The 126805-nt window shown below is 39.6% G+C and overlaps 1 protein-coding gene across 3 annotated transcripts; it reads right to left on the bottom strand.

The window, feature by feature from the left end:
* Positions 1-11996: 11996 nt before the first annotated feature.
* On the bottom strand, positions 11997-122529 carry ADCYAP1R1 (ADCYAP receptor type I; the record flags this gene model as incomplete). Of its 3 annotated transcripts, XM_081996295.1 has the most annotated exons (16): positions 11997-12460; positions 18542-18583; positions 18800-18929; positions 23991-24074; positions 38113-38204; positions 40209-40278; positions 44485-44545; positions 48208-48361; positions 50530-50662; positions 51095-51192; positions 51748-51851; positions 53645-53686; positions 54336-54371; positions 67536-67643; positions 96837-96942; positions 122479-122529. In XM_081996295.1, the coding sequence occupies 16 exons, from the start codon at positions 122527-122529 to the stop codon at positions 12272-12274; spliced, it is 1500 nt and encodes a 499-aa protein (XP_081852421.1). In that variant the 3' UTR covers positions 11997-12271. The 3 variants fall into 3 exon arrangements, with proteins under 3 accessions (XP_081852421.1, XP_081852422.1, XP_081852423.1); XM_081996296.1 differs by lacking the exon at positions 23991-24074 and having other exon boundaries at positions 11997-12473; XM_081996297.1 differs by lacking the exon at positions 23991-24074.
* Positions 122530-126805: the final 4276 nt, after the last annotated feature.

The raw sequence follows: 126805 nt of genomic DNA, 5'->3' as shown, positions 1-126805 counted from the left end.
ATCTAATTCCTACTCTTGGTGTTTATTATCTGTAATGAAAGCTTGGACACATAGTTTGTGTGTACATGCCTTCCTAAGTCCCTTAGTCCTGCTCCATGAGATAAAGTCCACCCTAGAGCTAAAGCATTTTAAAGGAGGCTTATAGCTTGATTTCTTTTTATTAGGGTTACCTGTGTGGTTGCATTACAAGCACATTGTCATCTACTAAACTGCCATGCAAAAATGACTCCTCTCCAGCAAACTCAATCTCAAGACAAGTTGTGTTGAGTGGGCAAAGTTGGTTGAATCCACATCGAAGATTAAAAACAGACTTTAGAGGAGCGTAGCCTGGATGAGTGACTAAATCGTGAAATGCAGAAATGGGTCCAACTTTTTTTGAAATCCAGTGGATACTGATTGCTCAACTACTGGAACAGGCTACAGAAACTGCCAGAAACAGTTTGATGGCTGTGTCCCACTAGATAGAAGTTACCAGGAATAGTTCTTTGGCAAAGTCAGAGACCTAGCCTGTAAGTCTTGATGATGTAGGGTTAAAAAGTGATTAAAAATAAATTTGAACTGGAATTAGAGAGAAATAAAGAAAAAATTAGAGAATATTTTCTGTATCTGAGTCAGAATTTTTCAACTTCAGAAAATACAGTTGGTTTCGAGGCAATACTCTCCATGGTGTGTTGATAGACCTAGTAAATGAGGTTTTCCTGCTGTCTGGTTCTTTGAGCAAATGTGTTATAGTATTTCTTTAAAATTGTGGATACTTACCGTAGGACCTTTTCTTTCTCTGCCTTTTAACTATAAAAAGAGCCTAAAAAAATCACTTTGGACGTAACCTTTAGAAATAAGATCATTTCCAGATTCCCTGTTTGACATTTGCTAATCTTCCTGTTTAGTAAGATAGTGAGTGATGCAACCCTTCGGCAAATGGTGTAAAGGGGAGAAACATGCTGTGCCGCATCATCCCGCACTCAAAGAAGGGGCTAAGGTTGCCTCAGATCACCTAGTAACTCCATTTAAATGGATTATCACAGGGTAATTACAATTATTGGAAATATAGCAACAGTGAAAATACATATATCTGCCCTGTCCCCCTGAAATCCCAACATGCCCATGGGCCCAAGACCCCTTTTCATCCCCGGCCCTGCCTCAGCAATGCTATAGGATGCTGATCTCCAACTTTGCAACAGCCCTGTCCCACCAAGGGTTCCACTGATCTAGGATGGATCCATAGGCTTACGTCCTGGCCAGATCTTGGACTTGTCTTAGACCTGCCTTGCCACCATGAACTTGCCTGATGATCTGGACTCTTGGCTGAACCTGGCCTCTGTCTCCAGGCCTTCCTTGCTTCCTCACTGGGGCTATGACCGGCCCTACTGCCCATGCAATGCCCCTTGTCTCCTAGCCCCCATCCCTGAGGATCAGCTGGCCCTGGCTGCTCCCTGACACATCTCTAACCTCAGTTTCAATAGATATATGTACACTTCCCTATTAAAGGATGAGATCCCAAATATCTGACTTTGGCTAAACAAGGATGGAGAGCAGCAATTGAAAGATGTAGCCCTTGCGGATGATTCATAGATCCATGAGGGACAGATACAAAGTTACAGTATCTGAAGCTGAGGAAAAAGATGGTAGAAAACTACAAAATAGTCATCTACTGTGGTGTCCTTTGTTTCAGTAGGGTGAATGTCCCTAATCTTTTAAAAATTAACCTAAAAACAATTGAGGTTGGCTTTGACTGGAAAAAGAAATTAATCACAGAATCATGAAGGTTGGAAAAGACCTTTAAGATCATCAGGTCCAACCATCAACCCAACACCACCATGCCCACTAAACCACGTCCTGAAGTGCCACATCCACACGTTTTTTGAACACTTCCGGTGATGGTGACTCCACCACCTCCCTGGGCAGCCTGTTCCAATGTTTGACAACCCTCTCAGTAAGGAAATTTTTCCTAATATCTAGTCTAAACCTCCCCTGGTGCAACTTGAGGCCATTTCCTCTCATTCTATTGCTAGTTACTTGGGAGAAGAGACCAACACCCATCTCGCCACAACCCCCTTTCAGGTACTTGTAGAAAGTGAAGCCCCAAATCATATCAGATGTGATATGAGAGAGAGACCAATGGTTTTCTACCTTTGTCAACTGCCAGTACCTTTGTTTGAGGACAACAGACTTTCTTTTCCTGGTTAGACTCCTTAGAAATAGTAAGGAGGTCCCAAAGAACCTGTGGATCAAACTTCAGAGCCACAGGGTCTATTAGTTACAATGGAGAGTGTGTTGCATTTGTTTTGGCAGTATGAGACCATAGTTATGCTCCATAAGTGCTGGGTCTTGAACTTGGGTAAACACAACCCCATGCAATGCTACAGGCTTGGGGAGGAGTGGCTGGAGACCTGCCCAGCAGAAAAGGACCTGGGGGTGCTGGTTGACAGCCGGCTGAACATGAGCCAGCAGTGTGTCACAAGAAGGCCAATAGCATCTTGGTTTCTATCAGCAATAGTGTGGCCAGCAGGAGTAGGGAAGTGAATGTCCCCCTGCACTGGTGAGGCCGCACCTCGAACTCAGTTTTGGGCCCCTCACTACAAGTTATTGAGTTGCTGGAGTGTGTCCAGAGAAGGGCAACAGAGCTGGTGAGGGGTCTGGTGAACAAGTCTGATGAGGAGCAACTGAGGGAACTGGGGGTGTTCAGTCTGGAGAAGAGGAGGCTGAGGGGAGACCTTATCACTCTCTACAACTACCTGAAAGGGGGTTGTGGCGGGGTGGGTGTTGGTCTCTTCTCCCAAGTACAAGTAATAGAACAAGAAGAATGGTCTCAAGTTGCATCAGAGGAGGATTAGATTGGATATCAAGAAATATGCCTTCACTGAAAATGTTGTTAAGCATTGGAACAGGCTGCCCAGGGCAGTGGTTGAGTCACCGTCCCTAGAGGTATTTAAAAGAGATGTAGACGTGGCCCTTAGGGACATGGTTTAGTGGTGGACTTGGCAGTGCTAGGTTTACAGTTGAACTTGATGACCTTATAGGTCTTTTCCAACGTAATGATTCTATGGTTCTATGATCCTATGATTCTGATGTGGTGTGCTAAACACGTTCCTCACATAACTCCACTGACTGGTGATGAAGGAAGAATGTGCATGGCCCAGTAAAGGCAAAGACTTCATGCCTGTTTGGTCCAGGAGTGACTTTACCCAGCAGAATCCAGGGTCTCCTTCCCATGAGGATGTAACCCTTTCAGCCCAAAAAGGTCCATCCTGCTTCTTCAGGAAGAAATACACTACCCTGTAACTTCACAGACAAAAAATTCTCTTTGGTGCAATTTTATATCAGAACAGACTTATACAAAATGATAATACATTTATTCTGTCATCTACAGCAGTATACATGTTAAAAACAATTTCTCAAAACACAAAAAATGTTAGAAAGCAGCAATTGATATTTGTGTCTCCACCTCGTAACAAAGCTGAATAACCCCAGATCCCGTTACCAATTAAACCAATTTTGACCAAAAAAGGTCAGTATTAGACCAAACAGGCCGGTAAGTTTGTACCTTGACACAGTCAAAAGCCAAAATACATCCTTCCATCCAACAACTTGGTACTTCTCAGAGCTATAGCATGTTGCATTGCCACTAAATTGATATGAAGAAGGGAAAAAGAATGAACACATCAAATGCTTGTTGTTACAGATTATACCAGCACACAAAGGCCTCTTGAGGCTTCTCTGCAAGCACAAAGTCCATTGGAAAAGGCATATCCAGAAGCCTAACTCATTTCAGACACTGAAGAGTGTCATATCACACAGTGTCATGTCACACAGTAATACTTTACATGGATGAATTCCCCAAAAGAAAGTTAATGGGAAATTGCAATTTTAATCAGAAGAAATTGAAAGACCGTGAGGTTCAAAACACTGTTCAAGCTCTGCTGGTGTGCTTTCATACACAAAGTACAATGTGTATTTAGCTGAACTTAACTCATTAGTACAGATATACAAGGAACTTAACATCAGAGCATCATTAACTACTACTGCATACTCCATATCTTCCTAATGTTACTCTTAAATGCAATTCTGAACTGGTTGCATGTGCCTGACTGCTAAAAGCAGAGGATAAAATCCTAACTTTTTTTCACTGCATGTGCACTATATATCATGGTTTGTTTCTGGCCACAGAAACACTGGACATATAGACACAGTCTGACAGAGAAAACAAGACTTCCTGAAAACCACTCTCAGTGAGAGCTACTAAACCTTTATCAGGCATGCACCTCCCCCATATCTGGTTGGTAATACCCAACAGAAGCCACCCCCAAGCTTTTCAAGACCATTGTTTCTCAGCATGCGTGGAACAGAACAATAGTGACTGGGCAAAGTTGCCAGTGGTAAAGTCATCTATGTGTAGACTTCCAGTGTCAACATGTCTCTGATCTGGTCAGCTAGACTGCCTGGTGGAAAGAAATAGATACTTGCAAAGTATGAATCATCTTACCCTTGAGTAGACATCAAAAATGTGTTTGACGCTTGTACTCTAAAATTGCTCATTTCTCTCTTGTGGCTGACTACAAAGACAAAGTGGAGAAACTAGATCAAAGGAAGACATCTTGACTATTGATGTCTAAAGTTAAGTGATGTGGATATCTCCTTAGCTGCCTGCTTAGTGACACAGGATCTTTCCCATGACTTTGGCTATGAGCCAGAATACCTAATTCTGAAAGTGCTGGATGTTGAAAGGGACATCTATTTAATATAGCCCTTGATAATTAACTGTCTAAGAAAGAAAATCAGGTAAAACCTGATATTTGGTTGTATCTTTGCATTATGTACATTTCTACGGTTGTAGACTCAGGAGTCCAACAGACACTTGCCTTCACACAGATATCATGTCATAGATAATCTATCTATCTGAGTTTGGAGCTGAATCCCATCCAGCGAGTTTATCTCAGTTTCCTAGATATCCACACAGATCTCATAGATATGACATAGGAACTGTAGGAGACACTAATCTTGCCTGGCAGCTGGAGGCCAAGGATGATCCCATGTGGTGTCCCACATACCCTGCTCTATCTGTTCTTACTACCTTGTTTTGTGTCACTTTAGACCTTCTGTGCTATAATAGCTCTTCTGAGGTCATATTTATTGCTCTGCAGTGTCATGCAGCAGATGATTTTAAGCATCCTACATTTCTCTGGAAGCCTTACCCACATGAGAAAATTTAGGAATGAAAAAGAAAGTCTTACTATCATGAAATCATGTAATCAAATCAAGGAGGAAAAGCTTAATTTGTTGAACTTTCTAGGTACATCCACTGAATGTGGAAACTATGAGGATTACCTCTGGCGTTTGGATCCTGTGCTTTGTCGTGTAAGAAGGCTTCACAGGACTTCACAGCAGCTATGAAATCACAGCTTGCATGTTTCCGTAGATGTTGAGGACACAGAGGGATAAGTACAGTAGCTTCATTCAGGGTGCAGCATCTGTTCTACCTGTATCTTCTCAAGCCAATCATTCACTGTGAAAAGGCTACAGAGAGACCTGATCACACTGCTCTTTCATCCTGGCTCTTCTGTAATATTGGGATATAGATACTCCTTGTGATTTTAACTGGCTAACAGTGGTCATGCTTTCCTCACCATCTCCCTCTCTCCATCATTATTCATCAAAGTGGATGTTGGATGCTAGGCATTGGGTGGTTCGTCAAAGACTGGATGATGCTATGTACAGAAAGCTGAAAAACCAGTCACTTAGATTGTCCTGGGAAAATAGCTTGTAGTAACTCATCCTCAGCTGTTTGCAGCTGTACATTTCAACCTTTTTTGTTCTGTGAGAGCCTTCACATAATTACAGATAAGACAAAAGCCCTTAAGGAGCCTTACAAACATATATTGCTATATACAAAAAATGAACTTATTTTCCTTAATCATCTTCCATGGACACTTCAGAAATAGTCTGTGGGCTCTGAAGTCTCCACAGACCATGGACAGAAAACCTCTGTCATAAGCAGTTGTTTCTGAAACATTATTGAAAAACGATTTCAAATAACAAGGCAAATAAAGTCCATTAGATGATTGGTTTTTGCATTTGTTTTATTGCCACTATTTACTAAAGTCACTCTGGGTGTATTTGTTTTGCTATACCCTCTAAAATTTTTATATCTAATTTCTGGCAGGGCTGGGCTGGAAAGATAATGTAAAGTCAGGTATGTGCATGGTTACAGGCCAGATTTAGTAGGGATTTAGTAGCAGTGTCAGACAGATGAGCACTGAGACTGCACGAGCTGACACAATAAGTATATTTTTACCCATTTGAATGTTAATTTCCTGTAGTATATTGACTGAATAAGTGTCCTATCCCTTTGACTGGAAACAGCAGTAATACAGCTTTTCTTGCAAGATTATAACGGAAACCAGAAAAGGAGAAGATTGGGATCATTTCTGCCTTTCGATCTGACTGAATGAAAGCTGTTCAAAATCTAAATCTCATTTATCCACTTTCAAGAACTGGAAATCTTTCTCTTAGTTTTTATTGTTACTTTTTTTTCAGGGTGCTTGGAATGCTGCTTCCAGTTAATTTTCCTGCTGTTCTCAATGGATTTGCCTATGTCTCTATTTGCTTCTTTGCATTGTTTTTGCTGCCCAAATTGAGATTAGAGCTGAAACAAATGCAGCTTAATAGCATGATTATTTTTAGTCTTATCTTTCAACCGCATGATCAAGATAACTGTAGACTTTATCTGAAATAAAGCTGTTCATATTACAGGAAGGGAGAAAGGAACTGAAGGTAATAGTAATATGACAAGAAGCATAAGCGAGCCAGGAGTTATTTTAATTTGGAATTCAGAAAAAGGTTTCTAACTGCCAGAAAAGAGAAGTTTTACAATAACTTTCCAGTGGGAAGAGAAACTGAGAAAAAGAAATCCTGACTGAATTTTAAAAAGGGAGTTATCAGTTTAGGAGTGGGATTAATATGCTGTGAAAAAAATGGCAATTACAGAGTTTCCTTAACAGATTAATTGCCCTTATGACACTGTGCTGCCCTGGAACATGTTTTGTTATTGATCATTTTGACTTTGCGTATTTTTTGTTACTGTTTTATTTTGTCAACGGGATTTATGGAAAAGATCTGAATCTTTGATCTAACCAGTGGTCCTCCACAGGTCTTCATATGCAAGCACAGAAACTATCATGCCATACAGAAGCAGGATTTCATCCATCATTGATAGGCCAAATTATGAAAAGCCATAATTTTACAAAATCACACGGACAAGGCAAATTATGGTAACTAATCTTTTCATCACTGCTGAAGAGGATTAGATTGTCCCAAGTCAGGTTTTGAGCTGGAGTCTAACAAACACTATAGTGTGTCCAATTCTGGTCCCCACAATTCAAGAAAGATGTGGCCAGACTGGAGAGTGTCAAAAGGAAGGCCATGAAGACGACCAAAGAGATGGACAACATGCTTGAGGAGGAAAGACTGAAGGAGTTAGATCTTTCCTCCCTGGAGAAGAGAAGGCTCAGAGGGGACCTCATCACAGTATTCCAGTCCTAAAAGAGTGGCTACAAAGAAAATGGAAGCTGTCTCTTCACAAGGACCCACAAGGAGACGACAAGGGGAACAAGTACAAGTTGCACCAGGATATAAGAAAGAAATTTTTTACAGTGAGAACAATCATTCACTGGAACAACCTCCCCAGGGACACAGTAGAGTCCCCATCATTGGAGGTTTTCAAGATGCAGTTGGGCAGGGCGTTATATAATCTCATCTAGGTTCCCTTTCTCATGAAAGGTTGGACAAGATGATCGTTTTAGGTCCCTTCTAACCTGGGCTATTGGTTCTACAATGCTGTGAACTGCTCTGCATTCCCTTCTGGAAAGTATCTCACACTTGTGATTGATGATGGAGAGAGTCTAGGGAGAGTCATCTTTGCAAATGTAATCTCAAATTATTGGTACAGTCAGTTCCTGACCACTTCTGGTTGTTATTTAGCCTTGTAGTTGCAAGACACAGTTCTTTAGTTGCAATGATGGACAGCTGCTGAAAAGGAGGAACTAGATGCCAAATACAGTATCTGTATTTAACTTCCAAACTGCACCTTTTTTGCGTTTCACTCTGGACTCACTTGTCTTCATCTCTCTTCCTTCTCCCACCACCCCATTTTAACACCTGGTTTTCAAATTCAAATACTTAAATGAGGCAGAAGAACTTGGGTATTTTTCCTCTATGAAATACAAACTCCTACAACTAAGCATTTAAGTTTATTACCTGGGATGAGAGTTCCAGATATACTAAATATAGGTGAAGGTAAAAGAAGGTGAGGTCACTATGCAGCAATGAAACAAGCCTTGTCCTTTGAAATATAGGTTGTAGTTTTCATTTTGGGATGTTAATTGTCCTGTAGTATCAGCACTCCATATCAAAAAGGCAATAATCAAACAATGGTTAGACAGAGTATATAGTCACAAAAGCTGCAAGCACAAAAAACTTTTTGTACATTTACAAGAGCAAAATAAGAAAATTAGACAAGAAATACATTATGGACATGACGGAAAAAATGGCTCAAGGAGCACTGCACACTTGTTTTGCTTTTAATTATGTATTGTTTTTAATAACATAACCTTTCTAGCTCCAAAATATATTTCACAGTGAAAAATCAAACAAAGCACTGTTACACTTAACTGGTATTTACACACACTTAGAAGAAAACCACCTGGTTGGTTTCTTCCATCCTGAAACAAGTAGAAATGACAGCCACTGTGAGTGGTGGCCATGCACGTCCAGCATCTTCAGCTTACATTCAACATAAAGATTTCTTGAGAGTTAATTTGTGCGATGGTGTCAGAGTCTGGTTGAGATAACTATATACACCTGAAGTATGATCTTTCCAGTAACACTGAGAAAGATTGAGTGACTAAGGAAAGCCACATTTGCAAGTGCATCAACACCGCCGATAAAAAAATCATAATAGAAGGGGTTGCTTGTATAATATATTGTATATTAAATATGGGGAGAGATACCGTTTCTTCTAGTAAATTCAGTGCTGGTGAAAGGTACCGAGGACTTCAATTTGTCCACCGAATAAGAAACACAGGGACTGCAATAGCAGAAATTTCCCCTCCACTGCCTTCCAACTTGTCTTGCTTCTGAACATTTGCTCTAGGAATTTAAGGGGCAAGTCCAAGTTTTCATGACTATTCAGTCCTTGACCTCTCTTGCTGAGACCAACAATAATAGTAATAATATTACCAATTACCTAAAAATTACCAATAATAATAATAATGTGCTGAGGCCAAATCCCAAGCCAAAGTGAATTCGCTTTGTTCTAACAATAACAGCAGTTTTCTGTACTGATTTTAATTTAACTGAAGACCTGGTCTCCAGTATGTGTGATTGGAGGGTGGTTTTGTTGATGTGGACACTTGCCCACGAGGCACTGGACTGAGATCCACCAACTCAAGTTGCAAAGCACTGTAGGACAGCCAGGAAAACAACAGAATCCAAAAGTAAGCTCAGAAAAAACTTCAACAACAACAACAACAATAAAAATAAAAAAGAAAGAAAAAAGGATCCAACATCTTCCTGCTCTGGACTGAAACATGGCAAAAAGTCTCCAACTGGAAGAAGTTATTCAACATCTTTTTCTCAAAAGTTCTAGTTTATTAGTGCTTGAAAATTGGGTACTAGCCATTCATGCAAAATATACTTTCTGATTTTTTTTAAATAAGACATGTACAGTATTGTCAATATACTACCTTGGGATGCCCATACTACAGAAAATACAAAACTAAATGTTATTTGTTCATCTAATATTAGATAGTCGCATTTTAAAAATGTCTAAGTATGAATTTACCTGATAGATCTGACTTTCCCCATCTCCCATGTCTTTCTGGTCTGCAAAGCGTATGGTTCCTTGGGAAACTTTCTACAATAGCTTTTAGCAGCATCTAATGGGAGAGGAAGTTCCAATCTATCAAGCTAAAAATACTTCAGTGACTTTTGCAGGGAACCTGGAAGAGGGGGACAAATTTGGCTCTCAGAGCAGCAAACCAGTGCCGAAGACTTGAAAAACGTGGTGTCCGGATCATACAACTCCCACTTAAGATACTGGAGTATAATGGAAGTGATTTAAACTTTTGCTGGTCCTCTGTGCAAGGGTAGATTTCACCTGACAGGGGTGTAAGCATCTAGTATGAGCATGATCCTGTACCAATATGACATTGGTCTCCACATTTATGTCTGTCTCATATTATTTTTACATTCATTTACACTGCTACAACTGAGAGCAGATTATGTCCCATAAAGTACTGTATGTGTGTTAAGTATTATAATTAATATTTCTTTCACAACTTTCTAAGACCTTTTTTTCTCCTCTTAAAATAAGGAAGCTAGCATTATTTTTAAAAACCTATGCTTAAAATGACATTAAAACTTTGTTTTACCTAAACTAACAAAAACCAGTGAAATTAAAAGCTCACACTCAGCTGACACTAAAATTCTGAGTCTTTCACATTTTTTTAGTTCATGATCATGTCAACTAACACCAAAAAACAAGCCTGAATTTTGAATTTCCTGGTTACTATTAGTTTCAGTTCAAAACTTCACATTTAGAATGTCATTTTCACTTCTGTTTTTTTAATATATGCATACACATACACTCACATATATATATAATTTTTTATATATATATATATATCAGTTCATAAATCCAAAATGAAGTGAGTGTCTGGACAGTCCTCAAAGTCTTTATGCACTGTATAAAGACTTTTAAGAATTGACATCATCAACATTTGATTGAAGTAGATGTGTACCAGTCATGGCTTTAACTACAAGGCAAAGGCTGAAAAAACATTTTAGTTCCTCTCAAAGAAAAGTGGTAAGACCAATGGTGTTTAAAAAAACAGAAAATCCAAAGAGGGAGAAAACTGTCAGGTGAGGGAAATAATCCAAAGTCTTTATCTTTTGTTTCCATACCATCTTATTGTTCAGTTTAGTTGCTCATCAAATGCAGATGACTTTTACCTTCCGAGATGATCATGCCAGATCCCTCTTGTGCCTCTTGCTCTAGCAGGGAACAGTCAACACACAGGAGTCAACACACAGAAGTCAACCAGGTTGCAAAGACACCACACTCTGTGTGGCAGTGCTACCCAAAAACCATGCCATGTTTGGACATGGATGCAGAGGGTTCAAGTTTATCTGGAAGGAAAGGCTATCCTGGAATTTACTTTTGCTCTTAAGGTAGGAGGGAAGGGACAGGTATTTTTATTATTCAAAGAATCCAATCAATGAATCTATCAATCAATCAGTCAATGCCAAAAATATAGCTATATCGCAACTGCATGGCCCTTTTAGAAAATTCACAGCTTAGCTAGAACATAAAGCATCCCCAGTAGTGTCCCTGGTTGTGGAAAAAGACTGCTGATCCCATCTCTCTTGCCTGGACCCCCCCCCGGGTTGATGGTAGCTATACAGCTTCACATTGGCACATTCCTTTAAGTCCACTGGGTACATCTGACTAAATCCAGCCACAAAGTTAAATTTCTGGAGTTCTTCCTGAATCGGCTGGTTTGATTAATCCAAGCATATTAGCTCCATCCTAAGAGTCAAAAGAGAAATGCTGCAGAAACTCACATGCCGAAAGACAGGGACAGGCTAAGGTATGTTTGACTAGGAAAAAAAAAGGTAAATCCAAACGAAAATGGAAACCAATTTGAAAAATGACAATGATCATGTCCATTCACAGATTAGTATCAGTTTGGCAACTGAGGATCACAACTGCACAGCAATCACTTATTACTTTTGACTGACAATGGATCACTTGCAGATGCTCTGAAATGTAAATCACTGAGTGGTTGGGCTTGGCCTGTTGTTTATCTTTTAAACATTTTTCCATTAATGGCCTTGAGTACAGTTGGGTATTTACAGTGATTGTTAAAAAGATATATATACACATTTCCTTTGTTTTTTCACCTCTGCAAACATCAAAGGAGAGGAGAGGGGAAGGGAGGGGAGGGGAGGGGAGGGGAGGGAAGGGAAGGGAAGGGAAGGGAAGGGAAGGGAAGGGAAGGGAAGGGAAGGGAAGGGAAGGGAAGGGAAGGGAAGGGAAGGGAAGGGAAGGGAAGGGAAGGGAAGGGAAGGGAAGGGAAGGGAAGGGAAGGGAAGGGAAGGGAAGGGAAGGGAAGGGAAGGGAAAGGTCTACACCACCACAAAAATGATGTGGTTTTTTTTTTCTTTTTAAAGGGATGGTTTTTGGTTTGCTTGTTGATTTGTTTTCCTTAGCTGCTCATGTCGCTAGGTTCTCTGCATTTATGCTGGACATCCGAATCTGAGAGCTGCTCTTGCTCAGAATGGAGAGTTGTGTCCCCCCGTTCACTCCGCTGCTCGCTAGAGAAGGATGACGATGTTTGAAATCCACAGCAAAATACCGGTTGACTTTCCAGCTCCTCCATTTTCTCTTTATTTCTGATTGCACCTTTAGGGAGAAACTTCAAAAGGTCATTTTTTATGTACTTAGCCGCTCGAGGACATGCTGACAAATTATCAATTTTAGAAAAAAACCCACAATTTGACAGAACAATTTCAAAGATGGTTTATTAAACTCCTCACTTCAGCAAAAACTGAAGTGACTTCTCCATGTCTGAAAGACGTCCAGGCATGCAGTGGAAACAACAGCCTGGGTTCTTTGTCTCTGACTTCAGATAATCTAAGATCAGCCCAGGGGTGCATAGAAGACTTGTTCAACAATAACTCTGACATGGTTCTTGAGCTAAGTTCTTGGAAAAAAAATCCTGTTTTCATCAGTGGCCAGTACCAAATACATCACAAGAAGCCAAAGAATCCAGCAGCCAAAAGGTACTAGACAGTAATGAAATAACCTGTCCACAAAGGCAGCTTGTGTCTCACCTGCTACGATGGATGCATGTCTACTGAAAACTTTGCCTCCTGCTTTCAGATCACCTCTAAGCAGATGACAGCTCTTGGATTCATATACAACTATGACACCCTCCTTTTCCCTGAGCTTTTTTCGTGCGTACCCACAGTAAATCACCAACAGTAAAACAATCCATGGTCTGTAGTCCAATTAGACAATAAGAAAATGATTCTATAGCTTCTCTCCTTTTCATTCAGTCAACATAAATGGTTTTCTGGCAATCTTGCTAGGTGTATGCACATGTGTGTACATATATACATAAGACAGTAAGGATTTAATACATGAAAGATCATACTGGGTCAGACCAACATTTGCTTGGCCTATTACTCATTCCTGACAGTAGCTTGTAGAATATTTCTGAATGAAATAGCATAAGAACAAGGAAATATGTAAAGATATTTTCCCAATATACTTTTCCAGTCTCCAATGAGCTGCTGTGTCAAAGATGTTCTTCTTGTCTTTAACAGTCATTGCTAGATTTTCCTAGACTAATAAAATTGTCAAAAGAGATCAGCATATGACAAAATGCTAAACAAGTACTTCAACTGTATGGAAACTAACTACAGGGAGGAAAAATCCAAATGGAAAACTCACAGGCTCCTTCTAGTACCGTTGTATTTCTGTTTTGGTTAAAGTATAGATAGGTATAGATTAAATAGAGTATGAGGGTATACTACCTCTGTAAAAAGACAATAGTGTTTGCATCTGTAACTGTGACATACCAAAGGTGAACCCTCTGCAATTTGTACAGGAACAGAAGGGGAGCAACAAGGATATGCCAGAGGCTAACTGAACGAGTGTAGGCACAAGTCATTCTCTAATGTCTTGAGACATGAAATGGTTTTAATTTATCTGGTTTCCTAGTTTGGCTAAGACACCCCCTCAAAAACAAACAAACAAAAAGGTTACAGGAACTCTGACATACCATGCAGGTTACCTTGGAAGGTGCTTATCTCCAGACTAGTTTTAGACTAAGATCTTCTGACTATTCTTTTAACACTTGTAGAAGATAATAGATGAAATAACAGTTGTAGGTGGGAGAGGTGGATATCCGGTAATGTCACCTGGTGAATTATGAATGCAGCCACTAATTCCAGCAAAGCATGATCCAGAACTCACCTTCTAAGTTACTTGGGACTGAGATATGAATAATGCTTTAACAGTTACTTGTGAGTCCTTTAACAGTCACTTTGACTAAGCCCATAAGCAAAGATGACCTATACATTTTTTTAATTAATTTGAGGAGATTGTTACAGTTGTCTGAGAAGAAATCACTTGGATCGAGGAGTTCGAGGCCTTTTGTACTAGAAACCACATATTGCATGTTGCGTGTGAACAAGCACAGCAAAGTACTGCACTAAAACTTGTAGAAATAAATGGTCTCAGCCTCCCTGAAAAGAATAAAAAGGTGATTTTAGGAGAAGGCTTCTCCTGTTGGACTACTCAGCAGGTATGAGTCAGGAGAGGAGAGAATGGATGAACTGTATATATTCCTCTTAAGGAAGCCTTAAGGAGTGTGAGGCTTGCAAGGTACTTGAGGGGGTGCCTGAAGGGGTTTCTGGACCCCTGACACCCTTGGGCTCTGTGTGTGGAGGGACTGAGTGGCAGGAATCAGGTCTCACGAGTGGAGTGGGCAACAGTTGGATGGTGTCGGCTGTCTCCATGACCACCCAACCAGGAGTGCAAACAGGGCGCAGCACCTGTTGGGAGCAGCACCAGCAACAGGACGTGGCATCTGTTGGGTGCAGCATCAGCACCGGGGCACAGCAGCATCTTCTGGGAGCAGCGTCAGCAGTTCGTGTGGCAGCTGACGCGGGAAGGGCTGCGCACTCTGCCAGTTGTTGGGCTGCTGCCTGCTCTGCTCACCTGCAGGCTTAGGCTGCAGGTCGGGTGGTCACCCAAGCTATCTGGTCACTAACACATTACCAAACAGCTTGAGGTCTCCAGGGAAATGGAAGGGCTTATTAGGCAGTGTTTTGGGGTTTTTGGAAGCATGGTGGTAGAGACAAGGGCTGCGCTCTGCAGCAGGCAGGGATCACCTACCTTGCCAGGCTAGCCTGGGAAGAGTAGAGGCAGCCACCCAGACAGAGCTTCCTATCAGGGAAGACACTGTCCAGGTGGAAGAATGCAGAGTCTGCAACCTCACCTCCCATGTGGAGGATGGTGGAAGCTCCACCTGCTCAAGGTGGGCTCTGGTGGAGTCATTCAGGCAGCAGGTGGAGGAGCCACAGGAGGAAGGTAACAGGCTATGCTGCATTAGGGAGGGTCAACAAGAAATAGAGCATTGTTTGAGACTTTGTTAGAAGAAATATTAGGGCCCTGTGGCACTGACCTCCAAGGACTACCAGACAAAGAGCTTCAACAGAGAACGGACAGACCTTGGAGAAGGAGGCACTGTGGTCTCTGGTGACCCTGTGGGAACAGGTTATCACTTCCCTTTTTCTTATGTACCGCCCAGGAACAGATATTAAACCTTCTCAGTGGACAAAACCAATGAGCAATATTCACAGGGAGAAACCGTACCAGCAGCACGTATTAAAAGCTGCAAAAGGAAGCAGCGAGTGCTAGTAGTGGGTTACTCTCTGCTGAGAGGCGCTGAGGCACCCATCTGTTGGCCTGATATACAGTCAAGTGAAGTTTGCTGCTTGAGAGGAGCCGAGATCCAGGATGTTGCATAGAGATTGCCACAACTAATTAAAAGTACAGACTACTATCCCTTACTTCTTTTCCAATGACACGGTAAAGCAAATCCTGGGGAAGATCAAGAAGGACTTCAGACCCCTGGAGGCACAAGTGAAAGGGACAAATACCCAAGAGATTTTCTCCTCTGTCTTGCCAGTCAGAGATAGGGGTGCAGGCAGAAATCAATGCATGATGCAGCTCTATACCTGGCTTCGTGGCTCACGTCATTGCCAGGGTTTTGTCTTCTACAATCATAGGATATTCTTCAATAAATGCAGCCTGCTGGGGAGACATGGGGTACACCTACCTAGAAGAGGCAGGAGGATCTTCACTAGCAGATTGGCTGCCTTAGTGAATTGCGTTTTAAACTAATGAACATGGTGGGGGTAGTGTCCAAAGCTGTGACATCTGCATATTAAGCAGCAGGTTGGATGAGTTCACCTATCAGAGTAGTGAGGAATGTTCCCCCAACCCTCTCCAGAGGAAAGAACCTTAAGTCCAGCCACCTGAAGTTTGTGTATACCAATGCATGTAGTCTGGGCAGGAAACAGGAGAAACTGGGGCTCTGTGCCCAGACAGTTATGGTATTATAGAAAACACATGAACTTGTGGGAAATCTCACATGACTAGAAGACCCCAATGGATGGCTACAAACTCTTTTGGGAAGATAGGAATGGAAGAAGAGGAAATGGAGTTATATTTTATGTAAAACAGAAATTTGAGTGTATGGATGTGAGTTATGGAGACCACATAAGTTCTATCAAATGCCTTTGGGTCAAAATTAGAGGAATTGTCACCAAGGGGGATCTTTAGTTAAGTATCTGTTACCAACTTTCCAATCAGGATGACGAGGCTGAAGAAACCTTACTTCAGGTGCTTAAGGAAGTCTCAGGCCAATAGAACCTGATTCTCATGGGTGACTTAAATTGCCCAGATATTTGCTGGGATAACTACACAGTGGTAAACAAGTCCTCTGTCAGGTTCCTGGAGTGTATTGAGGATTGCTTCCTGCTACGGATGCTGGATGTGCCAACTAGGAACAGCACATTGCTAGGTTTACTGCTCACAAACCAAGAAGACTTGACAACATAAGTAACTACCAATGATAGACTTGGATACAGCGATCATAACATTGTGCAGTTTAAGGTACTTCTGAGCACACTGAAGACCAGTAGTAGGACAAAGACCCTGGAATTTATAAGAGCCAATTTCAATAGCTCAGAGCCCAATTGTGAGGGATTCCATGGGGAGTGTCCATGGAGGGCAAAGCAGCTTGTGAGAAGCACAAGAACAGTCCATCCCCTGCAAAGAGAAAGTACAAAGGCAGAACAAGAAACCAGCTGTCTTAACAATGAATTTTGTTTAAAAGAAAAAAAAGCAGCATAAAAGCTATAGAAAGACAGCCACAAATACCCATCAAGGACTACAAGAACCTTGCTAGGGCATGCAGAGATGGCTGCCTAGCCTCGGGAAGGCTAAGGCTCAGCTAGAATTGAAAATGGCCAAAAAACTCAAGAATAACAAGAAAGGGTTCTTCAGATATGTGAGCAGTAAGCAGAAGCACAGGGAAGATATAGGCTAATTGCTAAACAGCACAGGGAAATTAGTCACTAATAATGCTGACAAAGCAGAGGTTCTCAATACCTTCTTTGCCTCTGCCTTTACTGGTGCAGCTGGACCCCAGGTCAAAGGATCAAATAGCTATGACAACACATGTGCCAACTTACTAGTAATGGAGGAAGGTCTGGTCTATGGCACCTTGCAGGGGCTCAGTGCACATAACTCCATGGGACCAGATTGAATCCAGCCCGAGGGAAGCAACATTGTTTCCAGGCCACTGTCTATAATATTTGAAAAGTCATGGATATCAGAGGATATCCCTGATGACTGGAATAGGGCAAATGTCATACTCATCTACAAGAAGGCCCCAGAGGAGGCTCTATATTCTATCCCACCCTATCCTATCCTATCCTGTCCTGTCCTGTCTTGTCCTGTCCTGTCCCGTTCTACCCTGTCCTATCCTGTCCTGTCCTATTCTATTCTAAAGAGGACCCAGGAAACTACAGGCCCATTAGTCTTACTTCAGACTTCAGTCCTTGGGAAAATAATGGAAAAAGACCTAGAAACTATCACAAACCAAGTGAAGCAGGTGATTGGGAAAAGCCAGCAAGGATTTACTGAAGGCAAATCATGCCAGACTAACCTGATCATTTTCTACAACAAAATAATGTTTTCCGTTGCCATGAGGAGAGCAGTAGGTGGTGTTTACCTGGACTTCAGCAAAGTGTTTGACACTTTCCCACAGCCTTTTCCTAGGCAAACTGGCAAGATATGTATTGGGTGGGTCATCTGCAAGATGCATAGGAAATTGGCTAACAGGCCATGCTCAGAGGGTGATGAACAATGTTTTTTACTCAGGCTGGCAGTCTGTCACTAGTGGGGTCCTCCAGTGATTGATACTGGACTCTACACTGTTCAACAACTTCATAAATTATCTGGATGATGGGTTTGAAAGCACCCTCACCAAGTTGACTGATGACATTAACCTGGGTGGTGAGGTGGACACTTCAGAAGGGACACTCATCTTACAGAGATATCTGAACAGGCTGGAAGAGTGGGCTAGCAAGAACTGTATGAAGTTTAACAAAGAGAAATGGAAAGTTCTGCACCTAGGATGACATAATCAAAGAGCCCAGTACAGTCCCTACCTCTGTTAGGGAGCATTAATCTGAGCCATCATCCCTGGCAAGCCCAGTGCTTTGGTTTAGCAAAGACATTGCACATCCTCTTTCTTTTGTTGAGACAATGTGAGATTTAGCCTAAGGTATTAGAGAATATGGTAGATGGTAAGTTACAATGAAGGATTAGAATAGCAGTTACTCCCACAAGGAAATGGGATGGGGATGGTGGGTGGGGGAGGTTAAATATTAAAAGTCTTACCTCCCCATTCAAGAAACAATAGAGAACAGCAACAACAAAACCCTAGGTAAATGGGAGAGAAAAAAATAATGTAATTCAAATCCTTCAGTAAATGCTAGAAAATAGATGGAGTTAAAACAAACAAAAAAACCCAAAGCAAAATCCTAGTATACAAAACATACACATAAATAAACACACAGTCTGAGAACTGTGCATGCAAAGTAGTTATAATGAATAGAGATTTCTTTTTAACAAAAGCAGAATTCACTGTATAATCACCTGGAAAGATCCCAGTCCCAATTCAAACACTAGTCTCTCCCGCTTACTGACATTTTCAGGAGAAAAAGCAAACACCGTGTAGTGAATTCCAAACAAGGGGATAAGCAGTAGTGTAGAGCGAGCCAGTCTCCTGTTATAACAGAGTGAAAGAACTTTAATGCAGCTTTGTAATAAACAACTTGTGCTTTAATTAAAGAAGCAAACACAGAAATTATTTTATTGCCTTCCTTTTGGGAAATACATACACTGTATAATTACACAAACAAATATACAACATTCCCATTTGTTCCCAGTGATTTCACACACACTGTAGTTCGCTCCCACTTCTTCACACTGCTACAATAATACCACATTAGCAATGCTTAATACTCTGTACTCTTATTTTAATTTACATTATTATAAGCAGGGATTATTTCTATCGTGCCAAACATGAGGAGGGTAATCTTGCTAAGGGATTCAGACTGCTACCATAAAACGATAATAAACCTCTCATCCAACTGCTTAATCCCAGCGGAGGCTCTGAAATCACTTGTGTGTGTGTGGATTTATTTCTGCAAAGCAAAAAATTCCAAAACAGCAATACAAACAAAGCTAAAACCCCCCTGAATGTTCTTATACTCATGACTATTCCTCAACGTCTTGATTTTGATCTCATTTATACTGTTGGAAACCTAAGTGTAATTCCATGGTGTAATTAATTTCCATTGCATCAGTATAAAGAGGTTTTAGAGAGAAATCAAACTGAATAGTTTGGTATGTAAACAAACTATAAACAAAAGGGCTGGAAATGAATGTGTACCTGTAAGCACTCAACTGAGCATGGATGAAATTCCCCAAAAGCTGGGGTACAGCCAAGACTCATGCATCAGTTTCGGTTATTGTTATTTGCTGACTGAGCAGCAAAAAAGACCCAAGAGGAAGCAAATGTTGATCTGAAAATACGGCAAGTGCTTTATTATAAACAAAGTGGCCTAAAATAACCTCCAGGACATTTACAAAGGGGAAAAAATATGATCGATTTCCTTCAAGTAAGTTAAGGAGGTAGATGGAGGACAGAAGAACCTAAAAAGTCATAAAGATTTTTGGAAGAGCTGTGTACTTTTTCAAACTCAAATGTTCGTTCTGCTTTTATCTATATGGCACATTGCAGACACGTTTGAATTTGCTAATACATGCTCAACAATATCCCCAAAATGATGTTTGTGTTATTGAAAGTGATGACTGACTGAATTAATACATCTCCAAGAACTCTGTTAACATATGCTAGTATATCCAATACTAAACTGGGAATAGGACATCAGTTCACTGCTGGTGTCCCTCAGTCATACTTTGTGCACTAACGGTGATAAACACATCACAACCCTTGCCTTGAGATTGTACTAAACACACATGGTTCATTAGTCTGATGCACACCAAATCTCAAGACTTGGTGAAAGACCCCACAAACCAGAGGACACAGTTCTTGTGAATTATCAAATTAGATATTGACCAAAGTTTTTTAACAGGAGAGGAACAAGCTTGGAACAGGTTGATGAAGAACATAGAGAGTTTTCAACTTTGGTGATCTCTAGAAAAAGTAAGTGAGTGACCCAGTGTAACAGACTAAAAGACCTTTCAAGGTCCCTTCTAGCCCTTTTTCTCTATGGACATGTAATCAGATTAATTGAAAGGAACGGAAACGTCATGGAAAAGATTGTAGAATAATACTATCTCCATAAACAAAAAAGAATGTGAAGAACGTAAGTGTCTTGAACTAGACATGGAAGAAAAAAAAATCAAATTAAAATAGTAAACTGGACAAAAAAGTATCATCTCTCAAAACATGTTACGCTTTATATTCAGAATTAATGACAACAACAAAAAAAAGGTAAATGTTATTTTGATTTACAAGTCAGGCTAGAATCATCTGTTAGTATGTTATAATTCACTGCAGTCATAGGAGATTAGTTTTGGGAAAGATATGGAGGAAAACTTATTCTACTGTCAGTTTTCTGGCATTAATTATATCTGATTAATCATACAATTAGTTTGTAGGATCTTGAAATATAATGTCATCAACTTATTTGAGATACTGTCTTCAATATTGTCATAAAAATCAGGAAAATACATGAAATGTAAGAAGTAACACATTCTGAAGTTTATCGGTGATTAAGATCTATAAAAAGGGAAAGAGGATTTTAATTATAAGAAAAACTTGAAAGATTACTAATGACTGTGTGAATGATGATGAATTGTGTTTTTTGCAAGAGCATTAGGAAGAAAGAAGACTTAAAGCAGCACCTGTGAGATATGTAAGTTTATTTGTAGTGGTGAAATGAAGATGTTAAAGATTACAGCAAATTTCTCAGGAAGGTAACAGTTAAAGATATTCATCCTCTTTTCTTCCCACACTCTTTCAGACAATCAAGAAACTTAGGGGACAGATCCCAAAGTTCTGAGGGCAATAATCACTCAGCTGGGCTTAAACTGGCTGTTTAGAAGAGATATGTTCTCCAAAAGGTCTAGCAAAAACCTTGTTTGCATTCCATCAGGTAAAGGACTGTTTCAGAGTTACTTTATAAAAAAACAAGTTGCATTTCAATTCTTTTTTGAGGCAGACATTCTATTTTTCAGCTGTTATTTTCCTTAAAAACAATTTAAACATAAGATTTTCTCCAACAGCATGGCTATGAATGTGGCCTTTCCATGAAGTGTTAGTACAGAAAGACACAGGTAATGGTGTTCTCTGTTTTTCCTCACTCTATTGAATTATAGAAAGACATCTGTATAGTAAAAGGAATAGAAAGTAGAAAGTTGCCTAACTTTGACCAGTATCTGAAGAAACCTTGTCTTTATTTTTCCATTGCACATCCACACTTATTAAGGAGACTGCTGAAGTGTCTATAGGACATAACTGGGCATGATTTGGAAATGAAAATACACATCATATTGCATTGCTGAGTAGAATTTCCAGTGATTTCTACTGAATGTTCCAGTGTCTTCCTATTCCACATTTTTAAACAGGTTTCTAGAAGAGAAATTAATGCTGTGATCTAAACAAACACAATAACTGTATATCAGTTGAAAAAAAAATATTTTTAGCAACTGCGCAATAAAGAACAAGGACCGATGGGTTCTAAATGGCCTAAATAGGTTCTACCAGCTTCCGTGAATGGAATGTAACAAAGATATACCTCCAGATTCAGAACCTGCAGATATGACTGTAAAAACTGCTGAGCTGGGTACGTGATGATGCCATTTGGAATGAATGGAGGAGGCCATCAGAAAATATGGGTCCTCTACGTCAGGGGACCTGAAGCTCCAGAAGCAATTGTGTAAGAAAATTTGTGGTTGTCATTCTTTTTTTTGCCTCTGAGAGGTGAAAACCGTAGCTTAGCGCTTACTCTCCCATCAGTTCCAAGTATCTCCACTGCACTGAAGATGTGTCTTGTGCCTTTTCTGCTGGAACTGTAGCTGCTTCTGTTGGACTGATTGCAAAGTTGTGTAGCTCAAAAAAGCTGTTGTAACTTACATAAGATTTGACAGATGACACTGTGTGCTATTAAGGTAAGGATAAAATACAGAATAACTTTTGCTCTGGCAAAGAGTTTGTTGCCTTGGTCTTGGACCTGAGGTAACACCTAAACACAGTAATTGATTACAGCTTTTTAATTTTCCCATGCATAAATCATAAGTTCAAACTAAGGACTTGGAAAGCAGTGGAAGCTTACTGAGACATTCGTATTTTAACACAAAAAAATAAGGTCTAATTATGTTTATTGGAAGTGTACAGAGTTTTTTCCAGCCTCTTGTTTAGACTGAACTCTTCTTGCATTGACTAGGTAGAGGATTTCACCTTAGAGAGTTGTCAGTCTGCCATCTTTCTGAAACACTGCACACATTTAATGTGAAATCTGTTTCTCTGCAAAGGTCCAACATGGCATCTATGCTGCATGAGGTTGTGGACTAAGTAGTTAACTTCATATTTCAAACTATCTCCTCTTAAATGTAAGTCCTAGTTTTACCTAATGTTCCTAGACTTCAAAATTCTCTCAATGTAGAACATGGATCTGCTGACTATTCTTCTATCTCTGCTTCTTCTGTCTGCTTTTGCACAATGTCAGTCTGTTGCCTGAATCTTTTGAGCATCTTCATTGGTCTATTTCTTAAATACCTTGAGGAGATGTAAAATTACAGAGAAAATTTATTTTCATGTTTTAATTTTTTTTTCCTAGCTAACAAATATAACAAAATATGCAGCTATAAGTTACAAAACAACCTTTTTTCCTTAATGGTGTCAGAGACAGCTACTAAGTATTCTTGGGCAAAATGCTAGACTCTTGGATCTGTGTGGCAGGACATCTCTGAGAGTGCTGATTTTCACTCATAAGACTGCTGTGAAATTTAGGGGGAAGTTTGTTGGGAAACATATTGTATAAGAGAACTCTGAAAGGTACACCTCATCTAAACAAATCCTGTGGGCTTCTTGTACAAGTAACAGAGAGTGAGGTGCTTAATTCACGTGTCTCTAGACTAAATGGCACTTAATCACTTTTCTAGATGCCTCATTCTCCGTAAGCAAATCTGTGACAATGACTTCTCACTAGACACATAATATTTTGATATTAGGTTAATCTTAGCCTTTCCTCGCCCCTGGGTGTATACTAACACAACCTCACTCAGTTCAGTAGACATAAGTTGTTTTACACCAGGTGAGAGTCTGATTCTCTCAATCCTGCCCTGCCCCTGTTGTTCTAACAAACTTTCAGGTGAAACATGTACTCTCAGTATGATCAGCGCTCACCTCTTTGCTGTGTAATAGAGTTACTATAAATACTTTCTATGCAGACCCTACCCAAGAGCATAAATAGGAACAGTGATAATTACAATTTTTTTTAAAAAATAACCTTAAAATCCTTGATCATGGTGCATCAGCAAAAGCACAGAACAACAACAAAAAATTCTACATGCAACAAGAACTAAATCATAGAATCATAGAATCATAAAATCATAGAATACTTTGGGTTGGAAGGGACCTTTAAAGGTCATCTAGTCCAACCCCCCTGAAATGAACAGGGACATCTTAACTTTAACAGATTAGGTTAAAAATGAATGCTTGCTCTCTGGTACTACCCCTCTGCTAATACCCATTCATTTATTTGCAACATGCGTCATACAAACACAGTAATGTCACAGGATTGCATACACTTACAGGGTAATGGTTGATAGTTCTGACATCTTGCAAGAGTGCTGGTTAGCCCTCTTAGGCTTACAGTAGCATTTCTGAACGCAGCTGCTAAATATGACAAGATTAGCATTTTTTTCAGCATATTGTGAACAGGCCAAGGTAGGTCACTTACAACACATTTCATGAGACACGTCACAGAGATGGAAAGCGGACATGACAGAATGAAATTACAGCACCAACGAGCTGCTTGACTGAAGCAAAAATAAACAAAAAAATTAAAATGCACTGGCTGTCGCTGGCAATTGTGATATGTTGATTCACAGACAAACCAAAGATTGAACAACCTGGAGGCAGGCAGGCAGCGTTACGCATCCAAAATACACGTGACCTTTCCAGTCTGGTATTGTACAGAGGATAACAGAACGATATATTAAATGAAAGTTGACTGCACACTTGTGGAGAACAATTAAATAGTAACATAAACTTGTAGGATGGAGATTAACCTAAGATGAAGTTGGATCAAATGTTCCTCATTTTCATGTGTAAGTACCCACGGTAACGTGGATCCCTTCTTTTTAGTGAAGAGCACTAGTAAGGACACCAAAGCACTTTTTTGCCCAGATTTCTTGATGCATGGGGAGGGGAGTTCAGTATGGAACCTGCATGTCTCACTGGTAATTCAGAGGTAGGGCTCATTTTTTGTCACACACACTAGACGGGTGTGGTCATAAAAGCAGCAGGCACATATACTATGGACCAGGACCATGATCTCTACGTGGCGTATTCTAAAAAGAGCTGCTATGGAGGATGGGATGTTTACATTTACAATTAGCTAGAGAGAGGCTAAGTCAAACCAGCTGTCAGGAAGGGTAATCTGAAACAACATGGGAAGGCATTTTGAGGGATCTTTGGGATAGGGATTTTGTATCTCTTGCGGTGGGCTGAAAAACAAGAGAACTGAAAATAGTAATTTCTTGTCGATTTTCAAGGGGACTTGTTTTGTTTTGTTTTCAACACATGGTTGTTTTAGTGGGATTCACCTCAGGGAAGGTTGGATGTTTGCAGGATAGAATTCTAAGTAAACTGGACATCCCTGGTGCCTTGAGAATCAACAGAGAGAGAGAGTAGCCAAGAGAGAAATACACGCTTACTGCTCAGGGTATATCTGACCTATTTTAGACGTCCAATTTAGGATGGGATGAACAGCACACCGAACACCACTGACTACTTTGACTAAACATCCATTGACTGTAAAGGATAATATGATGATTTTTTAATTGACTACAATGCAAACATCTAACTTTATTCAAACAAATCCAACTGATTCTGTTGCTCTGCTAATATGCACAGTCTATGATTTGTGTTCACCTAGTCATAGGTGGAAGGTACAGTTTATAAGCTGAACAATAAAATAGAATAAACTGAAAACGTGTTAAATTTCTCCCTACTGTTAATTCCTTTAAGCCGATCCCAATTACTAGAGTTTTGTTTTGGTTTGTTTCCTTTTCAATAATCAAAACCTGACAGCTGCATTGCCATTAAAGATTATAGCTTAACAGCTGGAACGAATAAGGTATTGTGGCATGCACACATCCAGGAGATAGAAACGGTGATCATGTTTCAAGTTGCAAAATTAATCTCATTTCTTGGATGATGCTAAGGAAGTAAATATGAAAACGACTGTTCCTTTTACACCATCACTTTTGTGATAAAAATTTGCACTGCCTCTGCTCTTCACAGGGCTGAGTTGTGCATTAACTGTCAGCTAAAACTGATCAAAAACAAGAAGGGAAGTTTCAGAGATAGTTCCTTTTTACTATGGCTGAGGCTTTTGGAAGTGACTATGGATTTTGAGTGTCTCACTCATTTTTTGATGACCTGATCTGAAACACATTTTATGATTTTATCAGACCAATTTTTATCTCAAGAGGGCTGTTCAGCATGTCTTGAAAAGCAGTGCTTATGAAAGGCATTTTAAGGTACATAAACTGAAAATGAAACATCTAAAAATCAAAAATCACCTTGAAAACTCTTAGTCATGGGGTGTTTTAAGTGGTTGTGTTCTTCAATGACGTGCTTAATATTGCCATGATAATGTGGAAAAAAAAATCCCTACTCAAGCTTCCTTTACTGTTTATGCCCTGTTTTACTTGGCAGGGATTGATTTTCATTATGTTTTTTTCTAGTGAGTAGAACTAGAATGACAGCATTTGATATTTGCTAGAATTATCAAAAAGGACAGGCTTGATTTTGAAAATAGTACCTAAGAATTAACTGTTGCTCTCCATCCAATGAGGGGACATTGTAAATACACATGGGCTTCTGATGGAAAACTTTGTTAACACTTCTTAGGAAAACATTAATATTCTAGTGTTAGCATTTTTTCTTCCACCCGATCTAATTTAGGTTGAATCATCTCTCTGATGTTAGATGATGTAAAGTGACCCAAAATCTTTAGAGTACAGAATTGATAAGAGGGTTTTTTCCTTCCCAGCTCCCCACTTTTTAAATAAAAAGTTATTAATTAATTTATTTATTTGATATCAAAGTAAAAACATTGGTAGAAGGAACGGGAGAAAGAGAGAAGAGACAGAGGAGGGAGAAACCAGAAAGAAATGGAAAGGAGGAAAAAAATAGCCAAATAAGAGAAAATTAATATGAATGAGATGGTGGATATCAAAGCACTACATAAATTGGGGCAGGATCCTCAGATCTCTGTAGGCACACACGGAATGGAATTGGCCACATCTAACTCTATGTATCTAAGATGAATTTAAACTGAACTATCACCTTTAACTCACTCAATCATGGAAAGAAACAGGCACTTCCAGAGTCTGAGCTGACCCGTGTAACAGAGGCGTCTAAGACATACGGGATGCATTGTCCTACGGAGGTGGCCTGGTCTCTCAGTTTGACCATAGACAACAACTAGACTGCTTAGATTAAATACGAGACTTTAGACAGCTAAAGGCAAACAAGCTGAGTCTCACCGCAATTGTCCTGTGCATGGACTGCAGCTGCATCTGAGAGGAAGAGGGAGGGTGCTAGGGTGGAAGGGGAAAGAAAAAGTTAAACATTCCCATTAAATGAATGATGTATGATGTGGCTGAAGACCATCTTGTCAGACTGAACACCTTGACGTCTGGCAAGTTAATGCAAATGAGAGAGTACACAAATTTGAGGCAAAAGTAGTTGCAATTTAATTCTAAAGACTTTGTAGGTTTCTCAGAGGTACTTAAGAGGAGTAAAATGAGCATGCTGATTCAGTGGAATGAAGTTATGCTCTATTACCAAGGCTATGTATATCCATTATGAAAAAAATCAGGGTTCTGGGTTTAGGTCACTAATAGCACACAGGGAATGACCGAGTTTGTGGGTTGTCTTTGAATGTGCTGAAGGGGAATCCTTTGTGAAACACAATAAAGATAGAATTTAATTCATGCAAATTAAAACTGTGCCTCATTAAGAGCCTTTGTGCACCCTGCTCAAGTAATTCTATGTAACTTCACTACAAATAGGATTGGCAACCATGTAGTACTAGAAGGAATGTAGAAACAAATCAATGAAATCAAGTACCAAAAATACAGTAAAAAGTTAACCAAAGTGAAAGTAGAAAGATTGTATGGGAGAGAGAGAGAAAAATCTCAAAATGGAACCTTACCATCTATTCTTTATGCTATGTGCCTACTTGCCTACGGCTGATATTGCTATAGGTTGGGTAACTCAATAGCTAAGGATTTCCTGAAGCTAGACTTGTTTCCTGGAAAAAACACCAACTACGTTTACAAAAACCCTGGACTTACAGATCAGATGTAAACAATTTGGAAAACTGAACTCTATCTGTGAGCAGAAAACACACTATAAAATTCCACCCCGCCACAGCGACTGCAGGCCCTGATCCACTGTGGGGAAGTAGTCTCATTCACCCTCTCACCCAGACACAGAATAAGCATGGGCACTTCTCAGCAAAGTTATTATTCAGTTCCATCTCATCTAATTTTCAAATTAACAGTGTAGGTGTATGCCTTTTACATTGTTGCCCCATGCTAGCTTTGCATGTCAGTGGTGGTAAGTAGACCATAAAGTGAGATTTATCTGATCTACTTTAAACATCTTGTTTAGAATGAAATAATTTGTACCTAGGATTTTATTCCCTCGATTGGGTAGACTTCTACTGACTGTGGAAGGATTCCAGCATGATTATCTTATTAAATCAGGTAGATCCCATGCTGTCTTGCTAAAAGTACAACCATTGCTGTGCTCTTCACAAAAACAGTTAACTCTGTTTCTCTACTCTTCAATTGAAATCAAGTCCAAAAGTTTTAGTCTAGTCATCTTTTGTCAAAGTCTTAGTCCTGTTACCTATAGCTCCACTTTTTACTGCTAACACCACCAAACCAAAAAAACTTTCCCCTGACATCTCTAAGGGGTCTGAGATATTCCAAGATCATCTTATGACACATGGGAATAATCTGGAAAAGAGTCAAAAAAAAAAAAGAGAAAGTGTGAGGTCTCCTTTACAGTCCTTGTCCAAAACACATTAAAATCAGTTGACTCTAATGGGTAGTGGTAGTAGTTTTCTTTCATCTGACTTTTTGGTCTATCTTTTAGGGCTCTTGCATTGGTTTAACATGTGAGAGTTCAACTTTCTCTTCACTGTTTTGAGTAGATGTGTCTTACACAGCTCAGTAGATTGATTTTTTTTCCCAGTGATTTGGAGGAACATAAAGATGATTTGCATTTTTGTGTCTATGTACTTGAAAAGTCAATGAACTTCAAGTTAAAAACTAGGACATATGTAGGAAACCTCATGAGGGTCTTCTATGGATTTCAGAGCTCCCACATTATAGAGAGCATTCAATGTCCTCTATACACTTTATGTGAGTGTACTTTTAATTCCACCAAGGTCAGATTTAATCTATTGTAACTGAAAGCTAGCATGGTAATCACAACAACAATTTGACACAGAAACAATATGGCTGTGAGAAAACCACTATCACCTCTCCAGAGGCTGAAGCCAGATTACCTCTTGCAGACTGTAGCTGTGGCTGAAAATGAATGTTTAACAAATATAAATTTGAACTTGAGCTTTTTGTCCAATAATTCTGACCTTTGCACAGAACTGAGGCTTGAAGAGGAAACAGAACTGTGAAAGAGAGACGAAAATCATCTCTACACTGTTCATTCTTGGCTTTGCTAACTTCTATAGGGTGGACATACAAGGATGGAGAAAGATGTTGTTATACTCAGAGATCATATAATGACGAGACAAAGCTTAATATTTAGTTGTGCTCTAGAGAAGAAAGTTGGCAGCAGAAAGCAGAATACTTGCATCAAAACCAGTTTTTTAAATTAACTGTAGCTTCAAGGTTACATGTCCTTATCCTTACTCCGTATAAACTCTGGACATTCTATTGTAACATGCTAGATTATTCTCGCTGACTCCAGAACATAGACTAATGTCATGCATTATGGAATAATTCTGATGGAGGTGCAGTAACATAACTGTAGTGTACAAGACAATAGCATGTTTAGTGAGAAAAATGTACCACACCAAATGAGATTCTTAAATGGTTTTGCATATAGTTTCACTTTTAGAAATGAAGAATATGTATGTCCAAATCCAGACATAAAATATCCAAGAATGTAATTAGCATATCGTCCTTAAAACAAACAAATGAACAAAGCCCACAGAGTATTTATTGTCACAGCCTGGCACAAGAAGTGGATGTTCAAGCATTGTAGACAGGTCTTAGTCCTGTCAGCTGGCAGAGCTCGGCATTGGTATAGCTACACTAAGTTTATATCATTTGCAGCTCTGAAGTTTGAATTACATTGTTTTGCCTCACCTGCCTTACGTGTTATACAATATCCCTGCACGCAACCATCCGAGTTTCAACCCATCTCTATAACCCTCCTTAATGGAAAAAGAGAATGCTGCCTTTGTTGAAAAGGTCTGGGCTTGCAGACATTTAATCAGTTGAACAACCCAATTTCATTAGAAATATATAAAAGGAAATACAGTTTGGAAATCTCCTCATAATGATACCGGTGCACAGCAAATGAGGTACTGAGACTATGATGTGAACTGTATGCACAGTATGCACAACTTTGGATTGGTCCAGTCTTGAGGTAGTATACATTTGTTTAAACCACCTTCATTGAAACTTAATTCAATATTAAGCCAGTGTAAACTGGTAGCCTTTGAGCGTGTATTTGTACTCTCCAAGGCAGGAGGAATTTGTTCCTGGGCAGTTAACCAATTACCCAGTTTGCACCACAGTTCCTTGCACAGCGTTAGTTACAAAAGCCTCATGAGAATTTCACCCTTCCAGATCAAAAAAACCTTCTACGCTGTGACAGCACTATCTTTCTTGCCCCTTCCATACCTTAGGCTCTAAGGACTTTGTACTTGCTTGGAGTACATCCTAATAATTCTTCAGATGGAAAACTAAAACCACTGGATGTGAAGCATGTTATTTGCTGAAGTGAGACACAAGAAATCAATGGCAGGGAGAAGCAGAGACGCTGAGGGGGAATTAAACTTTTGTTCTCATATGGTAGAGGCAAAAATGTGAATGGTAGCAAAAAGTAAATGGAAGACCATGGATGCTGGTGTGCATCAAGCTTTGACATAAGCTGAAAGCACGTTCAAGATCAGAGATGTCAGAATTATTCTCCATTGTCTGCAGTCTCGCAACAACTGCTGCATGACCAGTTGCTTCACCTCCATGTTTCTCTTTACACTAAGTAACCGATTCAAATAAAAAAAGCTGCAAACTGATTTGTGAACAAATAAAATTCCAGATCTACCTCTTTCAGCCTAACAATGCATTCAAAACAACAAACTTAGCTATGAGCAGTGTGGGAAAGGGACAACAGGCAGAATGGTCTATTTGAATGCTCCCAAGTTAGCTCTCGGTTTGAGGTTTCTGACAAATGATTTGCATCTCCAAAATCATTGTTTCCCAGTAAGTAAGCTACCCTGATATAGGATACAACACTGCACCCAAATCCATAGGTAATGGGTAAAGACATATGGCCTTAGGCACTGGACCTTCTCTCTATCCTGCTGATCTCCATGACAACTGAAGTTTATCAATACAGATCAAAATTACGTTATTCACTTTGATGAAGTGTGGTGATTTTAGAAACACACTTGAGGTCTGTACCCCATTTTCTTTAGGAAGGCTACCTCATTTTTGCTCATCAGTAAACTTGAATGTGTGGCAAAGATTATATTACAGAGGATTTAGTTAGGCATAGTAAGTTCCACATTAAAGTAAGAAGCTTTATATTGTGCACATTGCTAAAGTATTTGTGGTCTTTCAAAAAGCAATGCTGGAACAATTTTAGATACATATAGCATTTCAGATAGTACATGTGTAGGCAAAGACCTATATTTACACAGGTACAAGAGCAGAGACAGAAACATTTTTATATAAATCACACTGGCTTGAGTCCTGATCTCTTATGAGTGCTGTTCCATACCAGCTCTGGCAATCAAGCCACGATATTTTAGGTACTGGCTTTGAAAGGCACTTAGGTCTGAAATATCCAGACATATATCTGAAATATATGCTATTAACATTTCAATAGGAATTCATAAGACACTATTTAGCCTTTTCTTGTGCCTAAACCTCCTCTGAAACAGGGCTGTTGGGATTAATCCAACCCTTGATCAAACTGTTAGGAGTGCATCAAGCTTTGCATTACTGTTTCTTCTGAAAAAGATGGAAGGAACATTTCTATAAAGAGAACCACACTGTTGAATATAACATGGCATTGTTGTCTCCCTCACTAACCTGCACATCTCCTTGATCTTTCTAGAGGAGGACTATTTATTAGTAGCTTCTCTTTAAATGCAAACACACTTTCTTCCAGTTTGTGGCTTGCTCTTGTAACAGATGGGTAAAAAATTCTGTGCTTTGCTCACTTAGGACACAGTCTTGTTCTCTAAGGCAGCCACAGAGCATGGGGTCCAGAGGAAATTTTAATTCACTATTAGAGAATTGTTAAGCATGAAAATTAGGCAGATTTCAAAAAAGTCAGCTAGTTCATCAACCACATAAATCAATGTTGTATAATTTCCTCCGTCCATATATCCATTGAAATCATAAAATTGCCAATAAAAATACCTTACAACAATGTGCACAAATAGGGTTTAAAGACAGAGTCATCTCATTTTTCATTACTACTTCAAAATAGAAAATAACAGGAGTCAGCCGCCATCATACAGACATCACCTGTGCAGGCCAAGGCACAATGGACTTGCACTCTAACCAGCTTCTAAGTATTTCACAATAATAGAAGCAGAGCACATTTTGATATTGCATTCATCACAGAAGATCTTGTAACCACAAGAAACAAGTTTTGTGCTCAATTATTTCACAGTCAGAGCCTGTCAAAGCTCCAGTAAAGCACTTGGATATCATTGGAAATCGATGGAATTTCCTTTAAAAATATTGATTTGCTCTTCTGGAATATCCCTCTGGCAAGTGGCCCACGAAACCACAAAACCACTTTCAAGGTGGACATAGTTTTAGGTCTGATCCCATCATCACTGTAAGAATGTAAAAGATGCATACTGGACGAAAGGACACGTTTAGGTTAGGAAGCTAGATTGGACAACCAAAGATGTATGTTCGTGTTCGTTTGCCTGCCACAGGCACCGGGGGGAATTTTGAGTAGCCCCTTTCGTGCATCATACCCTCAGCTGTTCAACAGGAATAACAGCTCCCAGGAACATTATGAACACACTAAACATTGCGTGCTGTTTGATTTTTACAGTAGTTGAGACCACAGCCAATCTATAGATAGACAATCCAAGCAGAATAGGCTTTTCAATTACTTTATCTGAAAATAAATATATTCCTGTGTAATTATATTCTTGCTAATTATGGTACATAGCCTACATGAACTTACATTCCTAATGAGTACACTCAATTTTTTTCCAAACCCTACCTGAAAATATTTGGCACAAATTAACACACCCCCCTGAAAAAAACAAAACCCAAACCAAAACAGAAACCAAAAAACCCTCAGACCAACACCCAAAATAATAATTTGTCTTGGGAAATGTAAGTGAAAAGTATAGTAGTTGTGAATAAGAACATTTTCTCTAGAGCATTAAATAAATCCATCAAGAATTAGTGCCAAAGTAGCAAACATCTACTCTCCTAGCATTTCTTAGAAATGAGAACTAGGTCCTTGCTGATCACGCACTGAGACCAAGTGATCATCGTCTATGTTTTCCGTTGTATTTTCTCGTGGTAGAAAAGGATTAGCCCAGGGACATGAGTTCCTTTCATTGCTGGGTTAGTGGGCATTCCAGCACCCAACTGAGAGTACTGAGAGTACCTGGGGTTAAGAAATTAAAGTGCCGTACTAAAGAATATACTGTTATAAAACATCTGCCATTTTCCTGTCAAAAATTAGACTTTTGGCATGAAGACCCTGTCAATTATTATTAATGCTGGCAGTCTGAGCACTTGCAGCAAGACAAAGCGGTAGCAGAATGAATCAGTAAGTGTCCAGTGACTTTGTAGGTGAACTGTAGAGGAGTGTTGTTTACCAAAACATTTGTGTTACGACATTGCTTCTCCTGCCCTAACCCTCTAGGTTGCACCATATGTAAAATCATACCTACCTATGATATATGCCATGTTTCTCCTTTCTTTCCAGCAAGATGCTGATTGGAGGAATGACGTAGACCTGAATTAGCTAGATATATGTTGGGTTTATTTTCTTTTCATTGAGTTTTCAACATGTGATACAAAATTTGTGAAGAATCTGTTAAAGCAAAAGCAGAAACAAGCTTCCCCCTCCCAAATTATACTATTCATGATAAACTGGAAATAAAAAAAAATAAAGCAGAAACTTTTTCAGTCGAATGTGTGTGATCCTTGAAAATGAATGAACAAGCAAAGACTTGATGGAAATGTGTGGGCCTTTTTAAACTTAGGGGTTATTCCAGCATGCATCTACATCATGCATACCGACTTAATTACTGTAGTGGTTTATGATAGTGGCACTGTTAGATGATCTTCTGTCTATAATGACTCTTTCGGCAATGCAATAATGCTCATGAAAATAATAGCGTGGATTTAAGCTTCATGTAGACATTTCTAAAGGAATATGGCTTTTTGCGGGGTTGTGAACGTACTCTGTCTACAACAACTTGACCAAAACCAGGATGCCTCAAAGCAGATGCTGACAGACCATGTTACACACTATTGGCTGGTGTTCTCATGGGAAAAGCAATGAAGCCTTGCCATATCGATTTATTATCCATTTCCTAAAATTCCAAACAAGGGACTGATGTATGAAAATCCATGCAAATAATGTGGGCCTGATGTGATGTACTGTGTGCTGAGCCAGCCATAGTAGGGCCGTGAATATGCGTTTCCAGTCTGCAGAACTGCGAGTGCGCGTTGGATTCATGGACTTCTGATGCGATTCTACTTGGCTTTCAGCATATGGTGTAACAGTGTCCCTAAATAATCTACTGCTTCTTTAAAATGTTTACAAACTGTGCAACTGGAGATTGCTAAAAATCAGGCAGTGCTTTCTTGTTTATAAGCACGTTAAGTAAAACCTAACTGGATGGAATATACAGGTACAAATACAAGACATTGTCATTTGTACTATAGGATTAAGTATGTCATGTCCATGACCATGGCGCATTACAATTGCTTATGCAATTCCTTCACGAGATGGGGCAAGAAACCTGTCTGAACTACGCAGATAGTTGTCTTAATTACACTAGGAATACAATCGATATTATTTTATGCTCCCCCAACACCAGAGGATCTCAGAACTTCTCACTCAGATAAAAATTTATTGTATTTGTACTACCGGACTTCCTTTGGTTTGGTGCTTAATTTGGTGGAATTATTCAGGACTGACACAAGATTAACTGAAACCGGAACATGATTCAAGAAACAAAGTTATGTCTTTTTTATGCCTTTGGCAGTTCACTCCTAACACTAAATAGTAAATAATGATTACGATGACTACTGGGAGGAAGTATGAAAGCTGCTCAAGGTTCTCAGAAAAAAACACCCAAAAAATCATAAAATTAAAATGAACATTAAAAAAGGTGGCTTTTATTTCCTTTTAATTCCTACCTCAGCTGCTGGGATATCTTTGGTGAATCTAGCCCCCAATTATTTGAGCCATAAGGAGGAGTTTCTATGTAAAACATCAGTAAAAGAAGGATGGAGTTATTGTTCTCCCAGAATCTGACGTGTTTTGAGCTGTTCAGTCTGAAATGGGATCAGCAGCATGCAGGCAGCTTTGAGGGGGAACCAAATGTGTGAAGAAAGGTTGATTAGGCATGAGGCTGGTAATGAATGACTGAGCATACAAGTTGATAAAAAGGAAGTTTACAATCATTAAAGCATATGACTGCTGCAGAAAATTGTTAGGAATTAGCTACATGTTTCCAAGTTTTTGTCAGACTAAAGGCAAAGGCTATTGCATATAATGGTCATGAGGTTATTTAGAGACAAAGTCTGATTTTTTATGGTTGAAAAGCACTCGTTATTGTGCTGCAAATTATACAAATTATTGTTTGATTTTTTTTTAAAGCAAGTCTTACATTCTCTGGTGGCTACGCTATATTAATTAAGCATTAGTTCCCCAGTAGTCCACTGTTCTGTTGTGTTCCTGTCATAGCTCGCATCTAACTTCAGTAGTGGGAATTTTTAATGATTAATGCACAGTGGTAACAATATATAATTAATCTTTGAGTTTAGACACATCCTTAAGGCTTTTGAAGTCAGATACAGGCTTAAGTGATTTGCAGAACCATGACCATAGTGTCTATGAAATAGAACTGGAGGTAAATTTTCCTTCCAAAAATAATCATTAAAAGGGCCTGAACATAAACATGTACCATACATATAAGAAGAAAGTAAATCCTACACAACATCAATAACCAAGTTTTTGTGGGGTCTTTTGTTTTCCTTTTTGATGATGGAAGTCCTGGCTAAAGAAATATTCCAAAGAGTGGAAGACATTTATCAGAATAAATCTCAGTCATTGTTGCAGATAGATACCATGTGATAAGACCTTCAGAAAAAAGCTGAACATCCTTCCTCTACCGCAACTGATCCGTCTCTTACTAAAGACAAAGTACTTAAATATGTTGTGGACTAAAGATCTGGATGGACCGTTTGATCTAATGGGATGATGTTTAACAGTTGGAAACAGCAAACCAGGACATGGAAAATGCTTAATATGGACCACAGTCTAAATGTCACAGTGATTTCAATATGGTGACATAACCACACTATGATCTATCTTTTTCCTTCATCATAACAGCTCTCTTTTTACAGGATGTGTGCAAAAATATTGAGTATGTCTGGTGTATATCTGCATAGACTTATTAATTTCTTTTTTTTAATAATTTCTGGTGACTTCTGTTGTTGAATCTGTTTGGATAAACAACACTCCACTTCATAACATATACATAAATGCAAGATCAGTTTATATACACCCATTTATAAAGTCGCAAAAAAATATGAAAAATAATGGCAGCGAATGAAACAGAAAATATGATGTTTTCTCTTGGTTTTGGTGGCTAACTATACACATAGGAAAAATATCAATAAAACGCAGTCACCATATTGATCAAAAATGACAACAATGTTTTATAGTCTAGTTAAATCACTGGAGTCTATGGCATGCTTTGCTTCATATGTGAGAGATGTGCAGCAGACACCAAACATGCACTTAGCAGGTCGTAATCGGAACGGGCTCTGCACATCTTGGGTGCTAATTACAATCTAAGATTCAGTGGACGACTTCCCAGAAGCACATACATGGGAAGTCTTCATGCAAGCCCTAGGCAAACCATGCATACAATTAACCTCTCCACTACACTTGCTCTTGAGTTTTAATTCTGAGAAATATCCATCTGCAGAATGAATTTAAAGCATTATTTTTATAGCAAACTTCAAGGGCAGCACTTTCAGTAAGTGAATGTCTGTCTACAGAGATGAAAAAATGAGGCATAAAATATTACTACTTCTTGTAAATGTAAACAAGACAATAGGAAAGGGAAGAAAAATAAGCAGCAGGAGGACATATTTTTCCCTGAAAATTGTCATTTAGGTATGACATCGTTGTGCTATGAGTGTGGCTATTTAGGATGAAACTGATCACTAGATCGTTTTTAAAAAAAGTACTACATAGTAAGGATCTCCTACTTTACCCTGACACCTTTTATTTTTATTTGTTTGCATGACTTGCCTTTTTTTCACCAGGAATCCAGTGTTAAATCAAATAGTCTTACTTATGTTTATGAGTGCTAGAAATCACGAGAGCCCACAAAAAATTGCAAAGCAAACGGTGCATGTTTTTAGGCTGAAAAGCCAAAAAAGTACCAAATGTGTTGCCGCTCATCTTAGCTATTCAAAATTATTACATAATTTTTATATGGAGAATGACTGAATGCACTCAAAATGGGAATGATGACCATCTCAAATGGTCAACCTCTGTTCTCCAGCGAGTGGAAACTAACAAAAAGGATGTGAGTTTTGAAAAAATGTAAACCGAAAAAAAAGTTTTAAAACTTCTAATGGAAAAATTTAGAATTTGTTGCACATTTTTAAGCAATTGTATCTGCATGGGGAAATTGTTTGGCTTAAGATGAATGCATTCAAGGTTACCAGAAACATGAAAATAACCACCTCTAGGAGCAATTCTTAAGTTAGAATTCAGTCTCAAGTTAATGAAATCTTTTTGCCAAATCTCATTGTTTTCAATGAACTTTGGACCATGTCCCTGGAACGTATGAAGCACAGCAGACTGTCCCACGAGTATAATAATACTTATGCCGGTCAGTATGTTAATTTCCAGATAATTGACCTGTAAATAGGTTTGGGTTTGGTTTTTTTGTAAACTTGTATCTATGCTTTTTTTTTCTAGTTTTTTTAAAGAAGGGTGAAAACTGGCATTAGAATGCACTTTAGTGGCTTTTGGATTGAAACAAAAGTCGAAATAAACCAAATAAATTTAATAGATCCTGTGACTCTTTTTGAAAATCAAATCGCTTCAGCTCAGGTGTCTTTTTGAGTTTTTCTTTTTTCCTATGTGTATATTAAAAATCTAAACTGATTACTGCTTTATTTGTACTTACAAATAAATGCTGGATTCATTGCCCCCGATATCAGGTGACTGGAGTTTCTGCACAAGTATTACAATTATGCCAATAAAAAGCACGAAGTTTATCTAGGGGAAAAAAAAAAAGGAAAAAAATTATGACAATAATATGTTTTTTCAAGTGTGAGAATGAGACATTCCCGGTGACTTGCTGGCTCCATTGCTTTATTCTTCTCCAAACTACAGTCTGTTTTACAGGGTCAAGAGTAACGAGATAAGTTTACAAGGGTCTTATTGCCCCTTTTCCAGTCAAAAATATCCCCCTTGAAGCTGCTAAAGTAAGGCAGAATTTCTTCATTCTCAAGCACCGGATAAGACAGACATAAGCCAAAAGGTTTCAACATTTTTCATTATCAAGCAGTGCAAAGAATAAAAAGAAAGATCCTGGCACATCAAAACCATATAGCAAAGATGTCAACAGTAAAAGCATCTTTTTCTCCTGTTCTCTGAACTAAGGCATTTTTCTAAGTTTAGCAGCATCCATCAGTCACAAGTTAGTGTCTCCCCTTCCCTGGAAATCCCAAGTTGTCTCATTTTCCCACAGCTTGGCTGAATCCGTCCCAAGATGAGATGACCTCTAAGATTTTGGGGAGGGGAGGAGTCCTTGTGTGTGTGTGGGGCGGTGTTTAATGTTCTTGTTCATGTCTTTTAGTTTCATGTCATCCTGAGAATCTTCTCTTTTGTAGAAACATGTCATTACTCTTTTTTTTTTTTAATTTGGAGATTAATAAAATCAGTTTATTTTGCTGCTTTGGTTTCAGATCAATGCTGGAAGAAACCAGGGGGAAATTTAAGTTTCTTGCAACCTTTTACTTCTGTAAGGAGACCAAGAACTTAAACTAGATCTGAGCATCCCTTTCAGAAGAATTTTCTATCTGATCTGAGGACTACAAATGAATGGAGAAGCCCAGTCATCCCTTGCTAGTTGCTTGAATCTTTAATGCCTTCAATAGAAGCCAGGTATAACTGATTCTCGAAGGCCAGAATGTGAGTCTTCATAGAATATGTCTGTAAAGCATGGACATTCACATACATCAATACCACAAAAACCCCAGACCATTGGACCTTCTCGATCTCAATACCCTTCAGTGTGATTAGATGAATTACTTTTAATGGGTCTGAAGGTTACTGGACTTTAGAGAGCTCTCCAAATACTTAAGAGGAGAAGCACCAAACCTGACGAAAACACCTACATGTAGATAGCTACCTGTGGGCTGGATATCTAAATGCCCACAACAGCCAATGAAGACCTGGCCAATGCTGTCACTGGAGTACGGAAAGTGACTTAGAATGCCCAGAATTAGGCATCTACATGTGGTAAGCCAAACAGCTTTTCAGGTGCCACTAACCATATTGTCTAGGGGTCAATTTCATTTTCTAACTGGAGGAGCCCAACACCATTTTAAAATTCCCATATTCTTTTGGGGCAGCAGCTGGAACACAGACAGAGTACTTTAGAACCTCTCAGTCATCCATACACAGCTATCTAGTGTCATTTGAGTCGAATCCAAGACCTCCATCAACTAAAGAGAACTTAGATACCTTCTCGACAATTGAACATCTTGCACTATGTCAACACCACTATTGTAAAACTAATATTAGATAAATAAATGTAGCTGTGAAATGAATTTTGTTCAACAGACACAGTCCAGTTTCCTACTCACTGGCATCTAGTACGGTTTTAGATGCCCTGCGTTGTTCCACTTGGCCTTCAGCTGCCATCCTAAATAACACAGGATTCCCATACATCCTGTGTCCTATCTTCCAGGCCCAGGCAAATGCTTCATATGCTCTAGGGTCTTACGGTGTTTGGTAGCTCTGTTTCAGCAACTGAATAACTCCTTGTCTACGTAGTCTTTGGTTGCAAGCAGTGTACCATCATTTAACTTGTACTAAACCTTTTTTATAACAATAGAATTACTTAACATTGTGGGTGGCAAATGACAGACATGCAGACAAGTTGTCCAGCAGCGCAGTAGTTGCAACATCGTTTGTAAAGCCATTTGAAGCTATTTGCATCAGTTATTGGCCCTCAGAAGTGTTGAGGAAATGCCTCCTCCAAGTGCTGCTTACCATGATTGATCCAACCACAGGACCCTTGATGACCCACCACAAGGCAGTGTTGTCATTCATATCCCAGCAGCTGCAGTCATTAATGAAAGAATGGGGTGGGGAAATACAAGGAAAGAGAAAGATATAACAAGGAAGTTAATAAACTTAGAATTTTTAAGAGGGTGGAGAGTGGGAGATTGGTCTTGTAGCTAAATTATTTCATTTGTGTTCAAAGATACTAGTTCTTTAGTCTGTCCCTGTTATAGCTTTCTGTTACAAAACTTACCTTTACCCAACTTATCTGAAAGTAAAATAAGTATTTTTGTGGCAATTTCAACAGTACTTCTTACTAAACAGTTTAGCCATTTTGGAAAATGCCTCTGTGTGTGTTTCTGTGTCTACTGACAGTACAACTGTAAAATCATCCCTTTAATCTAACACCTCAGTAGAAGGAAAAAAAAAGTCAGGGATACCTTGAAGGGTAAGAGATGGTTATTCCAAAGTTTGATGTCTCAGTTAGTTTTCCAGGGTAAACAGATATGGATGTTGGTTCCTGACCCTGATGTGTGGATTCTCATGCGTATCTAGTACGTGAAGATGTACTGGAGACTGGCTATATTCACATATAGGAATGATTTTCTAGTCATTGGGTTGCAAGTCCTACCAAGGAGCAAGGATTCGTCTAAGAAGGTTCAGGTACTGGACAACAGTTGAGGTCAGCTCCTTTTTTAAGCTGTTGGAAGTGATCATAACCAAAATGGCATTTCCACCTCGGCATTTAAAATCTTCCTCTAGATTCAGCAAAGGATTCTGCTGAAGTTTATTCCATCTAGATGCATTCAGACATTCATTTGTAGAGAAAGGTAATTACAGGACCCATCTATATGTTTTTTTAACTTTAACATATATTTTTAAAGCTAGAAAAACAATAACAATGAAAAAAACCCTTATTTCCCCTGCCACACCACCCCTGCTACACTATTTTAACTTATTAAGAATTTGATTGTCAGTTAAAAAATGTCTTTTATTTGTCTCTACTTTATTCCCCTCATGATTCCCTCTAGAAAACTTAAAATCACAGAAAAATATCTGCTTTGTACCTGCAGTTCTGAGAAGGAGGGTTTCCCTCCCACTGGGACAACAGACGAAAGTCCCAGCAGTGGTTGTCATGGTGCATTTGTCAGATGCCAAGAAACAATTTGAAAGAGCATACAGGAATGAACCACTGCTGATCTTATGAGAGCTTAATGCAGCTTCTGTGCCATTTAAATAGCATTCTGGTAACATCTGGGGGAAAAGTGAAAATCTTTACTTTAAACAAAACTATATACATGTGTGAGTGTGAGGAGTCAGAGCTAAAATTCCATCATCAAAGTGCATGAGAGAAATCCCAAGCAGCTGAGTGAAGTCTGGTTTAGAAATCTCAGCTGGAGAGAAAATTTAGGGCTGGGGTGTCAAATTTGCACAAAATTACATATTTTTGCTTCTGTCTACAAGGCCTAGAAACTTAAAATCCCCCCCCCCCCCCAACTATGGGACAAATGGCTGAGATTTTCAAATGCAAAGTAACATTTCTGAGCTACCTCACTTTGGATACCCAACTTTAAATACGTGAAAGGGGACAACGGTTCAGAGGGAACACCTCACCCACAGCCTGGAAACCAGCCTCTTTTCAGTTACCAACACCTGAATGCCACAAAAGTACCTAAAATCACCAATTGTCTTTTAAATTCTTTGTATGCATTTGTAAATTAGAGTGCTGCCTTATGAAAATTACCCGCTATTTGCAGAGCTCAACCTCGCTAAGATGCACATTAAATCTACCCTGAAATTCTTTAGTGAATTGACCAATGTTGGAAGAATGTGGGCAAATTCTAATGCTAATCGAGCTATACAAACAGGCATTGATGTATGGCAATTTGTCTATGTAGAAATGAGAAATTACAGGGGATGGAATCTATCTGCTCTAGTTCCAGTCATGTATACTGATGACATCTACAGCCCATCTAGTAATCCTGGAATCTGGTTGGGACATAGAGACACTTGGAGGTTGTTTTCTTTTTTTTTCTCCACAATGATGTATTTTAAATGTGTACTCTGGGGCAATAGGTCATGTCCTACAAATGCTTATTCTTTTTAGACCTATTCCTCTCCTTATGTCCCCCCAGCGAGCTGAGTTTCCAATGTCTACCTCATAGATGTCAACAATGAATCAGACCAAGCTCACACAAAAGTTTTTTCAAGGACTTTTTTGGTCCAGTCCCCGTGACATCTATAGGATGGATGTGGTGGAAGAAACACCATCTTCTCCTTAGATGAACATGGCCAGAAGGAAAAAAAAGCAATGCACAACAGAAAAGTCTGTAGCATCAGCCAACAAGCTGTCCTACGTACACAGGCTCCCTAACTTCTTTCAAATGCGTTGCTAAAGTGGAGGTCAGACACACAGGACTCTTTTTTAGGAGGGATGAAGGGAAGAGAGCCAGTGGGCTGGGGGAGGGATGTGATTTCCATTTGAAAAGGCCAGAGTCTGATCTCTGTTACATCCCTGGTGTACATCTGGAATAACTCCATTTAATTCAGTAGCACAGCTCTGGATAAGTTGCATTTATCTTCAGACAGTTGCATTTATCTTCACAAACCTGTCACTTACGGTGATATGAATCAGGAGCTGAAGTCAAGGGAGCTCTGCCAGCGCTATAAGGAGCAAGCAGGAGGAGACTCGGACTCAGTCTGTATTTTAGTCCATGCCTTTGCGACTAAAGTTTCCCAGTTCAGTAATTTCTGCAATGTTTTCAGGCTCATGCTGGCTTCTCCCCCACCCCCAGAACAATGCTCACTGATTTTTAAAAGGTAACCACTGAGACGCTCAGCTAGAATCTCTCTAAACGTGTTGCATGCTAAATAGCTTCTCTAACTAAAAGAAAGGAAAGGGGGTTTTTTGGTTTTTTTTCTTCTGTGAGACGTTCCCCCTACCAGCAAAATGCAAGGACTGTTGTGACTCCTAAGAGAAATTAATGCATTTAGGACCAGTGTTGTAACCATAATAATGACACAACAGGGGTTTCTGGCTTGTTTTGCATGGAAATAAATGATTTCATTTGTCTTAATGTCAAAATAGAACATTGGGTCCAAAGCACTGGCATCCCCATTGGAGGAAGGGCTTTATGCACTTTCCAAAAAGAGCATGAAGGAAAAAGGACGAAGAGAACCTGACAGAGCACTGAGCCTTGTGCAAGTTTTGGATCCAGGTATCTCGAGTATAAGGCAAAATTAAAACATAAGCCTAAATCTCTTGGAAATGGGACTTAATGACGCCTTTCACTCAGGTCAAGGTTTTCAAAGAACCACTGCTGTATTTTCCAAATTTTTTTCAGTCTCCCTCATTCCCAGCATTTTTCTAACATTCCACCAACTTCAAACATAGTTGTCATGAAAAAACATTGCTAAGTTTGTGTTTTCAAGGTGTACGTACATCTCCGTTCCTACCAGCTACGTGTGCTGGTCTATCAGACCAGTCAATCTACTGACTACTGAGTTGTGCAGGACCATCTCTGGGAGCAGCCTTTCTTTCTGGTCCTTTGGAGAAGGATACAGGATATTTGCAGGATTTTTCCTTACTGAAAGAGACCATTTGGGTGGAATCTACCCTCTTGAATTTTTACTGAAATTATTCAGTTTCCTCTTTTTTTTTCACACAGAAGACAGGATGCAGATTTCTGTCTCACCTGTACTCATCTCTCTGACTAGATTCGTCGAAAAAACTCTCCAAGGGGAAGCTAAATTCCTAATTGCCTTTGTAAACCAAAGCTCAGCAATGCCTTGTGCAGATTTCACTCATCGCATCAGAGGTATCTGCAACAATCTCTACAGCTGAGCTCACCACCTTTGTCTTCCTTCATATTCGGTTGGAGAGAAGACAATCACAGGTGTGATTCACCTCACATCTCTTTTAAGCTGAGATAGACCATATTCTGGACTCCACTCATTAAACTGAGCCGGGAAGGGAGGGCCACTGGCCCCACTGTGTGTTTACAGGGTAGATGCCTACCTGTATTCTTTTATGAATTTACCAGCGCAACGGGGACATAAACATCGAGCTATGGCTACTTATGCAGTTGAACACGAAAACACTCTAGGTTGACCACTGGATGGTCAACTAAACTACTTGCATACACTAATCAATGTCAGAAATGGAAGGAGAAATTAGTCACGTCCTCTGATTGTTGTATTTCTGTCTCATCCTTGCAGTCGTGCTAAATGCACTTCAAATGATTTCCCACGCGGCAATACCTACCCGGTATCATCAAAGTGAAGCCTCAGCACTGCCCAGACAGTGACACAAATTGTTGGGGTACCTGCAGAAGATAAGATGGTGATATCATTTAGTACTCAGCAACGAGTACTTCCTGCAACCTCTCCGCTGAGGTTTTACTTCCTAATAGCACTCATGCACGAAACAATGCAATACATTACATTAATTCAGAGCTCTAGAAACATCTATCTCAGTCAGAAGATGGGTTAGTCTTGGTGGGATTGCAGAAGCAAAGCTGATAACAGGAAAGAATGATGCTGTTTCAGGTCATTATTGCTCAAAGTTATTGTACTGCATCTTCTTGCATTAACAGTAAAACACAGTCTGTACAAAATAAAAGCAGTGACATCAGCTTCCGTGTCTAGAGCTACTGTAATTATGCAATAATTGCGGAGTGGCAGATGTTGAGCTGCAATGGCATTATTGTATTCTATGTATGCTAATGTGGGTTTGTTGTAAACGATTTGCATGTATTACATTTTCTCTGTTATTCTGTAAACAAGTGATTTTGTTTCACTTATTCAACCAAAATAAATCGGTAGAGGATAGTTTTCCTTTCCTCACAGGAATGTTTCATTTTTTTCCATGAAAAAAACCCAGCAACCAACCCCCAAAAGAATATTGGGAACAAGAATTTAATCTCTCAGACATTTCTTTACTCTTTATAAAATGCATGTAAAACACAAATTAAATCAGAACAGGAAGAATCCACTGAGAAAACTGGATTTATTTTCCTTTCTGAAAACACTGAAGTGTGGTTTTTCAGTGAAAATATTTTTATAAAATGACACAGTTTTGCAAGAAAGCTCTGGGTAAGTTGGATCTCCATTTTATGGCAAATAAAATGTTTGACTAGGAAACAGCCTACATCTATTCAGACACCACTGGAAAGTTAAAGTGCTAAAAAGCAAACAAAACAAGGACCTTCATAACCCCAGCTTGCAGTGGTGAACGAGACTGCCAGAAGTTGACAGGAACAATTATGTTTCATATATTTTGCAAGGCTGTGTTGCTGTCACATTAATTAGTCATTTGACTGAATCCACTTAAGTGGGTCTCTGTCAAATCTCATATTCCTGCTATCAGAAATAAAAATACCCCTGTTAGACCTAGATGACTGATGAAGCCCTCCTCCTTTAAAAAAACACACAGAGAAATTTGTGAAAGGTAAATGATAAAAAGAAATAAAGTGACAGGCTTTTGGGGGGAAGAAATCATGTGTATTTAATTTAAATTGAGGTCTGCTTTTCTCACCTGAGAATACTTAGAAAACATTGAGAGCTTTGTGCACTTAACAGATGCACAATAATAAAAATAATCTCTAAATATCAGTCATGGGTCTAATGTGCTATCTAGTTTGCACCGATGTGCACTATATAAGTTTTGATGAAATGAATAGTGTTCCAAGTCTGAAACACGGGCAGGAAGGCAGAATTAGACTAAATGTGCCATAAAAATATCATTCAAAAGGCACGTTTCAGATCATCTTGGAGTTTTTAACCTTCTGCTGTATGAATATACATATACTGACTTTTCTTTGCATCAAAAGTTATATATATCTTCATCACTTTCTTTTCAGCTTCTGAGTAACGTTAGAAAACGTTATGAAACGTTAGAAACGTCATGGCCTCAAGTTGCGCCAGGGGAGGTTCAGATTGGATATTAGGAAAAATTTCTTCACTGAGAGGGTGGTCAGGCATTGGAACAGGCTGCCCAGGGAGGTGGTGGAGTCGCCATCCCTGGAAGTGTTCAAAAAACGTGTGGATGTGGCGCTTCAGGACATGGTTTAGGGGACATGGTGGTTCTGGATTAATGGTTGGACTTGATGATCTTAAAGGTCCTTTCCAACCTAGTGATTCTGTGATTCTGTGATTCTGTGAAAACAGACGAGCCCCAAAGGCTGCGAAGAGAGCTATTCTTCTGACTGTGTTTCTGCCCTGAGTAAGGAGCAGGCATTAGGAGAGATCTCAGGAAGACAGCAGTCTATCCAGGGGAGTTACCAGCATATTGCATATTTAAGAGGAAAAAATTGTCTGGATCGACACAGCCATATGTAGTTCTCGTTAATCAAATGAGGACGCTGGTGTGCTCAGCACATTTTAAGAAACAAACAGCCAGATGCTGCAAAATGCTGAGCTCTTGCTTATTGCTGCTTCAATGCAACTCCCTGCCCATCAGCTCTGAGCTGAGGGGCTGCTTTAGCCCTCGATGACTTGCACCCAGACTCTGGAAGTGCTTCTATTCTTGCAAATGCCAATTGCTCCTACCAGGTCAGGGGAGCTGCTATTCAAGTTGAAATACACAGGAGCTGAGAAAATATTGTATTTTAAAAAATAAAACAAAACCAAAGCCATGGAGATTTTCCTAGTGTTATTAATGGATATTATTGATACTGAACATCTAGATCTTATTTATGGTATTCAACTCAAGACCAAATATTCTGAGGTTTCATTATAGAATCAATCCATCTGGGTAGCTCTTTCACCACAGAAACCGGTTCTTTTTTAAAAAAATGTTCAGTTAATACACTGTATTGCAATTTTCTCACATTCAGACAAACCTACAGATATGAAATTTGTGCAAACGTAATTAAAGGAACCCAACTTCTGATTTATGTTCAGATTGTGGAGATTTACACATTGTTTTCTTTTATAATTGACACATTTTCAGGTACATAACCCCCAAGTTGTCTTCGAAAACAGTCTTATATCTCAGTTATAATGTGACTATATACATATGTGGATAGCACAAGGGGAACAACATCCTTTGAACATCCTTTTCCAACAGCCAGCCTTTTCTAATAGTCTTTATATGCCATGGGTTATTTCTGGTTTCTTGTTCTTTCTTCACTGTACCTTTTCTCCTACTGTGGGGAGTCTTTGCCAGAAAATATGAATTTGTGTATATACAGCTGCCTCAGGAGGGAAAAAACAAACCTAGCTGTGGATTTCTCGAAGGTTTGGGTTACATGAGGATGTTTTTTTCAAAGGATAATAGTTTAAGCCATATGGTTTATATGTAGACTTTACAAATAAATATACAGGATTATTTCCAGATTATTTCAGATGTATGTTTGTTTAAATACAAAAATTGAGCTTAGCCTTCTTAGAATATATTTAATATTAATGTACTCTTCTGCATTCACCATCTGACTTCTGCACAAAAACGTCAACAAAGAACTGCTTGAATTAACATGTTACAGGAATCAATTTATCTCCAGAAAGCTAGCATGAAAAATGATTACACTGGTTATCATCATACAACTGGTCTTTCTGAAACAAATCTTGATTCTTCTTATTACAACTTTCCATTTTTCACCCAGGTATGATGAGCATATGTGGATACCCTTTAGATATGTTTTCAATTTAGCTATTATCTGGAAGAAAGGCATAAATAAAGTCTTAGAAAATGGACTAGACTTAGCATTGCAGATTTGATTAAGCTGAAGAACTTGGCATTAAGATCATATCTTGTATGATATGATTCTCAATTCTCAGTTGTGGACTACATCTCTGCAAGAGATGTGGTGTCCTCCATATTTCAGTTCCAGTCTATCCAGGCAAAAATCTCAATACAGTTCGGTCTGCAGTGGTACTTCTACACAAAGACTAAAACTATACTTTGAAACCCTTTGCGGAAATATTAGATGGTTTGTGGAGTCGTCTTGCACACTGAGACACAATCTAGACAAGAAATGCCACGTACCCCAGCCAATAATAGTGTACCAGTAGAAATATCTCCTCTCTGGGAAAAAGGTTTCTACCAATAAAGTGAAAAGGTACAGTCCCTCAATGAAAAGCCAGAAGTAGTTGGACATGACACAGTAGTGAAAAAACACCATCACTGCTTTGCATTCCACCTGCAGAGAAGCAAGAAAAACAAAGTTATTTTCATGTTGTTTCTGCCTAAGAGATAAAGAAAATTCTTTCAACCTCTCTAAATCTCTTAGAGGAAAGGAACACAGCTGGGTCTGATATTAGACACTTCTAACAGTAAAGTTTTAAAAATATCAGAAGAATGTGAGGTGCCACTTAGAGAGTGAAGCTTGAAAGTACAGGTAACCAATTTTACCAGTGGGAGGTGGTCGACAAGTGTCTGCGGACAGCTTAAGAACGTCTTGCGTTAGTGGGAGTTCACATCACCAATGGATGCTAATTGCTAGATTGAAGCCCCCTTCCAAGAATTAAGTGCAGAGAAGAAAAGAATCCAGTTGCGTATTGAGAAACCTAAAGAAGGATGTAAAATGGCAGGATGATTGTGGAAAACCCTGAGAGTGGGATCAGAAAGGATGCACCCTCCTGTGTGCAGCTGGGAATTGTACTTCCTTGCCATTTGCAGGTGGTGTCAGTCAGGGACAGAAAATGGAAGTAGGTGTAAGTGTAAAGAAAGCAGAGTGATTTACTGTAAAAAATGGTAGAAGCTTTCATTCATTTACTGGGGTGAAAAGCAGTGGACAAAAGAAAAAGGAAAAAAAGAAGGAACTGGTGTTGTTTAGCCTGGAGAAAAGGAGGCTGAGAGGAGACTTTATTGCTCTCTACAACTACCTGAAAGGAGGTTGTAGCGAGGTGGGTGTCGGTCTCTTCTCCAAGTAACAAGTGATAAGACCAGGGGAAATGACCTCAAGTTGCCCCAGGGGAGGTTTAGGCTGGATATGAAGAAAAATGTCTTCACTGAAAGGGTTGTCAAGCATTGGAACAGGCTGCCCAGGGAAGTGGTGGAGTCACCATCCCTGGGGATATTTAAAAGACGCGTAGAGGTGGTACTTAGGGACATGGTTTAGTGGTGGGCTTGGCAGTGTTAAGTTTACAGTTGGACTCGATGAACTTAAAAGTCTTTTCCAACCTCCATGATTCTATGGTTCTGTGTTTCTATGATAAAAGCCTCAGGTGGAAACCGAGCTCTACTCAGACTCTGTGAGAGAAGGACACACTCCTCTTTCCAGTGTTGCATCCCAGTGAGACATCTTAGTCCTACACAAGTAGGACTTTTCAACAAATCAGAGCAGAATCTGTGTAAAAACTGGAAGATCCTGACTGGGGCAGTTGGAGGCTAACAATTTTAACTGGCTCCCACTTGCACTCCACTCTCTGGGACAAGTCTACAACCAATATGTTTAAATCACCAGATCTTGAGTTTCTTCATGGAAGCTCTACCAGGGCTGAAGATTTGGTCTTTAGATGGCTGATTATAACATGTTTTACACTTCAAGTATTTCAAAACAAAGAGGCAGATGCCACTATTAAAAGAGTGGTGTGAAAAAACTACTGATCTAGCATGACTTCAGCTTTACCATGGAGAAGAATTAAAAGGAAATCCATTTTCAGTGACAAAGAAAAGGCTGACTAAGAAACTACACAGCTGCACTTCATAGCGAATTTAGCTCATAACTGAATGGATAAAGGAGATCTCAGTTTGGGAACTCACTGTAATTCTATCATAATTACACCCAGTGAGCTGATTTATTAAATCAAATACTAGCCTTAAATGTGAAAGGAATTGTGATTTACATGCAATATATAGCTAAGTGTATCTGTGAAATGGACTGCTTTCCATGAAACCACACACTTCAGAGACAAACATGTAGCTAATACTAATGATTTTTTGAGACTGTGAGATACTTTCTATGTCTGAACGGTCACCCTCTCTACACATGACTCTCTTGACATCCAGAAAAGGTAAGGCTCTGGAGAAAACACAGACCTTTAGATGAAAGAAGCTGATGTGTCTGCTCTCATCCCACCTATCACTATGCAGATCTGTGAAAGGGAGAAACAACCTGAGTAGGGTCAGAAACTGAAACTTGTAGGTTTGTCTTAAAGGACAGACTGCTGGACACTGATGGCATCTTGAGACCATACCATCCACAGTTTTGCTGTGAACCTGGAGGGAAGTTTACCACCAATTACTCGCTCCCCCAATAGCTTCTCAGCCTATGATACCCAACAGACTGCTGCCTGCCTCACTGTTTTTTGTTGTCTCACGCTGAAACAAAATAAAGGAAAAGATTTTGGTTTTGGTTCTACTTACCGTTGAGATAAAACAGTGGTTGCCATCCTGTTCAGCATAAAGAACCCCATCTTTAATGAATACAGATATTGCACGTAGGATGAAAGAAACAAAGAGGTTCATGTGGATAAAATTTCGAGTGCAGTGAAGCTTCCTAGAGAGGAAAGAGCAAGGGAGAGGAAAAGAAGAAAAAGAAAAAAAAGACTTTTCTTTTGTGGAAACAGCACACATGGCCAAGAGCTCTTAGCGCCTTGGTGATAAGAATAGCAACATCTGAAAGTCAAGAGTATGAATAATACTGACCCTAAATCTGACCAAGAGGAGGATTTGGGGATTTTCCTGTAAAAGCATGCAGGGTAGCATAAAATAGAGGTGGCCTAACGCAGCTACTGCAGTCTGCAGTCTACAATCTACTGAAATGTGACTACTGGAGTGTATCCAAGCTGGGGCAACAATTCTGTTAAAGGGTTCTCTCCCTCTTACTCTACATCTAGTGAGATAAAAGCTTAAACATTGTTTTGGGCCAATGAGCTCCAGCCTCTTTCCTCCAGTGACTGAGCAGCTCACTGCTCATGTCCTGACTCACCTGAAACGACACAGGATAACCATGGCGGTGGTGAGGGAAACAAGAGAAGTACTGTAGCCCACTGTGTACAGAGCCTTCACAGATAGATAGTAGTAATCCTTGGGAAGCAAACAACACACGTTAAATGGTTCATCTACGGTCACATCTTCCTCACCCTGTAAACGTGCAGGGGCAACAATAGGCAGGATTTGTTTCTTGAACAGCCTGGTTGTTTTCTGCTCTTGGTTCCCCTGAGATCTCACTCTATATTAGAGCATCGCTCTATGTCTGGTGTACTCTTGGGTCTGCACACTGCGAATCTTATTTGTCAGTGGGCTAGCAAAGGCTGTCTAGATTTCTTTGACCATTGTGCATGTATCTGTGGAAAAAAACAGCAGCTGGCTAAGGGATTCTTTAGTCAACAGGGGAAGAACTGGGGGGTTAACACGTGCTTCTACAAGTTACAAGCTGTATCAACAGTAAACACTCATATTCTGGAAATACTCAGTACAGGGCTAGGAAGAATTTAAATCTTGCTTTTCACATTTTTATGCCCATAAATATCTGATTGTTTCATTCTAAACACCATCAAATCAGAACATGACCAGAGGCTGGACAAAAAGCAGCCTGCTGTTCCTACCTTAATTTTTTTTAATTATAAGATTAATTCCCACCTGGTTATCGGACTCTGTTTCATTTTCATCAAAGCCGCAGGCATCATAATAATGAGGAAAAGGTTCAGACCAGCCATCTTCAGTGCAATTTCTACTGATGTCCCCTATGTCAAGTACAGTTAGGAATGTGACAATGCTGAAGCAAACCCCAGGGGATACCCTCCCTCCCCTTGGTACCTGACCAAAGAAAACCTCACAGTACCGCTGGGGTTACCATTTATCTGTCCATCCATAGAAGACTTTAATGGCATCTTGAAAGTTTAATTACATCTTTAATGAGCCAGTTCTACAATAGGCACCTATGGATGTCTACTACTACAACTGGTCACCGGACAGCAAAAAAGATTTAACTAACATAGTCAGTGCCTCCAGGCCACCAAAGATCTCATTCTTAAGTGGGTACCAAAACCAGGGGTCAGCTAAGTGTCCATTTCTCTCCATTAACTCTGAAAACCATCTAGGGAATACAGCTTCAACGTAGACAACTATACTTCGGATGGCTAAAGGTTAAGTCCAGGGCTTAAATAGAGGTAGGCACTTTGTGTTATTTAAGATGATCTATACCTGAGGCATCTGCATGGTACTGGCAAGAAAACACAAGGCTAACATAAGTTTTTTGAGCAGCTGCTGGAAGCCAAGCAGGATACTGTAGGAAATGTAAAATTATTATTTTATTAATACTGTAGGATATTATATGTCTATGGTGAAGCAGCTGGATTGTTCTCCTACAGTCAGATAACATGTATCCCACTCACTTATCTTCAAGCCTAAACTCTGATGTCAGAGTGACTTTCTGAGAAGGGTCTGTAGGAAAACAAAGGAAAGAGAGAGTGGGAATCTCTTCCCCGTCTCTGTCTTCACAGCAAAAAGTTCATTTACATCTCCAGATTCCCAGTGTGGCTTCAGTGGAAAACTTCAAACCTTTTTCAGAGCTTCTTACATACCTCTGCCTACTATTTGTTCCAGTCCCAGTTTAAAACCTTGCTCTAAAGCAAGTGTTTGCAAGGAGGCTCAAAACTGGCTCAGAGAAAACCTCGTTCTCTTTTCCTCTTTTTTTACCCTAATTGTGTGGCGAATCTCATATAATGACCAGCTCCTAAATGGCTTTCGCTGACAGTCAAAAGCCTTAAAACCGTATTGGGGAACAAGAGCTGGGAGTGGGAGAGGAAAGAGCCTCTTGACACTCACTTTGTTACTGAGGCTGCCTAAGGTGGGATGACCCCTGGGGTGCTCTTTTTAAGCACCGTTACTCTTGCCAGAGCTCAGTGACCTGGATGAAAAATTAGAGCTGAGCTGCTGGCTGCACTTATTCCTCTTCAGCACAATAGAACTGTTTCCATTTATCGAACCATTACAGTTTTGGGAGTTTGAGCTGTACCTTGACCAAAACTGATGGAAATTTCCAAGATGGTTTTTTTTTAATTAAGGTTGTGCTTCTTCACTTTCTTGGAGCAGTTTAGTCAAGTGGCTCATAACACTAGCAGTGACCTTATTTTTATGCCATCCATGCAGCAGAATATATGTATTTAATCACAGCATTCATTTCAGAACATTGCATTGCTTGGCAAATTTTGGTAAATTACTTTTGCACATTCATCCCTAGTTTTCTATGGAAAACAACCACTGAATCACGGTGTTGACTTTCCTTAACACCATTTAGTAATTACTGTTAAGCAGATAGATATAATTTATAATAACATACTTGCTAGATTGCAAGGCTCAATAGCGGAGGAATACATTTTCATAATAATGTTAAATATAACACACCAGAAAATGTGTCATTTTTAATTAGAACTGATTAAAAAATAATACCTAAATGGCAGGAGAAAAATCTTAAAGCTTCCTTTTTAACAGGGTTAAAATTAGAAGAGAAACATTCCATGATTTTGTTTCTTACCTAGGGGAGACTGGGCTGTGCTTTCCAGCAGGTCATAATCACCTATAAAAGTGGAAATTTGGTATGAAATTGTTTTGATTGTGTTTTCTATTAGGACCCAAACTGGTCTCTGTGGAAATCAGTGAATAGAATCCAATTGATTTTTATTTGTTTGGATCAGGCCCAAGGGCAACACATACTTGAGTCTGTCTTTTCAGGAAGTAAACACAGTTTTACTTGTGAGTTTAAATCAAAGCTGAACCTATAAAATTAAAAAATTGCTACTGCAAGCAGCGAGAACATAACTAAAACCGCATACACTCAAACTAGGACCAATTTTATTATAAAATATAAAAGTCAGATATTATATAATTAGAAATTTATATTTATAATGCATAGCTATTTAAGTATGTTCAGTTTTTACAGAATTCAGGAAAAATTATCTCCATCCATCAATGACAAAAAGCAAAAATAAATTGGTTTTAAGTAGGACACTTTAATTTTGTGGTTTTAGGTTAGATCACATTGATTTTTAGAAACTTACCAGATTTTTACTTTCACATTTTATCAGTGTTACAATGAACTACATGTATTCATTATCATGATGGTTGATACCAAATAATTTTAAAATAATCAGATATTATCATGTGCTCTACATACAGTTTTTGATAACAGAAGTACATAGGAGGTAGTCAGGACAACTGGTTCTTACCTGCATGGGTTTGCCCCAAGTTATCTACTTCCCAACCTGAAATTAGAAGAATAAAAATAATTAATTTGATCTTGATAAGAGTTTGCTTCCCGTAAGAGGAGTGGATGTAGCAGTGCCCACAGAAGAACTGCAAGAAAATTTCCTTTTTTCATAATCAGTACTGTGTCATTATGGCTGGAAAGTGGTTTTCAGAAGATGGTCGATTGCATTGTATTGTTAAATCTCTGGTTATTGTGGAGTTTCATCAAACTCTAGAGAGGACATGAAAGAGAGATTAGAGAGCTTTTTTGTTGGTTTTTTTTTCCTTTTTTTCCTTTTTTTTTTTTAGGGGGAGAGGGTTCTGAAAGAAGACAGACCCACACATTTCCCAAAATATTGTGCGAAAATCCACGCTGATTTGTATACCAAAAATACAAATGTTACAATGGAAAATCATAAAAGTTGGCGTTTGCATTAAGAATTTGGTTTTTTCCTTTCTTTTGTCCTTCAAAAATATAACGTTGGGATTATCTCAAACCAACCTCCCACCCGCCCTGTTAAGTACTTCGCCCGAATTGCACTGAAGTCAGACTTTCCGGAATCCTCGGTGGACTTTGCCTCCAACTCGGTGTTGGGGGATGCACAGAGAGGAGCGGCCTTAAGCCACCGAGTGGTGCTGCTGCGTCATGCACAGGGACACCGAGGCTCCGACGAGGCTGCCTGCAAGCAGCTCTGCCGGTGGCCCACCGGCCAGTGAAAAAAGTTTCCAACGTTTCGTTGACCACCACGGCAGGTTAAATATTTAGATTAGCTTAGTTCTGTGTCCCCTGGAGTAACCACAGGGCTTCGGGTTGTTCTTCTTTAGCTCTGAACATATGGTCAAATCTTAACGAGGGATTGGAAAAGCCATTCACCAATCTGTATGAGAGGGTTTTTATTAAAAGTGAAATCCAAACAAAGATTCATTTTGATCCTATGGGAAAGGAAAAAGACAGCATCTAAGAAAACAAAATAGTAAAAAAAGTCTTTTCAACGCAGCATAAAATGCAGTTTATATTTTATACTTTTTCAAATCGCTTATCATATAATAATTTTAAATTCATTGATTCGTCTCTCCTAAAATAAATCAGATGTGCTTTTTGATTGTTTAAGATAGAAACCAGAGGATTTAGTGTGAAAGTGATGGTGGCAGTCTATAAAACTAAGCTGAAGCATCAGGTAGGCTGTACTGTGTCTTTCAATGGATGTATTCAACATCAGACCTACACATTCAACCCACCAGTTACTCTGGAGGGTTAATCCTAAAAGCCATGATGAGCACACCCTTGGTCTCCTGGCTTCTCTGCCCAACTCCAGCTGCCTTCAAGATTTCGCATATGAGAATTGTTGGATAGTTGCAAATATTGGGTAGGTGTACTAACTCTGAAGAGACATCACCAATGCTCCCAGCAAACATTTTCCAGCAAAGATCATCCAACCTGCTGCATCAGACGAAATTACCAAATGCTGCAGAAGGGCTATGGCTGTCCTCCAGATGCTTGGCAGATTAACAGGGATGCCTCCACAAAGTATTTTGGACAGACCTGTTTCCCTCCTGAGCTTACCAAAAGCCAGGTTTATTATCAGTGATACAGCTCAGATATAGATGCAAAAGTTGCTAAAACCTGAATACCAACTGCAGGATAACCTGTGGGAACTTTTACCTGTGGTTTTATTAGACAGAGGAACAAAGAGCAAGGCACTGTTCCTTGATCAGTGTCTTTCATAGCCTGCTGCCACTCAAATCAGTAGCTCATAATGGAACTGGTTCCTTACATGAGGTCACCTCACTCAACAGCCTGACCCACAGAATAAGAAGCTGTAAAAAAAATCAAAAAAACTTTTTGACTCGTTAAAATCCAGTTTTAGTTTATCAGTTGTACAGTGTGGATTAAATCCTCAAATGTGATATTATAAGCTTTCTAGAATTGTTGTTGGAGGTAGACCAGGGCGGTGGTAAGTAGACTGAAGCCTGATGCTCCTGGCATCCTGGTATATAACACTGATCAGAAAAATATCTGGTTTTTAAATATAAATGTTTTAAATTTCACTATTTTATTCCAATAATCTAAAAAAAGAAGAAATAAAAATAACCATTATTTCACTTTAAATATAGGTAATAGTTGGTCACAACAATAATGAAATATTAAATTTTAGTTCATTTTGAATTTCATGACATCAATAATAACAGTTAAAACATTATATTAATGTAGGTTTGCAAAATGAAAAGGCTTTTTATATTAATATTTTTAATACACCTGAATCACAACTGCATTTTAACTGCTTTCGGACATTATGAAGGGATTAACATTTTTGACAATGTTAATTTTCTGATTGCTGTAGGAGCAAACCTGCCTTTTATTAACATATTTTTCTACATTTGAGTCCTTTCTAGTGTACTGAAGAAAGTTCCAGTACAACCTTTTACTCTACAGGCTTTTAGGCTTGATCCATCGACCTAATTTTCATTAATAAGTTAAGCTACTGGAAAGTCAATTAGCTATACACTGAACATGATGCCCTGAATTACAACGAAAAGTTGAAATTCATCTAATAAGTGTTTGGATAATATACATACCTACACAATTATATTTCTGTGTGTATGCATATATAGATATAAGCACTCAATGACGGAACATACAGCCACCGTCTGGCTTTAAATTCCTACGTTCTGTTCCTGCCCTTCTCTCTGACACCATATTTTTATGTACTCTGCAGCAGAATATGGATGTTTACGTGACAGATAGCTGTGCCAATGGCTATGTTTGCTCTCGTGTATGAGAGTGCGATGGAGTTCATGTGGATTATTTCTGTGCTTGACATTTAACATGTCTACACATACAGGGAGCTTGCACTTGAGCTGGAGTTGGAGGAAGTCCAGACATAGGGCAGTCCCTCTCGTTTTTCAACCTATTACCCTGAAACTATTTTTGTGTGTGGTTGTTTTGGGTTTTTTTCACCCGAGTGCCTTTTTGACTCTAGAGAGACCTCATCAAATTTGAGTCACCATCTCTGGAAGTATTCAAAAAACGTGTGGATGTGGCACTTCAGGACACGGTTTAGGGGACATAGTGGTGCTGGATTAATGGTTGGACTTGATGATCTTGAAGGTCCTTTCCAACCTTAGTGATTCTGTGATTCTGTGAAATTTACTCTGGTGTCAGTGATGTAATGGGAAAAGTTGTAGGGCACCTTGTTGCCTGGACTTTCACATGAGTCCTCTCATTGCCTTACTCTTAGGACATAAACAATGAGACATTGGTGCTTCAGACTTCACCTATGAAGCAGAGAAAGCCCTGAAACTGGCAAGATGCAACAGACTAGATGAAATACATTAGTCTCCCAGGAATGAAGAATAAATAAAATACGCTTTTCATCTGCATTTTGACTGGAAACCTGTTTTTCAGGATTTTAATTGAAGGATTACAGTCATGACTTACATTGTCACCTGTACTCCTCACATCTAGTTAAATAATAGCACAGCCTAAACTGCAGAAAGAGGGACCCAACAACAGCTATTAAACAGTGCCTTAGAACACCATTTTTAAAATCAATAATTGCTCACATTAGTCAATGAACTCCTCAGAAAGCTAAAGTTATCCTTGACAAAGGATGGTTTATCCAGTATATTGAGAGATAGCGTTACTCGCTATTTGACCAGACTGAACAGGTAGTTGTCACCCTTTGGGAAGCAAATCTTCCATTGGTGCTTTAACTGTCATTATTAATTAGAGATTATTTGCAATACTACTTAGAAAACCTAGAGAAGATCCATCAGAACACTGAATTATCAGTTCCAAAGACTAAACAGAGAAACTAAACACATAAAATATTGCTTATTTCGATTTTCTACATAGACAAGGGGGAAAAAAAAAATCAAAGGACTTGCCAAAGGCTACCCATAGAGTTAGTGGCAGAGACTCAGATCTTTCATGCCCTTTTCCTGCACATTTGTCAGACTTTTATCCTTGGTTTTCATTTGCTGAGCCCCAGAAAACATACCTACCTCCTCACTATCCTCCAACAGATGAGAAATTTGATGCAAGCAATTGTTGCTTCTGATTTAAAGTCCACAGGACTGGCAAAGCTAAAGCCAAGAATCAGCCTGCGTACGATGAGCCTGAGCTCAGTGCAGCCTTTTAGATCATCTCCTCGGTGCCAAATTTGTGCTGGCTGCTTTCGGTGTCAGCTGGCATGGCAACTGCTTTATCTCCCATAGATTTGTTTATCTGAGCACAACTTGCATTTAACCCTTTTCTTCCAGCATTTGTCTCTTCTTAGTGGCAGGAGGAGGAATGAAAGGCTTCCAAAACTATTCTGTCTTGAAACGGCTTGCCCACACTTTTCCCTTATTACTGTTGTTCCCATCTCGGTATCATGGGATGGAGGACTGGTCCACATAAGTAATCCAAAAGGTTGGCTTTTGACAGCATTGAGATCAATGTGCAAAGCTCGCATAAAAACTCGCACTGTTTTTACTGCATATTAATTCTGTCCCTTCAGAAAGCGCCAAAACGGGGGCAGAGAGAGGTTATGGAAAACATTTCCTACATCATATTTCCTACAATCACTTGTTATCATGCTCTCCAGCTACGTGGATAATGAGCTGGTTAGGCAGGAATTAGTTTTTTTCATGTTTTATATAGCACTGACTGGAAGTTTAACATTTAATTTAAAAATAAGAAATAAATCAGCGAGCTCTCACGCCCAACCCACAGCATCCACCACACTGTGCCTTTTCCCTCCCTTCCCTATTGCTACACGCTGCTCTTATGCACCAGCAATCTGTTCAGCCGGCTGGCAAAGCCGCAGCCGGGAGCAGCAGCCTACTTAGCAGCTTTTCTGGGGCTTTCTGAGCACAGCTACCACTCGCATACTCTGCCTGCTGCTTCTAATGCCCTCTGCCCCGTCCTGTGCCCGGGCACACACGATCCCACATGCACACTACCTAACCATCCCTGTTCCGTCATTGTGGCTCTTTTTTCTGGGGGGAAAGTGATCCCGAATCAGATGGTAGGTCTTCACAACCTCATTAACAGGGTCTGTAGAAAGTGGCAGCCAGGCAAGGTCACGGCTTTACAGGTTCCTACACCTTTCCCTAAGCTAAGTGCTTCCCTCCACGCTTTCCAGGGTTTTTTGTCTCTCCAGCTTCATGTCCTGTAGACAATACTTCAAACTACGGATTGAAAGTCACTGGTAACTCGGCGTTTACTGTATATTGCTGTTTGCCTGGTGACAGGGTTTTGTGAGCATAGTCCTCATGCAGAGACAGAACGAAACTAAGAGGAATTGATCACTGCATTTAGAAAACAGAAAAACTGAGGCAGAGGAAAATTAAGGCTAAGATTAGGAAGCCTGGTTCATGTTTGGTTGTTTGAAAAAGAACAGGTGCTTAAGATGATCCTGTGGGGCAAATTCATTCCATCCAATTCACCCACCTGAAGATAAGTTCATCTTGTCTTTAAGTCTCCTCCCATAAAGGGCAAAGGGACTGGCACTTCCAGATGTTAGACATCTACCATGATGAGAAGAACTAGCTTCTGCAAATTCTTTGTTACCCAGTGGTTTGTGCCAAACATTGCAGTAAAGGCAGTGATGGAAGTTAGGTACGAGTCCTTTCTTCTTATATCCCATACTAATTTCAGGGTGCGTGGTTTCATGACATAGAGACAAGAAGACCCAGTGAATCATGGCTGGACATCACGGGAGAATAACAATGAGATCCATATGGAGAACACAAAGACCATAGTATATAGGGCTGTCTGAGGCAGGACTGATCTACAGATATGATCACTAACATGTAAGGGAGATTATGACTTTCTTCTTTTCTTTCTCTTTCTTATCAAAGGCTATGAAACGAGCAGTGGACTGAGGTCACCATAGCAACTGCTAGGCATCATCAAAACAGTATGTGTATCCTTGCTATGAGGCTGGCTGTCACCGGAGCATCCATCAGAGTGCAAGATCAATGCAAATACTATTGAAGGGTCTCCCAGCTCCAAAGAGGGCAAGGATCATATTTCAGAGAAAAAAACTGAATAATTGAAATAACACAGAAGAAAGCATATTGAGTCACTTGCTTAAAGGCAAGACTGAATCTGTGCCCATCACACCTAAAATCTTGCAATCAGATGGAACTCCTTTCTCAGCTGAGTCAAGAGGAGAAACAAGAATAGAGCAAAGACTGCTAGTAAAGGTTGCAACATCTGCCCAAGTTGCACCCACAGTGATACTTCAATGTATTACCTTTTGCTGTCCAGGTGTTCTCCAAACCACTCAGCAGCTCTCAGCACGTTCCAGCCTTGCATGCTTCCCAGAGGAGCATGACTTTTTTTATTTTCCAAGGCCAAATCAGCTTTCAGATCATATTGACAATGGTCTTGAACCGCATTACAGCTTTCCCCTGGCCACTGCAGGATGTCATCTTGCAAAGGACCAAGGACTTGATCTTTAGCTGAAATGTTCCTGGTCATGTTTTATGTTTGAGTATCAGAGGCACAGAGTCTTATGTCCCCATAATTTGGTGGGAAAGGCCATAAAATGTCCTCTTCCTGTAAAAAGCATCTATGAGGCCATAACTACCTGACTGAAAATGTAGATACAGTTACTATTTGTTGATGGCGATGTTTTCCTCCCATTTCCCTCTCCATTGCAGATAGACTTTGTGATGCTGAGACCGAGGAGGCATGCTTAATTACAACTTGTCCTCCTCGCTTTGGAAAAGCTGAAGTAATCCCATGTCTTTACTGCCTGTGGAAAGCCTAGGAACGAAAACCATCAGGAAAGGACTTGTTATCTAGTAAGCACTATTATCTTGGTTATTGGCAAGAATTATTATTTGTACCATCGACACTTGATAGGTCTCTTGTACCCCTTCTTCATGGCACTTTTCTTTCTGGGACTTGCTGAACGCTAAGCAACAATAACACATACGCAATCTGCAGACAACTTTGAAAGCTGTCCACAACTTTTAGCTGGTATAGATATGCTCGCATTGAACTTGCTTCTGAATGCTACGTAGGATCTTATATAAAGTCAAGGATGAAACTAAGGTATGCACAGAGGTGTGGTTGTTTCAAAGACTAATTAAGCTCTGATGGCTCATTACTATTCCCATGATGGAAATGCTATGGGATGGATCATGTCTGTTTTTCAGAGACTACTCCTTGGTTCCAATGTTTTTCTTCCCTCAGTTTTCATGCAGGATGTTGAAATGCCCACCAGGGGTGAGATATACTTGAAGAGAAATCTAGACTTCTGCATTGATCTTTTGCCTTGCCTGTTTGACAGGCAAATGCAGTTTCCAGTTGCAGTCTGCTGCAACAGTGACTTTAATTTCAGCTAGCAGCAAAGAAATCCTGTATTTTCTACTGCAGTAGAAATAAGTGTACAATCTTCCAGATGCATTTTGTTGTTTAGAAGGCTCCTGATCTTTAACAGTCACTTTTCCTTTTGTCTGTATAAAAAATGTCAATACATAACCCAGACTAATAGAAACTGTAACTTGCAAATATTCTCAACAGCTTTCACCTTGGGAAGACAATGATGTTTACTGGTTTTTCACCCGGTTTTGGGTTATGTACCATTTTCACAGTGGTACACAGTCAGCACTTAAAGACTTAACCAAGACTGTTTCCCCAGAAATGACACAGGAGGGCTTTCCACTTATGAACGTGTAGTATCGTTTCCCCCTCATTAACTCTTCTCTTGTCATCTTACTCTATTTGACTAGGGATAACATCCAAACTCAGACTGAAGAAAAAAGCCACAGATGGCTTCCAAAATCCAATTAACCCTGCATTCATAAATCCCATTGTCCACCCATGATATCTCTAGTGTAGACTATATGAGGCTTGCTGCTCTTAGGACAAAATATTTGAGCTCTCCCAGTGTTTTTAAGGGGTCATTAATACACTATTTTCAATTTCTTGTTCTCAGGGACAATAAAGCTTGCTGGCTGAGCACAGAAGTCATATAACTTCCAGAGTAGCAGCAAACCAAACGTTTTGGTTCAAACACGTAAACACACGATATAAATCCCTCTTAAACTCTGTAATACCTGGATACATTCTTTATTCCACTTTTTTTTTAATTAGGACCCCTTGATTCTGGTATCAACAATAGGGTACATTCTATGTCTTCGGTAAAAATTATGTATATTTTCTTTGTCTCACATAGTAAAACATGCTTTGTAATAATGCTCTTTTGGGTGTAGCAGCTAATGTCCTAGACTGAGCACTAGATAAACATTTTGAATTGCTGGAAGATTCAGTAAGAGCTAATCATATTTATTATTTTGATTTGTGAATGAAAGCATTTTCTCAATGTGGAGCATATGGCAACGCTCAGAAATTGCCTATTGTCATTTGTATTAGTTTTTACTGCAAACCAAAGATCTAAAAATATGCTCATTTCTGATCTGACTGTTGGGTTTCTTTCAACAGTCCATTTGAGTAATGTGGCTTTATAGGTTCCAGAATATCTCAGCTGTGCAGGGCAAAGAAAGAAAAGCACAGCTTCTGTAGTTTCACTGCCAAACTGTATCACCTCTGTCTGGGAAAAAAAGGGAGAAATAATAAAAAAGAGAAGATTTTCCAGCTGGGAGTGCAGATCACTGTGCTGGGGTCATCTCTAGTTCTTGCTATGTCATACTGAAATGCAACATCACAGCTTGACTTGCCTTTTTTTTTTTTTTTTCTCCTTTGCAAAGATATCTTAGAATGTTTTAAATATTCTGCATTCTAGAGTGGTTGTCTCTGGAATTGGTACTGGGGAGGCACTGGAGAAAGCATAATAAGCAACAGCGACAGCATGGAAGTCATAGTTCTCGGTGCAAATAAAATTGTGAACTGATGGATATCAATCAAAGAAATGAATGATATAGAGGAAAATAAATTAATAATTAGGAACTCTCCAGAAGGAGAGCTACTGTAATTCCTTAACCTACTAGATTTGAAAAGACTCAGGATCTAAAGTATTTTTTTCATGTGGAGAGATTTTGAGAATGATCTTTTTGTTCACAGTCTGCGTCTGAAAGGAAATGAAAAATTCTGGTGATTTTGGGGGAGCAGAGGTGAAATGAAATTTTACAAGGAAGGGTCACCAACCACGCAGCATGGGATTTAACATTAGGCTTTCTGTATGACGTTGACAGCAGTTCAAATGTTACTCTTCAGTTCAATTCAGTGAAGGTTAGAGCAGAGTATATTTTCAAATTAAAACCAGAAACAGCTGGTATTTTTAGCTAAATCCATAGATAATTTTTCAACAAAGCATCTCTCCAGATGACAGTTTCATTGGTTAATTTTTATTTTGCAATGTCTCTTTTTTTAAATTTTATTTTACTGCATATGGAAATCAGACATCCAAGTCAAGGCAGCCAAATTCCTTTCTGAAATTCATAAAACAAACAGCCCCCTCGAGTGTTTCATTCACCTCAAGACAAGCATTTGAGAGAGGTCAGAGGAAAATCTTCTACAAGTACCCATTGTTTCCCATTTACAGAACCAGAAATCCATGTGAACAGTTCAGACTTACACTGAACTGTTATATAACTTTTAGATATCCAAAACCAAGTGGCATAACTCCTACCCCCTCTTTAAAACATCATATGGTTTGCCTGTTCTTATACAAGCAGCTGCAGCTACAAGTGCTTCAGCATTTCATAGGGCAAAATTTTTAAAAGTATAATTTAAAGTTATTGTTACTGTTTGTAAAAATTATTTATGGTCATATAAAAATTTTTCTGTATTAAGAATGAATATGTTATTAATAAATATTAGTGATAATGCCTAGCCTAGTTACATGCTCTAGAAACATAGCAGCAGCCAGAGGATACTATAAATACTATACAATCTATAAAATGTGATTATCCATGTCTTATAAATATTTTAGTTATCTAGTAACCCTTTATTTAGGAAACCGTCATAAAATGTGACTTTTTTCATTAAGCCCTCATTGAAACAGATATACTCAGCTAATTAAAATTTGCAGCAACGATAGTGAAAACTCATGCTGATTCACCCAGGAGAGTGATTGTGGATGTAGATATTTCCACCTTGGGGTCACAAGTGCAAATCCAGCTGGATCTGTAGAGATTTCAAACTACTACAGATTAAATGTTTATTTGTTTATCTAATGAATTATGAATCTTGGTTTTGCTCCTACTGAACAGATGTCCAGAAACCCCTCGAATCCTGCACTACAAGAGGTAACAGCTGTCACTTTTGTTAGGGATCTTGTAAAGAGATAAAGCAAGCAGGACATATGTTTACACTAGGTCATACTATCACCCTGCTACAGGTCAAACGTGAAGTACAGTAGGCGAACAGGTCTGGAAATCCTTGGCAAGTAATTTAAAAATATTATTTCAGGCCTTTATTTTATATATCTCTAGTTATAGTAGAGCATTTTATATAAATATTTTTCTTATTTTTCTAAAACCTATATTACTTTGTATTTAAAAAAATAAAATAGTCTTTCCCATTAACAGGTAACAGGTTGGTTAAGTGCTGGAATAGATTGTATCAAGCTAACCTTGTCTTTGAGGTGGGATATGGGTTAGATGATTTCTCAAGAGCCCTCGTAGCTTTAATTACTTCAGAAATGATAGCACCGTGGAAAAGAAATTTCATCAGTAAAAGTGAAAAGGCACCATATTTGCGTGGGATATAAATAGAAGCATCAGAGACAGCTCTTGAAATGAAGAATGGTTGAAAGGTCCAGGGCAGAGGTGTGTGGACAGGTTGGCGGTGGGGGAGGTTTCCTCCACTGGAGGTGTGCCTGGCACCACTCTCCGTAGTACCAAACTAGCAATACCTCTGAGCATCGCGTCCAAACCAGGCAGGGAGGGAGGGAAACGGGTCGTGTTATGTTATGTCACCATGTGTTAACGCACTGTAGCTTAAGGGCATGTAAGGGATGTAGGTTACAAGCCACCAAAAAGGATGGGTCCTAACGGAAATTCGGACAAGTGCTGTAGGAGGAGCAGGGCTTCCTGCAGTTATATCAGAAGATGACATTATATCAGCCATCTGCTGATGTGCGATAAATAACATAAAAGTATTTTGCCTGCAGGCTGCAAACATCACTGATAACTAGAGAGCAAAAACTTTTGGTTGAGTGTATATTCTGCCCAAATTATGACCGGAATTGGTTTGACAATCAGGCTGAATGAGAAGTAGTCGACAAAAATTGATTACAAGGCCATGGAGAATTAAAAAAAAAAAAAAAATCCAACTCTGAGATAGGGAAGAATATTTCCTTACGCTTGCTGGATACAAACTCTACTGGATGCTGATGTGTTGTTTTTTTCTATTGTCGCTAAACGTGGATGGCTCAGTAAGTGCCATTGTACCCACTGAGGCAATACTGAACCATTACAGCAGTAAAGATTATGTTTAATTATACTGGCTATAATTAAAGCACATAGAATTACAGTAGTAATTATATTTTCATACCTGATAATTTAAAGAGGGACTTGTCTTTCCCCGTTCAAAAATTAGGTGCCTAGTTTAAGTGAATTGCCCTCCGTACTTGCTGGATAAAGAGAGGTGTCTCCAAGGTACGATTCACCTCATGTCTCTTGCAATAACATAAATTGCCTTCTGTGGGTCTCTTTCCACCGACTACAGATGGAGTCTAGAGGACTTATATAGAGAAAACATTTGAGTTTCATATGGGGAAATTTAGATGAGGTAATGATCATCTTTAAATTCTTCTCCATTTCACAAGAGCATTGGCACTTGCTTCAATGTCTGGATGAGTTCAGATGGATGTGTTTAAAGGTGAGGATTTCAGCATTCCTGGAGCTGTGTGTGGAAAACGTACTGTCTCCCACAAATTGTGCTCTCCGTGTGGCAATGCAGAGAAGGTGGATTTTGCACTCAAGACTGTAAATGAATAATTCATTGGGAAAATAATCTTTGGGAAAAGGATCCCGGGGGAAAATGATGAACTTCTTACTCAATGGACAGTGCTAATTAAGTGATCTACAGTAGCCTAGATGGGTGCTGGGAGGAGATGGACAAACCGTGTTAATTATCAGCAAAGGCCTGTTGTTAATACTGATGGGCTGACTTAGACTCCCAGTCATTCACCTGGGAATATCATTTAATGGAATCATGAAAAAAAAAAAAAGGAAAAAAAAGAGAATGTCAAGAGAAGATCTAATCAAACTATTTATCTGCTGTGAACAACTTAATAGTTATTTCCTCCTATCCACACACTCTCATTTTTACCTGGCAAATTTTCATGCATTTCAAAGGTTAAAAAAATCAAGAAAGGACAGGAGGATTTTGGTATCATGTAAATAGTAGCTTGCACAGAGACTTCCCATTAAAATGCACTAAGTGTTATTAATAACTATGTCAAATACCTAGAGTTACCACTACTAAGGCAGGTTGTCCTGGGATCTGATAGGGTTTGGTTACCAAGCATGGTGAGCACATGGGACTCCTAGTGCAAGCTTAAAGTGGTAGCAAAAAGAGAGAAAAGAGAAAATGCATGAGCCTAGCTGACCATCTGCAGTATTTTTTGCAAGACAAGGGACAATTCTGTTAGGCAGCAATGCATGCTGGAAACAAAACCGAATTTTTGATCTTTCATTTGCTTGCTTGGTTGCTGGTGCCAGCTACAAGGGGCAGAAGGATGGTGATGTCTCATTTCTACAGACCACAGAAAAGCATGATGGAGCTTCTGCATCTCTCCAGGAATCTTTAATTCCCGCTGTCTCTTCCCTAGGTTCTTCACATTGTTCATCTCATGCCTACGTTCTCCTTAGACATGAGCAGAACCCAGGTGTGAGTTTTAGTTATTTTCTAAAATAGGTTTGAATTGTGATGATTAGTTATCCAAGACCCAAACACATTTTCATGTCTCATTGATTTCAGTGGAGAACCAAGGACAGAACATCCCCTTTAACAATAGAACTGGTGATATTTTCATGCTGTATAGTCTGTGAAGGCTTTTTTCACATATTCCCTCCCACCCCTGCACACACACACATATCTACACACAAACATACTGGTTTTCTAGAGTGTTTTTTTAAACTGAAGCCCAACTCCAGGCCTCTGTAGAGTTTTTGATTTCCCTTTATATTGAGTATCTAAGTGAGGTTTTACACTCCTGCTGGCCATGCAGCTTTACCAGACAGAGGCAAAGAACAAAGACAAAATACGTTACCGTCTTCAGAGATGATAAATCTGAACAGTGCAGGACACTTGACAAAGACAATTTCACCCACACTTGCAGGTTTCCAGCATGTAATATTGTCCCACATTCCTGGGCAACCTATAGAAGAGAAGGAGGGATAAAATATATTAGTGGTAGAAATCCATTCCTTTCATCACATGTTATTGTGCTTTATAGAGGGGTATTTCTTCTATCCATAAAAATACACTTGTTTAAAATAATAAACAGTATCGTTTTCTAATAAGCTTTCCCTGGAATAAAATAATTTTCATTCATAAGAATAGCATAACATACATTGCATTGCACAGTAATGACCAGACTCTACCCTAGCAGAAAATGACATTTCTTAGTCCCAGTTAAATCGCTCCAACATACACCAGAAACTAATCTACCACCACGTAGCTCTCGTTCAGTATCATTTAGCTATCTTTCCGTATTGCCAAGTTAAATCTTTAATCATCTTTGATTTAAATTCTCTAAACTTCTGTTGGCTCTAATCCTTGTCAAGGTTGGGTACTGGCACATTTTGGAATCTCATCCAGGGAGATTACTGGAAACTGAAAAAGGGATTCTGCTTCATCCTACATCCCATCACACACCCCACTGGATATGTGAGGGAAGCGCACCTCTTTCATTTTGTCCATTTTCTTAAAAAAATATTGGAAGTAGTAATGTCCTCTTTTAGTAAAGAACCATTGTAGTATCATTCACTACCTTTACTGCAGTTTTTGCTTTGCAGAATATAAACTCACAATGTCAAAAGGATGATTTTGATCTCTAATGATTTCTTGCATAAGCTAAAGACAGAACTTTAGCCTTTAACAGCTGTTCAGAGATCAGGCTTCAGGTTACAAGCTTTGAACTAAAGACCTGAGTGATAAAGAACTAACCTTCTGTTACATGCATGGAGAAAGAGGAGGTGATGGGATTGTGGAAGGGAGCTGTGTTCTCTTAGGATAAAAAATTCATGTCCCGTGTGTTATTGTAAATACAACAAAGGTGACCAGCTCCTGCTTCGTTCTGGTCACTGTCTCAGAGACATGACAAGCTACGACTGCCTTTCAAGAGGCATAAGCCCTCCTGTAATTCTGTAAACCATCATCTTACAAGCTCGTAAACGTAAAAGACTTAGGCAGTGTACAGAAGTACTCAGAACAATCTCTCAAATTTCTGAGTAATGTTTAAAAAAAACACTTAATGAAGGAATCTCAAATAGGAATCATCTTCTACCTCAACAGGAAAAGAAAGAAAAATCTAAACATCTCCACTACTTATTTGCATTTGATGTTGAGGTCGAGCACATAATCTTACCAACTGTTAAAAGCCGCAAGCTCCATGGTTTTCTCAGTGGTTTTCTGTTGATATAGTCTCTCTTTGACTATGTGCCAGGAAAAATAAGATCTTCAGTAAAAGCAGATAATACTTCAAAGTGTCATAGTTTCAGCCTGGCACACAAGTACAATATAATGAGGTTTGGGTGATCAACTTGTAAAAACAGTGTGGGTTTTATCAAGCTTTGGTGATAGTAGCAGGTTTCCATCAGTGAAGAATGCATGCTCACAGGGAATGAACTTGGTGTATCTTTTCCATCAGCTTCAGTGACAGGGAATCAAGCCCCATGTTTTCTCACAAGCCAGATGCTACTATGTGTGGTGGATAGGACAGTTCTGAGCAATATAACGTTTGAAGAATTAGGTCAGTCTCAAACAACACTGTTATGATGTTATAAGGATGCCATATGACAAGGAGTTCATAATCATTCTTTCAAATTAAAGGATGGAGCATCAGATCACATAATGTCAATTAATAACCATATAAAATCCTGATCCTATTAGCTAAAAAACTCCCAGCTTGGGCAGATCCACTAGAATAAAATATTGCTGCAAAAAATGCTTGTTAATTAATAGTGGGAGCTGGAAAAAAGGAATCCTTTCCATTTCCCTCTCTCTTTCTTCCACTCTAACCCCAGATTTTTTCCTTTGCCAGATGGGGATCTCATTGTATGAATACTGTGATTCACTAGAACAGCTCCATAAGGCTCAAAAACTGGGGTTTGAAAAGTTTAGTGATACAATCAGAATACTAAAGATGGAAATCAAGATCACATTGAGTGCTATTAGATTTTATTGTCTTTGATAGCTAGTGTCTGTCCACGCAGTAGGAACTGTATTTACCATGTAAATCTGAAGACATGTAGTAATAGGTTTATAGTCCACTGTTGTACGGCACTCTGTACAAAAGTAAAGGATATGTAAATATTCATGGTAATGAGACATTTGCTTACAAGAGGTGTTAGAGACAATCAAAGTGGCTAATGAGATCTTCTGAGAACCACCTGCTAGCCTTGCTCGCTTAAATTAAATGAGTTTGATAAGAATAGGGAAAGCTTTCTTATTTCTTATTATTTCTTCAACATCAGTTGTCTTCCAAACCCTGGGATGGCAATAGATACTGAAAACCAACCTAGAGAAATGCAATAAATTCCTTATACTGCAGAAAAGAAAGTATAGACATGGAATAAATATTTCATAGCACTGTGTTTCAAATTCGTTTATACCAGGTGGCTGTTTTTGTGGTAATATCAGGCAGAGCTAAAAAACAACCCCATTTAAAAAGGCATTATAAATTTGTTGTGCTAGAAGCACTGATGTGTTGACATAGAAAAGAAGAGAGTCAAATAATTTGCCTGAGTTATTAAAATAAGTGAGTGATGGAGATTGGAAAGAATTCATTATCAATGAGAATGTTGCCTGATCCTGCCTGGAAAAACATATTTGAAACAAACAATTTATAAGAGAAGAAAAAAAAAAAAGACCAAAAAAATTAAATGTAATGAAGGCCCACGTGCACAATCCCCTTACATTTGTAAACCATGGAACAGCCAGCAACTCCTGCTGGGTGAAATCTGCCCACAGAAGTCAATGTGACTTGAGTGTGAAACTGCACAGCAGGAGTCTCCTCCAGCACTGACGGTACGTCTCCGTTGCCCTGTGTCGTAGGGATGCCCAAGCTAGATTTGAAAGAGGTGGCTCAGACACTGCAAGTAACGAACTTCTAGTGGGCAAATTTTCCTGGTTTGTAGTATGTCAGAAATCAGTAATACCAACAGATAGTTTTAAAGAGTAAGATTTCACGTGGGCCAGACTGAAAAGTGATTGTCTTGCTAATGGGTGGTATTGAAAATAGGGTACCTTGCGGAAAGCACAAACTGCCTTCCCTTCCCACACCTGCACTTAAATTCAACCTGCAGACTTGAATTCAGGTTTGGTAAATTCTATGGGATTCATCTCAGTTAACATTAAGTGGTGTAAAGCTTGGTATCTGATCTTGGGTAACTACTTATGCCCTGTTCATAGCATGGGCAGAAGAGTACTTCATCTTATTCAGCTAGTCACCTCCCCTCCGATGGGCTGGATGATGCTGATGATCCTTGGAAACCCCCATCCCTTGTCACTGCCTTTTGAGCAAACACAAAGTACAGTCATTCATCTACTGGATGATGATGATGATGATGATGATGATGATGATGATGATGATTTCAGGATTGGTTTACCTTTAGATGGCTAAGACCTACCCTTTCACCCTATTCAGCTAAGCAAAGCTTCCTCTGTAGTTCATGAAGAGACTTTCCAGGGACGGGATAATTCCATTTTGGGGGGGGGGGGGTGGTGAATCACACTAAGTGTACTGCTACCTCTCCACTGAGTACACTCAGTAGAACTCCGAACTAAGAACTAGCTTAGCCTCGACAGCTGCCTGTTCAACGGCTGAAGCTTGTATTCCCATAGGGTGTAGGTGGTCTTTCGGAGCAGACGTGAACAAACTCTGCCCTCTGGGCAGAGGGCTGACCAGTGGCTATGCAGCCTTCTTTACCCACTTTCTGATCCTCAGCGACTGAGTCCAGCTGAGGGCTGGGACATGTTACCGCGGGCTATGAATGGTGCCGGTCTAGCTGTGCAGCTCCTCAGCAAGTCAAACCACAGGCAAACCACAGTGACTGCTTATGAAAAGCCACACGATCGATCCCTACATCTCTGTCTCAAACTTCTTCTTGTAACAGTGAAAAAAACCTGCAAGCTCCCTGTGGAAGGATCCGCCTTGTACATCTTGTGAAATGTACTTCAGAAAACAGAGTCCCGATTTCAGCCGAATCCACAATATGGATTATAGACGAATTTCATATGAAGCCCATGATACACACGTTTAAATTCAATATTCTGGAAGCTGAGGGGGGTGCCTCATGTACCTAAGGATGGATCTGACTTGGCAGCACTGCAAAAGAACTGCTCTTCCAGAGAAAAGACAAATTTCCTAACAAGGAAGAAAGTATGTATATTAATCATTGCAGAATCTTCTGATGCAATTTTAAAATTACACCTAGGACTAAAACCATTCTAATCATCCTCCCTCCATGGAGGTTCACGCAAACCTTGTTCCTGTCCTTCACTTCAAATTAAGTGTCCAGGAGCAAAACACTTTCTCTCTAACCTGCCACTTCTGGCAGCTGAAAGGCTCCCTTCATACCCAAAATGTCTGGACAAGCACCAAGAGAAAAAACAAAACAAAACAAAACAAAAAAAAACCCAAAACCAAACAAAGCAAGCAACACTGGCAGAATAACAGTGACAAAGAGCTTATTCTGAAATTGCTTACGGTCCCTTATCCTCTTTTTTCCACTGCCTAGGGCTGTCTTGAGAGTCCCAGATAGTGGCTAGATATAAAACCAGATTTTAGGCAGCCACGTAGCTGAAGTTCACTGAGTTCAAGGAATGGACCTCATTTTAAATCCACTGAGAACAGAGCCTGTTTTATTCTACCAACATGGAGTCACTATGTCACCAGGACTATAGAAAAAAACAATTTGTACATAGATTTGTGTCCTATTTTCTCATGGTGCCTTTACTGCAATACCCTCATTTACGCTCTCTGTATTTAAATCCTCTTAACAGTACTCACAACATCCTCCCATGTCCTTATCCTGTCCCTAGCGCATCATGCCTCCTTCTCATTTCTGCCAAATTTTTGGCAAGAGAAGGTACAAAAGCAGAGACGTGGTTTTTTGGATGGCAAGACCCTGTGTACTAATTCACTGCTCATTCGTTCACTCCATTTAATAAAGTGGGTAAGTCCTACCTGTCCCCCTCTCCATGAAAATAATTATTTTGACATCTTTCTTGTACTCGGCACACCATTTTCACAAAACATATAGGACTTTGCAGCTTTGAGACTAGAGCACCTCTGTCAAATGTTGCTGACTCAAGATTATCGGGTGAAGGAGAGGGAGTGAAAAAAGAAATGAAAAAATGGATTTATGCACCCATACACAGACAAGAGGGAATAGACAAGAATTTGCACAAAATTTGTTTCCTTGGGAAATCAAGAAAACATGAAAATACATGAATGTTATACTTCTGTATTTTTCATGTATGAAAATAAAGGTTTGAGCTTAAAATCCATCCTGTTGGCTTACAGAATTCAGTTTGATTTTCAGTTCCTCTCCTCATTTATTAGTTCAAAATACCACCTTCAAGGTCATATTACCTTCAGGCAATAATGTAAAATGTAATGTTACAAGCCAGCATATTAAACTGAATTATGCCATGCACAATAACTTTTAAAGGGCATACTATATACAAAGCCTTTCAGAGAGAGAGAATAAGAGATAGGTGTTCTCTGTTCTTTCATAAATCTAGGTAAATACTGAAATAAATAACAGCTTAAGCAAGGCCTGGGTATGGGGACTAGATTTTCAAAAGTAATTGACATTTCAGAGTAAAGGTATCTTGTAAGAGCTCCTGTTACAGAAATGGTGGTTCTGTGGGTGCTTCGAGCTAGGCAGCAAACTTGTGACACAGATTCAATAATCTCCTTTGAAATCAGGCCTTAAGAGAGTAGAAAAGAAAAATAAACCAAAATTCCAAAGTTATAAAGAGGAGAAAAAACACAAAGGGGAGAAAAAACAGCAAAGGAAGTCATTCTACATTGGAAAATAGAATACTTGATCATGCACAAGGAAAAAAGTCAAATCACTCAAAAAAAAGTCATCCTTAAAATGTCTTCTATACAAAGCAGGCATGAAAGACCGAGTACAAAGGGAAGTTGAGGAGAGAAAAAGGAAAGGCTTTTTCCTTCCAGTTCTGCTCCCAACAGATTTTGGAATTATTTAAACAAAATCTATTTATTCAGCATATGTCATCTAGACCAGCTGTTACACTAAGAATTTGTTCCTTTATCCAGATTTTCCCACTGCTGTACTGAGATGCACCTTGCATTGTCTAACGTGGTATTCATTCACCTTAACAGTATAAACATTCTATATGTAAATCTGAGCTAAATTCTTCTACATGTCTTTTACGGTGTGTGAAGAAAAACAGACACCTCCGGAGCGCACTGCTAGAGTGTTTCTAAGATGAATTATCCTCTGAAGATGAATATTTTCTTCCACTGATTAGAAAAAACACCAAAAGAAAACCTAATCTTAGGCTTAAAACAACTGAAATTAGAGCAGAGGAATTCTACATGTATCGTCCAAGTGACTCAGCTAGGGCTGTATGTGAAGAAATATAAACTGTGGTCAAACTTATCAGCAGTTGGCCCACCCTAATATTTTCCATTACCTTTCCCTAGATAACTGCTGCCCTTGGTATAAAGTTATGCAACACTGTGTTATGACTATTTAGAATCCATTGTTCATGTAATGATAATTATATAAACTACGATAGCATTTTCTACTGGTACGTTATTATCAGTAAAGTCAGTTGTTTTATGGGATGACATTTTCAGAGATTTAAGATGTACTAAGAGCAACACTGTTTTCAAAGAACTATTAAAAATATCAGCTTGATTTATGAAAGAGAACATTGGAAAAAATATTTGAAATATTTCACGTCTTATCTACCAAGTTAATCCTAGATTATATTAAAAAATAAAAGTGAAAGAAACAGAAGCAGTGTTTTTTCTTTGAGTGGAACAGTGTGTATTATAGCATAACAGTAGAAAAAGGTAAGCTGAAGATAGCAGGATTTAGCTCTCAAAAGATTAAGTGCATATGCTTTGCATTTGTCAAACATAAATTGTGTATTTTAGAACTTGGAGCTAGTCTTTTTTTGCCAGAGGCCAGCAGAGAGGATTTCACTGGGTTTGGATGTTCGGCATCACTCAAGCGCTTTAGTTCACCTTCTGACCACCTTAGGAATGAGCCACACAAATTATAAATTCAAACTTTGTCCTTACTCCTACTATTTTGGTGGGGAAAAAAGTAGACACAAGTACAAACACAAGTCACTGTTTGACCATGATCTGTCTCAGAGGTGAAAAGAGAATGAAGACCTTCGCATTTATGCAAAAATTCAATCTTTGGAACAACTGTCCTCAAGAGGGTGAAAGGCTCTTGTCTACGTCTCATGTGAAACACACCTCAAAAGGAAAGGTTAATACTAAATAATTTTTCTTCCTTGAACATTTTATACACGGCAAAGATCATCTTTTAAATGACAAGAGCTGTTATCTATAATTAGACAGGTATAAACCTTTTTTATTCTTTTAAAGCTGTTTATTTCTTTACCGTCACAGGATATTTATTCTAAGCTCACACTTACTGCTGTACTCGCATTGTTACCTGCCAAGAAAACCTCATCCAAGCAAATCTCCAGAATCCTTTGAGTGTTGCCAACCAATTGGCCTTAGGTGAGCTTTGGAGAGTTTTAAAGGGAAACTTCAGTTTGGCAAAATCTTTGAAACATTTCTTTGTCTAATTATACAGAAGAATACAAAGCCAATAATCTGGGAAATGCAGTGGTGAGCTGGTTTGTTGTGGGTTTTTTTTTTAACTTTCTTTAAATATAATAAAAAGGACTGGTTATTCATCTATGAGAAAATCACCTCTTTGCTGTTCTGGAAGCAGAGAGACTCTGTGAAATTACTCAAAAAACTGGGAAATTTTATACCAACAGTGCTGGAGGACAGAATGACACTTACAAGCTGCCAGACCCTGAGGTAGTGCCAAGCTCACCAGCTGTGGATAATCTGGCATCACTCAGGACATGGGTTATGTGAGATCATGGGGTACTGCTGGAGGCAGCCTCGCCTGGCAGCAGCTGGTACCCCCCACTTCTATCGCTGGTGGCAGCCGAAACGACTGTCATTGTCCTACCCCACCACCACACTATTCTACTCACTTCCCTCCCTGCTTAGGAGAAGAGATCATGCACTTTTCTTCGTCAGCTCTGTCTTCCATTAACACTCCGAGCTGAGAGAGGGGGAAAAGGGAGGTTATTCCACCAGTGCCGAGAAGGCTTTGCATATATTGCAGTGTTCCAAATCTTATTCCTTAAGTGGCTGGGATCAAAGTAATTTCTGGGAAAAGCATAGTAAAAATACTGGCTGAAGTCTGCAGAGTTAAGACAGAGTTTGAGAAGAAAGAAGTGGAGTAAGAACCAGAAAGATGTGTTCCTCTTCCAGAAAGCCTTACCTTCCTCTACCGGATACTACCCGAATGGATCCTCCCTTTCACAGGCACAACTTACGCATAAAAAGTGATTGACTAAGGACACCAGGGTGGAGCCCTATCAGCTGTGCCCTACCTATTTGAATAGATTTAATTAACAATATTAACTAACCCTATAATTGGTGTGGTGATGGAGGAGCTGGATAGAAAGAAATATATTTTATATATTTATAAATATAATAGATCTAAAATATTATATATAATATTTTTTTCCCCGCAAACATTAACGGCGAACCCTGGTTTTCAACTAGGGCTGTAGGTAAGGAACCTGTCTGAGCTGTATAGCTGAACAGTTCATTGTCACTTTTGCCACCCATGGAGAGGGGTGATATTTGCCCCATTATGAGATTTGTGGGCCTGTGAAAAAGACATCTGTAAAGATCACTGGGATAACTAGTTGCCATGGATACAGAGAAAGTAGACATTTTTGTCAGCATGTCTTTTTGGTGTTTTGGAGTCTGCATTCCTTTGAAAATGGAGAGAGAATTTGGTTACATGGAAGAAGATAAGAAGAAGATTTGGTAGCAGGTGTCTTGAGCATTGAGGTTTCTCAGTAATAAATGCAGGGCTCCAAGTCTGTTTTCACAAAAGAAAAAAATGTAACATATTCCTTTGATCTGGTAGTTTTTAACTAATCTCGCAACACCACCGAAGTGGGACTGAAATGGGACACAGACCTTGAAACAACCTCTGGCTATGGGTTTATGCTTAAGTCTTAAAGGAACCCGAAGCTGTAGAACAGGGTTTTTGGTGGGACTTACTCAGGCAAAGCCTGAGGCCAACGGTTGCCTTGTCAGTAACATTTTTCAGGAATTTTGACTTGTTTCTTAAAAGATAAACAGAGCAAACAAAACAGACAGACATTAAACAACTGAAAATAGCAACTGACCTCAAGTCTGTATGATAATTTAAGAACTTCTATTAAATTCTGTTACACATATATTAAGTTCCCTCGAAGGAGTTTACAAGTTACTATTTAGGTTTCATGGTAGCTCTGAGGGTAAGCAGATTTTATGTTCTTTTTACAGATGGAAAACAAAACAAAATAAAACATAACAAAACAAAACAAAATAAATGATGACATTGCAAGCTAAACACTCTCCAGAGCAAGATTTGTAACACAGCTCAGAAGCAAGCTGCCCCTTCATATTCAGACTCCTGTCCTCCCCACTGTCTTGCTTTCTATTGTTTATAAATAGAGTTATCTCAGTGGAAAAGGCACATCTGTAGTAGAAGATAACTTATAACAGATCTTGGGTCAAATTCTTTCCTGATGTAACCACAGTGACGCCAATGTGGATACTCTTGAGAGACATTTATTCCTTGTTTACTCCTTCAAATCTTCTGAGAATGAGAAATGACTGAATTAAATAACTTAATTTCTTCCAGTGTGCAAATTCCATAATCTCTCCTGGAAATTGTTCTAGTGGTGAGTCAGGCAATTCCTTATTAGACCCCATGGGACCTTATGATCTAGTGGAGGAAACAAAGGAAATAAATACATTATAAAAACCCAGTTCATACTCTTTTAAGGGGCATGTTAACACATTGCGTTTCATACTCCTGAACAGCAAGACAGAAGCCGCATTTTGTTCAAGCTTTTGGAGTAACTGAAAAAGAAATCTTGCAGCAAAGGTGTGATTCAATAACAATATCAGGGTTTAACAAAGTCCGTCTCTTGTTTCATATTGAACCCCTCTGAGACTGCCCACAATGTATACAGAGAAAAAATAACACTGAATAATAAATACAATCCAGCCTCACAAGGATTTGCATACGTCTGGGAAATTTTGGTCAGTATGAAAGGGACCAAAGGAAATTATATTACTATTCAGTAAGTTCCCAACTACTGGATGCCTTCCTGTCAAAAGTGAAGATACATAAAGATATATGCCTTGATCTGGGCAGGTTACAATCTGAAGTCAGTGAAAAGGCAACATGAGGGGTATCAATAGATGAAAATAGAGGTAGAGTACATGATAAAGAAGGACAAAGGAAATGCTAGTGAAGCATGGAGAGCTATCATGATCATTCCCCTGGTAATGAACAGCGGGTGTTTTCAATTTTTTTTTTTTACTTTTTTTTCTTCCTGGAGAGATTTTTTTGCAGAGTGAGAAGGCGAAGGAATTAAATGGAATGTAGACTGGGAAGGAACCACCAGTGCCATCACACCTGGACCAGCACTATCCCCAGGATCCAAAAACCATATAAATTTAATCCAGAAAAAGTAAATGTGTACATGCTGCTCACAACTCTATGTTGTGTAAGCTACAAAATGCATAATCTCCCAACAGCCTATAGTAAAGTACCAAAACCCAAAACCTATAAAGTTTATAATGAGACATAGGAAGACGTCAGAAGTATTTCTGACATCTTAGACACATGAAACATGTTAGGTGAAAATACCCAGGAAACCATAGGAAGTGGACATAGGAAAGCCCAAAATCACAGTGGTTGTAGTGCAAAATCTGAACTGCTAGAGACAAGATAATTCCCCTTTGCTTGCCTTTGGATCAGCTCCTTGGAGAACAAGTGTGGTGCATCTGTCTTTGTCTAAAGGCTGGGAGGGTACAAGAAGAAATGGGAAGCTGTCATTTGACAGACCTGAAGCTGCCATCACTACTTGAAAATTTACGGTAGAGGTCCAGTATCATCAGTTTCAGCTTCCAGACATATAGAGATATGCATCAAATCTCCAACACTGCTGGTTTAGTCTCTACCTCCATCACAGTCATTACAGTAGTCATCACAGGAAGTGACATTTTGGGAAGAATGTGGGTTTTAACCATATTTGGGAAAATCTTGTCTGCAGATCTTCATTCTTTTTGCTTACTCCTCTAAGTAAGGAGTTAATTCCAACAGAGTCAATGAGTTTCTCCATGTATAAAGTTGCTGTAAGTTGGAGACTAATTGGTTTAGAGAATTTAGAGATGGGTTAAAAAAGAAATATGAAAATAAATTAAGCATATTATTCCTTCTCCCTCCCTTACTAGAAAAGGTTAAAGACCTAGTAGGAAGAGAAATTTTTCTGTGGTGTTGCTCACAAGTATGTGTAGGCAAGTAATTACACTCCCATCTGAAGTAATAAATAACTATGAAAATTTGCATGCATATAATCAATGTTCTTTTACTGGTGATATTTGTTGGAATGTAGAACAATTATGGAAAAACAGAAAATAAGGCTAAAAGGACCTGTGGAGGTCATAAAGATTATTCCCTGTACCCAGGCAAAATAAACCATAACTAAAATATCAAAAAGGAAGTTTGGGAGTTCTCATTGTCTGTGATATTCTTATTACCTAGACAAAGGGTGAGAAAAGTATGTTACAAGGCACAATCCTGCAAGCTTGTGATATAAAGGTCCAGAAACTTCTTTATGATTCAATCATTTGATAATTTTTGCTTTGCAGGGACTGTGACAGCGTCAGTGTCATATATAAAGATGGTAACAAATTTCTTCACAATATTCTGAGAGCGAATAGATGTTGTATTACTTAGCAGATAGAAAATTTGCCTCTACTGTATAACCCAGTTAGATGTAGAAGTTATGTATAAGTATAGGCATGTATTTATACAGGAATAGAGTAGAGGTATGTATTTACATACCTCGGATAGGTTAGACTGTTTAGGGTACACATAGAGGAAAAACTTGAAAGGAAACAAAAAATGTTTCATTTGTAACTCAAGTGAGAAATCTTATTCAAGCGAACAGGAAAGATCAGCTGTTGTAATTATACCATTTGGACTTTTCTCTATCGGTTTTCAATCCAGAAAAATAATGGGAAAGAAATCAGTGATCCTGGTATATCTTATATGAAGACAATTACAAAATAGTTCTACTGACTGGGAGTACTATATTTAATTCTGTTCTAGCTTATTCAATTATGATAACAATGGGTTCTGCTTTCAGTAGTTTACAGGTTAGCAGAGAAGGAGTAGAATTATATCAGTCATTTGGCTGATATAATTGGTATAACCAAATACCTGGAGCAGATTCAAGTACTTTCATGTCTTGGGAACAAAGAAGAGGTGTGTTCTCAGAATGTGTACAACAGTCCTTCAGTGCATTTTAATTAATTGTTTGTGGTCATTATTTCAGTTTAGCTTTTCTCTTGTCACATGATTTGGGCATACTCTTGTTACATACTCTAGAAATCGTCTTTCTCTTCTAAAGAATTTCATTGTGCACTGACTTCTATTTCCAGTAATTTTTTTCACACAGGTCCTCATGAATCACCCAATTATGGTACCTGCAGTTTCTTCCTCACTCATAAATTAATAATTATTCTAACCTTGCCTTTTGTTTTGGTTGTAATTTCTCTTTGCCTTGTTTCACTGTGCTTGGTTTGATTTGGTTTTCTGCAAAGGAAACAAACTAATCAATTCTAGTAACTGTGTGAGCATGAAATGTATGGTTTGATTATCAAAAGTGCAAGATGCTATGGAAAGGCAGGCATTCAGGGAGTCTGAAATGACTTTTAGGGTACTCAGAAAAGCAAGGAAAACGATCAATAGGAAGAGAACATCCAGATGCTTGTCCATAAGACTCAATTGTCTGCTCTTGAAGGGTGAAAACTGCACCATTGAACTTCAGACATGTTCCTTACATGGCAAAGCTACTTGGGTAGAGTTCCTACTTGGTTAACTCAAAAAAAGAAAAAAAAAAAAAAGATGGAAAATAAAACAATATATGTGAATTATGGAGAAAGAGCAAATCCAGGACTGGGAAGTGAAATAGGCAGCTAACTCTTTGAGATTATTGATAAATGTCAAGTGGGACTCAGTTCACACATTAAGACACCTTAATTTAGGTGTTTTAATATGCAAACTAAATGTAAAACTCAGTATCTCTCAACTGTACAAGGAGTCTTGGGAGAGTGGCCAGCTAATTTAGCCAATAAATTAAATGTCTAACATCCAGTGATGCAACTGTTCCCCAAGGAGGCCATTTTCCCCTAAATACAGAGCCCAGTACAGTTCTCTTTACTGAAACGTAAAATCGTAGAACCTTTGGGTTGGAAGGGACCTTTCAAGGCCATCTAGTCCAACCCCCCTGCAGTGAGCAGGGACATCTTCAACTACATCAACTACAGGTTGCTCAGTGCCCCGTCCAACCTGACCTTGATCGTTTCCAGGGATGGGGTATCGAACACCTCACTGAGCAACCTGGGCCAGGGTTTCACCACCCTCATTGTGAAAATTTCATCCTTATCTCTAGTCTAAAACTACCCTCTTTTAGTTTAAAACCCTTACCCCTTGTCCTATTGCAACAGGCCCTGCTAAAATATCTGTCCCCATCTTTCTTCTAAGCCCCCTTTAAGCACTGGCAGGCTGCAAGAAGGTCTCCCCAGAGCCTTCTCTTCTCCAGGCTGTACAACCCAAATTCTCTCAGCCTGTCTTCATAGGAGAGGTGTTCCAGCCCTCTGATCACTTTTGTGGCCATCCTCTAGACTCTTTCCAACTGGTCCATTGTATTAAAAATGCCTGTTGAATTCAATGGGATCTGAGGTTGTGGACTGACAGCCGCAGAGCCACACCTGGAGAAGAGCAAGAGCTGTTCCTGGTTCTGACCCCGGAACCCTCCCACCACCAGTTGGGTGTTTGCTGCCCTTATTTTGGTAAAAAGTGTGTTTGGTTTAGGAATTATCAAAATCTTATGTTTTGTTAGTGATCTTTTCAGAAAACAAACCAGTGGTAGCTGTAAATATATTATTAGCTGGGAGGTGAGTCTGTTTGGATACTTCGATATGGCTTGAGGCGCAAAACTACCCATGTTAAAAGCAAAAGTGCCTCTAAACTACATATTTATACTATGGTGCAAGAGGCAGGTAATTACTTTCATTCATCTGTAAACTATTTATGAGACACTATGTATTCATTGAGGTGTCAAAATCATGAGCCTTCATCGCATCCAGGAGCAAAATTCAGAGATGAGAAGAGGAAGAAAGAGCATTTATTCTGAGATCAGTCTGAAGTCTGGATGGCAAGTTTTTAAAATTCTGTTTCTTTCCAACTATTTTGCAGGAATAATGAATATATATTTGAAAAAATAAATAAACACAAAAGCTAGCTTAAAATTGGACTCTAACATTCAGTGTTCCTGTAGATATGAAATAAGGAAAAAACAGACCACATATCAATGGGAAAGAAAGTATACCAAGCTACTGCTGAAGTGTCTGAAATAAAAAAAAATATTTTAAATATATATCAAAGATAAGCTGGTTCAATCAACTTACCTTTTTTTTTTTTTTTTTTTTTGCTATGGAGGATCCTACATAGTGGTAAAACCCTGGCCCAGGTTGCCCAGAGAGGTGGTAGATGCCCCATCCCTGGAAACATTCCAGGTCAGGACGGGGCCCTGAGCAACCTGCTCTAGTTGAAGATGTCCCTGCTCATTGCAGAGGGGTTGGACTAGATGACCTTTAAAGGTCCCTTCCAACCCAAACTATTCTGTGATTCTATTCTATGTCCATTTTAAACAAATATTCTGTTTTCAGTCAGCTAATGTGAGATTAGTTTCACCTTTAAACTTCAGCGTGGTATTGCTAAAATATTCCTGCACTACAGAATAACCTATTTCTGTGGTGGAATTCATATCCGAAAATGAAACACCAAGCTGCGAAGCATAACAACAGCACAGGCCAAGTTCAATTTTGCTAGTATAACATGAAAAATTCTTCTCTCTAGAATGAAATATTTCAGCACATTAAGCTATATGACCCCCAAAGTCAAAACACGTGAGAAGAGTTCTTTGCTTCGTTTCTTTTACAAAAGGCTGGTAAACTGCATGAAATTGAGAAATCTTTTTTCTTTTCCTTTCCTGCTCCTTCTATTTCATGGGAGGAATTTGGGGAAGGAATTGCACGTTTTCTTTTCTTCCTTTTTGCCAGGAACAATTTACCATGCACATTCTGAGTCAGCAATGCTGGCTAGAAGCTCATGGGCAAAGCCAAGGGTCTCCCTTTCCCACCCCCATCCTGCCTTGCCCAGAAGCTAAAAAAAAACATAACGAATACTGGACATGCAGTTCCTGCTGCCTTGCTTGTCCAGTGATGGAAGAGGCTATGAAGTTCAGCAGATACTATAGGGCCGTCTCCACTTTCTATATCTCTTCAATGTCCTATAGAGAAGATCAAAATCTGATCCATTGTAATGTCCAACAAATAAAGGGCATAGCTTAAATGTCCAATGAATTAGAAATGTAAAGAACTTTGTGGAAAAAAATAGGGCTTAGATATAGAGCAAGGACTCAGGGCATTGGTATTTAAGGTGTTATTATGTATGTAACATACTTTGCATTTCTACTTTTGAAGGTAAGTAAAAATGAATTATCTCATTTCTGCCATGGCGAGAGAAGTACATACAGATATTTTTTTACTGCTTAGCAGACAGAGTAGTTAATAACTTGTTATAGTACTGTAACTTGCTCATCTGTCTGAAGATGATTTAACTTACTGTTCTTCAGTTTTATTTTGCTGAGGAAAAATCAATATACACAATCTGTCAGGAGTCCAAATTATTACACTTATTCAATTGCATGTATTATTGAGTAGGCAGTTTCCTGTAATGAAGTTCTTGGCTTAAGTTTGTAAGGTATATTAAGAAGTAGTGGATGTAGCTCAGAATAAGATGAAACAAGAAATGAAATTGTACAGCTGGGCAATGAGACCTCAGCTGAGGTCTCATCAGAAAAAAAACATTTTACAGTAAAGAACAGGCTACAAAGACTCTCTTGAGTCTTTGGTCTAACAACAATTGATCCATGACTAGAATTTTCCAAGTGATCCTACAATACACACAGATACCAAAAGGAGTGATGCTAAATGTACAAAACATGGTATGTCAGAATTTTCCTCCAGAAGCCCATACACTGGTGAAAAGGAAATGATTCTTAAGAGTGTACAGATAATCTTCCAATTGAAGTTATTAACAGAAAACCATTGGAGTTAGTTCTAAACTCTTCTTGTTCCCATCACATTTACTGTTCTCCCACTAGTGGTCTACGTACAGGCAACTATTCCCATTTAACAAAGCAAGCAGTAACTAGCAAATGTGCTTACAAAAGTGGAATTCAACTGACCAATTGCCAACATCTACATCTGAATAGCCCTCAACGTTTTTGTAGTAATAGATAGGAATAGGCAATGCTAGAGAACAGTGTCTGTCATCTGAAAGCAGGCATTTTAAATAGGTCCCCCAAAAGTCCATTGACTGTGAAGGAAGCTTCAGGATGACAGCGGAGATAAAAATACCTATGGCACAGAAATCTCAAATTCCATGAGAAAAACTCCATGATATCTCTCTGAAAAAAAAAAAAAAACAAAAAACCACCACCAAACCAAAACCCTGATATTGTTCTCATGTTCCTATCAAGGTACAGAATAATAACCAAGGAAGTTCAAGCAATGCCACCTTCCTAGCAGGCTCTCAAAAGTCCCATTATATGCCATAAAATAAGGTCCAACCAGTTCACTTCCTGGGCTGTGCTGCTGCTAAGCCTGTTAAATCTACCTCTAATGAGAGACTGAACGAAAGATTGGATAGAAACAAGGCAGAAATGGAAGGACACTGCATGATGCTTGATGACTGTCATTGTCGTCTCATGGAAATGACAGACTGGGTGACCACAGTCTCCCTGTGTAAGTAGAAGGAGGAGTCTGGTCATGCTTTACCACAGCAGGTCACAGGCTGGAGCACTGTTCCCAGCTCACACTTCTCTTGGCAAAGCTCTGTGCTTTCCACAAGTTCATAGCCCTGTCAGCTGATGAAAAACCAGTGTCACACACTGTGCCTCTGCTCTAGTGTCTCTATTCACTGTTGTGATTCCCAACGCAGAGCCAGAAAAAGGAACAACGATCCTGATAGTCATTACGAGCAACAAGAAACACCATTACCTATGGGGAACTATTGTGGGATAGAATGGGAATGAGCATATATATTACAGATCCTTCATCATACCAGGGTGATAAAACATATCCTTAACACAGCCAGGAAACCTCCCTTCAGTCTGTATTGGTAGATCCTATTATATTCACTGACCATACTTTATGAATTCATTATCAACAGAAGCCCAAACCTGAGTAATTATAGAAAGGATCAACATCTGTATTTTGTCTTTATTAACTATTATCATATGTACCAGTATCTTTTACATCTTTCTAGGCTTTTATAAGCTGAAGCAGCGATGATAAATTATTGCTCTGTTGTCCTTTCCTTGCCTTTGTTTAATTCAAGTAATATGACCAAACTCTGTGGATGTGTGTGTACAGTAATCCTGTAGTCTCTGTTAAAAACAACCAAACATATCTCTCCTAGTCAGTGCTCAGAATGTTTAACATTAGTATTTTTCTTTTTTCTCTCTTTACAACCAAAGCAAAAAGATAGGCATTTTTTCATAGATTGATTAACATCCTTCAGCAAACAAATCTTCCTTTATTTTTTTAGAGAACTCCCTTAGGAAACATGACTGGTTCTCTGCCTATCTCTCTCCATCAAAATTCATAGAATCATAGGATAGTTTGGGTTGGAAGGGGCCTTTAAAGGTCATCTCGTCCAACCCCCCTGCAATGTACAGGGACATCTTCAGCTAGAGCAGGTTGCTCAGAGCCCCGTCCAACCTGACCTGGGATGTTTCCAGGGATGGGGCATCTGCCACCTCTCTGGGCAACCTGGGCCAGTGGCTCACCACCCTGATTCAGTGAGTCCTTTAGGTCCAGACTAAGAAACCTAAATATATACGTCTGTATGCCAACTCAGGTGGGCTTCAACGGCCTCAGTGCATGTCACTAGGGCCACCTGAGCTGTTACCTGACCTCCAGCTTCTATTCCAGTTTTGTTACTCCAGGTAGTCTGTGCCACATCCTCCAGCCCTGTGCGGGCGTCTCAGATACACAAGGCATGTCAAATGGTACTGGATATCTGCCTCTATATAATAAACCTCTTCACCCAGTGTCTCAGCATCCACTACAGGACACAAAGTCAATATATTTACTGAAGCCCTGAAAGAAATTCCAGTGATAATATGAATATGTCTGTGGGTAATCATCTGCACTCAGAAGCCTTCTGTTTTTCATCATGGATTATTGAGGGAGCCTGGGTCACTAACTTAGACTGAACATGGAATTTTTAGGTAGCTACATCAGGTATTTCCACTGTAAGGATTTAATTTATTTTCACAAAGATAGGTTTTTAGTGCAACTTGAGATGTTTCAGGGAATCAAGTTGCCAGTCCAGATAGACACAGACTCTCTGTAGGCCCCATGTCAAAATGACTTGATACCCTAAGGAATCTGGTTATGTACACCTGAGTCTGATCCTAAAAATCTCCAAAGTAATTCCCTAATTCTTTTGCTTCAGGAACTTATTGGACACTAGAATGCGATTTACATGCAAAGTCTGGAGTTCATTTAGGATTTTTCTGAAATGCAGTCACGGCCAGAGCAGAGAAATTCGGTCAATCAATGCTGTCTTAATCCATGTTCCCTCACTAGAAACAAAGAACCTAGAAACCAGTCAACTGTGCCATTGATTCCAGCAAGAATCGAATTCACTCTCTTACTGCTGTGTTTTTCTCAGCAAGACTAACAACCTCAAAAAGCAATAAAGACTCGCTTTTGTCAGAAAATACAGCAGACAGCCACAGAATATGGGTGGGAATAGGAACAAAAGAACATTTTCAGAACTACCTTTTAAAAGAATATCCAGTTGTCTGACACCTGACTCACTCACTTTCAGAGAAATATAACAGGCTTTTAGGACCTTCCTGAAAACACAGTTTGCATGCAAGGAAACACTTTAATTCAGCACTGAAATTATCCGCTTCTGCAGAAGACTGCAGCAGCTGCCTGATGGCATACAGCACAAGCACACGGTTTAAAAGGAGCTGCAACGATCTGATGAATGACACGCTAAAATCATGGGTGGTGACCGAGTTATGATTCAGATGACATGCTAATAGTCTTATGGGTTTTTTTTCCTGCCACGGTACTATAGACATTGAAAAGCTAAATGATTGTAAGTTGTCACAGCTTCCAGCTGTCTGTGACTCTGTAGTTACCAATAGATCACAGCAGCACAGGAAAAACCACAACGCATTTCATTGTATGAGTTTTACTGTTATTCATCCTTTAGTGACCTCATATATCATGTTTGCAATTACACGCAATGCTTACAAATGCAGCTCGGGGAGACATGAATGAAAACAATCCCCCTGCCCCACAGGCAAAATCCATTGCAAACATGTCTACTACACTCTGCATTTGAAAATGGTCATTTAAAAACAAAAAAAACCAAAAAAAACCCTACACAAAACCCAAACAAACCAAAAACCAAAAGCAAGCAAATAAGTATATGGGGCAAACCTTCACTTACCGGTAGCCTCTGCATATACTGTAAAGAAGCTGCCCCTGTTTACTCTAGACCCTGTTGGACTTTTTGGAGCATGTCCGAAGGAGGGTCACAAAAATGCTCCGAGGGCTGGAACAGCTCTGCTGGGAGGACAGGCTGGGAGAGCTGGGGGGGCTCAGCCTGGAGCAGAGAAGGCTCCGGGGAGACCTTCCTGCAGCTGCCGGGGCTGAGAGGGGCTGGGGAGAAAGATGGGGACAGGCTTTTTAGCAGGACCTGTTGCAATAGAACAAGGGGTGATGGTTTTAAACTAAAAGAGGGCAGATTCAGACTAGACATAAGGAAGAAGTGTTTCACAGTGAGGCTGGTGAAACACTGGCCCAGGTTGCCCAGAGAGGTGGTAGATGCCCCATCCCTGAGAACATCCCGGGTCAGGTTGGACGGGGCTCTGAGCAACCTGCTCTGGTTGAAGATGTCCCTGCTCACTGCAGGGGGTTGGACTAGATGGCCTTTGGAGGTCCCTTCCAACCCAAACTGTTCTATGGTTCTATGATCATTTTCTCACTGCACATTGTGTTTGCCATGTAGCAGAATATGCACTTCCTGATACTATTGAGCTCCGGACAAAAAGAGAGGTGGCATGGTTTAATGAACTAGCTGTCACCATAGAAACAAGGAACTTGCAAGTGGAACTGCGTAAATAATTGATATTTTGTTTTAATGGTTAAACAAAGAAAATTGGGGAAAAAACCCATTTTGTTCAATTTAGTAAGATTTTTTTCCTTATTTTTTGCTGACATGAAATAGAGCAAGCTGGACAGGCAGACAAGGAGATTTATTTTTAGCTTTTTATTTTTATTTTTTATTTTTTAACCCTAATTTATTTTAAGTAACGATACTTCCGAAACAACATTCTGTCGTGAAATGTCAATACATCTTTATTTTCCAAATTTGGTAATAGTTACTACTTTTCTGCCTAAAGTATTTAAAAATTTAATCTGAACCTGCATTTTTCAATGACTATGCTGCTTGCAGGAAAATACTTTTATTCAGTCCTGCTCCCAGAAACTTATCTTATCTGAGTGAATATCTGAGCCAGTTGCCTGGACAAAATCCATTCCACCTTTTATTTTCTTTTAACTTATGTTCCTCGGTTATTAAAGAAGGACTTCCTGGCAGTTCTGGGGATTATAAAAGTTATAGTTTTGAATGAACCCAGGTAGGAATTATTACAGTGAGTATATTATGGGATAGGTATAGTAGCTCACACACGCGTTTTGCAGTTAAGGGTGTTTTCAGAGCTGTAGCCGTTAAATTCCAGTACTTTTCCTTCCCTTCGTTTCCCATCTGAATGGAAGTCCAGCAAACGCTGAGAAGATGACTAAACATAGATTTACGAGCAGGCCTTGCAAAGGAGGCAGTCCTCATTTAAACGACCAAAACACTGCTGAATATGCTGGCAGAATATGTTCATGCTGCCCAAGGAGATAATAGAAATTTCTTCTCCATTACAGCAATTTTTGCATCTTTTCTTTGAGTCATCTTAACTGACCGTTCCCAGGCTGATGATCACCTCACCTAAGTTAGAGAGTCCATATAGCTTAACTTGTTCTCCGGCTTCCCTCTTGAGTCACTAGAGAGATCATTCCAGAGAACAATTTAACCTACAAATGTCAGGAACCTATAGCAGTTTTAAAGGAATAGCTCTAATGAAGGATCCACAGCTCTTCAGAGGCTACTCAGACTTAGTTTAGACTCGACAACTGAGGTGTTAGTTACTAAAATCAAGAGAGACAAATCACATGCCTGGAGACAAAACAATGAGTAAGAACCAGTAGGATTTGGGGTTCAGATTCTTAGGACAGAGACTAAAGTATCCATATCTATCATATGTGCTGTAGAAAATCCATGGTAGAATACTGCTCTGGGACTGCATGATGCACTTATGGTCCCACACGCTCCACCAATTTGCCGTGGCTTAGCACTGTACTGTGGGTAGAACATAGCACTGAAAAGAAAGGGATGGTACACTGAGGAAAGATTTTCTTGACACTGAGGCACATCATAGGATTTACCAAAGACACTGTGATCCCTATTGAAGAATGGTGCAGAGACCCCCAGTCTAATGGCAATCCAACTAAATCTGGAAGCAAAAGCTGTAGGACTGCACCACACTGCCCTGCAGCAAATTAGTTCTGCTCCCAGGACCACGATCGCAGCTGAGAGTTACAATGCCAAATGAACATCCCTGCTCAACTGGCATTAATACATGCATCTTCATATTATGCCTAGGGTACAACGTGGATGGGTCTTTAATCCCTGTTACCAGGAATCATTCACCAGTAAAATTATTGCAAATATATTATTTGTCTTCCCAGGCAGACCATATATAAGTATAGCTTGGCTGTATATTATAGAGGGATGAGAAAGAAACATGTTAGAGGATTTTCCAAGAAATAAGAACATACCAGTGCTTCACCCATTGGAGGTTTGTCCTGTCTCCAGACATGGCTAGCAAGAAATTTTCCATAGATCATTCCAAAGCGGTTTGACTGTGACACAACACCCTTTCTTTCCCCTGCCAAAGCTGATCCTGAACTTTTTCAATGACGATGCACTTCCAGGCTTTCAGCTTCACTGATGTGACTGAATTCACTGTAGGCTAGCAACTTCCCTTTTAGCTTCTGCTGCTCCATTTGAGAACAAGATTCTTTAGAGCCTGCAGCCTGGTTTATGCCTGGATTGTGAAGATTTTGTTCATTCCAGTACAACTACATTATTATCGACAGAATTCTTATCACCTAACTTCAGACCTCCATAATGATTGCTTTAATAAGCAATGGAGAGAAATGGGCACTTGCCATACAGTCTTCTCAATGTAAGATGGACAAGTTTAAGTCCTGTAAGTACTTGTCAGTGTAAGTGACTTCTGAGTACTTATTTTGATCTATTGACTATAAACACAGTTTAAATAACTAGCATTGATAAAGGCCTCTCTACTTTATAAGCCTACATTTAGGTGACATGAATTCATCCATTGTATCTGATGAACAGACTTCTAAAAACCATGTTGATAAATTCAGAGTCATTCATCAAAGAGCTAAAGAATGAGTCAATGTTTGGAAAACAGAGATCAGAGAAGCTCTTTTTCTTATATTTACCAAAGAAAGAGTAAAGCTTGGTCACAGCTTGGGTACCGAGGGTTGATAGAGACCTCTACAGTATAGATGTCTGAAATGAGCACAGATCCTAACCCTGGTATCACATGGTCCCTAACTTCTACCTTGAAATTCTTGCCTGTTTCTACCATCTCTAACATGAGGTTGGAAGAACACACTTTATGTAGTGTCACATGGATAAATCCACCAGCGCAAAAAAGCATCTTTGACCAAAGGCAGATGTATTCAGGCAGATCAAAGCTATCTAGGTCAGTATCCTGGCTAAAAAACATTTAGGTGTAGAGACATATTCTTAGCTATAGCCTCCCAAGCCTAGGAATTCTGTAGCTTTTAAAAGCTGAGTGTGAGAAGAACAATTCTAGTCCTATTGTCCTTGTACACAGCTGCATCGATAGAGGAGACACATGCACACATACACACGCACACAATGAAGTAATGTCTTCCCAGTGTTGCCAAGGGAAATAAGAGTAGATAATTAAAAGGCTTTGAAAGAACAGGAGGCTGATGAGACACCCAATAGAAATCTAAAACTACAAAAACCTGCTCCATCATCATTTGGAGATGGAAACATTTTTCAAAACCTACTATTTCCTTGCATTACCACCATTACCTTCTAATTACCACCTCCTACCCCCGTGGCGCCCTTACCAGTTTCTTTCCTGTTGATTTACACTGTATCTTGCTGATAGGATTCCTCATAACAAAGATGATTGTAGGCATTGCATCCCTGCAAATACCTATTTCCTTTGAACTTCTTGTCTTGCCTGGCAATGCTACTGCCCTTCAACATTTTTCAGAGCAAGGACAGGAGGAATGGGACTAGCTAACTAGGGCTACAAGTTAACGATTGATTTGACAATGAGTCATGAACCACATAATCACCAATGAGTCCTCGTCACTTCTATTGCTTTTCAAATTCTTGCTCTGTGTTCACTCTCATCATACCTTGGCTCATTCCAGATTAGTGTATTTTAGGCACTCTAAACAGTAAATCAGAGGCCTAAATCTGCAGATGACTCAAAGAACTACCCCACCATTTGAGAGAGCGCCACATTCAGGGGACAAGTCCAGAATATCAACTTCCAACAGTGGAAAGCAAGACAGGTAACAGGCTGGGAAAAGTCTATCATGCCAATCTACATCTGGAGAAATGTTCTACACTTCATCAGCAGGATTCTTTCCAACATGAAATTTCTCTAAGTGGCGTATTTCCTGGCTGTGATCCTGTACCCCCATGGACAGTAACAGATACAACTGGTCAGTAGATCCCAGATCAAGCCAAAAAATTGTATAAAGCCCTTGGCGTTACAACTAGGTGAAATACAAGCCCACCAGGAAGCAGAAGACAGCTGGGAGATTCTCTGTCAGTACATGCATGTGGCAAGTGTGAATGTGCAGGCTGCTGATCACCTGTCTGTCTTTTGAAGTCACCACTCAAGGAAGCATCGATTGCAAAACTTGCTCACACAAGCTTAAGTAGATCCACTAGAGTTAAGTATGTGGGTGGCATGAAGAAGACACCTACCTATCAAAACATCCCATGATAAAAATCATGGTCTAGATTTTTTCAGGTAATCCAGACCTCTGGCATAACATAGTCAGTATAACAGAGCCAGATGCTAAAGGTAGGATTTGTCTGATAAAATGTAGACATCTACAGTGTAAATATTTATACCTGAGATGGTCATCCTTACTTCCATATATGTCTGTAAAGAAAAAAAGGCATCATCTAATCTACTTTGAGGATGAAATGAATTATGTCAGAGCGACATAATTGAGGTGACTTGCTCATCTGTAGTGTACATGCATTTGCAGGCATCAACGTTTAATTAGATGAATCCCATGATAAGTGTACATGACCCACGAAACTGTCATCAAGTATCTGAGTAACTCCTGTGCCATTCTTTCCTAGTCCCAGGGATGGGAATAGGTCAGCAAAGTCTGGATGGAAAAAAAAAAAATGAAAAATGGTGTATATGGATCAGCAGTGAGCTTTATCAATTCTTATCAGGCAGAAAGTCCCTTGAGGACTGCTGACAGCTAGAATAGGGTCCAGCTCTAGACTAGAACAGGGACAAAAAATCAAACACAGGAGACTGGAAACACTGATGTAAGAAATGGCCTAGCTCCTAGCTCCGCTGCCTAGAGAAGTTGAGTGTGAAGTAATCATTCCTCTCCTTCCTTTCTTTTCTGCCTTTGACTTTCAGTATTTCCCTTTATGACTTTAATTCCCTCTCCAGAGTGAAGGAGTCAGATTCCGAATCCTGCTGAGATTTCACTGTCTTCAATTTCTCTTTTTCATTCATGCTGCACGGGGATGGACACATAGGGTCAGCATATGCCTTTTATTTCTTTTCAAATAAAGGCTCCTAAAAAATTTAAAACATCTAAGAGGAAGAAGTCATCATAAAACTCATGGGAAAAAAAAACCACAAACAGAAAATCTCGAGGTAATCATTATCTGTGAAGCCTTATAGGCATCACACAGCAGAAGAAGGAGAGAAAGCAATGTTGTGAAGAATAAAACAGTGCTGTGAAGAATAAAAGAGTAATAAGCATAACATCTCGGCATGAGAGGTAGACGAGGAGGGAAAGGGGAAAACGTCAGAGCCCTGACAAATCAAGGCTGGATGCTTTCCATAACATAATGCCAGCCTTGCTCTTCAAGACCTGTGGTTGCAGTTGCAGCATCAACACTGTGCTTGTGTTGGACCTCACCCAGAGGAGCTCTGGGGAACCATTTAGTTTATGTCTGTGTTCACAGACGCTGAACACAGCAAGGGGGCAAAGTGAAGGCAGGAGAACTGAATTATTGAAAAATATAGGAACCCATAAGACGTTCCTCCTCTTTTGGCTTCAAAGTGCGTTGCTTTCCATGCAGTACTTTTAGGCAGGAGAAATATCAATGCAGATGACGAGGTCTTTAAACAGGAGCAGAGAACCTAGTATTACCGTTATTATTTTTTGCACCGTGTGGGTACCTTGGAGTAGGATTCATGGTTGTTAACATTATTTTTCTAGATACTGTAGAAATACAGATCACAAAGATTGATCATGTCCCAGATTCAAGATTTATATATGATCATTTGACTTTGTGTCACCTGCAACAGAAGAATGTGGAGCTACCTTGCTTACAGAGGTTACTGTAGCTCAGCTGTTTTGGTGGATTTTTTTTTAAGCCACAGTAACTTGAGTCTTCACAGACTCCCTAAAAACTCACTATCCCATCTTATAGCCTGCAGCCCCTCTGAGGAGAAATAAATCCTCAGAAAATTTGTATATTGAATTGTTCTATAGAAGTTTGCGTGCATAAGTAGTCAAAAGGCAGAAGAGGTTTATGGTTGTCCTTACTCTTGAATAAACAGAAGTTTACACACCAGCCAGGAAGGTTTTCTTCCTTCTTTCAGCTGTTTCTGACAAGCAAGGGAGTTATTCCCTCTGTTTCTCTTTCTTTGCAGGAAACAAGTTAATAACACATTTCTCCGCTCCCTGCCATCATTAGTAAGTCTTACTGCTACAGGTGAATAATAGAAAACAAATGTTGTGCGATTTTCACTTCTCCCAAGTGAAAAACAGGTTGTCTGCAGCAGGTGAAAATCAAAAGGAATCAACATACTGCACATATGACTGCTTAATTTATAGGTAGGTACTACCTCTTCAGTCCTCTTCAGGGAGTTTCGTAACAAAACTTCTCCAAACCATGCTCGATAACCTAAAAGCCAGGTTCAGCTCTCGTGAACAGTGCTCCATTCCAGTAAAAAAACAGGAGCAAAAGTGCTTTTGGAGTAAACAGATACCTGTGGCATTTTCCCAAATACTGTGAAGTGTGAATCCATCATGTGTGGAGCATCCCATACACCTCTTGTCAGCAGACAGCAATAAGGTGCCATTTAAAACAGAGTAAGTAGTAGTTCAATGATGTTGAGCAAACAGTAAGAAGGTAGTAGAACTCTGTTGATGTCCCATCCTTTAACTACAGAGATAAAGCTTTGTTGGGAATGAGGGTGGCAGGAACTGGCTTGAAGTAAGTATCATGTGAAAGGTGAGTCTCAAAGGTCAGGACTTAAAGGGGATGGAGTGGAATGCTATAGTCCCAGAGGTGAAATGGAATATATGTAAAACATGTCTGCAATAATTAGAAAAAAGATAGAGAGAAGGAGCAACAAACAGGATCCAGGGAATGAAACCACTTTCAAACAAGAAATACGCCAAAATTCTTCACTGGAAATTAAATGTCTTTGAGGGGATGTGGCTTCTTTACCCAAAGCCATGTAAACTGTTGATCTTGTCACCTCAGGATGTGGTGAACAACTAAAAGATACGCAATGGTCCTGGGAAAATCTTTACAGAAGAAGAATCTTTTTTACCCAAAAAGACAGGGGGAACAGAATAAAGAGCAGCTGGGTTCTGCTGCTGAGCTAGTGCTTGAAAGGATTCAGTCCCTTCCTGCCTGAGTTGAGATGCAAAAACCTTTCCAATGGCTCCGGACCTCCTACATCTGAGCTGTGCTCTTTAAATTTGGAACAGGGAGGGGGGATGAGTTCGGTCAGAATAGTCCCCCAACTACCAGGGTTATTCTGGATTTCAGTGATAAAGAACAAACTAGCTGGTGAAATGGTCTCTTTTGACCTGGGAAAATTTATGAATTTTTGAATCCAAATAATAGTCATTGCATAATCATAAGAAGTGGGGCTCATGATCAGCTTCTGGCATCATTCTGGGGGTAGGAAGGGAGAACAGCTTTTTCCCTTTTGTCCTTGCTTATGCCACTTCTGGACCAGGGAAGAATTGGAAATGTCTTCTGTAATGCACAAAGCGGGTCTCAAGAACACACCCCTGGGGCAGAAATGAGCTTCCTAAAGTACATGCTTTCCTCAGTTCCACCAAACCACACAGTTCATTTGCCAAAAGTCGGGAAGCAGAACAAAAATGAGTTTATGGACGAAATTAATAACAGGACTCTCATGGAAATATTCCTAGCAGCTAAAATGCAGGAATGGCTTGCTTCAGAGGATGCTCTGGTAACACAGAGGTCTGCATGCTGCCCTGCCTTACTTCTGGGCTAAAAAATGGGGTGAGGAAAATGGGAGAGAAATCTCTCCTCTTTTATTACCCATGCAATGTGTTTTATCTGCTTTTCTCTGCAGTTTTACCCAGTTCAGTCACACCCAAAGCTGTTTGGACAGGACTCAGAAAATAGACCTTGATTTCCAATTAGTTTCTTTGTCATTCTTTGCCCTTCTCTCATTGATGCTGGCCACAGGCAGCTCCTGCTGCAGGCAGTGGGAAATGAGACAGGATATTAAATTATTAATTTTTTCTTTGCTTGCTGCCTCAGTTTCTTATCTCAGCAATTGCACAAGTATTCTTTATCAAGATTACGGTCATCACAATGTTAAGCCCTGTAAAGGTCTTCAGATCGTGTGAGAGAGAGGCAGAAATTATTACTGTGCTGATGAGGACGAATGTACTGCTACAGAGCAGAGCAGTGAGGCGCTTATTCGTATGTCCAGTCCCCAATAGCTGTTGCCACCTGCACCAGCAGAAGATATGAACACTACCAAGGTCTTTCCAGGGACATTGTTTCTCTTGTCTTGTCTCTTTTCTTTTTTTTTTCTTTTTTCTTTTTGCTTTTTTCTTTTTTCTTTTTACTTTTTTCTTTTCTTTTTTCTTTTTTCTTCTTTTCTTTTCTTTTCTCTTTTTTCTTTTTTCTTCCCTTCCCTTCCCTTCCCTTCCCTTCCCTTCCCTTCCCTTCCCTTCCCTTCCCTTCCCTTTCCTTTCCTTTCCTTTCCTTTCCTTTCCTTTCCTTTCCTTTCCTTTCCTTTCCTTTCCTTTCCTTTCCTTTCCTTTCCTTTCCTTTCCTTTTTCCTTTCCTTTCCTTTCCTTTCCTTTCCTTTCCTTTCCTTTCCTTTCCTTTCCTTTCCTTTCCTTTCCTTTCCTTTCCTTTCCTTTCCTTTCCTTTCCTTTCCTTTCCTTTCCTTTCCTTCCCTTTCCTTCCCTTTCCTTTCCTTCCCTTTCCTTCCCTTTCCTTCCCTTTCCTTCCCTTTCCTTTCCTCTGATAATAACCAGCCATTGTTCTGGTACATCCCCATTGATTGATTTTTTTTGCATCCTTATAATGTTTCTCTAAGCACATTCAGCTGCAGTGATTGCACCTCTTATAGTAAGATGTTTTCATTGACATTAAAACCCCTGCAGACATGATAGAAAACGTTTAGAAACCACCAGTTCAGTGTACATGATCTAACTCAAGCTGAAACTCACCTGGAGAAGAATCATTGAGAGGGTTCAGGGCAGCTGCCCTCCGTATCTTCTCCAGACAAGTCTCTTGTTCCTTTTTAATGATGCAGTTGGAATGGGTTGCTGTAACCTGAAATGTGGGGAAAAAATGTGAAGAACAATTACAAACTTAAAATAGCTAGTGAGTTTATGAGGAAATATCAGTAAGTTTTGAGGTCCCGTTCCAAAAAGAAAAAGAAATAAAAACATCCTTAGAAGATGAGATAAAACTGCAAACAACCTTCTTTTTTTTCTTCTTTCTTTCTTTTTTCTTTTTCTTATTTCTTTCTTCTTTTATTTTTTTCCTTTTTTTTTCCTTAATTCCAGCAGTTTTAAGGCCAAACTATGGAATTACAACTCTCATAACTTGTTTGGGGTTTTTATGTTGTTCTCCCTGTCAAAGCGTAATTTCTAATGTGTTTGCTTTACTTTATTGCATTCCTTCCTCACATAAGGCTGAAGCAAATGTACATCTAAATAGAGAAATCATTTAAAAAGGAATCATAAATCAGCCAAGGTTCTGTTTGATCTTCCACCAGTTTCTTACGAATCTTGAACAATCCATTAACCTCACTCAAGACTCAAAACTAAACTAAAAGCTCTTTCTTTTAAGTCTTTCACCCTGTCCATTCCTTAATGTTTCCTTCTTCCTTTATTTCCAGTGAATACAAGACTACTTTGTTGCCAAAAGAGAACGCAATGCCAATTAAACTCAGATTATTTGGTTTTGGTGGGGGATTTTTTGCTATTTTTAAGGCTCTAAGGCAGGCCACTAGAAGGAAAAAAGTTGGGGGATAAAAGAAAAAAAATAAAGATAAATGAGTCTGTAACAGGAACATTGCAGGCAATCCCAAAGCAGCAACAAAATAAGAATGGGACCCGTTCCCAGAAATCAATACAAGATTTCATTCCTGTTGTGGAAAGTGGCCAGGGGATATCAATTCAGGAGAAATGCAATCTCAAGTTTCATTAGACCATTCTAAAGGGGCACTGCTAAGGTTTAAATCACACTCTGTGGAAAGCACCGTGGAAATCAGTGCACTGGTTGAAGATGGGGTAGGTCACCCTGGTTCTCTACAAGCAATTTTGCTGTTTCTTCTTTCCCATCCCATTTCCTTCACACTTGACAATGGAGAGGTGCAGACCACGTAAAGTGGACCTGCCAAGTGGTCTGTTGTCCCTTACCTGCTAAGTAAGAACAAGTGAACAGGGAAAGCCTTACCTGAATTCAGTCAGCTCCAGTTTATTTTTGGAGCCCCTTCTACACAGGTCAACTTTACTTCCCTCACATCCCAACAGAGGGAACGGAGTGAACAGTTTGGGTCACTAATGCATCAAACTGCCTCCACACACTCAACACACACTTAACGGTAAATCCCAAGGCAGGCGTAATCCTAGTTTGGTGGTGCTTTTGTGTGTGTTAGGAGGCATGCAGCCATTTGCACACTTCTGACATTACAAATTGTTATGTTACAAGCCAGAATCCCTATTTCAAAGACAGAGAGGGATATCTTAATGAACTTCTACTAGACAGCTTTATTCACCATTTGTAGGAACTAATAGTGCTACACAGTTTCATCTCCAAGATCCCAGTAATAATTTGCAGCTATTTTCCCCATGGGATATACCAGGCATAACCATATTAGATTTGTTTATCTTCAAAACAAACATTGCTCTGTTCTAAGGGCTCCCAAGGGCCTGGAAAATATATATTGTCACAGATCTCTGGGATCTCCCGAGAATATAAGGGCTTTTGCTACATCATCCCCTAAACCTTGCCAAAGATTGGGAAAATTGCATTGGCTGACATTCAAGTTCTTAGAATATCTTTTAAAAAAATAAAAGAGAAATAGTAAGTACATCAGGGTTCTGCTGCTAGTACTGGTGCACTCTCCACAGTTGCCCAGGTCTGAAAGGAACGTCCAGGGGTTGTCTCAGTACATGAACGTGGCAGTTTCTATACAGTTCAGCATGTGCAGCTTAGAAAAGCTGTCATTTAGTAATAGTTGTTGTTGTTGTTATTATTATATATTTAAAATATATATGCTTTATGCAAGCAGGATACAAATAAACAAAAGGAAATGTTTCTTCACACACTTACTGTTAACCTGCAGAACTCTTTTCAGTTTGATATTGTAGATGTTAAATATTATAGGAGTTCAAAATATATACATATATATAAATATATATGTGTATGTACTTATGCAAAGTCCATCAAAGGATACTAAACGCTAAGAGACCCACCGTGCCCAGATTTTGATGTCCTATGGGGTAATCATAGACCTTTGAGAGGAAGGTTTAGATTCAATCTATAGTGAAAGGACAAAAGAGTGTGGTTTATCCTTCCTATTTTTGGTGCCTTCCTTATTAGAGGTAAATCAAAGTCAAGACTTGATTAATTATAAAGAAAACCTAAGTTTAAAAGCACTGATTTTATTGTTTTCCTTGCAGACAGGCACATCTAGTCAGATGTATCTGGCTAAACTGACTAAATGTAGTCAATTGTATCCGGGTACGTCTGGCTCAGGAGGTATTTGAAATGCAGACTGCTGGGCACACTAGAGTGATGTGCTTCACCTGTCCCTGCAGCCTGCCTTAAGCTTTCACTGTTGGAAGAATATTTTGATGTGACTTCCCATAACCATCTTCATGCTGTTTTGTAGCACTCTTTATCAACAGATTTAAACAACAAAAAATAGACCATGGCAATGGAGACAGAAAGCAAAGAAAGGGAGGAAACAATATCCTTGGTGTCAGAGGAGAGAATGGAAGTTGCCTCTCATCTCCTCTAATAAGCAATGCCATATCTGAGAAAATAAAACCAGGTTTGGATCGTTAATAACAAAAGGTTTCTCTGTTGAATGCGGAGACATTTTAATGTTATTTTTTCCTGAAAGGATCCACACATTTCAAGTTTCCTCATTAACTAGGTACTAGTAGAACCTTTAATCTGTTGAGTCACACTTCAACAACTGAACAGCAGAGCACAATTCAAAAGGAAGTGTAAGCCTGAACTTCATAGCCTCCTGATTTAATTTATTTCATCTCAAGGACATTTGCAATTTCCTGACTTCTGCAGAGACAATCTGGTTTCAGTTTCCCAGAAGATATCAGTGATATGTACAGTTAAAGAATATTTTGACACATGTTAGAAAAAAAAAGAAACCAAATGGATAGTGCATGAAATTCACTCTTTTTTAAAAAAATAGTACTCTCAATGGAGTGAAGGAGTGTGCTGGTTTTGCCTGAGATAGAGTTAATATTTTTCATAGTAGTTAGTATGGGGCTCTGTTTTGCATTTGTGCTGAAAACAGTGTTGATAACACAGGCAAGTTTTTGTTATTGCTGAGCAGCGCTGACACAGGGTCAAGGTCTTTGCTGCTCCTCATCCCACCCCACCAGCGAAGAGGCTGGAGGTGCACAAGAAGCTGGAAGGGGACACAGCTGGGACAGCTGTCCCCAACGGACCAAAGGGATGTTCCATACCATATGATGTCATGCTCAGTATATAGAGCTGTGGGGAGAAGAAGGAAGTGGTCAACATTCAGAGTGACGGCATTTGTCTTCCCAAGTAACCATTATCTGTGATGGTTATCCTGCTCTCCTGGAGATGGCTGAGCCCCTGCCTGCCAACGGGAAGTGGTGAATTAATTCTTTGTTTTGCTTTGCTTACGTGTGTGGCTTTTACTTTACCTGTTAAACTGTCTTTGTCTCAACCCATGAGTTTTCACACTTTTGCTTTTCCGATTCTCCCACCCATCTCGCCAGGTGGACAAGCAGCTGTGTGGTGCTTAGTTGCTGGCTGGGGTTAAACCATGACAAGGAGCTTGACTCACACCAGTTTTGAAAAGGCATGTATTTGTATAGACACAAATACAGGAAATGCAATCAATGTCTCTTTAGTTCTGAGAGAACACAAAAAAACAAAAGCAGCTAGCTATGACATTATTGATGTACAGCAAATTAAAAGCTTTCATTTTCCTGCGTTTTTTTTTATTAAGTTGACCACCACAAGAATAAACTGGCATGTGCTTTGTGTAACTTATAGTACTTAAGTCTTTGCTGTTCCCTTGACATTATGGTAATATGAATAACAATCATGTTATTATGTTACAACCTACATATATTCTTTCACACATACTCTCAGGGTGCTGCTTTATTGTGAGCTGTTCCATTAAGAAAGCCATTGTTAGTACATAAACCTGAGCAAAGAACCAGGTGAAGGTGGACACATCTGTGCTGCTTCGGGACCAGACTAGCTATATGTATAAATCAGATTCCTCCAATGAAGGAACCACATGGGAGGAATTGTGCAGATCAGTAAAGCACTATATACTTTCCTGCTCATGGAAATTAATGTATTGCCAGTTTATTCCAGCAGGAAATTTAAATAAGCTTTCTTCCCTCTTGTTTTGATTCATAGAATCATAGAATCAAAAAATCATAGAATCTTGGGGTTGGAAGGGGCCTTTCAAGGCCATCTAGTCCAACCCCCCTGCAGTGAGCAGGGACATCTGCAACTACATCAACTACAGGTTGCTCAGAGCCCCGTCCAACCTGACCTGGGATGTTTCCAGGGATGGGGCATCTGCCACCTCTCTGGGCAACCTGGGCCAGGGTTTCACCAGCCTCATTGTAAAAAATTTCTTCCTTACCTCTAGTCTAGATCCACCCTCTTTTACTTTAAAACCATTACCCCTTGTCCTATGGCAACAGGTCCTGCTGAAAAGTCTGTCCCCATCTTTCTTATCAGCCCCCTTTAAGTACTGTCAGGCTGCAGTAAGGTCTCCTAGGACCCTTCTCTTCTCCAGGCTGAACAACCCCCACTCCCTCAGCCTGTCCTCACAGGAGAGGTGTTCCAGCCCTTGGAGCATTTTTGTGGCCCTCTCCAACAGGTCCATGTCTTTCGTGTGCTGAGGGCTCCAGAGCTGGAAGCAGGACTCCAGCTGGGGTGTCACCAGAGTGGAGTAGAGGGGCAGAATCCCCTCTACATGTACAGAGTAGGGGGGAAGTGTAGTAGGTTCAAGTATATCAAACACTGGGAGCAAAGCAGGTAGAGGTAAACTTCAAGGGCAATTTCTTTCTTTCCACAAGATTTCTATACTGGAAAGGCAACAAGTCAAGCTGTGTGATTCGGTGCATAAAGAGCTACAGAGCACAGTCCATCTCTGCGCCTCTTCCCAACAGGTAGCACAGACCGTGCCTCACGTCAGGCATGGCGTGGTACATTGTGCCTCAGACCCTCATATCCAGTAAATCTGCAAAGAGGGAGAGAATAGTCCTGATAATATGTCCAAGGAGCATAAAAGTGAGGGTGTGAGTAGACAGCAGAGAGAGCAGGACTGGACTGCATTAGGAAGATGTTTCCTAACCATTTGTAGCAAGGAACAAAGGATATGAACTTGAACTGAACACCGTGTTCAGGTAGCTGTCCTGACTTATGCACTGTATAAGACATTAACATAAAACTGTACCCAAAGTGAGCAGCTCAGAAGTGTAAGCACAGATGCTTAGAGCATTTGATGTGTCTTAGGGTATCTCACTTGACCTCCAGTTGCTGTTCTTTACATGGGCCTTTATGTTTGCCCTTTGTCGGGGTATTTTGGTCTCTGTAGGGTATCTGTAATGGCAAAAGACATTTATGTTTCACCACTTGAATAATTTCCTCAGTTATATCAAGTGGATACAGGTCTTCTCAGCGGAAAAACAGGACAGTCTCTATGAATGGGAGATTACCCTTCTGCCACGTTCATAGTCACTGATAAAGACTTGTGCATAGGAGAGGTGGTTGGAAGGATTTGGAAATCTTTTAACGCATCAAAGCTGGGCATTGAAAGAGGTCTCAGTGTTATCCAAACTAATCATCCTGTGGGCCAACAATGCAGAACAGTCTAGCCAAGAAACCTGACCTGTCTTTGACTACACTCAGTAATTCAAAAAACACTGTTCTGCTCATTTTATTCTCTGTAAGAATATTCACAATTGCTTTAAAATGTAATTTCACTACACAAGTTAACTCAGTGGATCTACAGAAGTGAGAAAAGTCACCAGCGTTCTTGAAAAACTCCAGGATCAGAAAATGCTTTGAAGTTACACTGAAGATGTGATAGTGAACTGTACAATCACTTGGCATTTTCATTTCTACAAAGATATGATCAAATATAGTAATTCAGTACCATTAGCTGTTCTTTTCTCTTGTGCATTTCTCTATTATGCCCGTAAAGTTCTGATTCTTTTTTTTTTGCAAATCAAATGAGAATATTTCCACTCTATTCAGGACATGTCATAGCAGGCACCATGACAATAAGGAGAGGGGTAAAGAAATACAGATAAGAAAAATAAAATAAAAAAAAAAACAAAAAACTTCTTCCTTAAATCTCTTATGGACAGTGTTTGCATCAACAATTCATCTTTTGTCTATGTGTTGTCTTTAAAATAATGCAAGAGAGAAATTTCATCCACTAGGTATATTAGATCAATCCATACTGATGTACACTTTTTAATAATTCTATTATGACTTTCAGTTTTAAAAGGTTAGCTTAAAAAATGATATGTTATTATGTGGGCACTGCCAAAAGAAGCTTACATGGTCATGGAAATAACATTGCTAGATTTAATGTCTGTTCTTATCAAGCAATAATTCAACTGGTCAAACCAGGGCCAAGACTTGCAAAATGCTGTGTTACAAATAGAGGTGTTTGGGAAGGAGCACCGATTATCTGGATTTTTTCTGAACTGATTTACATCATTACTGGTACTCACAACACTGGCCTGGCAGTCAAACAAATTGTTGCTTCCTGGAAGGCCTTACGTTGTTACTTGATTGCGTTTTTGTCTGCTGGTGTAAATGGCACCCAAACTACTGTAATTTCAAAACACTTCAGACTAAGTGAAAGAGTAAAGCAATTAGAAACTTATTCAAACCAAGGCACAATCCTACAATCTACAGTATAGTTTTGACACCATGCTTTAAGTAAATTGTGCAGAAAAAAACCCCACAAACAGAGCACACTGACAAAAAAAGGCATTGATCCCTTTCAAACTGACTTACATGAATTTAAGATATGGTTACCTTCTAACCCTGATGGCTCCTGGAGAGATGCATGTCTCACCAGGACAATGAAAATACCAGCAGCAGAATCAACAGTTCCCTTCACTCAGTGGATAGCTTCTGAAGTTGTAAGTCTGGAAAAAAGATGTCTTGTGCAACATGGAGTAAACCTATTTTTGAGTTTGCCTTAACTGACTCTTGGAGATCAGTTGAAAAACCTCTCTTTGAGCAGGTTGAGGTATTCTCAGTATAGCTGATGACTTCCACCGAAACTGACATCTTGAGTTAAACCAACATATACCTTTATCCTATCTCCAAGGGGAGGTAACCCCAAATGATGTTTCTCAAAGCCTTGCACTGGCAGGATGCAACCACTCATTGGAAAAGTGTTTAACAGTCTTGCTAGACATAATGTGTTTAAGATTAAACTAAAGGTTCAACAGCCCTTTCTGCCTGTCTGCTGATTTCATTACGTAAAATGGCTTTTTCCCCTTGTTCCTGAGACTTTCTCCTAGATAAAACTCTTAGAAGTACAACTCCCAATAACATGTGCTAGATGTCTCCTTCCTTCATTCCTCAGAGATCAGCCAAGGCCTGGAAAGCTGACGGTCTCCTGCCAACGTTGCAATTCCCAATTATTTTCAAAAATATTCAAGACCAATGGGGTTTAAGTGACCAAACCAGGGCCTACCCCTTACAAATCTGACTGAAATTTCCTGGGAAGATTCTCACCCCTTCGAGAGTTTTAGTTTGGAGCAAAAGTAGGTTGTGTGGCCTAACTGCAGGACATCAGTGGTGCAGGGCTTGCTGAGTTCAGCACCAATTCCTTCCAAGGACATTCTCCAATTCTTGACACAGGCTGTGGCACAGTAGTCCTTGAACATGGCAGAGCTGTTGGCAATAAAGCAACCCAGTGCAGATCCAAGCTTTAACCAAACCTCCATAAGTGTCTCAGCAAGAAGCAATTCCTTGAAGGGGAGTTGCAGGCAAATAATGCATATGCAATTTGGTGGAATTTGTGATTAGCAAAGGAGGATAAAAAACAGAGTATTTTTTTCTCTGGGCTCTGTGAGCCTCAGGTCACTGTATTTTATATGGATTTGGCACACGGATTAATAAATAGAAATGACTGTAAGGGAAGTTGGAGGGTAGGATCTACCTTCGTCAACACATTGTGTCTGGCTGAGAAATGAGGATGTATATTTACAGAATTCTGTGATTTGGTCTTCAGATTCAGATGAACAACTACAATGAAGGAACTGAAACAGGAACTCTAATTTCAGACCACTCTAGGACACACTGTTGATCTGATCTGAACAGCTCATCCAATGGGGTAAGCTTGTAGGTGACAATGATTTTGCTTGTCCATCTCCCAAATTTTCTCTGCTAAATCAGTCTCCTGTCTTGGCAAAAAGACTGGTCTAGTCTGAATCCTAAACTCTTAATAGGGGGTTATGTTGCTGCCAGCTGATCCCTAAGAAGGTCCCTGATGATCATCCTTAGAGTTGTTCCATACTTAGAGTTGTCTTTTCTGAAAGCAATAACAGCAAATGGAAAGGCTTATTCCCCTCTTCTATGACGTCCAGAGGATTTTTGGGAAAGGCACACCTCTTTTTAATTCTTCAGGCAGCAGTGGTAATACAGTTCCCTGTTTAAAGTAGCCCTGGAAGGCTACTGGTGTCAGAGCAACACAAAACCAATAGGATATAAAGATAGCCTAAAGGTTAACCTGTCTTAACCTTCTTTTGCTGGTCTACGGATTTTGTGTTTAGAGTTTCAGTCCCTCGTATAGCTTTGCCTTCCTGCACACATCCTTGTCTCTGGTGGCTGCAAGACCATGGCAACTATCTATGATGTCTTTCAGATAGAATCATGGAATCACAGGATAATTCAGGTTGGAAGGGACCTCCAGAAGTCTCTAGTCCACTCAAAGCAGGGTCAGCAATGACATCAGGCCAGGTTTCTCAAGGCTTTTTCCATCTGGGTTTTGGAAACCTCAAGAATGGAGACTGCATGATCTCTCTGTGCAACTTACTCTAATGCTCAACTATCCTCAGGGGTAGAGGTAAAAAGACCTCTCTTTATATCCAGTATGAACCTCCCTTGTTTCAATTTATGCCCATAGTCCACCGTTTTTCTGCCATCCACCATGATGAAGAGCATAGCTCGCTCTTCTTAATGATCTCCTCTTAGGTACTGTAAGGCTGCTACTAGGTTGCCCCAAAAGACTCTCTCCTTCCACCAGCTAAACAAACCCGTTTTCCTCATCCTCTTCTCACAGGCCATCTTGGTGGCCCTCTTCTGAAGTTGCTCCAGTTGATTGACATCTTTAGTATGTTAGGGAGCCTAAAACTGAATGTAATAGTCTAGAAGTGGTCCAACAACTGCTGAGTAGAGGGGTGTAATCACTTCCCTGGATCTACTGGAATTTATGATTGGTAAATTGTTAATACAGCCTAAGACACTGTTGGCCTTAATCAGCGTTCCTCGGGACCTATGTAAAGTGGGCAGAGTCAAGTCTACCAAGTGTCCTTGAATGGTTTATCACACAAAAAAAATTCTTGATGAGATTCACTGAGCAAAGGCTAAGGGAATCTGTGTTAACCTAAGACTTCTCTCACTGTGGGGATGTTGGGAAACAAAGAAGCTTTTAGGAGATCTGCATTTGTAGTGCTGCCGGATGTCACATTCATTTGCAAGGCAAGTTCTTGTTATTACTCATTATTATTTGCCCATTTATACTTCATTACATTTAAACAAAACCCTGAAGAGAAAAGATGTGAGACAGGAAATTTGTTTTGTGCAGGCTCCCAGCAAGTTCAATAGAAACCCCATCTGAGTCACACTTGGAACAAAAATGCGTGATGAACAGCTACAGGAGGATGAAGAAACACTTTCTCCACACACACACATACCCTACCCAAGGGAGAAAGCTTTAATTAATCTACTAATTAAATTAAAGTTATTTGCCCTCAACTATCACACACATTCCTCCCTTCCTCTCCTCCCCACAGGCGGCTCCAGCAAGTGCGTTGTGCTACAGCTCTCACTCTAATATTCCCCAAAGGGGCCTTGGGGCTGTGGAGAATACTGAAGAACGGAGGAAACAGCTCATTACAGCAGTGGTAATGGGAAGTACTCATTCTCAATTTCCCTCCTTCTCCTTTCAGTGCTAAGAGACATTGGTTTAGATATTGTGCCAAAGTGGAGGGGGAAAAAAAAACAACCTACAACCGAAAAAACCACTCAAATCCCACAAGGAATCAAATCTTTGTACAAAAGACTATGCTTAGAGTAGCTTTCTCAACAAACCCTTCGTTCTCCTTCCCACCTCTGGAGGGTTTGACCACAATTTCACTGTAAAAACAAGGAAGGGAATAAAGTACGTATTCACGAAGGCAAGAGGGAGCAGACTGAATGGTGTGTCAGAGCACCAACACAGTGAGACAAGCCAGTGTGGAGCTGAGCAGAGGCAATTAGAAAGGAAGAGAGGTAATGTAGGAAAATTTCCTAATTATGATCACTGAGGCCATACACAGAAGAAATACCACCACCACCGACAAATTACCATTTTTCAGAGAAAGAGAAGAGTCATCTTAAGGGGCATTTATGATCAGCTTCAATTGTCCCTGGGCTGTGGACACTGCCTGGGACAAAAGTACAGCAGTGGCTATAAGGAGACTGCTGGCAGAGCCATGGCGCATGAGCTGCCTTGTTCTTCCGACATCCCCACTCGTGATTGTGAAGAGTGTGGTGTAGCTGTGCTCTCCTGTGTGTTGGCCACACTCACAGCCATTTGAAATTGATACAAATGCGAAATATGATATAAAACATTGCACTGATGGGTTGAGGAAGTGAGATGTCACTCAGGTAATCCAGTTCAGGGGTAAGGAAAGTTTCTACTCTGCTTAAAGATGTCAGTGTGAAATATTTCACTATTTTGGAATCAAAATTTTAACAGGTAATGCAATCTGGTCAGGGGGCAAGGGCGTGGGGGAGGTGGAGGTCCAGATAGATGAACATATTTCTGCAGGATGACAAAAGATATTGAAACAACTGCATTTTCCACAAGATAGCAAGTTCCAGAATTTGCCTGTATAAAGTTATTAACCACTGTAGTCCTTCAGTCTGGGTTTATACCACAGAGGATGATACTAATGCTACTTTTATTATGTGACCTAATAAAACAGGGTCCCTATTATGATTGTCTGCCTAATGATGGCATACCTTATCTCTGTATTTAGGACTACATAAATGCTGTGTTGCTGAGACTTCTCACAGCCAGTTAAGGGTTTGGACGCTCAGTGTTGGTCAATATTTATGGTCTAAGTTATCTGGGTGAAAGACATGGTATGGAGAGAGACTTGCAGTGTCAATGTTTGTTTCTTGCTAGTAACAAAAATGAGAGCCCAAGGTGACTTGTGCAGTTGTAGATACTGCACTAATGAATCCCATCCTCACCCTACTTCTTGGAAACTGTTATCTGTCCATTGCTTTTCCACCTTAAGTACCCCAGATTATATAGGCCAGCAGAAGTATTGCACTGTCATTGGGCACATGATTTAATCATGGCTGATCACCAGTATTTAAATATCTGGCAAGAGCTCTTTAGCAATGATTTGTCTACCCAGAACTTAGCTATTCACTGTCATGATATAACTGCGTATCACCAGAGTTTATGTTTTCTGAGAATAACATTTAAATGTTGCTGTTAAAGGGGAGATCAGTTCCACCAACACAATTCCCTCCACTGATGAAGCAAGCGGTGTTTGGTACATTTGTGATTCACAGTAATTGAGCCACACGCAACAGTTCTGTCTTGGGCATTTGTAAGTTTAAAAATGATACCTGTTTAAAGATGCCCTGGACATCGCTGAATGTAAGAAGCCACATTACCTGTTATACAGTATTTAGCTCGTTAAAGAGTCAACTCCTCAACTAATGTATACTGACAAATAATGACTTTTACAATGGGAGATTTGGCCTTTGTCTTTAACCCTATAACCCGTGTTTTCAGCATCTCAGAACATGCAGCTCTGAATTAGGATCATGCATTGTGATTTGAATGCAGTTCAAATGTGCCCCACTCAAGAACGTGCAGTGAACAGGTGATGGAGTACAATTTGGGACCTCAATTTCCCATTCCTGATATTTCAAAGGAACAGTAAAAATATATTGCTCTCATATATGCCATAAAAGAGAAGCACATGCTCAGACTCACTATCAGCAGGGATCTATGTATTAGCCACAATAAAAACGCAATGGGCAGTCAGCAGTAACTGACATTTTCACAGGGCTTGAGAGATGTGGAAACACAATCACACCCAATTCCTTTCTTGAGCCACAAGAGTGTAACTTTAGAACATCTTAGATGAGGTGTGACATGTAGTGGGATTTTCTTTTTACACTGTAAAAAATACAGACCCACCAACATAAACCCATTTTCTGAGTTGTTGAGAGCAGCAGATAGGAAGCTATCTGCTATCTTCAGCTATGGACGATGAAATCTCTAGTCCACATCATGCACTGGGCAGAATATTCAGCAATGCTACGTGCTAACAGTGGGCCAGCTATAGCCTTCTTACACCCCAGTAAATCTTCTCTGTTAGAAACCAACCTTGGGCACTCCTGCTTTTTAGTTGCTGGGTTTTTTTTCACATTGCTGTGGCACAGGATCACCAAAAGGAGAGATGGTGTTTTGGAAGGGTGACACACTGTACTTGGGCTGGCATGGAACGATATATTTGAGATCAGTTCTAGCTGCAGATGTGTCAGACATACAGCTTCTTTCTCCTTCCCGAAGTTTCCTCTTTTTTTTTTTTTCTTTCCTAACATTTTTTAAATTATTCTTTACCAGTTGCTGTATCAAGAATACTCTGTCATTATAAACCCTAACTCAAAGTTCTTAAGAACCATGATGTAAAAATGCTGCCATCTCCCCGGCGTGACTCCTTATCCGAATGCTTTGCGTGGCGTGAGGATAGATAAGCTGCACAGAAACTCCTTCATGTGGGTAGGAGGCAGATGGGATCCAGCCCCTGCTCTGCTAACTGCTCTGCTAGCAGCATAAAATGCACGCAGCAACGAATTCCTCACATATGCACTGCTCACGAGGCGTTCTTAGAAAATCCTGCCACTGACTGCACTGCATTTCATGAGCTGAACCTCAAGCAGGTTTCAAGAAGTTCAGAAATATGATGTGTTACAAAATAAAGTTGCAAAATTACTAGAAAACCAAACAACAAATCACAATGCCAGATTGCACACCCTATCTCAAAACCCTGTTTTATATCACTGCAGGGTATGATTTATTTAAGGAGGGACAATATGCAGTGGTAGAGATGGTCTTCTTCTAAGAACAGATCTCCCCCTTAAAGGGTGACTTCATTCCAAATAAACCTACAGGACTTGGATGCGTTTCAGACCCTGACAGATAAGCCACAGTTCTCACTTTCAGAGTCTTGTCATGACCCAGATTCTGCTCCAGCATTTTCTGCTCTACTGCTATACAGAAATTTGCTCAGATAAGGCATAGCTTAGTGAATAAGGACAGGTTCAGGATGCATTTTATTATCCTCATGGTACATCTCCTGTTGTTCTCAGCACCAACAAAAATGCAGCAGGCATCTAAAGTGTTAAGCCAGTCACCTCGGTTGGCAGGTACAAGGGCATTCTTGATGCAGAACTCGGTGGCACAGGGGCTCTCTCCAAGGGTAACAGATGCTTCAGCTGTGCTGTTTGCAGCTGACTGCAATGCGCAGACATTTAGGACTCAGAATCTTTTGCATATTTAAACAAGACACAATTTTTCAGTGTCACACAAAAAAAAAAAAGAAAAAAAAAAGGGGGCTTTAAAGCCCAAGCATACATGGTTACTACTCTACACTAAAGCTAATAAGTGCTGGCTGATACATTCAAGCTTCTGTTCCTAAATTTAATTTGCTACATGGGTAGAGGCATTAATAAATAGGCATCCTGGAGAAAGAGGTAAGGGTTCTGCTGGGGTATTTATGCGTGCCATACTTAATAGGCTCCTTGTATGTTGACTGAGAGAGCCTAATGTTAGGTATTTGGGCTTGAAAATGCTGGATCCTACTTCATGTGTGACAATGACCACATCATAGACTCACTGATACCTGGTTCTGAAATCTTCAGCCATCCTAGATTCCCACACGTCGTGATGCATCCCAGCCAGTAAAAGCCAAATTTTGCCTCCATAGTTAACATGGTGGCTGGTGAGAGCCGTGCAATACATGCAACATCACCTCAGAAAAGAGGCCTGGCTTTGCACGACAGCCATGAATTCATGCCTGTGTCTTTCCCTCAATTGTTGTTGTTACTAAGGCAAAAAACCTCAGAAAAGGTTGTTGCTCAGGTTCAGATGAATTTCTCCACATGAATACCTGCCCAGGACCTAAAGCGGACAGAATTTCTGAGTTACTAACCTTAACTGCTTCATTTTCAGCTCCCTACTCATATCCAGAAGTTGATTTCTCTTCTCCTGATGTATTTCCAACTACAGAAAGAAAACTCAGTTCCACCACGCATACTATTTCTACTTCTCAGGGATTTCAGGCCCTTACTGCCCATCCTAGAACCATGTATGTGCAATGGAATAAAAACGTGAAAAGCATTTCTCCTCCACTTATTTCCGAATTGCAGTATGACAAAAGTAGAAATATAGTCCTGAAAGCCTTGGAATGGTAACATCCAATTGCAGTAATCTTTTAATTTGGTTCAGATTGAAGTTCGCAGAAAGAAGAAGGTTTCATTTTCCATGGAGAAAGGTAAGATCAGAAACAGGGGAAGTTGTTTTGGACAGCTTTGGTTTTCCTGCTATCAGAAGAAAACAGTCACATATGTAAATACTCTATGTCTAATACATGCTGAAGAGAGAAAAAGAGAAGTGATTCCTCTGCCATGAGAGCAAATTGCTGTCATACTTAAAGTAAACAAAGATTTGAAAGCAAAATTGGTGAAACCTGTATTATATTGTCCCTTGTGGGTTATTCTGGGTGACTCCAACATATATTAACTGTCATTTATTTTATCCTCAAGTTTATTGTGTTCAGGATTTCTATGTTACACCTTTGACAACAGATATACGTTTCACATTTTCACATATGGAAAACAAAAAAACCACTGAATAAAAGCCACTGCCCCAAAATGCAAACAGTCGGTACTGAAAACCAGATTTTCTCTAATGTTATTCGTACACATCCCTGTCACTTTCCCTTTATTTTTTGTTACGTTACATTAAACAGGATTTCATTCTTCCACAGTTTTAACAGTGTTATTTTACAATGGCTTCTGCAGCTGTTTGGTGTTTGGTTTTTTCCCAAAGCCATGAACACAACTGGAAAATTGCCACTTCACATTGCTCAACATCCGAAAGCCTTCAGTTGTAAGATGTGCCAGGCAGTGGGAGCTGACCCCAGTACAAGATGACCTGCCCCTCAAATATTGTCATCTACAAGGTGTTATTTTGGGTTTCATTAACAGAGATACAGGAAAAATCCATGGACACAAAAGGGGGAAGAGGTTTAATTTTCATCTTTGTGTCCTGTTGAATATCTACTGAAGTAATGTTGTAACCAATAGGTCACAGTGTGAAAACGAAAGCAAAATCAGCCTGATAATTACTGGTTCCCATCTACTCTAATTCACAGAAAAATCCCGAAAAGACTAAAATGCAGCTAGTAAACAGTTGAATAAATAGAACAAATAACCCCCTGTGAAGTGGCGAAGGAATAAGTATGTCAATACAAAGATGAAGGCATTCATCAAGTTAAGACTTATGTGGGACTTCACACTGCGCTGTGCCCTGGCCAACCCCATCTGTGTTTTTCCAGAGCACCCAGGGGTGCCACCCAGCTGCTGTGCCATGTACTATCCATGTACATATGCACGTAAATGGATTTTGTGGGTGGGAACAAGTTAGATACCGCGTCATGTACAAAGAAATGCGAGAAAAAAGGCAGAAAAAGAGGGAAGCTTGATCGTCGGTTCAGTACAATGAACTGGTGAAATAATGTCATGTTTCACTCGGGCACAATTGATGATTTTGTTTTCGGTTTGAGCTGCAAAAGAGACCGAATACAGAGCCCAACGTTTTTTTCAGGTTAGCTGAAGATACGGATGTCGGCCTGTCTGAAATCCAGGAGTCTTACACAGCTCCTTCAGCCGGGGCAGGTCTCCAGGCGCTCACCAGCACGTGCTTCTCCATAGCGCAGCACTGAGGAGAACGAAACTTCTCATAACTCATGCATCTGCCTTTGAGACCACCACTCTAATACATGAGCCTACCTTAACATTAGGTGGATTTATCTTTTCCACGCCTCTTAGAGACAGGGCAGTGCAGCTGGCCTCGTTTGGCACAGAGAGAAATGAGAAATGAGAAGCTGCAGCATTGCTCAGATCGAGCACTAATCTGGGGCAATGAGAACATTTGATCTTCAAGCTTTCATGTCTTAGGTTGCTGCTTTAATTGCCTGAATTGTCAGATACCTGAATTAGCCGTAAGATTTTTTTTTATTTATTTTGAGGGGGGAAAAAAAGCTGATGAGGTTTGTGAGGAGCAGCAGAAGGCTTTAGCCATTGATCACATGGATTAATGTCTCCTAGATGAGCTCCTGTTTGTATACTCTGCTGTCTAACAAGGTTTGAGAATATGTTGAAGTTCATTTGTCCATAGGGAATTAACAACATCTCTGTCTTTGCCTAAACTTTCGTATGAAACTGTTAGAAAATTAACTTGTCTGAGAATGTGGCCCGTCTGCCAAATTTAATGGAAACCCCCCATAGGATTCAGGATTTTGGGGGTAGATAGATGACCCGGAGCAATGGAAAAATAAATACATGTGTGTAGGGGCGATCGTTTTAGTCTGCTTGCCTTAGGCTATCCAAGGCCCTTCAGCATCTCGCAGTACAAAACTCCCGGCCCCCCCAGAGGTGCTCCGCAGGCGGGGTGTGCCAAGGAATGCCCACAGCTACCGCCAGGTACGGGACGAGCAGGAACTTCACCGCTTTCCATGTCAAAGCTGCTAGCCCGAAAGCAGGAATTGAGAATCAATAGATATTCTAAATCAGCATACGGCTTGTTCACCTTATGTTTCTGCATTAGTTCAGACGTAATAGATAACGTATGATAGACAAAAAAGTTTAGAGTTTGCACATCTACGTTTCTGGAAGAGGTACGAAAAAGGACCAGCTTAGCCCGTGATTGCATGAGAATTTAGTTTGCATTGCAAGGAGAAAAAGTCACATATTTTGTTACGTTTTTAAAGTAATGGAGTAAATTATCATAAAACTGGCTGACAGATATAAAAACTAAAAACAGCTCAGCCAGAGGGCAGCAAGAAAAAAGAACGTTTAAGTATTTGTGAGGAAGTAAACATAAATTTATACCCTTGAGCTTCAGCATATCTCTAATCTTATCCAATATGCATTTTGCATTATCGGATAGCTGGCAAGCCCTTACCAAACAAGAAAGCCAAAATAAAGGTCCAAAACAGTTTTATGCCAAAATATGCAACATGCTCAGACGTGGCTCTCAGGTAAGAATAATTTTTAAAAAATACATCTCTATACTTTCCCAAATCTGCAAATACCAATAGCTCAAATTATTGACAAACTGTTTTAGGATTCCTCAAACAACCAAATCACCAGCCTGTCTTTAGCCTAAATAACCCCTGAATAACACCCTTGGCCACAGATGTTGAGTCAGAATGAGATTGTGGTACCGAAAGCATTTGAAAACAGTACACACGAGCTAATGTGTTTTCTTTTTCCATCTAAAGCTCTTAGAGAATTAATAGGAATTTTACACTCCAAAAGAAGCCTACTGAGCAATGTTTGACAGAAAAGGACATTGCATAGATGTGTTATTGGGCAGGCCGGGAACAGTAAAAAACTTTGTCACTTTGCAAATCTCAACAGAACTTTTCAGCGGGAGTGTACATACACAGAAAGTGTATTGGAACAGCGAGCACAGCCGCGGAGCCCGTACAAAGGTTGGGAAACCATTAAACCCACAACTGACACAAATGAAATCTGGCTGAAAGACGTTCATTGAGGCTATTTTCCCATAGGAAATAATATGTTGATTAAGTTTACAGTCTAAACTGTGTTGATAGCAAATAACCAAAAAAAAAAAAGCTGTGATTTTTTCCTTTTTAAAAAGGGAGAGCAGAGTTAGAAAGTGCTCCCTTTCCATATTGTATGTCTTGTTTGAAGGCAATATTTATTTAGAAAGTTTATTTTGTACAAAAAAAAGGCGAAAAAGTGGTTGAAATTGTGATTAAATTCTTTAAACTTTAACAGAAACGATACTTCTACCAGAGTACTACAAAATATTTTTAAAATGTTATTATGGGGGGAAAATATTTTTCTTGTTCTCTCTAAGATGGATCTTCTTTCATTTTTTTAAAGATCCTGAAGTATTTCATGGTATGCTTTTTTTTTTTTTCTTTACTACAGACACAGTGATCCATTGGCATCTGCCCTCACCCATACATGAACACACACTCAATAGTCGATTTTAAAAACATATTCCAGGAAAGGTAGTAAACAGTATTTGCGATAACCTTATAAACCACCTTGTGAAGATGAGTCCCAAGCTGTTGATAACACAAGACAATCAATTGGGCAACAATGACTTACTGTCGTCTATTCATCATCCACATGACATTCATAAAGTGTAACATACTGTTCAATAAAGAGGAGGTTTCCAAAAACTAAAGAAACCAAAGTCTAGTCTAATATAATTTTTTATGATGCTGCAGTAAGCAGAGCACTAGGGGGGGTTTAGGGTGGGTCATACCAATATCTAGAGGTGTCTATTGCCACTGAGTACAGAAACATCATTAGTATATATTAAAATAGGTATTAATCTAATAATTAATATAATTAATCTAGACATCCAGCATTTAGGTGGCTAAAGAGTGGCCTAAGCACATTTCCTGACATCAGCTAGGTACACAGCTCAGCTCTAACACGCACAGGAAAGTACAGAGGCAGGTCCCATTCAGTAAGAAGGTGATGTTCTCTGTTTTGGGCACAACTAGCATTATATGGCATGGAATAAATATATCAAAGGGATCACAGGATTTTACTACAGAAGGGGAGCCACATCTCCGAAATCCTCCCTTCCAAGTGATTTCCACATCGGGGAAAAAAAAAATGAGAGAAACCCAATTTTCTTTTCAGGAGCATGAGCACAAGCTAGCCTGGAGTGAGCTATTCACCCCTTGCCCAGAGAAACAGAGAGGGGTTTGTTGAGTTGCCCTTGGGGGCTGCAATGATAGCAACACTTAGGCTTTATGTTTGGCAGTGCTTTTTATGACCCTCATAGATGTTGATTAAATAGCCATGCCTCTACTGCTTTGAAAAAGAAGCCCTGGGAACAACCTTAAGCACTGTATGCTCTGCCTTGCATCTACTTCCTAACCCTATGCCTATTGCATAGGCAACCTCTGGATAGACCATCTGGAGAGCCTTGTGGTGTGTAGCCCTGGGGCAAGCACTGATCCTGTGTGCTCCCCCAGGCAGGCTTACAGCATAGCTACCTGATCCTCAGGAAGGCCCCAGTTCTTGCCGTAAGACATACATTCACTCTGAGAAACAGTGGAGTGTTTGCTTCCCAAATAAGAAAGCGAAGGTAAGGAATAGCTATTTATTACAAGCCATGGTGAGGGGGCGGGAGGACATATAAAAGACCAAGTCCTTAACAGTGCAGTGATGCAAATGTGGGTTTTTTCATATTCTTTTCCCCTTTTCCTGCTCTTTTACTTCCGTTTCCTCCTTCCTTCTAAGGTAGCTTTGGTTCTGCATCACAGCTATCTCTTCAAGCTGACTCCACAGTAAATCTTCTTAGGTTGCTGACTCAGCAAACCCAAGGAAGAGTGGCAACGCATGTGTTAGAGACTTGAATAATATCCCTCCAGGTGCTGGATATTCATAGCTGAGCAACATGAAAAATCACTGATTCTGATTTTTTTTTACAAGCTCCTTTTCCAAGAGATCTTTTTTTATTTCCGAATTTGTTATTTGACTGCTCATCCAACACTCCAAGCTCATGAATACAAAACCAGCAGGGAAAAGAATCATATTAATGTCTTTAAATCAGTGCTGTCATCATATTATTTGCCTGTCACAGAAATTATTACTACTACCAGAGGGCAAAAAAGTGAACACATTAATGTAGGGCAACCATTTTCTGTTTTGTAACCTGCTGCCATGCATTTCTAAGACCTAGATATCTTGCTTGCCAAATTAAGAAAAGTTACATGTAGAAACCTGTGTTTGTGCATAGTGTTGTGAACCACACGTTGGTAGAATATACATATTCCAAGACTTACTTTTTTTTTTTTAGTTGTCATTCATATTTTGTGCAAATAAGCTTAATAAGCTTAAAAACATTTTAACCACGTGTGTCTGTCTTCAGCTTCTGCAATAACCGTATCTGATACCTGATGTGCCCAGGGTGAGATTTTAAGTGCCAGTGTACTAGACAGAGCACCAATACAATACCAAGGTCTCCCACTAGCTTCAGGCATCTTAGACAGGAGTGACAACATGCTTGAAAGCTTCAGCTTTCTCAGAAAAAGCGAGGGACTTATAGATATCTCAGGTGGAGATATCACCCTGAGTTGGCTATCACTAGCTATCACTCTGTCAGCCTCTGTAAGCATCTATCTCACCTAGCTGACAAGCTAAGAACCATCTGGAAGCTAGGATCCTAATTTTTGCACCTCTGAAAGGTGCTTGAAGTTGGTTGGTATCAAGGGAACTGTCGTTTTGCAGCACTGATTTTCTCAGATGTTTTTTTGTGATAGTCTTTTCCAGAAATTCTGAACCTTCTCTTTGAAACTACCTTACCCAATATTACACATCCTAAGATGGTTTTTTTTTTATTTATTAAGCAAGGTGTAGAACCTTTTAAGAGCTTGTTATATTCTTCTGATTGCCCCACGTGCCATCTCCTTACGTTAAAAAGGAAAAGCTGTAGCAGCAGTAACGTCTTGGCTTGCTGAGCATTTTCTCCTCTGGAGCACATCCCCAGCAGTTCCCCAGCTATATTCCTATTCGCATTACTTAAGTAACAGGGACGTCCCATGTAACTGTGCGTTGTGTTAGAGTTGGTTGCAATCCTACAGAGATCTTGACTTCTCTAATAGGGTTATGAGATGTTACAAATCATAAAGCAGATGGATAAACTCATTAAAAGCTGTCTCGTTAAGTCCTGCACGGAAAAAACAGGTTGCTTAAAGAGCAGGGAGCAACACAGCTATCTATGTCTGTGTATGAGGAACCTTACATTTGGGCTGCGACAGAAAATGGATTCTCTAACAAACATAGCAAGGTTGGAGAGAAACTGGTAGAATAGTGTCTCTGAGTACAACATCTCCCATCTTTAAAAAATTGCAGAGACTGAAATGTTGATGAACCTATTTGAACGTAGCCTGGCACTGGAAGTGACAACTACGGATGACTAACGGGGGATACAGACAGCTCTCTGCTCTGTAAATTATAGACACTCTTAAAAGATTGAGAAATATTACCCCCTTCAGTAAACAGGGTCTGAGCAAACAGATTTAGTTTCTCTCTTCACCTCTTCATGAATTGCTTAAACATAATCAGATCGAGGTTTCATTCTCTGGTCTGTGAGATGCTGTCTGCACATCCAAATCTGTATTTGCCCATCTGGCCCTCATACAGTGATCGCACTTCAGTGTTGGTGTACAAGAAGCATCACTCACACCTTTCTTTTTCATCCCTCTCTTTTTTTGTGGTTTTTTTTTTTTAAGGAACTCAGTGAACATATGTTTGTCAGCTAATGAAACATTACAAAGAATATCTTACCATTTGAAACATTTAAGCTTAGCAATATTAAAAATACATCCATAAGAAATGCCAAGTATTAGCTGAAGAAATACATCTGATTGAATTATTACGGACAGTTAGAACACCTGCATTGCAGTTACATTTAAAATTCAGTTCATATACTAAGCCAACTTTGTGAGTCATGAATTTTATTGTTTCTCAAGTACATTTGGATCCAGACAGAGGAACGATGGTTTAGGATCCTATCTCCTCAGTAATTTTATGATGACTTTTGTTAATATTTCCAATAAAAAAACCAAACCCACTGCTATCATAGTTGAATGGAATGAGAAATCAATCAAAATGACAGTAAAAGTGAATTCAGAAGCAAAAAATAGGTATGATGAAGAAAACTGATGTGCAAATGAAAAGAGGAGATGCTCAGACAAAACAAAGAGAAGATTGAGAGTGACTGAAAAGAAGTGGGGTAGCTAACAAAAAAATTGATTAAAAAGACCTCAAATAGCAACATAGACATTTAAAGCTAGGAAAGCATGTAAAACGGGGAAAAAATAAAGCTCAAGAATTTCTCTAAAAGTCCTAGAATGCTTCTAGATCCTGCCTTCAGTCCCAAGTGATTAATAAGAAGGTGGAATACCTTTGTGATAGGCAAATACAGAATAGCCTGTTAAACACATGAAAAATCTAACCACCCTCATCTCTGATAATTAGAATCGGCTTAACATGCCCATTTGTGAATATATCTTACCATATTATTTTCTTGTGGTCTGGCCTGGGTGTATACTTGAAAACACCTAGAATTTTCCATTAATACACTTTGTCCTCTTTTGGGGTTTTGTTTTGGGGTTTTTTTTTAATCTGGTTATGAATGTGGACATTAGTCTGGGCACTTTGGGTTTATTTGGGTCTGTCTGTTGGTGAAGCCAAAAACTGCACATCCAAGCAGGTGTACAGATTCAGGAGCTAATGCAGCCGCACTGACTATGAGGGATGGAGGATTGTGCCACAAAACAGGGATCAGTCCCAACTGCTGAGAACAGGAGCTCTCCTTGAGAGTAATTGGAGATATCTTGAACAGTACCAAATGTGTTTAGAGGAAAGCGATGTAGAAGAAGATATTTTAGGAACTTTTTGGAGGCTAGGATGACATTCAAATTCACTCTACGTTTTTTAAAAGTCACATCCACTCACGTGGTAGAAAATCTGAAAAAAAGCGTGACAGAAAAGTACCAATTTGAGACTGTCAGCGCAACTCGTTAGAGGTGGTTTGAAAGTGTGTGTCCCAATGGAAAGAAAATGTGTTACCACAAGTGTTATAAAAAAGTTCCAGCAAAGGAAGAATCATAAATAACGTTATACCCTTCCTGAGCTCCAGTCTGTGAAAAGAAACTTTAGGGAGGTAATAACGAATAAATGTTATACACAAATTGTGGTACAATCTCTGTCATAGGCATACGTTTCTTCACTGACCAAAGAAGTGTGTGTACATATACACAAGTTCATGTGTGTAAAATTGTTAATTTTAGTACCCGGGTTCCTGCAAGAGACTATAATAAAACCTTGCACTCATAAACAAATCCATGAACATTGCAGAAACAGCATATATAAAAGCATATTTGTTCTTATTAGCTCTAGTTTGCTTCTTAGTATTTCATTAGAGAGCTGTTCTTTCCAAAAGCTGGAGCTGATCACTAATTATCCAGCTCAATGATCACAGTTATGTCCTGAAATGCTAGGAATTGCAAACTTGCTGTCCTTCTACAATTGCCAGGAAGGTCATCTATCTGAAAGCTCAAGAGATATGTTCAGTCACATTTATTTCCCTTAATTAAAAATTGTTCACCTCTAAATAAGAAGACACCTTTTGGCTGTGTCAAGCTGGACACCAAAAATCTTGAAACATTGAAGATCACTGCTCATTTTAAAAAGTGGTTTTTGTCTTTCCATTCGTATGATCATTTAATTAATTTTGTTCCAGTCTGAAAAATATGCTTGCTACCAATCTGCTTTCCAGTTTCACCGGTGTAGGATGCATCTGACCAGAACTTACAGATGAGGAAACATTGAGGCTGTCCTAGCCTTAGCTATAAGATGGGAACTTCTAAGAGACTGAGACATGACAGTTGTCGTTTCTGGGTCTCAAATCAGAAGCAACAAGGTGTGTGTCTATAATTTAATGTATGTCCAAAAACACAGCATCTGAATTTGAGCTAATCTCCTTCTGTAGTCGAGAAGACAGGAATCTCATGCTAATGTAAGCATCTAAAACAGGTTAAATGTTGACGTTTTTTCCCTCCCCATTAGCTTAGATGAAGTTTAGTGTAACTATTTCAGAGATATAGTATAAAAATTAAACATAGTCATTTTGTTAATAACTAGTACTTTCTACTTGACCAGAAAAGCTAGGTAATAGTCAGAAGAGTCATGCATTAGAAAAAACCTCAAAAAATAAATATTTGTACAGTAAGGGTTTATATTATTTGGAGGAACAGAAGTATACTACTGGTCCCAATTCTATTCTACAGAACGGACCTGAATAATGCTACATTTCAGATATGCAGTTAATTAAAGTGGCCTCTGAATAAAACCTAAGAGGAAAGAATGTAATTTTGTGTGCCAAAATAAAGATGAGCCCTGTATGCTGACCACTACACATTGTAAAAAACAGGTCACACAATCGATAAATAAGCAAGAAACTCTGCAAAAACTGCTAAAAAGTACTCTGGTTACATATTAAATATTTCTTATTTAAAAATAAAAGCAAAAAAAGTCAAGAATGCTTTAAAATACCTGGCTATTAAAGTGCAGTAACAAGAGAGTATTTCTATATTAAGCAGTTGTAAAGCATTTTCATGGAAGTTACAGAAGGGTATTAACAAGAACGAGATAGGGGATTTAAATACTGGTGCTAATGGCACAGTATCCTTTTCTACAATGCTTCTGGAGAAGTGATGAAAAGCACCATTATGATCAATGGTCTAGCAGTGAACCGAGTTGAAATGCAAGTTGAGTTTATTATAGGGGTTATGTACTGTTCCCCACAGTTACAAAATTCAGTGGTCTTATGGCTACATACAGCCACAATGCACAGGGAGACAATGGGCAGGGATAGAGTTACAATCCCCAGGTACACGTTAAGACTGAGTAATTCATGGGATAGCGAGTTACTTTAAGTCTTTTAAGTAAAGACTTATGGTGCAAATAAATCCCTGTAATCTTCACAGAGAGTCCAAGATCTTCAGAAAAGTGATGAAAGAGTTTGAGTGTCTGTACCTTTAGAGGTCCACTTGTACGGTTTCTTAAAATTGGCCCTCTGAAAATAGAGGCATCCAAAAGCACTGGCTGAAATATCTCAAAGTTTAGGTTTCACAAGGCTGATGGGGATCTCTAATTCTATCCCCTCTGCCTGGAAAAACTAATCTTAAGACAAAGGATTTCAAATAGGATCCCTACTGAGTTTTTTAATTATTATTTTTTTATTTGTTTTTAATCTCAGATACAAACAGTGAACAAATTCCCTCAAGGAATTGACTTGGCCACCTGCAGGATGAGCAGTGACTGCAGTTCTATTGCACCCTCAAAGGAGGTTCAAAAAGTCTTAACATAACCTATGGGGCCATACAGAAAAAGCCAGAATCAGTGTCAGCAACAGATCCTGCACTTTTAGCATGTGCTGGCCTTGAGAACATGTATTTGTGTCAGTACAATGTAAACAGAAACATCTTTTCTTACCATGGGAAGCAGTATGAGAGTGAAGAAGCAGATATTGTAGTTGATGGCCATCTTCTCTCTTAGTTTTGAACTTCAGTTAAGTTTTGCTTGTTTTCACTATTATTAGGGCTGAAGCACAGGCTCTCTGCAGATCTCTTTGTAAAGGTCTTCACGTCAAGGCTCAGATCTCTGCAGTGAAAGAGGAAAATTATTGTAAATATGGAAAACCTGAGGAGAATGGAAAAGTAATGGACAGAAAAGAGAGAATCCAAGACTTCAACTGTGAATTGCACATATTAGAGATCAACCATACTTGTCTGGATTACAGCTATTATAGATGGTCTTGGATACTTAATTTAAAGCCAAAGGACATGTCTGTATGATCAGTAACTTATATCATAGATACTACTGAAACAGGTTCTGTAGCTGCAAAGACCTAAATTGTACCCAAGGGAAAGGGCAGAATAGATTATTTTGAACCAGAAAAATGACCTGTCTGCTTCATTTCTAAAGTCATGAATTGACCTTCATGATTTTCAGTAGTGTCTCAAAAACACAACTGTCTGGGGGCTTTTTAAAAGACTGTACGGCATGATAATTTACTCCCAGAGATCACTTCTCCAGATAACAAAATCCATGAGCAGAGTTGTTAATAATCCGATAGCTTTTTGAGAACTCAGAAACAAGAAGTGCGAAGGAATGAATTCTACTGCCAGGCTAAAGATTCATCCATGACATAAGACAGGATTGACTTATATGGACAACAGTGTCATGCATAGCTGTGACTTCCGTTGCTTGGTCTCTGCCAAGGAACTAGCCAGGTGGTCAGAATATCAACTGAATCACACACCTGATATTAGCTCTGTCCTAGCACATCCTGCCACGACCTAGTGTATAAATTCCTACTCGCTGCAAATCATGATGATTCCTCAAGCAGTTGTTCATTCAAGAGACCCTTTCTGTCTCAGTCTCAAGCAGGATCCAATCCTCATTTTAAAACACAGTCCTGGCTCAGATCTTGATACCTTGGTGACGCAGAAGTCCTACCTCCAGTCAGGTTTTTAGTATGGAGATATACTTTCATATGTTTCTTCAGTTGTCCCTCACCCGAGATGGATCCCCTTGTATTGAGTTTGCTTTGCAAGGTTTTGGTAGCAGGGGGGCTACAGGGATGGCTTCTGTGAGAAGGTGCTAGAAGCTTCCCCTGTGTCTGTTAGAGCCAGTGACAGCCAGCTCCAAGATGGGCCTGCTGCTGGCCAAAGCTGAGCTCATCAGCGATGGTGGTAGCGCCTCTAGGATGACATATTTAAGACAAGGGGAAAAAACTGCTGCACAACAGCAGCCAGAGGAAAGGAGTGAGAATATGTGAAAGCAACAACTCTGCAAAAACTAAGGTCAGTGAAGAAATAAGGGGAAGAGGTGCTCCAGGCACCAGAGCAGAGGTTCCCCTGCAGCCCATGGTGAAGGCCATGGTGAGGCAGTCTGTGCCCCTGCAGCCCATGGGGCTCCATGGTGGAGCACATATCCATCCACCTGCAACCTATGGAAGACCCCATGCCAGATCAGGTGCCCGAAGGAGGTTGTAATCCTGTGGAGCAGGGTCCTGGCAGGACTTGTGACCCCATGGAGAGAGAAGCCCACCGAAGGAGAGGGGCCTGCCTGGTTGAGGAGGGGGAGTGATAGAGTGGCTTTGTGGGCACCTGGCATCCAACCAAGGTTAACACAGCACAACCCTTCACACTGTACCTCTACCCTATAGACCTAATTCCTCCAAGATAATCTCAGCTGGAGGTCCTTTGGCAATGTCTGTAGTAGTTTAGGTACAACCTCTCTGCTCAGGAAAGTATGAGAGTTTAATCCCACAGGCATGAGCTGTGTCACACCATTTTGTCTCAGAGCCAGAGAACTGTCTCTCAACTATTTTATTTCCAAGTGTAAATGAAACCTCTGGATGCCTAAGCCCCTTGTAAAACCTTCTTGTCTAGTGTAGGTTTCCTAAACACTAAACACTAGTGTACATCTTTACAGCTAGAGAAATGTTTAAACAGGTAAGTGTTCGAGAGAAGAAAAGAAAGGGATTATAGATAATAACAAATCAGGGATACCGAACACACAAACAGTTAAAGAAAGAATAAAGCAAGCATATTTTGGAAAAACATTTAAAATATCAGAGGGAATGTGAGGAAATATAACAAAGGTGAAAAGACTGAAAAGAAAACAGACCAAAGACAGAAACTAAATAAAGGAATGACAAAGGCAAATGTAAAAGAACATTTACGATCAGGGGATGCTCAATTTTTATACTAACTGCAACATACTGCCAAGACATCAGCATTTTGAAAAGAGAGAGTCTTTCAATTAAAAAATAAAAAAGGAAAATTAAGCTCTCTAAATTTTTGTCTTCTCTATCCAGATCCTGACTAAATGGAGAACAATGATTCATAAAATTCCCTCTAAACTGATCTGCTCACTCCCATCCTCACTCGAACAGTCACTCTCTCTCTGCTCTGGTACTGAATTTAATTACTTAACTGTATTTCTGATGGTTTATCAAATAATGAGGGACTGATAAGATCTCAGCTGAGGAGGACAGCAAACATCCATGGTGACATTCAACAGTGAAGAGTTGGAAAAAGAAAGTCACTCCATTAACAGAAGCAACAGAAAAACAGACAGACGCATTAGCAAACACTGAATTTGAAAATATTTCTTGATCATTTGCAGTCCTGTGTGCAGGCCAGTCCAGAAAAGCCATAGAGTAGAGTGGAGACTGAATTCTGTCCTTGGATTCTGCCAACGTAATACATCAGAGAGAGATTTAAATACAGTGGAAGGGTGGGAGATGCCTGACTACACAGATACCCTGTGGGAAAGTGGTAACCTCTAGAATACCCTTTCCAATATTTTGGAAAGACCCAGTTTTACTTTAACACGGCATTCCCTAGGTTTGAAAAAAGGAGAGTGGATGTTTTCTGTTTTATCTTCGTTTCAAAGGAACTTCTAAAGAGACGACAAGAATATCTGCAAACCTTTTCATTGCCTTTCTTTCACACATTGCAGAGAAAGTAAAAGAATCGACTTCATTTCTGCCTTCGAGGTAGTCATGGAAACCTGCACCAAAAACTGGGCTGAGGCCTTCATTTCGTCCACAGAGACTCAAGTGTTTATTAGGCAATAACAACTACCAGTTCTGTGAACTTATGCCCCGGACCTGCAGCAGAACCTGTGTATGTTGTTTAGCAGCTCCTACCATGCACAACATGCATAAGTGCAGAGTCCACCTATGACTAATGAAAGGCTGGTTATCTCACAAACAGGTACTATAAGCTATGTTTTACTAGAAAAATGAACATTTTAAAAATACGGGCAATGTTTATAAAGCATTTCTATTTCCATTCAGTACTTGGAAAAGAAATAAATACATAAAAATAGGATTTTGAAGGGAAACTTGAGTTACCGTATTGTCTTCTGGTGTCACTGGTAGCCAAATTTTGTAATTTCATTAGTAAGTTAGAGATACTGGTGCTTCATGTTGTTGTTTTATCTGCATGTGTAGCCATAATTAAAATTAGTGAAGTCAGAATAGCCAATAGCATGGGGGTTGCACCTTTCAGTTATGCATATACAGTTCCCCTATTAAAAAAAAGTCTTCGGTTATCTCTGGTGAAAGAGAAGGGCTGTCAAAGTGTCTGGGAATCTGCAAAGCAGTTGATTGTTACTAAAATGGAATGGGCTTCAGGGGATTATTTCAATCATGGCTGAAATATAGAAAAAAAAAAAAAAAAGACTTGTTTTGGTCAGCTAATGACTGAAGGAACTAATTCATCATCTTTGAAGGTGGATTCATTGGTCCACTGTAGACGCTTCCAGTGCCATAGCAGATTCTTTGAGTTATTAGTGGCAAATCATAGGTACTTCAAGGGCAGGTTGGAAAAGCTCCAGCAAAACATGTTCTGCTGCAAGTGCCCATTTCTTTCCCTTATTTAAAAAGGGACCCTGGAGTGCTTAGCTCATATATGGGCTATGTTACAGAAGCCTAAAGGCTCCTGAGGAGAACTGCACTGTGAGAAACCCATAAGTGCCAAGTGCACAATATGATCTCAGTAACCAACAAAAACAGATAGTGAGTTCTTTCCAAGTAGGATGTGCCTACTCCCAGGGAAGTATAAAAGAATCATTGCTGAAAAGAATCTAACCTCACCATATCAAGTAAAGGTTGGATTTGTTATACAGCATCTCAGACACACTGTACCCACATAGGATGAAGGAAAGAGGATTTTTAGTGAGTTTATAAGGCAGTTATGAGCTGTTACTGAGATCTCACCTAGAAGAAACAACCTCATCTGCT

Source organism: Phaethon aethereus (genome assembly GCF_964289735.1).
Source record: "Phaethon aethereus genome assembly, chromosome: 2".
In the NCBI taxonomy this organism is placed as follows: domain Eukaryota; kingdom Metazoa; phylum Chordata; class Aves; order Phaethontiformes; family Phaethontidae; genus Phaethon; species Phaethon aethereus.
This window is presented reverse-complemented; position numbering and strand designations above follow the sequence as displayed.